This window comes from Spermophilus citellus (assembly GCF_964194105.1).
Source record: "Spermophilus citellus genome assembly, contig: SCAFFOLD_290, whole genome shotgun sequence".
Classification (NCBI taxonomy): Eukaryota; Metazoa; Chordata; class Mammalia; order Rodentia; family Sciuridae; genus Spermophilus; species Spermophilus citellus.
Genome location: NW_027673071.1, coordinates 4742 through 148920, shown reverse-complemented (window position 1 = coordinate 148920; position 144179 = coordinate 4742). Strand labels below are relative to the sequence as shown.

The 144179-nt window shown below is 37.5% G+C and overlaps 1 protein-coding gene across 4 annotated transcripts; it reads left to right on the top strand.

Moving 5' to 3' along the window:
• The first annotated feature begins 22838 nt into the window (after nucleotides 1–22838).
• On the top strand, nucleotides 22839–122046 carry LOC308640159 (pleiotrophin-like). Of its 4 annotated transcripts, none has more exons than XM_081312171.1 (5): nucleotides 22839–23014; nucleotides 98647–98762; nucleotides 99814–99987; nucleotides 102174–102335; nucleotides 121300–122046. In XM_081312171.1, the coding sequence occupies exons 2-5, from the start codon at nucleotides 98648–98650 to the stop codon at nucleotides 121350–121352; spliced, it is 504 nt and encodes a 167-aa protein (XP_081168297.1). In that variant the 5' UTR covers nucleotides 22839–23014; nucleotide 98647; the 3' UTR covers nucleotides 121353–122046. The 4 variants fall into 4 exon arrangements, with proteins under 4 accessions (XP_081168297.1, XP_081168294.1, XP_081168296.1 ...); XM_081312168.1 differs by having other exon boundaries at nucleotides 22841–23014; nucleotides 121297–122046; XM_081312170.1 differs by lacking the exon at nucleotides 22839–23014 and adding an exon at nucleotides 44364–44382 and having other exon boundaries at nucleotides 121297–122046.
• The last annotated feature ends 22133 nt before the right edge of the window (nucleotides 122047–144179 follow it).

Here is a 144179-nt window from a genome sequence, read left to right as displayed (position 1 = left end):
GTTCGATCCTCAGCACCACATACAAAGATGTGTCCACCGATAACTAAAAAATAAATATTAAAAATTCTCTCTCTCTCTCTCTCTCTCTCTCTCTCTAAAAAAAAAAAGAAAGAAAAATGACATTTGTCGCAATGGTAACACATTGGAAGTGTTGTGTTTTTCATACAACATCACTGTAAGAGTACCTTTAACTATTTTCTGGTCCTTGAAGAAGTATCAAAACTATCAAAGTACTAAGTAAATCAAATTCAGGTGGAAATTAATCTTTCCTTTTCCTTTCCCAGTCAGTTGCCTTGTATTCTCACTGAGTGAGAATGGATTTGCAGTGAAATAAGTAAAACGTTCCTCCCTTAGTTATTGTGGTTATTTCATCCTTAAATTCAGTGAAAACTGCCAGGTGTGGTGGCACAGACCTACAATCCCAACTTCTTGGGAGACTGAGGCAGGGGGATCACAAGTTTCAGGCCAGCCTGGGTAACATAGTCAGCCCCTGACTCAAAATAAAACATAAAAACGACTGGGTCCGGGCTGGGGATGTGGCTCAAGCGGTAGCCTGCTCACCTGGCATGCGTGCGACCTGGGTTTGATTCTCAGCACCACATACAAAGAAAGATGTTGTCCACCGATAACTAAAAAATAAATATTAAAAAATTCTCTCTCTCTCTCTCTCTCTCTCTCTCTCTCTCTCTCTCTCTCTCTTTCCTTAAAAAGAAATTAAAAAAAAAGACTGGGTCCTAACTCTGTGGAAGAGCACTTCTGGGTTCAATCCTCAGCATTGGTAGGGAAGTCAGCAAAAACAGTTTAAACTTTAGAATAGTAAAAAAAAGTAAAGTAGGGAGAGCAGTCAGTGTTTTTTCACAAGGATAATAATAAATAAATAATTTTGTATGTGTATGTTAGTGTTACCAGGGATCAAACTCAGGGCTTTGTGTATATTAGGCAAGTGCTCTGCCACTGAGCTTACCCCCAACTTTTGGGTGTATATGAGTGTGTGTGTGTATGTGTATGCACATATGTACATTTACAGTCATTCTGTTCTTTTGTTCACCATCTTGTCAGCTTTTGGAGAGTGTGCCTTCAGGTGCCTCAGCCCATAAAAGTCTTGGGATGAGTTTTTGTCATCTAGTGTTTATCATATTAAGGCATCTTGTATTCTGTTCACCAGAAATTTCAAAGAAGGGCTGGGGTTGTGGCTTAGTGGTAGAGTGCTTGCCTCGTACATGTGAGGCACTGGGTTTAATCCTCAACACCACATAAAAATGAAGAAATAAAATAAAGGTATTGTGTCCATCAACAACAACAACAACAACAACAACAAAATTAAAAACAAAAGAAGGGGCTGGGGTTGTGGCTCAGTGGTAGAGCACTTGCCTAGCACATGCGAGGCCCTGGGTTCCATCCTCAGCACCACATAAAAATAAATAAATAAAGGTATAAAAATTTTTCAAAGAAATTTTCCTTTCTCCTTCCTTTATTTAATTCCTTCTTTCTTTCTGTTTTTCTTTTCCTTTCATTTTGTTTTTTAATTAGTGGTTGAATCCAGGAATGCTTAACCAGTGAGCAACATCCCCAGCCCTTTTCTTTAAAAAATTGAGAGAGGGGCTGGGGATGTGGCTCAAGCGGTAGCGCGCTCGCCTGGCATGCGTGCGGCCCGGGTTCGATCCTCAGCACCACATACCAACAAAGATGTTGTGTCCGCCGAGAACTAAAAAATAAATATTAAAAAATTCTCTCTCTCTCTCTCTCTCCCCTCTCTCACTCTCTCTTTAAAAAAAATTGAGAGAGGGACTCACTTAAGTTGCTTAGGATCTCACTAAGTTTCTGAGGCTATCTTTAAACTTGCTTCCGCCTCCTGAGTGCTGGGATTACAGGTGTGCAACACTGCCCAGCTCGAAGAAATTTTCTTATAAAAAAGTATAATACCTTAAACATTCATTCACTAAGGTGATGCTACTCCTTTTCAGGCCATTTGACACTGCATCCAGGCTTTGGCCAATTTCTGCTATAAAAGGAGACATAAACATGGAATTAGGCTCCAGTTTTTTTCTTCAGTTTCTCAATTGTGTAGGAAAGGGCTGAGATGGTGTTTAGAAGTTTATATAATAGTATATTTGGAAGATAGACAATTTTACAGTGGATAGGGTGTAAGGAGGCCTGACTACTGTTAGCAAGGATTTGGTCTATGAAAGATATAAAGCTTAAAATGAGTTTGAAAGAAGAATTTAAATAACAAGTGTTTGTGTGTGAGTATGTGTGATTCAACTTGTAAGGTCCTCATGTATGCTAGGCAAGTGCTGGGGTCACAGCCCAGCCCACAAGTGTTTTTAAAGTACTTATTTATTTATTTATTTATTTATTTATTTATTTATTTATTTATTTATATATATGAGGTGCTGAGAATTGAACTCACCTCAGACATTCTAGACAAAGACTCTACCACTGAGCTACAACCTCAGCTGTACAACTTACTCCCCCCTCATAGACCTTTATTTATCTATCTATCTATCTATCTATCTATCTATCTATCTATTTATTTATTATGTGGTTCTGAAGATGGAACCCAGTGTCTTATGCATGCTAGGCAAGTGCTTTACTACGGAGCCACAAATGCAGCCTGGACAACTTACTCTTTTTTTTTTTTTTTTTTTTGAGAGAGAGAGAGAGAGAATTTATTAACATTTATTTTTTAGTTCTCGGTGGACACAACATCTTTGTATGTGGTGCTGAGGATCGAACCCGGGCCGCACGCATGCCAGGCGAGCGCGCTACCGCTTGAGCCACATCCCCAGCCCCACAACTTACTCTTAAGGTCAGGGGAAAGCTGAGAAAAACAGGATTCTAGCCCAAGTCATCTCTTAGTTTCTTCAGGTTTACAATGTGCAGGTGATTGCATCATATTTCATAATCACTAGCTGAACTATTTGCTATTTAGTCTATACTAGGCATCCAGGCAGCAAGGATTTTAGTCCAAGCAGCTAAGCCTAATCAAGGACCCACAAACAGGCCTGGATTCACTGCCATTTGTCACTTTATCCACCTATACACCTGGTTTTCTTATCATATAAATAAACGCTTTAGCCATTTCACCTTTGCCCACTATCCCCCATTCCCTGACTTCCTCACCTGGAGAAGCTGCCACTGACCTTTGGAGCAGCCCACTAGTCACCGGTGCATAACTCAGACCACAGGGATGTGTCATTAATATGTTATAGCTGATACCTCCCTCTTTAATACAGGGTAGTTTGTCACTTTGGTGACTCACAGAGGGCTTGCCAGCTCAGGCTCTGGAATCCTTACATTCATCTCAAGTCTCAGGTCTCTATCCTGACCACCCTCTACTCCGTTTTAGTTAATTAAGTTGGCATTAATCAAGACTCATGTAAGGAGCCATGAAGTAATATTTTGCTTGTATTGCTTTAATATACATCATCTGATTAATCATCACAGCATGAAGCAGTTCTTAAAATATACAACCACTGTATTAGAGTGAAAATTCTAAATATTTGCTCTTATCTATCCTTGCACATGGCATCCGGGAAGTATCTGAATTCCTATACCAAGTTACCTGTTTGAGAATAAGAATGTTTTTGTTTGGTGTTTAAATTTGAACATTTGAATTTCTTTGTAGCAGAGCAAGTTGCTGACAAGAAAAAAAAAAAAAACCAACAACTGGGTCAGAGAAACCTTTAGAAGTAATCAGTTTATATTTTGTATCATTTTTAGGTTGAGGAGTGCTTCTCTTTTGGTCCAGGGGAGGTTGTACCAGATGTTTTTTTTTTTTTTTTTATTTTATTTTTTAATATCTTTATTTTACATTTATATGGGGCTGAGGATCGTACCCTGTGCCTCATACATGCTAGGCGAGCATTCTATAACTAAACCACAACCCCAGCCCTGTACCAGATGTTGTATTAAGTATTTGGAAGATTTTGGGGGAGGGATCAATGAAAAAAGTTGCCAGGTGTGTGAAACTGGATACAATTAAAAGGGGGCTTTTGGGAACTTCCTGTTTAGGAGGGGTCATATAGCAGAAAAACAATTTTGTAAAACTTAGGTTCTAAGTGAAACTTTTTTCTAGATAAGGGTAGACACCCAATAGTGGGAATTACATTCTTGTTCAAATGAACTACAATACGAAATATTAGAATATGTTGCACGTGGTAAAATTATATTTGGGGAACTTTAAAATTGTATATATGTATGGCATGTTATAAAAAAATTAAATCACTACTCTTCAGGAGTCTAGGCATCTCATCACAAATTGCTTTTTTTTTATTTTTCACAAATTGTTTAAATTGGAAAAAGAACACGGAAAGAGTCTGTTCTGGTGATTCTTTGCCTTGAAAGAGCCTTGTGATAAAGTGGTTTTGATGTTGTCTATGCTTAACACTGGATTCTACCTCATTTGCTTTTATTTTTAAAGGGCTGCTTTGAAGGGTTTCTGACCCTCTCAGCAAAGACTATAACTGAAATATAAGGTTAGGGTATAATTCAAACCATCCTAAATCAGATTTCCAAGACCTTGATCTAATCAGTAGGCTGTTGCGCTTAGCTTCTTGGTCAAGTTCATTAATTCACTCAGAATGCATTTATTGAATATATGCTGTGTCTACCCTTGGGCCAGAATGAAATAAGATTAGTTGATGAATTGAATCCTGTCCTTTAGGAGTTTATAGTCTTATTGAACTAAGTGAAGGAAATAATAGAATGCTGTTTAAAATGTATGATGGCTTTTATACTTTAAATATGTTAGAGGTCTTCCATGTCAGGTAATTGGCATTAACTGTGACTTTATGCTTTTGAAACTGCATTATAGAGTATTTTCTTTTCAGATCTATTTCATGGTTAACATCACAGTTCTTTTTGAAAGATGCTTTTGTGATTATAGTTATTCCTCACAAAAGGGTTTTTGTGAGATTACTAGAAAGAATCACTGGCATTTCATGGTTTGGGTTTCTATAGGTTTGGGAGGATTTTTAGCAGGAATAAGGAATGAGAAGTTGAAACCTCATTTTTTTTATTGAAGCAAATTGTAGCATAAAACCACTGTCTTACCATCCCCCTCCAACCACCTACTGAGTGCCGTTATGCTCTTAAATGTCATCTCCCACAACCAAGATAAATTTAAATAGAAAAGTAACATACACTAATTTTATTTGAGGTCTGAGATATAATGAGGTTACTTTCTTATTTGGGAAGAAAAATAAGAATTCACGTATGAGTTTTTGGAAAGAAGGATTTCTCCCATGGTTATTTTTATTTAGAATGGAAATCTGTAAGCAGAAAATACTTTCTATTCTGCTGCCTTATAGTAACTTCCTTTTTTCCCCTATTCTCTTTCTCTTATATTGTGTTTCTATGAGACCCATTTGCAAGTTATAGACTGGTAGTCACTTTGATGTTTCTTACTTATTTTTTCCTCCTAATTAATATTTATATGTGCAGTTGATATATAATTTTCTTCAATTAATTATATAAAAGCAACCTTAAATTTGCATCCACAATGAGGGATAAATGATCAACAAAAGACTACTTAACTGCGTCTGTTCACAGGCTAGAAAATATTATGATTTGACTGCAACTTCTTTAAGGATTAAATGTTTATGTATCTCTTATAGTCACATTGTTCTTCTATAGCACATACATCTCTTGCATACTAATTAGATCATCTACATTTTTTGCCCCTCCTGGCACTCCTAATTAGGAAGAGTAATAAGATTTTGGTTGTCAGAGTATACAAGTTCTGATGGTTAAATTCATTTGACAGTAGAATTTTATTTCCACTTTTCTTCCTCTTCCTCTCCCTTTCTTCCCCTGCCCTGACCCTTCTTCTTCTTCTTCTTTTTTTGTCTGAATACAGCTCTGGGAGGGAGGGCAGTTCATGAAAAAGTGAAGGATTTGTGTCTTCTTATTCACCTGCACTTCAGGAGTTCTTCAGCCATCTTAAGGACTTGTGTTCAGGCACTATTTTTTGTGTGTGTGTGTGTGTGTGTGTGTGTGTGTGTGTGTGTGAAACATTTAAAGTTGTGTATACTGTCGAGGGCCTGAAAATGGGACTTGTGGTTTCTGACTCCATAGAGATCTGATTTTCTTATAAATCCAAAACTGATTTTGTGGCACAAAATCTCTCTAAATGGGAGACAATGCTAATGAAGAATGCCGAAGAACTTCCTTCAGTTTAGTTGGAGGAAAATGATCGTGGGTGGAAGATCACAGATCGGAATCTTCCACTGTCCCTTTCTTATTATTCAACGATAAGGAAGATAAGGTATAGACTTTGGGTTGAAGGGTCAAAACTGATGTTCATTAGTAGCCTTGGTGAAAGTGAGGGAAGGGAATGCCATGTCACCCAAATGTCTTTATTCAATGCCTCCATTTTTATAATGACCCTTGGAGGATTATCTACATTAAGTGCTTTGAGTGCTGCTGGCAAGTTTTATACGATCACTTCCAACTACTGAAGACCTATCCACCCTTCATAGAACCTCCTGGGGAGGAATAGCAGAGACTAAAAGGATTAAGGAGGGCTGGACCCTGGCTGGGCTCTGACACAGTTGATCATTGATCAATGGTTGCACAATTCTGAGCTCTTTACTGGATTCCACGCTCCTTTCCTGGGTTGTTAGGGCTGCTGTCCTTCTTGCTCATCTTCACAATTTCCATTTCTTGGTGGGGTTTTCGGAGGCCAGTGAGCATGTTGAGAGATCACCTTTCTTTTAGGGTACAAGTAAATATTACCTTCCATTACTGATAAATTTTATATCCAGCATTCTGACATTCTGACTTATATGGAAGAATAAGTGGGCTCTCTATTACTGGTTTCTAGAACGACATAGCCCACAAAATGACATGACATGTGGTTCTCAGAGTCTCTCCACCCTTTAAGTGGAAAAGAAATGTGAATTGGTACAATTAGGATTTTTTAAAAGTTCATCACAAAGAGATATATATGATTGGTCAGGAAAAATGAAAACTCTTTAGCTCACAACTCACCTTTAATAATTACTGGCTGCACACATAGTTTTTGTGCTACAACCAGAGGTAAAATATGTGGTTGGATGAAATATTAGTATGGCTTATTGGAAGTATGTCTTATGTACTTAGCATTTTCTTACTCTAAACATTATGATGAAAAAAGTGCTTGAAACAGTGTATTTCTCACCTGCTAATTTTACCTTCTCTTCCTTGAGCCAGAGACAAAAAAAAATGTTATTGCTGAAAATAAATTGTCAAGTTCAGTGCACATCGGTCTCGCTTAGGAGTTCTGAGTTTCTAAGATGAGACCAATCCTAAACCTTTAAAGAAAGAAACTGAAATAGAAAATGAAGGGAAAGAGAAGCACTCTTTTAAGAATGTTGGCACAGACAGAAGCAATGAAGTAAGTGATATGATGGAAATCAAGAGTCGAATAATGATTTTCCATTGCAACAGGGTCTTATTAAGCCCATGGCAGTTAAAAGAAATTAAAAGTGTTTCTAAAACTCAGTGCAGATGAAGGAACTGAAATTCAGCAATTAAAATAAAAAATCCTCGGGTAGGTACAAGAAACTATGTGTGGACTTTTGTAAGGAGATTGTAGAATTACAATTTGTTCATCATACTGCTGGAGAAAAAGTCTACAGATGCCATGTAATAATTTTAGCAGATGTGTTTTTTGGCTATCCCAAAGATTTCTCCAGGCCCTATGTCATTCGGCTACTTTCCATTACATAGGCTGAAAAAAAAATGTCTCTTCAATATGCTCAGTGTTCCTTCCAGATGAGGTCACATATGACCTTGGTATGGCTATGTACCATGTAAGGAGGGTCTTTGGGGAGTCTTTGGAAGGGTTTCTCCTTTTCTCTTCAGACAGAGATACTTGAGGGGGAGACCTCTTTCCAGTACCACCCCATAGATGCTGCCATCTTGTAGCCACCCAGAACAGCACAGCAAGAACACCACAGGCTCTCAAATCTTTTAGTCTCTGAACCAAACCAATGTCAGTAACCACTCATTTCCGGACGTCAGAATGTGAGAACACTGTCAGTCAGAATTTTCAGTTATACAAAACTGAAAACATTCCTAACTATTCTGAAAGATGGAGACCACACTTTGGGTCAGACATCTATTTTATCATCTGTATTTCATCATGTTTTTTTTCCTGGTCAGTTTGAAAGGAAAATAATCATCACAATTCATTTCTCACAGATTGAAATGTTACAAGATATACCAAAAATATAATGAAAAATTTGGAAAGATGATGACTCAAAAGACCCAGATTACATTTCTAGTCAGACTTGATTCAAACCCTAACTTGACTATTTCTAGGTATATGATCCAATCACAAAAGCAGGTATAAGAGTCATTTACCTTATAGGGTTGTTATAAAGATTCCATGTGCTATTTATAAATAACTAGTCCAGTGCCTGGAAGATTAGTGTGATTATAATTTGTTATTTTATACTCTGAAATTATTGACAAAATAAATACTCAATTTTATAGTATCTTGATATCACATTGCATTTTTCCAAAAAAAAATCCTTATTCTGTTTTTATTTCAAAGATTTTAATTTTTCCCTTCTTGACAAAATTCCTACTGGTGACAAATATTTTTTCTGACTGGCTATATCATTCTTTTTTTTTTCATTGTACTGTTCTGTGAGGATGAGATCAAAATGCTTGTAGTATTAGTGTTGGGGGAAAAGGTTGAGTGTAAAATTAACTGAAGGTAAGTATCCAGCTCTGAAAGAGTGAAAACATACCAAAGAAACTGCAAGGAGTTGGGGCAGGAGTGGAGCAGAAGTTAAGGTACCAGTGGTTGATGCTTTTACACATACAGTGAGCCAAAATGAAATAAAATCAGAACAAGAAAGAATACTGACAAATGGCTACAACAAAACAAAACAAGAAACAAACAGAATATGAGACATTGAAGTTGCAGGTCTTGGGCAAGACTGACAATATGTCTGCAAGTTAACTATTTATTAGAAAATCATAAAAATGGTGGGAGAAGGGGCATGGATGTTGGGAGAGGTAAGAGAGGAGGGTAAATGGGATGGAATACAAGGCTTACTGGAGCCACAGACCTTGCCTTGTAAGTGGAAGAAATCCCCAATTCTTTGGTTAACAAATTCATGGTTTCCCTTGTCTTTGTCATGTATTTTGATGTGAGGAATCACCAAAATATGGCTACCTCCCAGACCTGGGGAGAAGGGAAAGAATCAGCCAGTAGCAACATTTTTTATTTTATTTTTGAATATAAAATAGAAACATCCCAAAGCACCCCTTTTTAAAAGGGCAAGCTCCAGTTAGGAAACATTTTTATTACAGACTTGAAATCTCCTTGGATGAGTTGATTTAGAGAGGCAATATCAAGGAGCTAATTCACTGGCCCATGGTTTTGGCTCATTCATTGAAAGCACACGCAAATGTTGAATTTAAAATTGCCAGTTTGCATCATGGTATGTAATTCCACTAAGTCCTGCTAAACAATATATTCTCCACTCGGATCTTACACAAAACTCTCCAAACTCAACATCTCTAAAGGTGACTTATTTCTGATTCTCCAGTTCTGTTCGTTGCTTCAAATGTTGGCATCACCACCCATAATGCTGGAGGCTTAGGGGTTACTCTTGATCATTTTATCTTTTTACCATTCTTAAAGAACCATCCACTGCTCCCAGGAAGTTCTTTCCTCTCTAATCTGTTGTTTTCCATTGCTTGCTTGCTCATTCAGGCAACCATTATTTCCTACCTCAATCATCTCAACTGATCTACACACTACATCTTGTCTGTCTTCCTACTGTATCTACTCACTGGGACCAGAGTGGAACTTTTTAAAAATGCAGATGTGATGTGTGTATTTGACGTCTTCAAGGATGTCTATAACTGTAAAATAAACTCTAACTTCCTTAATATTTTTGGAAAGTTTACACACAGATCCAGTGATCTAAGCCTATCCCTTACCATAATTTTCTAAATATGCTATATTATGAAAACAATGGAAAATCTGCTGAGAGCCACAGGGGAGTCAGAATGGCCCCTGGCATTTTGCCAATAGTATTGGTTGAGAGGCAAGCCATTAAGATGATGCTGGATTGATTTGGTTGTACATTAGACATTTACTGTCCGCCTCAGCCTGCTACTTTGGAGTTCCCATGGGGATTCCCAGAGAGTTCCCATTGGTTGAGGAAGTGCGGGAGGAGGGATTTCTGGAGGAGGGATTTCCGGTTGTTGGTTCCTGGAGGAGCCGAGTGGTGTTCGGGAGAGTTCCCGGGAAGCGTGTGGAGTGTGCTGGTAGAGTTCAGAAATAAAGTTTGCTCCTGCTTCAGTGGCTCGTGATTTGTGCCCAGCCAGACTGAGGCATAAATCTATAAGAATTGGCCTCTTGTATTCAGTTTTGATTTTTTTTTCACATATGCAGAGAAAGAAAAGTATGTATATATGGATAGATATAGATATATATGCATCTTCAACCCCACTTTTTGTTTTCTTATCTTTGTATCCACCATAATCCTTATTAATGTCAGTCAAAGATGTCAATCCAGTCACTACAAACCAATTAGCAGAAATTTGCTAGAAATTTGACTTCTAATCCAATTAATGTTCATTAACAGTTTTTTTTTTTAAAGGTAAAATCTGAAAAGTTTATGTCAGAACACATTATAAAGAGGTTTGGAAATGAAAACAGGCTGTGATTAAATTAGGTATCCATAATTCTTTTAATTTCCGATACAGCAAGCCTGGCTTTGCATACTAGATACAGATACTACATTCAACCGAACTCTTGGAAAGTACTTTTTTCTCAAACTATTCAAAATTAAAATGAACAAATTGCAAGTGAGCGTGCTCTGTTTTCAAGAAAAGGCCTTCACACACATGGAATGTGCATGCACAATGAGAGGTAAGTACTTAGAAGCCAGCTGATTGGGGCACTCGATTCCCACTAAATAATTCAGAATCTCTAATGGAAATCAGATCCAGTGTTTCCCCAGTGGAGGAGCAACCCTTCTCGGTTACCCAATATTCAATGGGCTACTCAAGGGCTTTAGAGAACAATAATAAAGTATAAGGTAAAAATATTTTAATGGCATTCATATCCTCTTAGGGGCTTTCTTGGCATGAAGTTCCCAACTTCCTAGCAGCTGCTGTGGTTGTGAAGAGGCAGGGAGAGTGAGAGAAAGAAATCAATATTTAAATCTGAAACAGCCAGAAAGTTCTGTGAGGGGTGCCAGTATTAACTGGTTTGTGTATGTGTTTGGCCTTTCAAAAGTCCCCAGTCTTAAGAGGACAGAAGGTATTCTAAGTAAACAAGCCATTGGGAATCACACAGCCAGGCTCTGGTAGCTCACGGACAAACACATTTAATTGAAGGAAGAATATTCATGTGAGATTTTTGTCTAGAAATCTCAGTAAGAGAATGAACTGTTGCATAAAATAATGTGTGTTTTTTCTTTCTTTCTCTCTCTTTCTCTCAAAACAGGAAGAGAATATTGATTTCCCAGTCTTGGCCACCAGTCCCACCTCTTCTCACTATAAGTATTGAGATGAATGAGTTGGAGTCTCTAAAAGCACTAAGCAATCTTTAAGAGAGTACCGCTTTATACATAGAAAAAGCTTTATTATTATTGGGTAGAAATGTTAGAGAGAAAGTTGGAGCTCTTATCAAAGGCTGTTGGTGCCCCGACATTTGCTGTCAGCTCTGAAAAGGTAGCTGTGAAACTCATTGTATCCAATCCTGGCTGGCTTTGGGCCCAGCCTACAGTGGGATTTCTGGCCAATGGCCCTGTACATTGGGATGGCTGGCGCCTGGCCCAGGGATTAGAGAGTTTTCATTTCTTTGTCTCATTGATATTAGTCACAGAATCTCTCTTTTCATGTGCAACCCAAATCCGAGTGGGGGCAGGGGGAGAAGGCAGAAGCAGAAATTGCTGCAAACTCTGAACACTTGTACCCCAGGAGTAAGAAGAAAATGCCCATTTTCAGCTCAGTTATCCAACATCTGTATCTAGTTTGTTGTGCTCATTTAGCAGGAAATGGATAGTCTGCTGTATCCTTGAAAAGAAAATTGCTGTATAGCTATAAGAGACTGTAAGTTACCCTTGGAAAAACTAGGTCTTCAGTATGTTAGGGCTTCTGTTTCTTTTTTACTCCCCCTTCTCCTTCCCTTTTCTTTCTTCTTCTTTAATGAACTAAATTCTGAAATTTCATCTCAAGGAATAATTTGGTAAACATAATTTATGGGCACATTTCCTTCGGTTGTTAGATATGTGTGTGTATAGCCTTTACAGAAGGCCATATGTAATATATCATTTGTTGACAGATTTTCTCAGGTTACTTCCTTTGTGTGTGTGCATATAATTGTGTATTTGTGGGCAGATATGTGTGTGTGCTTTGCAGAAGCCATCTGCAATAATATGTCCTCGGGCACATTCCACTTGTGTCTCGGAAAGTGCTCTGCTGAATTCCATAGGATAAACTTTGGTCTAAAATAATAATAATCTTGTCTTAGATATCCATGCCCAGTGGAAACTGAAAGTTATTTCCAAAATGAAAATAAGACCATGAATTATTAAATAGCAACTGATTTAAAAATAAACCACAGAACCCCCACACATCCTAACAAAATGACTCAAGCTCACATCTCTGCCTGATTCTCCTTAAAAAATCTACTGATGCAAGAAAAGAAAGTTTCATCTCTTGAAGTCTAAATTGAGTACACATGTATAAGCTTGTTCCTTTTTATTATATTACATAATTGCTATTATTGGGAAATCAGTTAGTCTCAGGTATAGATTATGTACACTTTCTGTACCAGTGGGAAGGTAGAAGGAATCAGGGTGAGAAGAACCCTCAAATAACACCTAAGTGCCCCCATAAGGATTAGCCTCCGCTGTCTCAGCCATGAAGCAGTGATAATGATATCCATCCTAATTGGGTTCATGATGTGCATTCATTGATAAAAGATCAATCATGAAATATTTTGAAAACTTACATTATTCACTTGAAAATGTCCATATTAAAACAATTAAAATAAAAGTAGATAGTGTCCTTGTGAATCCTCACCCAATTTTTTTTTAATATAAGGGCTTCTAACTTTCTAATTATAATTAAATGCCTCAGCCCATAGCAGCAGGAATCTTAAAGATTGCTAGCTTTACATTTTAGGGAGAATAAAATGGAGGCAAAGAGTCATTGGTGATTTATCCAATGTCAGAAAATGATCACTAGATAAAGGATGCCTGACTCTGATCATTTCTAACTGCATATTCTTGTGGGGTCACTCCTTCCCCATGACAGTGGGATGTGGGAGCAGTGTGCGGGGGGTGGGTGGCTCTGGGTGGCTGAGTACACCCAGGAAGACTCCATGGTGTGGTGGGAACTTGGTTGAGGGGTGGGATGTAGGTAAATGTGACAGAACAAGGAAAACCTTTTAACTACAGAAAACAGCCAGAACCTAGGAGGACAAGAAAAAGCATGCTGTGTACAGAGGCCACAGGGAAGAAGAGTTGGTGGCCATCACAAATACACACTGAGGAATGCAAGAAAAAAAAGTACAAGCCAAATTTTAGATGTTGTTTTTCAAGGAAATTTCACCTGATGCTAAAAAAGTTTAGATTCTTAAACAAAAGGCTGACAGGATGAAAGGGGTTTAGTAGATGGTCTTTCTTCTTGGCTGTCTCCCTGCTTTAGACATCTGCCAAATGTGACTTGCATTGTGTGAATGTGTTAGGAACCTTCCCTTGTCTCTGTGGTGTCGGGTTAGTGCAGACACATTTAAGATGGGACACAGAGCAAATTGCTCTCTGCAACCCAGGATGGCTCCTGGATCTGGTGTCCTGCTTCAGTGGAGCCGATCCCCAACTGTTGTCACTGAGGGCACAACATCTTAGTTCAGGTTCAATGTCATGGACATAGCTTTCTGGAGGACAGGGCACGTGTATGCAGCATGAGCTGATCCCGAAACAGAATCTGAAAGGGTGGACCGGTCAGGCACTATACACCCTAGACATCCTTCCAGATGGACTCAGTTAAGCCCCTGTTAAGAAGAGGAGTGAGCAATCTACTTTGGGAAATGAACCAATGAAAACCGATTTCTTTTTCTTTTTAAAAAACTTTTATAAACAAAGCTTTATTGGAATAAAGTGGCTCCTGTCTATGTATTGCCTATGATTGCTTTCACACTGTAACCACAGTTAAGCATTGGCCACAGACTCCATACCTGAGAAAGCAGAAATACTTCACATTAAGTCCTTTACAGAATAAAAAAATCACTGTCTACAGGATAAAACAAAACCAGTAGTCTATTTAATATTCTGTCTTGATTCTTGATAAAATACTTATTTATGTGAATCGTCAGTTGAAATGAAGAGGTTATTTCTGGAAGACATGGAACATAGCTTTTCTGTAAGAGAATGTGTATATTTAGACTAGTTACTTCACAGCATACCTTTTTTTTTGTTACATGGATAATGCTGCATGCGGTTTAGAATTTAATTCAGTGATGTAAAATTTATTTATTAATTTACAGATGGATAATACAATGTAATGCTCTAAAGCAATGTTCCAAACATGCCTAATATTCTAAGCAAATTTAGGGGGAAGGCACTGATACTGTTCTTACTTTACTACTGCAAAATCCAAGGCACAGAGGGTTAAAGTGACTTACCAAAGGTCACACCAGAAATTAAGAGGCCTAGGTTTTGAAATCAGGCAGTCTGGCCACAGAGTCTACTATTTAACCACCATACCATTAATGCTATTTTATTTTAAAAATAGTTTACTGAGGTATCTTAAAGAATTTCAGTTATGTACAATAAAATGAACCTATTTTAACCCCACAGTTTGATGACTTTTCACAAATACATATTCCATCTAATCACCACCCAATAAAATATTTGCTGGTTCTATCAAATTTTTCCTAAACCCAGCCTGCAGTCTGAGGCAACCACTGATCTGTGTTTTGTCAGTATAGATTATTTTTACTTTTTCCAGAATTTCACATAATAGAATCTTACAACACTTGCTCTTATGTGTCTGACTTATTCGACTCAGTGTGTTTTTGAAGTTAATTCATTTTGTTTCACGTATCAGTAGTTTTCTTTTAATGATAAATAATGTCTGATTGATGGATCTTTGATTCATACATTTATCAATTTCCAGTTTGGAACTATTATGAATAAAGATGCTATTCATATGTATGTAAAATGTATAAACCTTTATGTGGGACACTTTTTTTTTTCCTATAAGTAAGTATCTAAGAGTAAAAAGTTTTGTATGTCTACAAAAAATCGAATCATATGTTAAATGTATGGTTAATTTATGAGAAATGGTCACACTGATTCTCCAGGTGTCTATAGCATCTCACATTCCCACTAACCACTGGGTTGCCAGTGTTTTATGTTTTAACTCTTTAAGGAGGTATATAGTCGTGGCTCATTGAGGTTTTAGTTTTGTATTCCCTTAATGGGAAAAATGATGCAAAACATTTTTTCATATTTATTGGCATTTACATATTTTCTTAGTGTCTGCTAAGATATTTTGTTTATTTTTATTGTTTTGATTGACTTCGGATGATTGATTTATATGAGATCTTGGAAAGTTCTAGATCACAATCTGTCACACATACATTTTTACTTGCATTGTTAGAATTGCTTTATTATTTTTTAAAAATTTTGACTTTCAAAGAGCAAAATTTTAATTTTAATGAAGTCAAATATATTAATATTTTAATACTATTTTATACTTTTTAATGTCATAGGTAAGAAATCTTTGCCTACTACAAGGTAAAAAAAGATTTTATTACATTATCTTTTAGAAGTTTTATAGTCTTTGCTGTTACATTTAGTTCTATGATCTATTTTGATTTATTTTTTCTTTATATTGTCAAGTATACTTTTTTCCATACGGATACTTAGTTCTTTCAACTTAAGGTCATCTATATGCAAATTCTATCCTTCCTACAATGAAATATATTTGTGTATCTTTGTGAATGGATCATTACTCTCCCTCATTGATCTATAATTCTATTTTTATGCCAGTACTGTACAATAATCTTGTTAGAATATAGAATAAAATTTGATTTTTAAATTTTAACTTGTGTCCAGCTAACATCACTCATTAGTTCTAAAGTTTTCCATGAATTTCTGATAATTTCCCATGTATGCAGTGAAGTTGTCTGAGAATAAAGACAATGCTACCTCTTCCTTTTTGTTCTTTTTAGTTCTTTTTATGGTATTTCCTCATTGGCTAAGTTGTTAGTATAATATTCAGTGAAAGTGGTTAAAAGTGGTCATTCTTCCCTTTTTCTTGATTTTTTTTGTTGTTTCTTTATAGTTATATATGACAGTAGAATCTGTTTTGATATGTTTATATAAACATATCTTATTCTAATTAGGAATATCTTATTTTAATTAGGTTCCCAGTCTTTTGTATATATATACTTGATGGTGATATTCAATGTGGTGTTTTCACATATGTACACAGAAAAGTTATGTCAGATTCATTCCCCCTGTCTTTCCTTTTCCTATCTCAACCTCACTTTCCTTCATTTCCTTTTTCTAATCCACTGAACTTCTATTCTTTCCTCTGACCTTTATTGTGGGTTAGCACCCACATATCAAGAAAACATTTGACGTTTGGTTCTTTGGGGGATTGGCTTATTTCACTTAGCAAGGTAGTCTCCAGATCCATCCATTTACTGGCAGATGTCATAAAGCCATTCTTCTTTATTGTTGAGTAACATTCCTTTGTGTAGTATACCACAATTTCTTTATCCATTCATCTATTGATGGGCACCTCGATTGGTTCCACAGCTTAGCTATTGTGAATTATGCTGCTATAAACAATAATGTGGATACATCACTGTAGTACGCTGATTTTATCTCATTTGAATATATACCAAGGAGTGGGATAACTAGATCAAATAATGATTTCTTTGCAAGTTTTCTCAGGAATCTCCATACTGCTTTCCAGAGTGGTTGCACCAATTGCAGACACACCAACACTTTATGTGTGTTCTTGATTTTTGATGGAAGCATTCACTGTGTAAGTATCACTTTTGGCTGGAAGCTTTCTCTTATCAAAACAAGGATATTCATTTGTCATCTTAAGTTGCTGAGAATTATTACCAATGGATGTCCAATTTTGTGAAAAGCTTGTCCTATGTGTACTTACATGTTCCTTTTCTCCTACTCAATCATTTAATGTGGTAAATGATATTGTTTGATTTTTACATGTGAAACCAAACTTGCATTTCTAGGATAAGCATCCAATATTACATACAGTATTCAACTTTTTATAAATTACTGGTATTGATTTGGTAATATTCATTAAGGGCTTTCATGCTCATGTTCATGAGAGCTATTACACAGTAGATTTAGTTCTCTCATATCATGTAACCAAAATTCTTTAGGTATTTTAGGCCTGATTTTCTGTGCAAATCTAAGTAAAGTCATTGTACAAGTCCTGTTCTTCTAAAATGCTTAGACAAATTGAAACTCCCATTATTTTAAGTTTTTGTTAAGAAGGACAAGGTTCTATCCCACTCCTTGGTCTACACCCAAAGGATTTAAAAACAGCATACTACAGGGACACAGCCACATCAATGTTTATAGCAGCACAATTCATAATAGTTAAACTGTGGAACCAACTTAGATGCCCTTCAATAGATGAATGGATAAAGTGATATATATATATATATATATATATATATATATATACACACACACACACACACACACACACACACACACAATTTATATAATATATATCTGTGGTATTATATATATGTGCTATATATATCGATAGACATAGATATAGATATAGATCTGTGGTATATATACATGATGGAACATTACTCAGCATTAAAAGAGAATAAAATCATGGCATTTGCAGGTAAATGGATGGAGTTGGAGAATATCATTCTAAGTGAAGTAAGCCAATCCCCCAAAGCCCAAAGCTAAATATTGTCTCAGATAAGTACATGCTGATCCATAAAGTGGGGGAGGGCATGGGAGAAATGGAGGAACTTTGGATAGGGCGTAGGGGAGGGTGGGGTAGGGAAGGGGTAATGGGGGTAGGAAAGATGGTGGAATGAGATAGACATCATTAACCGAGGTAGATGTATGATGATACCTATGGTGTGGCTATTTTGTGTACAATCAGAGACATGAAAAATTGTGCTCTATTTGTGTACTATGATTCAAAATGCATTCTGCTGTCCTGTATAACAAATTAGAGCAAATAAATTAATTAATTAATTTATAAAAGGACAAGGTTTAGTGGATTAAGTTAAGCTAGTTAGTTTCATAAGAGACTGATAAAGCGTAAACGTATAAAATTTCAGGAAAAAGTTAACAGGCATTGTTGGTTGGTTGCTTCCCAGATTGTTTCTACCTCTTCATTTTGTGGGGAATGCTCTGTGTAGCTAAGTGGCTGGGGAGGCTGACCCATTCTCTACTAAGATTTGAGTCCATCTTCATTTTTTTTGAGAAAGAGAGAGAGAGAGAGAGAGAGAGAGAGAGAGAGAGAGAGGAGAGAGAGAGAATGTTTTTTAATATTTATTTTTCAGTTTTCGGTGGACACAACATCTTTTTTTTTAAATTTTTGTTTGTATGTGGTGCTGAGGATCAAACCCAGTGCCCCACGCATGCCAGGCGAGTGCTGTACCGCTTGAGCCACATCCCCAGCCCTTCAGCTTCACTTTTAAAAGCCAAATATGCCTGAGACTCCCTGAGACATATTAAAGAGCCTTTATTTGACAACTGAAGGTGAGTAGACAAAAGACCTAAGTCTTGGAAACTTTGAAGGACACATTTTATCAACCTATTTTTTTTGTTGAGATAAATTCCTGAATTGTTGAAGTCATTTTTACTTATACTTTCTGTCTTTTTTGCAGTCAAAAAAGAGCATAAATGTTATGAAAATATATCTAATATAAATAATTATGTAGATAACAGATATGTGGTTTTATAATCTATCACACTAATTATAAATACTTTAAAAAATTTTTTATTACATTTAAAGAGAGAATGAAACTGTATTGGAACAGATTCTATCAAACTGTGACTACTTGAAGAAATGTCCTGTTGCATTCTAGGAATGTTGATGACCTGGGAGGGGTCATCAAGAATCCACATGTCCTTCCAAGGAGACACTCCTAAAGAAAGATGATGAATTTTCACCAGGTTCCCGCATGATTTTAAACTTTATGCTGATCACCCTCCTCTTTTTATTTTTGCCACAGAATCAATGGCCTCCTTTTCAAATCACTTGCCTTACTTGCACTTTAGCCTAGCCACAATATGCAGGGGGTTCATTAGTTATGCTGGGAGAGCCTGAGTGCCCATGTCATGCAGAGTACAATGGAATCCTTACAGTGGACGCAGGCTGAACATGGCCTGGCCTGTTACTGCCCTGGAGATTGGCCCACCTCTCCAAGTTGCTAGCATAGTGGCCTCCTCACTGTTCTGCTAAAACTCAGGCCCAGGCAAGGGCAGAACCCAGAGCCTTGCAGCTGCTCATCCCTTCGCCTAGAAGTTCCTCCCTCAACTCTTAAGTCTTCACTCAGACTTCACCCCAGGGAAATTTTCTCCCCCAAATGGACATGGTTATTTTTCTTCATTGTCTTATTTTTCTCATGACACCATATATTTTTTTCTAAATTTAATTAATTAGTCAGAAACAAAAATATAAGCTCTCTGAGAATCAGGATTTTTGTCTGTTGGGAATATAGCTCAGTTGGTAGAGTGCTCACCTCACATGCAAAAGGCCCTGGGTTCAATCCCCAGCAGCAAACAAACAAACAAACAAGAAAAGAAAATCAATCAGGCTGGGATTGTGGCTCAGCAGTAGAGTGCTGGCTTAGCACAGGTGGGACCCGGGTTCGATTCTCAGCACCACATAAAAATAAAGGCATTGTGTTGTGTCCATCTACAAAAAAAGATTCTTTCTTTCTCTCTCTCTCTCTCTCTCTCCTTTAAAAAAAAGAAAAAGAAAATCAATCAAAAACTGAGGTACTCAAAGAACATTGAGGCCAAATGAATTAAATGACTTTAAGTCTTGAGTTAATAGAGCTATGCCTATTAATGAAGTCTGAGATTGAGCATAAAAGGATATATTGAAGAGTATGTTCTACTTAGACTTGGGTGAAAATGAATTAAATTTGGTCTAATCTCATTCTCATAGATTTCTATAATAAAAACTCTAACTTCTTTTTTATTTCAAAAATACAATTATAAATAATATTAGTCAGAACTTCTCATTTTTGACCCTGTTATCATTTTGAGCCAAATAATTCTTTGTGGTAGGGGCTGGCCTGTTCATTGCAGGATGTTTAGTCTCTTGTCTGTCTGCCAGGGCAACCCCTTCCCTCAAGCTGTGACAACCAAAATGTCTCCAGATAATGCCAACTATTGCCTGCAAGGCAACAGTGCTTGCAACAGAGAACCATCAGTCATATGTATTGTATATAATTATGTAGTATATGTTACATAGTGGGCTGGGGTTGCAGCTCAATAGTAGAGCTCTTGCCTGGCATGTGTGAGGCACTGGGTTCAATTCTCAGCACCACATATAAATAAATAAATTAAATAAAGGTTCAGCGACAATTAAATATATTAAACAAAATATATGTTATATACAATGTTATGTTATTGTATGACACTTTTGATAGCATATTATATGTATATGCTATCTAGATTATATATTATATAACAATGATTATATAATATATACTTATATAATTTGTAATTATTATATGTATATATTATATACTATATGTGTATCTATATTATATATAGTATATATTTTTTTCATAACACCTATTGAAAAAAAACAAGATTGTATTTCTGATATAGCACATGTAATTAAGTAGAAATCATAAAAAATTCATGCTTACTTTTTAAACTGCATCATCAAGCACCACAATCAAGCCAGCATGGTTCATGTTAAATGGTTGTCGCATGTAGCTCTGGTAGACGTGAAGGTAAAGTTCAGGAAGAGAAAAAGAAAAGATACCCTTTATTTGGGCCTTGGAGCTCCATTCTTGTAAAGAGATAGGAAATGCTGAGACATCTCTTTCAATAAAGGATCTGGGAAAAATAATAAAAAATGAGTATATGCCCTGCTATGTGATTTATGTAGGTGCAACAGGATTAAAACAAAGATTGTTTGCTTCTTGGGGAAAATGTAATCATAAAAGAAAAATATATAACCTAAAGTTTAAGATTAGATGGAAGAGAATTTGTTATATTGATTTGTTTATTTATTTATTTCCTTTGGGGGTAATTATGTGTGGAGAATTGAGAATTTGATTGGGGCTGTAAATAAATATAGACTTTTTTTTTTTTTTTTTGTATTAAGCCTCTTTACCACTGAGCTACATGTCCAGTCTTTTTTTCTTTTCTCTTTCTTTCTTTCCTTTTTTTTAAGACAGGCTCTCAATAAGTTGCTGAGGGCCTCCCTAATTTACTGAGTCTGGCTTCAAACTTGCCATCCTCCTGACTCAGTCTCCTGTGTTGCTGGGATTATAGATGTGTGCCACCTCACCTGACTGTAAATAAAATCTTGATGCTTCCTCTTTTGATTGATAGGTTGATTGATTTATTAAAGCTCTACTTGCAGGAACAGGACATCTGTCCAGGTAGCAGTCAATAGAAGAGCTCTGAGTCCCAAAAAACTATCTGCCATGAAAAAAAATGCCCCTAATTTGGGGATTTAGGAATGGTCCTAAGAAATGTAAATTTTAGTTATATACAGGGCTTAATAAGCACTTGTCGAGTTGAATCCAAGAGATGCAAACTCAGAACTATGGGAAATGGAAGTATATTCTACAACTAATTTGAGGGTGGCAGCTAATAAACTGAAAGGAAATAAAAGGTGCAAGCCGAGGAGCAGGAAAGAACTAATGAATGAGGTTAAAATCTCAATACTTACATTTTGAAAATGTTTGGGTAAATACGTTTTATGCTTCCTAATCATTTTTATAATTTATCTCATTTATATCATAGATACTGGTCTATGGGAGACTCATCTATTACTTTAGTCTTTTTCTTCAACTAAAAGAAATGCAAGTTCCAGAAAGACAGGATCTCCAATCTCTGCATTTTACAAACCTCAAAGTTTGAGCCCCTTGGATTAATCCCCTGAATTCTTGAGTGCTGCAGAATCATGTCACTAAATAGGTCACTAGAGGCACCAGGAAGCCCCAAAAGGAAAAAGCCCCCTAAAGGGAAGTGGCACTTAATTGGGAACTTTCAGAGATCTGCCACTCTTTGTGACAATCCAGAAAAAATACTTCGCAGGTTTTGTGACTGCAGGTGGGCTGTGACTGACAGCTGAAATTAACTGGGGCTCCGTGCAGGGAGGGTGGTTGTCAGGGGCGGGGGAAGGAGCGGCTGGATTTGAAGACTGTGTGAATATCATCCTTTCAATTGTGCAAATCCCAAACTCTCAGCTAAAATGCCATCGATTGTCCCTTTAAGGCATCCTACTCGGTAAACAGGAGCAGGCACCCATAGAAAGAATAGGTCGTGCATGGAGTTTGGAAAAGAAATATCGTGTTGGGGCTCTGCTGAAAACAAAACCATCTTGCATCTCCTGGCCTCTTGGTTCAAGTCCCTTTTCGTGCTCCGTGGGGAGAGACTGCCCCTGGAGTATTCTGCTTTTAATAAGCTTCCCAATCAGCTCCCGGGCCAAAGCGCTCTCCCTCCCTCGCCCAGCCTGCGTCCTCTCAGCCCTCCCCTTCTCCGTTTCCCTTCCATCCCCTCCCAGTCAGGGAGTAATTGAGTCAAAGGCAGGATCAGGTTTCCCGCCTTCCAGTCCAAAAATCCCGCCAAGGGAGCCCCAGAGCGTAGGAAAATCCAAAGTGGAGAGAGGAGAAGAAAGAAGCCAGAGCCATCCGTCCAGGAGGAGCAGAGCTGCAGCCGCCCAGGCGGGAGCAGAGCAAGCCCTACCTGGACGCCGCTGCGGCAGACAGACCTCGCCCCGTGCAACAAAGGCAGCCTGCGCGCCCTGAGGACATCTGCAACTCCAAGTAAGTGAGAGGGAACGCGCGATCCCTCCCTGGGGTCTCCGATCCCGGTGCCACTTCGGGCCGCCAGCGGATGATGGTGGTAGGAGTGGGAGAGAGGCTGCCTGGTGCCTTTGCTCTCAACACTGACTTGCTCCAGAGGCAACCCGAGGCTTATTTGGGGGGATTCGGATCAGGCTGGTTAGGGTGCTCTTGGATGAGAGGAAGGAAAGCGTTTGCAATGTTAAGCGAGCTTGTGTGGTGCCTGGGGATGGTGTCCTAGCTACCTGCTGGGGAACACGCTGGTGTGGGCCCTAGAGGGAACGGTTCCCAAAACCTGGAGCTTTGGTAGGTGTGTCTGAGGCTGGTAGACTGAGAGGGAGGGAGAGAGGGAATGAGAGGGAGAGGGAGAGGGAGGGAAAGAGAGAGAGATGTCTCTTTCCCCCATTTCCTCTTTGCTTCTCTGGATGCCCCAGAGTTTGCAACCCATGTCTCTTGGTTGGCATTTCTAGGTGTGGTGCAGGGGCTGGTTGGTCCTGGTGCCTGCTGACACAGCACATCTCCAGGGCTGCTGGCTGACATTCCTGGACTTGCTTGGTAGTCCAGAAATGGTTCAGTCCAAAGTTTCAAAGACACACCTTGAATCCCATCTCTCATTTGAATGCTAATTTTAATAACCACCCTGCACACAGGCACTTGAACTTTTAATTTCACCCACATAAACCTGGGGTGCGTTGTTTTCCAATTTGCCAGATACTTAGGATTTCAGAGTTGATGCTTTTAATAAGTTAAAATATTTTTTTGAAAGGGTGAAACATGAACCTGAACACACACACACACACACACACACACACACACACACACACACTCACACACACATGCTCACATACCATACCTTTCTCTGTGGGTGGGCCATGAGAAAGGGAATGAATAATGTGAATATCGAAGTCCTAGTCTTTTAGCATTTCTTGCATCTCTCCTAAAGTGTTGTCAGGCATTTTGCTCCTGCAGAGAGAGAGAGAGAGAGAGAGAGAGAGAGAGAGAGAGAGAGAATTGGAGGGAAGGGCCTGGGAGGAGATTTAGGAACTACCAAGAGAAGCTTTTGAACTAATAACATAATGGAGTAATTTCCTGATTCTAGACAAATGTGGAATTGATGAAAGAACAGAGCCCATTTTAGCCTTTTGATCATCTGGGAATGAATTGATTTGCAGAAAATTAAAAGGTAATGGGAATGAAACAAAAGAGAAGTCTGCCAATATAGGAAATAAAACTTGTATTTGCCATCTTCCTTATTTTCCTTTTTAGTAAATTATGTGCTTTAAAGACCAAATCATCAAAAACAGAGTGCAGTTCAATTCAAAGGGAATTACGGGGGAATACTATCTTTTTCTCCCTCTTGGAACCTGAGATATTTGTACCAGAGGTTGAGATGTTTTAATTATTTTATTTTTTAGAAAACCATAGTGCTATTCTTTTGTGCTTTATGTTTTTATTTTTTTACTTTTTTTTAATATTTATTTTTTTTTTAGTTCTCGGCGGACACAACATCTTTGTTGGTATGTGGTGCTGAGGATCGAACCCGGGCCGCACGCATGCCAGGTGAGCGCGCTACCACTTGAGCCACATCCCCAGCCCCTGTGCTTTATGTTTTTGAAAATGTACTTTAAGTCTTTAGATGGTGACCTTCCTTCTCCTACAGCTCATGAATCTTCTTCAGGACATTTGCCCCCTATTTAGTGAACAACCTTAAGAAGGAGCCCACTCCTGAAGCCAATATGTACCACCTTAGATGCTGGATTCTAACCATGTACTTGTGGGAACAATGTATCTTTTTTCAAAGGTGCAGCTATGACAGAAATGAAACTACTGTGAACATATGGCTTTTTAATTATCTGGCTATTAAATGAGATATCATAGAGAATGGGAATAATAAAATATATCTGACTATATATTGTATAATATATATTTTATAAAATATATAATGCTATGTTTTCCTGGGTCTCTTTCTATGAAATTTGGAATAATAAACTTAGTAATTTATTGGAAGTTTTCATGTCCCTTATTTGGTCTTCACATACAGCAATTTGTAACAAGATCTGCATTTTTAAATTTTGTGGGCATTTTAAAAAATTATTATTCTACATAAGTCAATGCCCAACTTTGAATTTTCATAAAACCTAATCATTGAAAAGAACATAAGAGAAATAAGATCCCCAAACACTTCAATCATTTTCATCGGTGAAATCAAATATTTTGGGCTTAAATGTTTAATTTTCCTTTGAAGATATTCTTGCTTTCTCACCTAGATGACATTCTCAGGTGAATTCTGATCAGACTTTTAATTGTGATGTGGAGATTTTATTACTGCTCAAAATTTCCCCAGCAAACTGACTTAGCTGGCTTGTTCAAAATGGTTTTACGAGTTAAAGGTACATTGAGAGTCAGAAGTCAGAATATAAGATACAGTTTTGCAAACACTGAACATAGTGACAAGGGAGTTGTCCTTGATTTCTCTTGGGGGGGGAGCGTGATGTCCAAATTGAGACCATCCGGGACCATGCAAATGTGCTCCCCCATCTCACACAACTTCGAGATGTGGTTTGCTCTGCAGCTGCTGCTCACCAAGAGCCTTCAGCTGCCTAAGCTCATGCTTTGCTTAGTTGAGCTTCTCCATAAAGTTCAGGATGTTTTCTCCTCTGGTTGATATTCTAATAAATAAATGGAAAAGCTGCTGTGTCCTCCTGGCATCAGGCCAGGCCATTGCCTAGGAGTGGAGGTCAAGTAATATGCAGATAGGGGACTTCTTTTTACAAGCTTGGACTACTTTTTTCTACCCAGAGTCATTTGGCTTCAGTGGAATTTGGGCCACAACCTCACTTTGGAAAGCTTGTTCTCCATTCCTGATGTTTATGGCCAATTCAAGTTTCTACCCACTGGGCCATTTTTCCATCCATTTCAGGTTCAGTCTTATATGTGCTGAAATTTTCATGGTATCATTAGGATCCTTCTAGATTGTAAAATTTAACAATCTTTTTATAAACAATTTGGGTTCTGTAGGTTAAAAAGATAGTTATGATGAAACATTGTTAAAGGACATTATAATTATGGTAATATTATGGATTTATCATATAGGTAACAATCACCATAAATCTCTCTGTCTTAAGGATAGGCAAGAAATCCAGTGATGGTTCATGTATGAAATATTTTGAGAAATAAAATTTAATTACTTCTAGCATTCTTTATTCATCATGGTGAGTTTCCTAAAAGCAGAATTCTTAGATTCTTAAGCTTCATACATACTGTAACAATAATAACAAAGGAAATCTATTTTTGCATATTAATCTTGAAAGAAGTGAGTGATAGTAACTAACAATTGAGCTCTTTGTTCTCAGAGTTACTTCTAGCCTAAATCTGTTTTCAGTACCAATTCTCTCTCTTCCTACTCAACTAGACTTTTCCACTTTTGATTCAGGGACTGGTAAGGTCTGCTTACACTCTTATCGCTACAGTAAAGTTGGCTTCATTCTCTTCCTGGATTCCTAACTTTAGCAGAGAGCCTCACTAGGGTTGCTCATCTCCATCTCAACCTCCCAGCTCCATCCAGACAATGCAGTTCTTCTTGGTGCTGTGGCCAATTTAACCATATTTATTATACACATGTTGGGGTGCCTGATGCCGTGCTGAACAACGTAGCATATTTAAGAAATACAATGCAGCTTCTTTTCTCAGAAACTTAGTTATTTTTAAAAAAAATTTAACTTGAAATTATTTTTAATTTTTTATCAATTTATTTGTTTGTTTTAACTAGGTATATATGATAGCAGAATGCATTTTGATTCATTGTACACAATTGCAGCACGAGTTTTCGCTTCTCTGATTGTACACCATGTAGCATCACACTATTTGTGCAGTCATGCATGTACCTGGGGTAATGATGTCCATCTCTTTCCACCATCTTGAGACTCACAGTTTTATAACTTTAGACACTCTGTGTTTGGCAGGAGGTGCTAACTTGTGAAATCCTTTTATAGAAACTCTTAAAATAGATTTCCAACAAACTCCATGATTCCCCCACCTATCTCTGAAAACAACAACAACAACAAAAAATAAAAAAACTTTAAAAGTCACAGGCCATTTCATGAAGTGATGGCTCTTTGCATTTCTTCCATGAATTCCCTCACAGCAACACTGTCTGCTGATCCCAGCTTCTTGAGGTTGTCCTTCCCTGTGCCCACCCTGCCGAGCTATCCCCTGCTACAACTTCTCTGCTTCTCTGCCCAGTCCTCCTTTCATCTTTAATTTTTTTTTCTCAATGTTTGAAGTGGACATTTGGTCTCGAATTCTCTCTCTTTCTTCAGATGCCTCAACACTGCCACAGCTCTTCTTTGAGCTTCAACTCTAACTTTTATCAGGAAAATGCTCAGATCTCTCCTGAGCTCTATTCTCACATTTTAAGTTTCTCTCCTGTCCCTTCCCTCCCCTCCCCTTCCCTCCACCCAACCCTTCCTTCCTTCCTTCATTCCTTCCTTCCTTCCTTCCTCCCTCCCTCCCTCCCTCCATCCCTTCCTTCCTTCTTTCTCTTTATCTCCTTCTTCCTTTCTTTCCTTCTGTACTGAAGGGAACCATTTGGCCACAGTCTTATTTGGAGGTGGAGAGCGAAGTAAAGTAAAGCAATTCTTGTTATTTTATTTTTATACCTAACAGACTTCTACACATGATGACATCCCTGCCATGTGCCATATAGTATGATAGGGGATATGAAGATAAATAATATGTCTTCAATCAGTTTTTGGTCTACTCAATGTATGTGTAAGAGTAAGACACAAACTACTTCAACACAAGAGGTGTGTATGTATGTGTGTATATAACTATATACACCCACCCCATTTTTGTCCTAAGCACCTACAATGACAAAGAAAATCACATTTTTATGAGAAAAAGAAACAATAAAGCTTGTTAAAGACTAAACAGTACTAAATACTTATTTGAAAAGCATCCCTATCTTTTTGTTCCTTTAATATAATTTGTTCTGGAGGAGAAATGAAACCATCATTTTTCTGATGTTTTCATTTCACATTTGCCACATAATAGAGAAGAAAAAAAAAGATTGGGTGTGATAGCTTGAGAAGTCACTCCGAGTTTGTTTAGAATAAATATAATTTTGAAGGCATGCCACCCTAGATGTCTTTTTTAGGAAAATCTATGCAAACTTGAGGTGGCTTCTCTGCACTGAAAACATACACACAGAGGGAGAGAAAGCAAATCCAGCTACTTCAGCTGTGGGATGTGGGTGAATCTGTAAAGTCTTCAGAAACTGAAGGCACAAAAGGTCTTAAAGGCAAAGCCTCCAATCTTCCCATCTTCTCTTTAAGCCCCTCTGTGGCCCCTCCTCTGTCAGCAGGGTTGCTGCTGAAGAGCTGGCAGTTTGCCAGCACAGCTCTACCCACCCATACCATGTACCTCTTGAAGACAGAGTCTCTCTCACTCATCCAGAGAGCTCTAGGGAGCTAGCACGGGCCCTTGAAAGATGTCCAGTAGATGTCTGACAAATAAGTGAAAAAATAAATAGATAACCTCGAATATTCTTTTCCAAATGATCCAATCCTTTGACTGTCTTCTATACCAAGCCTCTTACCTTACTAACTATCACCTGGTGCCCATTTCCTGTCTCAGACCTCCAGGAGAAGCCTCTCCAGCTCTGTCCTTCATTCCTTCACTGGCAATGTCACAAGTGTCTTGCAGATCTGAGAGCTCTCTGGAGTGTCTCCGCTAATCACACTCTGCCCACCTGGATCGCTCTCAATTATCATGTTTTTTGACTTACTGCTACCTCCAGAATGGAGAAATCTCCCTCTTCTTTTCCAAACCATTTATTATTCAAAGCAACAAGACTACTTATTTGAAGCATTAATTTTACCATAACATCAATGTAGCTAGGGGGCCTTTGCTTCTAAGAATTTTCCATATTCTTTTTCCAATCTTATTTTCATAATAACCTTACTCAGGCAGGCTGAGTAGGATTTTTTTTTAATTGATAAAGAAACTCAGGGTCAGAGATGGTAAGGGGGCTGTATTCAATGACATGTGGGTAATAAGACAAACATCTTTAAATTCTAATTTGGGTATTTTTCTTTCCATTATTTACAGAATGCCCCTTCTCCTTTTGGCTAATAAATTGTTTTTATCTCCTAGTTGCCTCTCACTTCAAACCTAAAATCTAATGTATATATACTAACAGGCCAAATAACAGAGCAGCGGTTCTGTCTTTAATGTTCAGCAGATTGACTAGTCATATTTCAGCATCCATATTCCTGGGACCCAACTTTGGTGATTCTGATTTAAGAGGTAGAATCAATGAAGCTGGATGGAGTTGATCCATTAGAAATATTAGCCCTAATGGTCCAATATCAAAGCTCTAAGATCAAAGAAATTGAGCCACAAGCCACCTTGCTTGTTATTAGCTGTGTGACTATGAGAAAAATATTGTGGTCTTTCTCAGGTCAACATCCTTCTCTCTAACATGGGGGCACTGATACTTATCTTCAAGGATGGACAGGTGAGTATGAACTGAGGCAACTGATGTAAGGTGCTGAACACACAGAGGACTTAATAAAGAGAAGATGTTAATGTCGGTGAAGCAGCCCTGGATGAAAGGCCCCTTCCCCGCTGACTCCTGCACTGTTTGACTTTGATCTTTCCCATAAAATCATAGAGAGCATTCTGCAAACAGGGGACTCCAGGTGGCAGCCACCGCACCCTGACCTTGGTAATACCCATAGTCAGGTATTCATCAGCCCCTACTGATGGAGCCTTCAGTCCACAGGAAGGAGTTTGAATTTGGATTCAGGAGGCAGCATTTCATTTCCATTTTTCTTGTTATTCAGTTTAGGATGCTAATGAGCCACCAAATTTTCTGCATGCTTAGATTTTTTAGCTCTTGGTTGGAACTGATGACAATGCTACTTGTGTTGTCCACCTGGAAGGTTGGTGGGAAAGGTAAATAGGCACCATGTAACATTCATAAACTGTAAACTATTATACTGAATAAGAACTCCCATTATTAAAGCCCAGTAGGGCATGTTCTGTCTTTTTCATTACCGAGTTTTACTTCTGTCACTGTCATTTTCTCAGGATACCAAGAGAAGGCTTAAGATGCCCGAAGGTAAGTTTGACCCAGTGAAGTGAGAGGAGGAAAGATGTGTCACAGGAATGAAGAGAAGGCAATCTGAGTCATAGATTAAAAAAAAAAGTGAGAAGACAATCCTAGATAAGAATACATTAAAGAGTCATGACTTCTTTTTACTAAATACTGTATCCTAGTTCCTTCTCTAGAGTCTTAAATGGTATGTACCAGATTTTCAGCTGGTTATTCTTACTAAATTTAGGTCTTTACAGTTGTCAAGAAACTGCACCCAGTTTAGACAACAGTGGTGCCTCTTTTACCTTCACATGCATCCCAGATACCTGCAGACCTTACCAAAATGCAGATCCCTATTCCATATTTTGCTTCTCTTGACTCTGGGAGGGGGCTCCAAGAGATGACATTTTCAGTAGATGCCCAGGTGACAACAGCAAGGTTGTCCTGGGGAATTTCACTCTAAAGTATCAATCCACCTAGTTGAGTTCAACAAACCATAGAGAACACAGAGGGATCAGAACACAGCACTCATGATATCTGTAGCTTAACAAAAAATGTGAGGGTCATAGATAGTCACTCCTTACTACCTGCAAAAACTGCTTGCATTTGTATCTTCTCATGTCCAAATATTTAAAGTGTTTGTTTGTGAAAGAAAGTTGTCCCACCTCCTGAGTTTCAACTGTCTTGGCTAAAGCCCCTAAAGAGTACAAGGTTGGGGCTCTGTGTGTAGGGGTCCTCTTTACCCTGACTGCTGTTAAGTCTTTCTCTGAAGATGGGGTAAGGGATCCAGATGTTGCCTTTTTAATTTGCCTTAAAGCTAATGAAAAGTGGTTAGGACATTCTTAATGTCAAAGAGATATATTATAAAAGGCTTTCTTAGTGTTATTCTCTTGTTTTCAACTTGGTCTTAACATCTTTCACTGGACTCAAACTATCCCCTGCTATAATAATGGAAGAAGAGCAGGTATCATCCATGTATGGGACTCTCTGGAAGACATTGGGCTGGCCAGAGAGCAAGCCAGGGCTTTGGGCCTCACAGGGCAGATTTAGTCAACAAGGAATATAATTTGGTAACAATCTCGAATGACAGAGAAAGTCTTCATTCAGGCTAAGACAAATGCAATCCATACAGCATTTTTAGAACAATGTTTTCCTTATATCCTTCCCTGTTTGCTGAGAATATGGCCTTTTCTAGTTTTAGCCATGGACCACTGCTTCCAATACCAGAACTGTCTTTTTGGTTTTAACATATGGTGACCTTCATTTGTGAGCATAAGATCATCAGAGGTGTAGCGAACATCTGCCAAATGGCCAAGTGTGGAGTCCATGGCAAGCCAGGATTTGAATTCTTAAAAAAAAATGCCCTGCAGCTTAGGAGAACCTGATTGCAATGGTCAATTTAGCTCTTTGAAAAAATATATTCATTACAAAAAATTTCCTTCTGTGCTGAATGCATTTTTTTTAAATTTTTAAATTTGTACAATGCATTTCTTAAAAGAGCTTCAAATGGGGAAACCTAAGGCTTCTATGGGAAATAAAGCAAGTGATTTATTAGATCATGTTGAACAAGTGTATGTGCTTAAATCTTGCACCAATAAAATAAAATCTTTCTTCTCATTTTCTTAAAATATACAATATAATTTCATTTTTAAATAATGTCTCTGGGAACATGCAGATTCTCAAATACTATCCAGTCCATGTCAAACTTGTGAATACATTGATTAATTTTAATCATATGAAATATTAATGAAAGGATATTTTTAATTTTTATATTGTTATTAGGAAAATACAAAAATACTGAAAGAAACAGCCCTTTTCCCCATTGTAGGAAAATACACATTTATAGTACAAGGTATTCACATTTTATGGAAAAACATACTCATAATCCTCAAAATAGATATTATTAACACTCTCATATACCTTTATATTTTCTGGCATCACTTTAAAAAATATTTACATGCATAATTGTGTGTCCTTCATTTCCACCAACATTTTAATTGATCCATGCAATGTTTTTTTTTTAACAGCTATACACACATTAACATGTGCATTTCTTGCTACCAAATGAATCAATTAAGATGGAAATTCAATTTATTTAGTTCAATATGGGTAAATTAGAATCACAAAAAAATTGCTTAGAAACTTTATGGATTCTCATTAAAAATCTGGAAGTAGAAAAATGGAAACAAGCAAACATCCGGTACAGCGAACTAAAAAAGTCTTTGTCCCAGCAAACAGTGTGTTGTTTAGATGGGAACCAATAATGCTGAGGAACTGGCTTGTGCCAGTTAAAGATCAAGCTGACTAAACACTGTCTTCCATTCTTCCCCTGGAGGACTCTTCCACATATCCAAGGGTGAGAGTCTCCCCAGGGAAGACACAGCTGCGGGGCTCTGGTAGGTTCCATCTAACTCCTCAGCTGGTCCCAGGAGCCTGGGAAACTTCTGAGCTGCCCTGGGGTTCATGGGAGTGGGCCTCTTGCACTGCAGGTGGGTAAACTGCAGGGCCAACAAACCTCTTTGATGCATGTCGCTCTAGGGCTTGGCACCCTTCAGGGAGTTATTTATTTGTTCTGTTATTATTTGGAATGACTAGTGTACAATTGGCTCTAGTTGAAAGTGAGTCAGATCAAATTTGGGTCTGACAACCACATTCTTGATCACAGAGAAGTGAAAGTCAAATGCCTTTATTGTCTATGCCAGTATTAGGATTCCAAGCAACTTCAGCCTGGAGTGGGGTTTTTAGCCTTTTAAAGTAGCGATTTTAGTCTGATGTTGAGGGAATCACAGAGTTTGCCTTCTGATATGTGATATCTGGGGATTTGAAGATGTAGTTCAAGGCTGTCATAAATGAATTTGGTTTCGAGAAGTAGATCAAAAGCAATTCAGCTGGAATTATAAGTGGGTAGATGTGGATTTCTACCAATTTCTCTCTAAACAGATCCACATTTCTAAATGCAGGCTAAAGCTGTGGGTTTCTAATATGTCATCCCATGATGTGCTTTTGCAAGAGATTAAATGAGAGTTATTAACTTCAAAGGCAGCAGAATCAAGAAGACAAAAGAAATAAAAGTGGGCTTGAACTGAAACCTTAGGGAAAAACTCCAAGAACATGGGAGAGATAGAAGCCCTATGCTTGGAGAGAGAAGCTACAGACCTTATAGAAAATACTATTTACAGAGTGTTGAGTTTCCCTCCACCATGGATTGGGCAAATGTCATTGGGTCCTATGGGCTATCCCTGGAGATATATTTCTGGGGTGGGTTTGTCTTGTTTGCCTTCCAAATTTTCTGGGCTCCAGATGTCTCTTGCCATAATGATCCCATGAAGTCAATCAACTCTGGAGCAACCCTGTACCCCCTTTGCTGTTCTCAGAGCGGGTATTTGAAGACAAAAGCAATAGCAGCTGTTCCAGAAAAGAGTTTCCTCACTATTAGGACCTTCACTTCCTGGGTATAGAGCCAGAGTTGGGCAATCTGGTACCTGGAGCCAACTCTTCCCGAATGCTTCTAGCCCACTGTCCCCATCCCTGTGCACCCTTGATGGAGGATCATGGAGCAAGAGGACCCTAAGAGGCTTCTTTCATGGGCTGGAGCACATAGGCTCCCTTCAGCCCACAATGTGTCTGTACATCGGTCTGGCAGCTTGCTGGACTGTTTTTTACCTTGATTGCTGTTCACCAGCTGTACTGAGTAATGTTAAACAATTCTGTTTCAATTCAAAAAGAGTATAGGTTCTATAATTTCTTTTAAATGGTCTAATATCATTTTGAACCATAAAAATTTCTCTCTTCCCCTCCCATCTTACATTGGCCCCTTCCTTATCCAAGTCCATAAACAGGTGTAACCAATTTTGTCATTACCATGCATTACACCAACAGAAATTGTAAAAACAAGTATAGGACATGAAGGTGGAGCGTTTCTTCTTACCATGATTTTGTTTTTTTTTTTTTGTTTTTTTGATTTTTTTTAGCAAAGAAAGTCAACCCAAGTATTAGAGGCCATTTTTTTGTTGTTGTTGTTCTCACACTGAAATGGATTCCATTACTTTTTTAACTGGACATGGGATTGCTATCTTGACTCTTGGTAGCATTTAACAAAATTACAATTTGTCCCTTGAGAAAGTTCAAATAGTTTTATCTATTATACATCAATACTGAAGTGGGATGGGAGCACCTTTAAGACTTGGAAAGAGATCAGGAATCTCCGAATTGGAGGAGTAGAGAAGCTTAGACCAATGAGAGCAAGAAACAAAATCCTCAATATGGGGGCGGGGGTGAGTGGAGAAACTATGGAAACTGATAATCAGATGATCAGTGGAAAAAGGATGGGGAAAAGTCCAGTGAGAAGCATTGTGTTCAATTGAGAAGCATTCAAGGAACATACTAGACAGAATAAAGCATGGAAATATGAATCAAGTTTAGAAAATCTTCAGGAATTATGTTATATCCCATGAGACAGCATCTAACTGGTATTATTTCCATCTGGAGGTTTCTATATAAAGTAACTTCAAATGCCAAATCATCTTGGGTCATTTCTATTATGTTCAAAGGAAGTCACAATATTACTTAGGAGTATGTATCTTTTTTCCTGGAACTCACTTTTCCTAATACATTGCTAGTAAATTGTGTCCAGTCCTTTTTCTTTTCAATGCCAGAACTGGAACATAGTAGGTGCTTAATCCATGTCTGTTGTTGTTCAATTCATGGGATTGGAATAACCTTTCACTTAGTGTCTACCTGTCCCTCTGCTCTCACCTCTAGCTCTCTATCAAAGAGAAGTAAAATATTAACTGGCTGCCCTAGCCAAAAACTGTGTCCTGAACAACAGTTTTCTCTGACATTTCCAGTCTCCTGCTCTATCCTTTGTACTTTGAGGTATTTCCATTGTCAGTGCTCATGTACCCAGAGGCCACTCTCCTGCTATATACAAATACACATCTGGTGATCTGCCTTCATGCTGGCTATTTGTGTCTTTAGTTCCCTTGTCATGCTCTGAGGATAGTGGCACTATGTGAAAGTTCAGTGTCCACTAGTACCTCTGAGGTGTTGTCCCTAGGAATGGCCAGGGCCAAGGAGACTTTGTTGTCTACCACCAATTGCTTCTAGAACCTGAAGACCCTGCTCTTTGCTTATCACTTCCAGCTCTTTTTCTTTCCTGAGCACCGTTCACCAACATTAGTACCAATAGTTTGTGTTTATTGAATGTGTCCTATCTGGTGGATGCCATGGTACTAAAATTTTAGAATCAGTGCTAGACCAAATGCTCCTAATAGGCCTATAGGGTAAAGACTCTTTCCCCCACCCCTGCTAAATGAAGGGACCAAGTCTCTGAATGGTTGAGTGACTTACCCAATATCACAAACTAGTCAGAAGCATAACTGAGATTGAAGCCCCAATACATCTGACCACACAGGTCTTCAATACCATACTCTTCTACTTTCATCTCCCTATTCCATGATAAGGACCCAGTGAGTATTTTGGTTCAATATTTCCCTCTTTCCTCTTGGAATATGCTCTATGTTATTTTTTTTTCTACTACACTGCATTTGGGAGAATGCACTCCCTTGCTTGACAAATGCTGTCATTAGAGCAGATCTTCTTAGCTACATCTCATTGCATTCATTTCATTCCCCTTTCCAGGACAAAGAGCACCAGTTTGCCTGGTGTGGTGGTTCGACCAGCCAGTGCTGCTTACTGAGGAAGGGCTCCCCTGGGAGCACAGGCAGAAATGTCCAGGAACTGCTCCTGCTGATGCTCCACCTGCCATCACCTGACTGAATTGTTTGTTGGATTGCTGTGTTCCAGCCCTGGGGGAGGCCACAATGCCGAGTTTGTTTATGGACAAGAGTCTTTGGATTTGATTAGCAGCTAGTTCCACTGCAGCTGAACACACAATAGGGACCAGAGGATGGGGAAAAAGAAATTCTGCTACAGTTTCCCATAGGAAAGCATTTACTGTTAAACTTGAACACCCAACAGTGGGACAGGGATGAACAGAGGCTGGGAAAGGTTAGGTGATGGATTCTCCATGCCCCTCAGCTTGTTGTGTGTGATGAGGTCACTCTGTTACATGAGGTGTGGAGCCTCTGTCCTTATAAATGTCTTATAATTCAGGTTTGAGACTGATATCCATGGAGTTTGATGAGGGACAAAACCTGAGCACTAGAAAGCATGAAGAAGCCCCATGATTACAAGAACCAGGGCAAAGGCAGCAAAGGTGATTTACCTATCACCAAGGGCTGGTCGTGCAGTTAAAATGTCATTAGTGGGGCCATGTGAGGCAAAAATAACCATAGTTATAATTCTATCAATGAAACAGAAAAGTAGGAAGTTTTGCTTTAATTTAAAATTAGTTTTGAACACAGTTGTAAAAGCATAAAGAATGTCCATATTTATAGGGTACACGTGATATTCTGATACATGGCTACACTGAATAATGTTCAAACCAGGCTCACTGCATCTATCGCTTCCAACATTATCCTTTCTTTATGGGGAAAACATTCAAGTTTTTTTTTTTTTTGCTTGCTTTTTGAGATATACGAAACATGGCCAGTATCTACTGTCACCCTACTGTGTGCTGATACACCAGAACAGTATGTAGAAAGTTTTATTTCATTGCATAGACAAAGTCAGTGATTTCTAGACCAAACTGAAAGAATTTTCTTTCTTCGCTCTGAACCAGTCATAAGTAAACCTATCATCTGAGCACTCAGAATCACAAAATGTCTGCATGAAGCGAAGGGCTCATTTCTCCTTAAAGCAGTATTTTGATTAACAAGAGTTTTTCATTCATGGATTATTTGTCTGAGACATTGTGCATGTTACAAGATGACTGTGGCCAGTATCCTAGCCTGTGCACACATTAGCAGGGCCTTCCATCAGAGAGACAGAGAAGACGTAGAGTTAGACAATAGAGCATTTAATTAAATGATAAAAGAGGTTCAGTCAAGCTTTCTAGAGGTGGAAGACTTGAAATGAAAAAGGAAGACTATGTAGGAATAGGGTTTTCTTTTTTTCTTTTCTTTCTTTTTTTTTTTTTCTACAGAGATTGAACTCAGGGACACTAAACCACTGAGCTACATCCCCATCCCTATTTTGTATTAAAGAAAGAGTCTCACTGAGTTACTTATCACCTCACCATTGCTGAGGCTGGCTTTGAACTCATGATTCTCCTGCCTCAGCCTCCCAAGCTGCTGGGATTACAGGCATACACCACTGTGCCCAGCAGAAGTGGGGTTTTCAAAGACAGAGTTTTTATGGCAAAGAGGTAAAAGAAATGGAGAATTAGGTGATGCCAAGCAAGACATTGGTGTCAGAGGACAAATGGGCCTGATTTGTGTAGAGTGGCCACAAATGGAAGTTAGAGTCAGAAAAAAGTGTTGGGGAATAATAGCAAGATCCTTCTGGTGCAAGTTAACTTGCTTGAATTCTATTGTGTTAGATAGAATAGGAGTTGATGAAGGTTCTCTACAAGAGAGAGAAGAAAAAACTTGGTAAAAGTAAGGTGTAGGAAAAATTATCTTTAGAGAAGTAGCAGTTTGGAGGCAGAGAGAATCAGTTAGGTTATGAGTAATCCTCTGTGTATCACCCGCCCCCAAGCCCTTGATCTTATTAAATTCTGGAAATCCTGTTCATGCTCCAGTGCTTTACTTGAATACCATCTCTGCCATGAAAATTGTCTTTACCCCCTTACTTAAATAGAGTATTTTTCCCCTTTTCTGTTCCACAACTTTCTATGATTCTTCACTTTTAGTTTTTCATTATCCATGCAAAAATATGTAACGAACACAACATGCCCAGCTCTATGTTAAGTGTCAGGAATACAGAAACGAATAGGTCCCAGTTCCTGCCCTAGATCACACAGTTCTGTGGCAGGGAACATGCAGGCACATAAATAGCAGGCGAGTGTCATGGTTCTGATAGGCACTTGTGGAAGCACACAGGAGAGACACCTCAATCAGCAGAGTAGGATGGGGTAAGCTTCCAGAAGGATCTAGAATATTTAAATACAAACCAGAAGTTTTAAAGACTGAAGAATATAAGAGAGAAAATGTAAATGTGAGTTCTATGAAGAGGTAATGGTGTAAATCTTTACCTCATTCTTTTCAAATAATAGTTACTTTAAATTATTCTCTCTCCCCACTTGACTGTGGGTTTTGTTTTAGCCCAAATGCTTTCCACAATAACAAATGAATGAACAAATTGATAGTGCCTGGGTGTAACTGGATAGTTAGGAGGGATTATTTCTAGAAAGATGATGGAAATATAAAAGCTTTCTAGAGCCTAGACTTTGGGATGAAAGGTGGAAGGAAGGGTGAATCAAAAATTCATCAAGAAGAGTAAATAAAAAATGAGATGTTGAAACTGATCGCCTTGAGAATTCTAGTGCTTTAGGTGAAAGAGGGAATTCTGCAGCAAGAGCTGATTCAGGGAAGGAGTTGGATGTTTGATTGTCCTTGGAACTGAGTACGAACTCTACACAGGATCCTCAAGTGTCCCTGAGCTTTGTGGGCAACCTCAATACCTGTGGGGCCTCCTGATGAGGAACAGTCTTGGCCATGTAGCTACTGGTCCATGGGGATCCAGTTCCAGCCTCAACTCCAGATTTCCAAGCTCATGGCTATAGGTACCTCCCCAGGAGTTCTTATAACATAATTTCCCTCGAATGCTGTAAGGCCATGTAAACAGTTTTATTTTATGGAGCCTCGCTTTTCTTACTTTGATTTGTATTTAGGGGTTTCTTAGATGCAGGGACTTTCAAGAAAGCTCAGGTCTGTATATTTTACATGCATATAAAACAACTTGAGGCCACATCTTCTGAAAGGGGCTAATTGGCCTAGGGGAACCTTCTGTAGTTCAAGTAAGTACCTTTTAGAGGCTCAGATTTACCAACGTTATATGTGGGCTGTACTCCTGAAACTGCTCATTGTCCCATGCTCCAGTGAATGATCTGACAGTCTTGTAGGGTCATTACTTCTATAGCAAGAAAGGGAAAGCCAAAATGTAAATGCTCAATAAATACTGGTTAAAAGGGTGAAAAGGCCCTTTCCTGGGAGCATCTTTTGTAATGGGGTCCCTTCCTCCTCCATATGCCCTGCTGGGATATGAAGATGCTCTCTTCTTTTTGTATTTTTTAAAAGCCAACTCTAGGAACCCTTCTTCATGGTGAGGGCAGAATTGAGGGTAAACAGACCATTTTTATTATTATTATTATTATTATTATTATTAGCTTTGCTAAAATAAATCTCAGGAAGTCAAAATCATCTGGGTTCTAATCCCCACTTTAATTATGAGTCAGAAGAGGCAGGAAATATCCTGGAGACAGAGATTAGACTAGATATTCTCTAAGAAAGCCATTTAGCTCAGGATATATTTTATTTAATGTGGTACCAGATGGGAAGGCAGCTTAGTCAGCAATTTTTGGTCTGGGTAATTGGGGGCCTATGAGGGAAACATTCTGTGATTTCATTGAGGGTTTGCCTCCTCTGGTCCCTTTGGCCTATTAGGAAGCTTCTGACAGGATGAGTCTACTATAGTATTTCTAAGGCTCATTATCTGTAGATGACACATTAGGTATTCAGGAAAGAACTTCAGTCTCTCTAGGCTTTTCCCTAATGACTTTAACAGCTAATATTGGTGTAATATTTTAGTGTTCACAAATTGCTTTCATTTATTGTATCTCATTGTATCCTCATATCATTTTCCTCTCTATAGATGAGAAAAATGAGATTCTGAGGGTGGAGGAGACCCATCTCAGGTTTCTCCAAGAAGAGAGACAGACAGTGGCCTCCTCCTCCTCAGAGGATCGCTTGGGGAAATTTCGCAGCCTGTGAAAGTATTCGGTAAAAACATTCAAAGAAATGTTGGCATTCTGTTCTTTTCTATTCATAGAATCTGTGGCTTAGAATGTTGCTTTCACAATTTGAGAGCAATGCTTCTTAAAGAACCCTTTGCCTATAGCCTCCACCTTTGAAATCTGAAAATTTTAGCTGAGACTTCAGGAATGCTAATTTTTAATACCTCAAGACTCCTTTCATGAACAGTAAATCTTGAAGACCTGAGTGTGTGTGTGTGTGCATGCACGTATATGCACATGTGTGCACGTGTGTGTGTGTGTGTGTGAGATGTTCAGCTGATATCTATTAAAAAGAGGGCTTATTACAAAACTAGGCTTCCAGAATTGCTGGGAATAGATTCTAGGATGTAGACCCAGACTTCACCACAGTCTAACTCTTTATTTTCAATAAATCACTTGAATTTTTCTGGATTTCTTGTCCTCAATTGTGAAACAAAGGCTTAACTTGGGTACTTCTAAGATCCCTTTAAGCTCTTTGATTCAGGGCTTGTGCTCTTGCCATGGAATCTCTGATTTTCCCCCTCTATGAAATTTCCTTCTGATTGTGCCTAAGATACTGATTCTCAAACTTTGGTTCCCAGATCTGAGTACACAGGGACTCACTAGAGCTGCATTTTCAGATAGTGCCCCAAACCCTAAGGATGGGATCAGCAATCTGTGTTTTAATATCTTCTCCATGTGAAATGCAAGTATATAATTCTATAATTACATTTTGTTTTCCTAAACCCATGCTGGGTTATGACTAAAGGTGACTCAATGAAAAGCATTAAGACTGTTTTTTTTTTTTTTTGGATATGTGACTTCTAAGAATAAGAACCCAATTTTCCATGTTTCTAAAGTGGCTTCTATAATATATATTCAGAGGTCATTCGAAAGTTTGGCAGAGAAATTAAGTTTTCAATTACTGGCAATCTTTACTTTGCATGGTCCCAACACACGTCTTTTAGTTACTGAAGTTGAATTAACACCAGTCCTCTGACAATGTGGCTTAAATTCTAGTAAAGTAGTGATACGTAATTGTGGAAAGCACAGATTTCACTGCTAGTTACTCAGGCTACAAATCACTACATGAATGACAGATGTGTTTTCTAGTCAGTGACCAATCACATCCCTGCTGTCATCTGTCTGCAATTGGTCACCAAGCATCTGTTAGTCATTTTTGGCAGCTTGTATAGGGCATGTGGTTTTGTCATCTGTCTCCCAGTGGGGAACCAGTAAGACATTTTTCAAACATGGGTGATCCAAAGAAGAAATTGGCCAACAAAAATGAAAGTGCCGACAAGAAATGGGAAGTAATTTAAATAAAACTCCAATCCAACATGAATGGAGTTGGAGAAGATAACTGAAGGTGAGAACATGGGTGCCGGTGCTGTTGGAGACTCTTCCCCTGGAGGCAAACATTTAGGAAAGGAAAAATCAAGAACATAAGTACCACAGGTGCTCATGATAAACAGGGTGAAGCTGTCCCAAAGGACTATGCTGCCTACTAACTCACTTTTGTGGAATTCTTGAATCTATTTTGTAATATTGAGAGTGAGCAGAATTAAAACACTGATAACTAATCCAAACCTAGTAAGAAGTATGGAAATTTGCTAAGGTAAAGAAAATATAAGAAAAGGTGCCCATTCTGTATTGTAATGGGTACTAAGAGAACAAGGAAGCAACTGATTGTTTTAAATAAGTGTACATTTTTATAGATGATAGTAAAAGAATTTTTCCTAACTAGACAAAAACTTTCAAAGGTCATGGGACAATCATATTTTTCCCACTGAATATTAAGGTTGCTTTCCACAGTTTCAGATTCAATGATCCTTTTCATAGTTCCACACTACGGTGCAAAGGAAGGACTGCTAATATATCATCTATAGCCATGTCTATATCATCTTTATATATCTGTCTACATATCACTCCTGAAAAACAGTTCTGTGAGAAAGTGCTACATTTTTAAAATAGGGTGCAGAGGTCTCTGATGGAAAACATTTATCCATTTGCCCAGCCATCAACTATTTATGGAATGCCCACACACTGTTCTTTAAGCCCCAACAGTGCTGGGGTAAAGACATAAAAGGTATCTTCTTTTAGTCTCAGCAAATTAAAAGCAAATAAGTAGACAGTAGCAAGGATTTTGAAAAACATGAAAGAGGGAAATGAGATTTAGAAGGGAAGAAAGGTGGGTGAGTAAGGAGGGTGTCAGGGAAGGCCTCTGGGTTTCAACCAGATGGGTTTCTGCTCCTGGGCTGGGATAAAATAGCTGTGAAGTCTTATTTGGTACTATTTCAATGACCAAGTGGAAAGTTTTTATTTTGCCCTTTGTTATGGTTTAGATAGGAAATGACCCCCAAAGCTCAGGTGGGAGACCATGCAAAAAGGTTTAGGGGTGAACTGATTGGGTTAGGAACATCTTAATCTAATCAGTGCTAATCTCCTGATGGGGATTACCTGGGTGGTAACTCTAGGCAGTAAGGTGTGACTTGGCTGGAGGAGGTGGGTCACAGGGGCATGCCCTTGGGGTTTATATTTTATCCTGGTGAGGGGAGCTCTCTCTCTCTCTCTACTTTTTGGTGCCATGTTCTCAGCCTCTTTCCTTCACCACACCCTTCTGCCATGATGCTTCCCCTCAAGTAGAGCCCTAAGGAATGGAGTTGGCCATACTCCATTCAAATGGACTGAGACCTCTGAAACTGTGAGCCCCCAAACAACCTTTTCTTCCTTAAAATTGTTCTTGTTGGGTCTTTTGTTCACAGCAGTGAAAAAAACTGACAATTGTGTTACAATGTATTTATAAAAATTAGTTATTAATATGAAACATATCGTCTTACTTATTCTAGTCTTCTGTGGCCTTAGTAAGACAAATTGAAAAAAAAATAATTTATGGATAGAACTTTAATTCAAGAGTATGAGAACTTTTTATTTCATAATTTAAGCACTAAATAATCAGTTTAATTTTTGCTGTTTACATATATTTACATTTGCAGTCGAAAGTGAATACTGAAGTCTGTGGTCATAGCCCAGCTGAGTAACAGATATTAATAGTGTTGGGGCAAGAAGAGGAAGCCATGTGTGCTGTTGATTAAAACCAAGAAAAGCCAGTCAAGCTTTAGTCAATATCGAGCAAAAACAGTATTGTTATAGAAAAAATTACAAAGCCATATGTAGAATATCTTTTCATCTAAGAGCTTGACATCAATGAAAAATACTATTAAAGATAGCAGAAGACTCTCACTAGTCTTGCAATGAGCCTGTGGGGATGAACAAAGGCACGGGGTTACCATTTTAGGTGATGAAATGGGAAATGTGAGCTGTGAGAAAAAAACCTAGGTAACAGTATTTGGTTAAAGACTTATTTTAAAGTCAAGGAGGCATCCAAACCATATTTGGTTTAAAGGATTTTTATTCTTCCAAAGCAAACATCTCTTTGATTCTTAGCCAAGCTGTGAACAGGTAAAAAGCCTGGCCTTAAGCAAATTTGATAAATGGTATAACTGAGAGTTTGGAGGAGAGCATGGATGGGGACCTGCTTGTTTAGCTGTGTATGCATTATGTAATTCACTACCGCCTGGAGCAGGAAACAAGATTGGCAATAGCCAGGGAGTATGAACAGCTGTCGGGTCATTGCCTTAACTGTCCATTAGCCTGGATGCTCTGAATAAGACACCTGTTGATACAGAACACAGGGTGGAACACACATTATAGAGCCTGGGTACGTACTGTCCACCTAGAGCTTGCTTTCAGTCTGTGAAAAATAAAGCCAAAAGTTATAACGGCGTGTTCTCCCAATCCGAGTTTGCTCTGCAAGAAGAATAGCAGCCACATCAAGATGTGTGAAGAGAAATAACAAGGTGTCCTGTGGGGTAGGTTGACAGTGAGCTGCAGGACCACAGGAAGCAGAGAGCGGGTTTGTGTAAGGCAACTGCTGTTCCCATTGAAATTCAATTGACAAGGGAGTGTCAGAGGAGAAAGAGAAAGCATATAATGCAAACTTGGGGAAAATACCTACAGTGTCATAAAAAAAAAAATATTTATTTTTCTCTGCTCAGTGTCCAGAGTCATATTATTTTCTTCAATGCTCCTGAGTTCTGCCTAAGCTCTCTTCTCCATCGAAACCCCTTCAATGCATTTGCTCTCTCAGCCATTGTTTTAAGTTTGATATGAACCCAAAGTGCTTCCAATCTCTATAGAAATATAATTAATTTGGTATTATTTATGCAAGGGCAGGTATTAAACTCTAAGAGAAAAACAGCAGTGCTAAATTTCCTAGAAGTGTGCAATGATTTATTTATTGTCCTATGACAGGATGCTTTGAAGGTATGGTCTTCATTTTTAATTTGAAACTAAAATTATCTGCTCTACAGAAAAATTCTGCAACCCCCTTGTGGCTTTTATTCTTTCTGTTGGGTAAGTACAAGGTGAGTATGAGCATTGGGGGAAGGGGTGCATGGAGTGTGTGGGAGAATTCAGTGAAAGCTGAGCAGAAAAAGAAAAAAATATCTCCTCATGGTCTAAAATAATAACAAAATTAAAACTGCTTACATTTGTTGAAGTATGAATACATATATTTATGTCTTACAAGCTAGCAGGCACTGACAGAGAACACACAAATTTGGAAAGAGGAAATTTTCTGCTAGGAAGTGGGAGGTATTTGTTTTCTGCCTTCTCAAATGTCACAGAAGCACAGACATGTGTGTGTGTGTGTGTGTGTGTGTGTGTGTGTGTGTGGGTGGGGGGTGTTGTAGCAGATGTACCCAAGAGGACCCCAATACGGAGCAGGTGTGGACTGAAAAGGGACCTAGACTCCTGAACAAAATGTGAGCGACTTAGCTACTACCCTAAATGTAGGAAATGGTACCATGAAGAATTATAGCAAAGCCCTGTGGCTGAAGCTAGGTTGCAGGCAGCATACCTGACCCACTTCAGAAAACGAGCAGGGGTCCTGCACCCAGAGACTCCTGGTCCTGGCAGTCTGTCCCTATTCCTCATCTGTCCAGGTTTGAATACCCTTTTGGACACTGGGAGACAGTCTGAGATTCGGTGAGATTCTGATAAAACTGAAAACAAAACCCTAGGGGGGAGAAATCCTGGCTTTCCCATTTCAATGACTACACAGGAAGGAGACCTGCTAAAACAAGAGCTGTGAGCTGAATGAGGAGGCCTGCAGGCTTGGGAAAATGACAAAGAGACATTTGCTTGCAGCCCCTTGGAGCAACTTCAGGTTTTAGGAAAGATTCCTTCAAGAACTCTCCAGTTATGGTATTTAGTGAAAGCCTTCTTTGGAGACGCAAGTTTCCTGAGAAGAAACAGAAGGGGTAAGGCTGATATTCTGTGACTCCTAACATTTTTTTGACCCGGCACCTCTGATACACTTGGAATGTATATGACTCTATGAATTCTGGCAAGAAATTTTTTAAGATGTGAAATCTAACTAATCCCATTTTACAGATGAGGAAATTGAGGCCAACGGGTCATAGGGAAACCTGGTCTCTTCAGATACAAACACTTGGAAAGTGTGTCTGTTACTCCAGAGCTTGACTAGTCAGCAGTTATGCAAAATCAGTGGGAAAAGGGCAAACTGATGGATACAGAAGTAGACGGATCGAAAAGAACACCCCTCCCTCCTGTCATAGCAGTATAAAAAGGGAGAGACACATTAAACCAACCATGGAAAGGCCATAGAGCAATCAAGGAAACACGGGTGCTTTTGTGTGGGGGGTTAATTCTGTTACCTGGGTGGTATGGTCACTGCTTTAATATACCTGATCTCACTTGAAGCATTTTTGTTCTTTTTTCACAAAGAAGGAAATGGGTTTTACATAGGCAGATTTCTCAAGGTCATCAGCCAGTTATCAGCAGAAGCTAGATTTGGACTTAGATTGTCTGACTATGAAATCCATGCCATTTATCATCTCATGGTGACTTGAAAGGACAGGAAGGTGGATCACACCATTCAAAAAACAATCTGTGGCCATTTATCCATTCACTTATTCATTCAAGGCACCCGCATTTATGTATCTGCTCTCTGAAAGACCTGGGGGTACCAAGTTAAATGAAACCTAAAAGCTTACCCTTTGTGGTCCTAAAATTATATATGATGAGCTTAAAGCATATTAAAAAGTTATATTTAATATGGAGCTACAGATGATAAAAGACTAGATGAAGGGATTTGTAGGATTCCACCTGAAGTTTCTGGAATTGCTGAATCCCTTTCAGGGCCAGCTTGGGAAGAACAAGGTGCTTTATGGCACACTTGGCCAACTTCATACCTTCTCCAATGGGCTTTCTGACCCCAAGTGACTTCCTAGGAAGAAAAGTTCAAGTCCACCTCATCAAGTAGTGAGCATGCTGCAGCCCACTTGGTATCACTCCTTGAGTTCCCAGGGAGTTACTCCTGTGTCAGTCAGTATCTCAGTTGACATACTCTTCCAGCAAGACTAGAATTTGTTGGAGGGAGCAATTGTGTATGGCACACTTTTCTTCTGTACAGCATTATTTACATGTTACATGCTCTCTACATAATTATTTTTTACTGTATTTAAGAATGGTATTCTTGCTGGGTGTGGTGATGCATGCCTGTTATCTCAGTGGCTTGAGAGGCTGAGGCAGGAGGATCATGAGTTCAAAGCCAGCCTCAGCAATGGCAAGGTGTTAAACCACTCAGTGGGAACCTGTCTCTAAAGAAAATACAAAATAGGGCTGGGGATGTGACTCAGTGGTTGAGTGCTCCTGAGTTCAATCCCCAGTACCAAAAAAAAAAAAAAAAAAAAACACACTGAGAAGGTATTCTTTTTAAGAAGACCCAATAAAATTCAGAAACAGAAAGAAAGTAAATACCTGGTTACTTGTTAAAGAATTTATTGCTGTGTTGCTGGAATAGTTTGAAGGTTTTAAGATGAAGAGGAAATGAATACAGTCTCAAAGTTGACATGATTTCTCAAAGAGGGGACAGACACCCAGACATGTGGTCAGGTAGATGTGTGGCATAGGGTTGCCACACGGAGGACATCTGGGATTCCTCCCACTGTCTACCCACATACTCAATACTCAGACCTGTTGAGAGCTAGAAAATTGAAAGAAGAAATGATAAATCTAGAAGTGCTTGGACATTTATAAAATTCTTGATATTTAAATGTAACCATCATACACAATATGAGAAGACACCTAAAAGTTGTATTCTGATTTCTGCACTAAGGACAGAAGGAAGAGTGTCTGGAAGCAGGAGGAGGAGGAGGGGAGCAGAGCCTGTTCCCCACTCCCTGCTCTCCCAGGCCTCTGCTCATCAAGCCTGACAGCCCCAGCCATGGATCCCCTGAGGGCCTTAGAACAGCTCTAGGTGACTGATGTGCTTTCTGATTAAGTTTGCTGTGCATGTGCAGAAATGAGAGGCAGAGAGAGACCACCAACCTGAGAGGAACCCCATATCCAACAGAGAGGCCTGCCTGGGGACAAACAAAGCAGCTAATTGTGAACAGTTCCACTAAGGGGCCTGGGAAACTCGAGCACAGAGGGGTGGCTGTGACCCATTTGGCACCAGCGGGGCTGGTCTTGCATATTTCAACACCCTAGATGGTCAAACACCTGGGTTCCCTCCTGAGTGCAGCCCTGTTCTTAGAGATTTATGATGTTCCCCAGATCTGGCAGCTGCCTAATTTGCAGGAAAGGTACTGCTTCAAGAGCCCTGTCTGCAACCGAACACTCCCCAGGAGGGCTTTGACCCCCTCCTTAGTTCCTGTCAAAATGCCTGGACATTCTCTCCTGCAAAGAAAGTGCTCTCTGCTCTCCTTGGGGGCCGCTTGATTCTCTGGTCTTACCTTGGTCATTTCCAAAGCAGCTTCCTCCTGTTGGAAAGACTTGAGATTCCTGTTATTAATGAAAGGTGACCTTGGCTTGTCTTTGTAATCTTTTCTTTTATTGTGTCACTTGGCATATATATTCATAGAGAATGCATTACTTTGAATTTCTTGGGAATGTTTGTTTATCTTCCAGTGAGAATTTCTTGTGAGATTTGTGTTCCCTTAATTTAGAAGATGGCTCAAGACTGAAATTCTGGAGTAGAAATTGAAAAATAGGAGAATCTCCTTGCTCCAAGTTTACACAGCAATGAGTGGGGAGACTGAGAATTGAGCTGAAGCAGTATGAGCTCAGAGAGCTGAGGATATTGATTTCTGGCAAGTTCCCAGGTGACAGTGATGCTGGTGGTCTGAGGACAGGTACTTCGGACATAAAGAAGCATCTCAGAACCAGCTGTATTTGGAGCAAGAAGGGCCATGAGGGGTTATTTAAAGAGGTTTATTGAATCATTTCTGTAATCTTTAGGGCTCTGAAGAAGGTCCTTAAGCAAGATGTAGTAGGCAAAGGGCAGACTTCCCATTATGATACAAGATAGAATCAGAGCAGTTTAATTTTTATCTGTCTTTATATAGGAGTTTTATACATTGTTTTACTTGTTGCTACTACCAATCTATTTTCTTTTCAATATGAAAATTCAGAAACAGAAGCAGAGATAAGATCACAGAACTGTATGACTAGATCTTTCTGGTACCTGATGCCACCTCCCATAATCTATACAATTTAGATGCATGTCTATGCCAGATACTGTATGCCTGGATCTCAGCTCCAACCCAGTCTGCCAGTCTCCACCCTAATGCTGGCATTGGAACACTGAGACCACAGTTTTGTTTTTTCAATTGCCACCATAGTAGGCTATCAATAAGGGCAAATAGAAGGAAACTCAACCAAACTTACATGATTAAGACCCTGGGTTTTTGCTGAATCCTGCTAGATCTGTTTTTTTCTGAGTGTCAGGAACGGTCTTCTATAAACCACATCCTCATCTGCACGTGAGAGAACTGATAAAATAGTAATGTCCACTTAGATTGTAATTCTGCAATATACTCAAATTAAATGTTGGGCTTGATTTTTAGCAGAATCAGCTCAAAGATTGTAAGAGATGAGACTCCTTTAGGGCTTCCACTTAAGTTCTCTTCTGGGATTTGAGAATTTAGACTCAACCTGTCCCTTGTTTCTGTAACTGTTCCAGGCTGTTCATAGGAGTCCACCCTACTCCACAGTCCTCAAAGTCACCATTTCCTCCATAATGGTAAGGACAGCTGCCATCTGGGTTCTGAAGGCACTTTATTTACCAGGCATTTATCACCATCAACCACAGGTGTTCATTTAACAGTGATGCCACTTCAATGCAAAGTTATTGGCACCCTGTTTTCCTCTGGCAAGGAGCCCATCACTGCATTGTGTTCAAGTTCAAGGACACAACCAACCCAATCCCTAACTCTCATCTCTGGGGGTCTGATTCCTGATCTCAGGCCTACTATCAACTTCTCTATAAATTAGGACCAGCCAAATGTAATCATTTTAACAGAAACAACAAACAAATGATAGTTAACAACATATAAAGTTATTAATTAGGTAACTGAAATAAGGCATTCAGGAATCATGAAGCATCACAAAGTAGCACATAATAGGATGGCTTTAGACCTGAGAGATAATAACTTAAAGGTAGGCATAATGTACACTATACATCTATACATACAGTTTCCTTTGATGTTGAAGTCTATCTCTGGAGATAAGGGTCTATTCTTACAGCTCTTTTCTTCACAATGCATACATTGAGGTGTGCTTTAAGTATTTTTATACATGTCTACCTTCCATCAACTTTGCATACCCCACGGATGACTCACTTTCAGCTCTACCAGGTGCCAGAGTACATGGAACAGGGTAGCATAATACACATAGAAAAGAATAATGAGCCACAATAATGCTGAATCTGTTTCAGTTAATGGGATATGAGGTTAGGCAACTCTTTGTTGCTTTGACAAAAATATCTGATGTGAACAAATTAAATGAAGAAGACTTTATACTGGCTCATGGTTTCAGAGGTTTAGGTCCATGGTCAGTCTGGCTCCATGGCAGAAACATCTTGACAGAAGGGGCCAGGGACAAGATATAGTCCCAGAGGGCACATCCTCTAGGATCCACTCCTTCCACTAGATCTCACTTTACACACAGCCTCCAACACCTTCCAGTAGTCCATTCAGCTATCAGTGGATTGATCCACTGATGAGGTCAGAGACCTCATGATCCAATCACTTCTCCAAAAACCCACTTCTGAACATTGCTGAATGGGGGCCCAAGCCTTCAACATGTGAGTCTTTCAGGGACATTCCAAATATAGACTACTGTAAATTCTTAATGTACATCTATTCTGGAAACTCTGTTTTGGGATCATTTCTTTTAGGATATTGTGCAGTCCTCTGAAAATGTCAGCTATGCCTCATTGTCTAAAGCTGAGCTTTGATGCTTCTAAAAGTGATACTTTCTTCTGCTTTCCTTATTTTCTTTATTTTACATTATTGTAGTATTGGGGATCAAACCCAGGACTTTGTGCATGTTAGGCAAGCACTTAATCACTGAGCTACATTTCCAGCCCCCTTTTCCTTTTCTAATGGGATTTTCCACTCCTGATCACATAAGGAAAATGGGTTCACCCATTAATAGATTAGTGAGTAATAGACTAATAGATAAAAGTAAAATAAAACCACAGATAAATTAAGATAAAATAAATAACACTTTTTTTTGTTTTGTTTTGTTTTTGCTTTCAAAATGTGATTTCCCAGTTTCTGCTCATAATCTATCTAGGAGCTGATTAAAGAGGCTGAAAAAAGAAGCTAATTAAAGACTGGGGACCTACTTCTGATCCAGTCTAAGGTGACCATTCAACACTAAGGAGATGTTCAATTACAAGAGGGTACAGGTTCTTCCTGGGTTCTTAAGTGCATTAAATTATGCTTTTCAATCCAACAGATATGACATCTGTAGTACATTAGATTTCATATCTTTGTTGGAGCTAGAGAGGACCTTGCCTCATTAATTTCCAAAGTTGTTTTCCATGTGTGAATTTGAAGTGAAACATATTAGTGAGAATTTATTGCACTCTTTGTCCATTATCAAGATTAGCTGAGAGAAGAATTTGCTAATAAGGTCAACTTTTAAAAATTGCAAACATCGAATTCTCTTCTGGCTAGTGAAAGCCTTGGGAAATTGATTAAGGGACAGAGATGGTTCCCTCAGTTATCCTAAGAGTTGAAGAGGCAGACTTGGGGCTGAATCTCTGGGAGGGCTCCTAAGGGCACTCTGCAGAGCTGGGTCATGATGAGAAAGTTTAGATTCAAGAAGCTCTACCCTAGCTGTGGTTCAAGTGCCGTGCCATTTCTGTCTTGTGAAGGAAGGAAGGAAGGAAGGGCTCCCTGGCTGGATCCCAAGGTCACTAACAGAACTGCTATCTCTAGACAAAGGTGTCCCATCACAGCTCTCCCCTGCAAACCACACACCCTACCTTTGTCCCTTTATGATTTGGTTCTCCAAGTCTTTTAGGAATGTTTCTGACTGACAGCTACCAAAATCACCTTCAAAACTACTGTAAGAAAGACTGGGACATAGAATAATTATTTTTTAAATTTGTCTTTTTTTTTCCATTTTCTTTCTGTTTTTTTTTTTTTTTTTTTTTTTTTTTTTTTTTTGCTTTTTATTTTCTGCTGACCAGAGGAAAGTTGGTGCCTGACATAGGCTTGGAAATGGGGAAATGGATGGCTCCAGGAGTGTCTCTGCACACACATGTAGGGAGTGAGGGCATTAAGGAGGGCTCAGTTTCTGCTGATGGGTAAGGGGTGGGGAACCAGAAAAAAAAGAGAGGTTACTAAAATACAGCAGTGAAGTATTCTGTAACAGCAATGTCAAATTATAAATAACACTTGACACAGTATATACAACATTAAGTATCACAGTATAAAATTATTTTCCAGTGTTTACTATGTTGAATCATTTTTATTTTATTATCACAATAATCCTGTGCAGTACATAAAACATAATGAATTTGTTTGAATTAGTTTTAATATCAGGTAATTCTTTCACTCCCCAGTTTATATTATACACATGTTTTATAATGCACTATTCTAAACTAGATTATAACTATTCAAAATTTAAGATTTACAAATTTTTCATTTAAAATAATGGAATTTTCTAGTCTCCTTAACTTTTTGTCTCCTCTTGGAGGAAATGTTGAAAAAAATCTTTCCAGTGGTTCACAGTTTCATTAAATATTAATGAATTAAATAATAAATAATTAATTAAGTAATTCTTTATTAAGTGATTAATAAAATTATTTTTATTAATAAAATTGTATTCACTTTTCATTAAATATGTGGGAAGGGTGTGGGAGTGGTAAAAAATTAAATAGAAATTTCCCTGAAGGTATGCTTTTAAACAGAATTTGAAGGCTGAAGTCAAGGATGTCTTGGAAACTGCAGAGACTGCAAGGAGGCTTCAAGTAAAGTGAAAGGGCAGAACAACCATCTGGACAAAATGTCAAGCCAGGTGAATTTGTCCTTGTGCATCTTCTGCTTCTCACATTAGTAAGCTGCCCACTGCTTCGTTCCCTGTCTCTTCACCTTGTTCTCTGTCACAGGCAGAAAAGCAAGTGAAGCATCCTTGAGCAAAACTTTCAGAGATGCACACTGCAAAGACTTCCCAAACAGAAACGAGTGGATTCCTTTGGCCACCTCATGGCTGCATATTCTAATTTATGTGCATTTTCACTGGAGAAAGATTGCAAATGTATAATTTTTAAAAATTGGCTTTGCTATTGGCCACCAAAGGGACAATATTTAATATCCTCTCCTTTAATTGGGAAAACATCACAAGTCTCGCTTGTTGGCAGTGTCTGGTGGGTTTAATAGATGCCACAGTGCTTCAGAATTGCCACCTGTATTTTAAAACCAGGTCTATCTACCCTTCTCATACACAGTCCATTGATGAAATAAACCCATTTCCTAAGGTATTCCAGCCTTCCGGATTGCAGAGATATTGTATCCAATCCTCATTCTGTATTCTGCTCTAGGGTAAGTTAATCTTTTAGGTTTCAGGGTAACATTATTTCCATTTGAACCTGCCAGGTATCAAAAAATATCAGTCTCAATTGATTTGGAGTGATCCAGTAAATTCAGAGTTATCCCCAATGAACTCCAATCTTCCTTTTCCTTTTGAAATCTATAGTCCCTAGAATAGTTGTTACATTCAGGGAATTGACTGAAAGCTAATGTGCTGGGGAGAGGTTGAGAGTTAGATGCACATTGGGTCAGAGAGTTTTATCCTTGGACATCATCTGTTAGCCGCAGAAGTTATAATCTTCATTGTATCTTAGGATATAGAATGTGATCTGATTAGATCACTCCCTTGTGATGATATGTGGTTCCTTTCATGATCTATGTAACAAAAGTAATTGTCTTTTTAAGATATGAATCCTAGTACCTGCCAACAGCCTGGCATAACCTGTCATGAAAAGGAAAAGACGCAGATGGACAGTCCCCCTAGTAATTTCAATAGGTTTTGGTCAGCTGATTTAATAAACTAATCACCACCAGTAGTATGTATTCATGGATGTAGAGTTGTATTTCTGTAAAATAGTGATGTGAAATAGGATTGGCTCTGAACTGATTTTTCTTTTTCCCATTGGAAAATTCAGTTTTTTTTCACTTTTTTTTCTTCCTTTGAGAAGCTGGAAGAAACGTAAGGACAGAGGGAGGGAGGGAGAGAGGGACGGGGGGGAGAGAGAGAGAGAGAGAGAGAGAGAGAGAGAGAGAGAGAGAGAGATTATAGCAAAATACAGGAAAAAAGAGTAAAATTCATGACTCTTGAATAGCAATAAATCTTGGAGCTTCCAAAGCCATGAGGGACTCTGGACATTAACTTCATAATAATGAACAATGAATTGGCTCAGCAAGAGGTAGCTCTTCCTCCCCCTGGACTAGATAAAAAAAATTATAGGCTGTAAAATAAACAAGCTGGAGGGAGCAAAATTGCAAAAGCATAGTGGGGTCCCTCAGTGGGGACTCAGTACCCCTCCCTTTGGATGAAAGGGAAAAGAAAATGTAGCTCTAAATACTTTGGAGATTCCATGAACAGAGGAAGCTATTTCTCATTTCCAAAGAACACTGCAAATCTTGTATTCTTTCACTTTCACTCATGGCAAGGGGCGTGGATCAAGAGCAGGAGCAGAAACTGTTTTTCTGGGGTTTAGGCAGAGGGACTCAAGGATCTGCTCTCTCCATGGCTCTGCCCTTCCTCAGACTTTGCATATTACTCAATATCCCTTTCTGATGGGAGGTGATGGTGTGGGTGGTGTTTGGGGCCCACTATGAATCTCAGAATTATAAGCCATATAACATAACAAATTGGACTAGCCAAAGTAACTATATCTAGTCAGAGTTCTTAATCAAGCAAGAATGAATTTTAATTTGTTGGTTCTCATCAGAAATAAAAGTTAGAGATAAATGGGTAGTTTGAAAGAAAAACTAGTATAAATAAATTCGCTCTTCATTAAGTTAGAGGCATCCTGTATATAGGATGGAATTTTAGGTTCAGGAAGCTAATGGACACACACACACACACACACACACACACACACACACACACACACATATATTTAAAGGTGCCATTCAGTGGATTCCCAAACCTTGTACCTGGAAACCACTCAACACTTGTTCGTTAGAATTAATCATTACACAAACATTTAAAATGAAAGGCTACACATATACACATACACACACATGCGTGCACACACACGCACACACAGAGGCTGAGTCTGTCCATAGGGAAGATAAAAGGTCAAAAGTCACTAAAGCCCAAACTTCAATCTAGCATTCAAAGTAGCTGGCACGTACGTCATTGATAGCTGGATTGAATTTCAGGTTTTCAACTAAGTATCGCCTGTATGAAAAATGGGAGTCAGATACCAGGGAGTTCTAGTTGCTAGTGTGTAATATGAACCCATTATGTTCATAAGAGGAATCTGAACCTCCAGAAAGTGCTGTGGCTGCCCAAGATGGTGTGCTAGTGGAGGCGAAGCCAGAACCAAAGGTGGAAACTCCTGCTTTTTAGCTCTGTGGATTTTCCCCATTGCACTGAGCCCGAGCTACCTAGTGAGGACTGATTACTATGACCTCCTACTACAAATATGATCTTCTAAAACAGTAAATGGGATTTCACTTTGAGGATGTGCTTAGATGTCTCAACAGCTAGGGAGTGGTTGTATTTAGTGGTGCAGAATAAAGATGAGTGGATATTAGCTGCGAGGTAAATAAATGGTGAATACATTTCCAAATCTGCTGGAAGATGAAAACTCAGCTATTTTTGTTATCCTTGGTCCAGATTTCTCTGCTTCTATTAAAAAAAATAGTGAGTTAAGCTGTATTGGCTTTGGCATTTTTTCAAAGTGTTTCTTTCATTTCGCAGAAGACCTCATTTATTCCTAGCTCTCCTGCTCTCAGGGGGTTGGAAACTCAGCCAGGGCATCTGATTTATATAATTAGCCTTTGGTAAGTATGGATGGCCTCTCACTCTAGCATGAAGTGAGGTGAATTTGAGGAAAAAAATTCTTGCTTTATCATCCTTCCTACCCTCCCTCCCAACTCCAGTTCTCATTTGTAACCGGATTTACCAAGGAAAGCAATGATTCTGCGGTCCAATGTGATCTCACCCTGTCAGAGTTTTCACCACGAAAGACTTAGAGCCCATCAATTTCATAATAATGGGTGAATAATGATGGTCCCTTTGGTATTGCTCTCACCCAAATCCCCATTTAAAGACTGCAACTGGCAGGACAAAGGCTAGTGTTTCAGGAAGGGCAGATTTAGGGTAGATCAGCCATGGAAATCAGTATTGGCACACATGTCCAGGACCTAATGAGAATCTGGCAGAAGCCTAAAAGGAGTTGAATCTACTTGGCTATGCATTCTCGTCCCTATTTTGGTGCTTTTCATGGGAATCTGAAGAACTGTAAGGAGAGGAGGTGAGGAGGCAGAGCCGGCAGGGGACAATCACAAGAGTACTTGTTACAGGTTAATCTTAGTGTGTTTCTTCTTAAGGGACAATTGATAGAGCCTCTGATCAAGTGGGATTCCCCCCACTTCAATGTCCCATTGTGTGATTTCTGATGGTGCTCAAATTCCCCGCCCCTGATGGTGGTAAGTATGGATGGTGAAAGTATCCACTTGGTTCAGGCTGATGTAAATTTGCCAATTGGACTGTCAGGCACTTATCCCCCATGCTCATATGTCACGTCTTCATGCATCCACTTATGCTTGAAAACTGACAGTCCTAAAAAATGTAGTCAGAAAATTGTCAGAGGAGATAGAGGGAAAGTGCAGACAGACATTTAAAATCAATGCCAAATTTCCTGGTGAAATCATCTTAGAATTCTCTTGGAAAGTGGGTGACGCATAACACTGAGAAAGTAGGGGGATTTATTTCTTGCAAGTCTAGACCCTATCCATCATAACAGTCCAGGAGATGTTCATTTTGTGTGTGAAAAATAGGTGAAAGGAGATGGGATACCTCTTGTGAAGCATATGGTTACTTTGGTTCATCTGGAATAAAAACTCTTTAGGGTCTGAACCTGAAAGACAGTGTTTGTGTGACAAACATGACAGATTTTCAGAAATACGATTCATAAATTAGGAAATACTTCTATCTTTTGGGGGAAGAAGAAATACAGTGAATGCCACAGAATAATTGGAAGTCTACCAATTTTTGAGTTTGATGTGAATTGAATGCTATTTTTTTTTCATATCTAACATTCTTAAATTGAGAGGAAATGCACTTTCTTTGTTGACCTCTATGTTGTTACCAAGACTATTGACTGGATCCATTGGATAGTTGGATTGGGGCACTCTGAGATGTTCAGCCACACTGGTTGAAGTATAGATTGGCTGTAGGAGTGGCCTAAATAATGTATCTGCTGTCACTTGTTTTCTGATGTGTAGAAACATTTCCCATGCATGGGTGTTGGATGTTATGGGTGGTCTCAGCCCCCAGCTCTTTGAGTGGACCCGATCCCAATGAGGGTCCCTAATGTCTAAGGAAGTAGAGTCTCACAGGCTCCATGTCTTCTCCTATTTCAGGTACACTGCTTTGTTTGAAGACTATGAAATATAATAGAGACTCATTTTGGAAACAGATTCATCTTCTGCATTTTTAATTTTGAGCACTTGCCCCTGGCGTTTCTTGTCTCTTGCCCTTCCTAGATCTCCACTTGCTTTTCAGCCAGTAAGGCTTTCTTCTTCATCTCCTGCTTATTGATGAATGTGTTTCATTCATCTCTCTCTCTCTCTCTCTTTTTGTGGGGGTGGGAGGGGTTTGGTGGGAGCAGGGTGGTCTATGAATAGCTATAGACTCTGCCTGTTCCCATTTTTCCACTTGGCTATTCAGTTCCATGGAGACAGAAAATGGAGGCAAGCCTCGGGGTGGGAGGCACCAGGGTCAGAGGTCAAGAGTGGTCACCTTTTGAATTAAAGCTTCTGATTTCCACTGAAGATAACATATTGTAACCCAAAGGAACTGTGCAAGGACTTGACTCTCAGAAGGCTCCACACAAAGGGAGGGAGGAGAAAAAGAGGGAAAGATCAGAGAAAGGGGGAGGAGCGCAGATCCTGGGGTCAGTTGACATCATTTGCAGTGCTTTTGAAAACTGTTTGGTGACTTTATAAAGAGTCATTGTGCTTGGAATCCCTCTGCCGATCTTCTCAAGGGTCAGACTTGGCATTTATTGTGTGGCCTCTGAACACAAGATGAAAGCTTTCCCACCTCACTGATGACTTTATCTAAAAGAATTTAGGTGGCAAACTGTTGTTTTACATTGAAGCATTTTGGGGTAGGAGAAGTGATACTGTATGTGAAATTCATTGTCACTAAAGACTGTGCAAGACCAACCCTCAAGAGGCTGTCTCTGTGCATATTTTACATGCACTCAAGCCTAGTGATTTGGTCTTGTGGCTCAACTGCAAGAAATTCAGTAGTAACAGTGAGTTAATTTGCTTAGCTTTTCGATCCTGTGGGCTATTTTAACACCCCAAATTTAATTTTGACTAGAAATGAATTAACATTAAAACCAAAGTAAAATTTTCCTAGTGAATTTCAAAGCCTTGATTTCCATTTTATTTGTCTTTATACCCATAGCACAGATCTCTACAGCACTTCATAACTGTGTATGGAAAGGATAAAATGATGAACAAAAGAAAATAAGAATTTTCTAGGCATCTTAAGTACTTTTTATGTGCCAGGAAATTACTTGGTTAATATCAGATGATCTAATCAGATGAACAAATTACTTGGTTGTGTCCACTAATTCTAATACCAACTGGGAATCATAAGAGAAGATTAGGCTAGTTTTGTCTAGGAAAAGGTTTCATTCTACTAATATAATGACAATCTGATTGAATCCTCAAAACACAATGATTCAAACTCATTGTATATTGAAATAAAAGGCCATTACATAAGACAGCTGTTTTAAAATCAAATAGCTCATCAGAATTACCTGGGAAGCAATTTTCTTTTGCTATAGGCTCTATAAGTGGTGATTTTGAAGTGTGACTTGTTTCGTAAACTACTGTCACAGGACAGGGAAAGTAAAGAAGGAAGAAGACTTTCAAAAAAATTCTCCAACTCTACAACACCTGGTAAGATTCAGAGCCACATACAACAAGATTGCATTATAACAAGAGCAGCAATGAAATACAGCAAGAGTGTTATAAAACAAAGCCATTTCCATGTCTCATGCAGCTGGCCCATACAAACAGTGGCATATTGATAGGATCACAATAAATGCTATATAGTGAATATACACGAACGTCAAGTGCTCTCTCACTGAGGCCATACAAGGCACAGCCATTGTTTCAGTAAGGAACTGAACTGCTCACAGTGTACATGGACAGAGTGGAAGCAGAGCTGAATTGATGCACTTTTGTGTTATTTTGCCCTATTTATGTAACCTCGTCTGTCCTGCCATTAAATGGTGTATGCTATCTATCCCCACCATGCGCCTTAACGAAAAAATAAAATTAAATAAATAAAGAGAGGGAGAGTGAAAGCTTTTGAATTATAAAAGCACCATGCAAGTTTGAGCTGGAGTCTTCTATTACATTTTTCTTCATTATAATAGCAACACCAACAGTATCAGACATCTCCTGAAATTCCTTGTCAGGAGCGTTAAGACAGAGACCTTGCTCAGTAGTGAGTTGAGGAGGAAGGGGCCCATGCGCGGTGAGACCCCTTGTGGTGTCTGCGGTAGGTTAGAGGTGGAGTAGGTCCTTTGCGTGCATTTCTGATTTCCTTTCTTTGCTTTATCTAGCCCAGCCTTCCAAATTTTTTCCACTGACTTTCATCTGATGCTAAAGCTGTTTATTATCTCTATAAAAGGAGCCGTTCTCCCAGCAGTTGATATTCTGTTGCTGTCCTGGCAACATTCAACTAATCTGGTAACTAGTAATCAGAGAACATGGGGTGCTGTTTCTGCTTCCCTTCTTACTAGCTGTGTCAACTTCTTGGTGACAGTTAACTTCTTGGAGGATTAGGTTTCACCTCTGGATGATGGAAATTATACAAAGTGCCCTGTTTTCTTCACAAAATGGTTGAAGTCAAATCAGAAAATACGTGCAACATTCTTTGTAAACCATAGGTCATTCTGTAAACAGAGACTTTCTAGACTTTATTATACTGATGTTTCTAAATCTCTAGATAATTTTTTAAATTTTACACAGAATATACAATTTTTTTTAAAAAGGAAAAGTTTTGAAATTTCATATTTGAGAAATCAAACAGTAACAACGAGGGATGATAAAATTATTGAACTCTAAAGGGACACTATATTATCATTGTAATTATTGTCCTGGAATTTTGACATGCAAGAGTAAAGAAGTTTAGGATTGTATCTGCCTTGCTAGGTCTTAATCTTTAAATGCTACAGTACATTTTTAAATGATGACATTAATTTAAAAAACAACAGGAGAAAACATACTCCTTTGAGTTCAAAGGACAGGAGAACTGTTAGCATGTTAGCTATTTGTTGTTTGAATTTGTGTCCCTGGGACTCTGCTCATTCTGTAAAAAGTCTCATTGGTACTTCCAAGGAAATCCAGACTTTAAAGTTAGGTCCTGCAGAATTCTGCACTGAGTAGCCTCATCATACATTTTTGTTCATTTTATATTCATGATTCTCAATCTGTTTGGCACCCTCAGGGAAATTGTGAACCTCTATTTTTCTGAATTAACTAAACATGTGCCTTATCCCTCTGTTTTTAAATGTCTGGTCCCATCTTCATGCAGGCTGGTTCACCTTTTGACCTATAACCACTCTTGTGGCTCTGTCTCTCCTGATGGGTTTGTGGAGTTGAGTGATATCCTATCTGTCATCTCCAATGGTCTTTGCAAGACCCTGGGCTCCTCCAGGGAACAAAAAGCCTCTCCTTTCAGGGTTGCTCTTATACTGGTCTCTTCCTGCAGTCTTGCTATGGTTTTCTCCAAATTGCCTTGGTTATTGCTTTCTCTGACACATTCTACACCTATTCAGAGTATTGCTAAGCAGACTCTAATCATATAAGAATGTCCATTACAGGAGCCAGATTTTCACCAAATACGATACCACAGTTCCCATGATTTTTTTTTTCTGTCTGGTCACAGTGGCTGATGCCTGTGAAGTACTTGATAATATCCATAAGAATAAATGCACAAAGAAATAAAATAGTCTATTTTTAGTAAGGAATAAATTATTAAGCTCATTTGAAATAGCTGATAAATTCTATGCTTTTCAATTCATACAACTGGAATCAACCACCCCTGACTTTGGCCCTAAGGCTGCTCTCATGACCATAAAACTCTGGGTGTGACAGAGTAAAATATATAAAAATGTCTGTCATGAATTTTAATGTAATGCTAATGTTCTATCTATCTATCTATCTATCTATCTATCTATCTATCTATCATCTTTAATCATCCATCTACCACCTATCTATTGAGAAACACAGGAGGATTAGTGTTTTAGAGTGAGAGGTGACATCTCTCCCACAGAATGGATGGTCACCTCATCTCGAGTCTTTATCACACACTTGTCCCAAAAGACTTCGGACAAAAAGTCATAAGCTCTCCATTAAAGGATCTTAAACTTAAACCCAAAGAGGGAAATTTTGAGGATTTGTTGTACATGGTAGAATCTGGGACTTCTCTGGCCTTTTAAAAGGGGTGCCTTTTACTATGGGACCACAGTGATTCTGGGACCAGAACCAGGATCTCCTGACAAAGGGTCAGGAAATTAATCTTCAGGGCTGGTTCTTGGTCAGAGAAGCAAAACACTGAGGTGTTCTCTTTCTCTGATGTCTGTCCCTTGGACAGGAACAGAGATGAGTCAAGGCAGGGTCTCTGTTGAAGATTAGAAGTCACAGGTTCTTCCAGGGGCTTGGGAGTCTGAGGCAGGAGGATTGAAAGTTCAAAGTTTTGGCAACTTAGTCAGGCCCTGAGCAACTTAGCAGACCTTGTCTACCATACTTTCTTATAAACCTCGCCTAATGACTTGATCTTTTTAAAACTTAGTTTTTCCATTTACAAAATGGGGATTGACAATCATCTCCTAATGGAGAGATGAGAAGGATTAACTAAATTCCAAGCAAAGGATTTAGTGTTATACTAGAGCCAAATGAAAAAGAACAGTAACAACAAAAATTCCAGTTAGTGTTATCTAACATTAACTTGATAGGTGAGTTGGAAGTTTGTTATAGTTTGAAAGCATTTATTTTGGGTACTGGATATCTGGATAACATAATCTGAGCAGCTACCAAAGGTAGGAAATTCAGCTGGAGATATGGGTGATAAATAGTACTCTAGCTGAGGATGTTCATGGGTAAGAGCACAGACCCAGAGAGGAAACAGGAGAAGGGAAGAGAGCAAATATTCATTAAGCCGCTGTGGCTCTTTGTGCTCAGTACTAAAGACACTCTGCAGAGTTCCCCAGTTATGTGAGTTTGAAGCTCACAGAATCTCACTCAGAACTGATTCCCTCAACGAATCTTGGAGAGTGTACCGGAGAGACAGGGCTGCCGCTTTGCTCCAGCCTGGTATTAGAACCAGGCCTGAAGCCATATCATTTCTCTAAATCCCTGGATATATTACAAATCGGGTTCCCTTTCTTTGCTCACAAGCTGAGTTCTGGATAAAAAAAACAAAAACTAAGAAAAAACAAAACAAAACAAAACAGACTTACTTGTTTTGAAATTCCTGGCAGAGAACCCAAAGCCCTGCTGGGAGGTGGTGCCAAGAGCAAAGGTTGCTGACAGAGTTGGATGCTTCCTGCTACCCTGGGCAGGAAGGCAGGAAATAGTCCTGCTTCACAACTGTGATGGGCCACAGGGCCAGGATGAACTAGGGGCCTCCATGGAAACAATCTGTGCTCAATACAGTGTGCTGAGCACGGAGGACAGACTGTTCAGAGTCCCACCAGGTCTCACTGAGTCAGTGGCCATCCATCCAGGGACCATGCATTTTAAAACATGAATTATACCAAACAGTTTATAACTCTTTAATTATCAACATCTTATGTTAAAACGTATGGAAGGATCCAACAATTTTTAAAAATTCATATTAAAGAAAATACCATATTAAATATCTGGAATATACCATTTTCTGTGTAGTGGCTAGGTAGAGACTCAGTAAGCTTTTGAACAGTTCAGGTCAATAGCTGGCTAAGTCAAGGAAAAGAAAATCTAAAACATATTTACTCTCCTAATGAATACAGAATTGGGGATTAGTTCAATCAAAATATAATCAAAACTTAGATTAACATAAATCTCGGGATTATAGAAAATTCAAGATTAGAAACAATATTTTTTTAACTGTAGGAATTCTTATGGACTGTTAAAATTATCTGTGGGCCTCTTATCTTTTTCTACTACTTAATCCTGGCTTTAGGTATTTCCTGTTAGATCTCAGTAGGACAGCTGCTTCTAACCAAGTTCTCTGCTCTCTGCAGTGTGAGCTCTCTGACATGGGACAGTATGAGACAGATATTCAGAGCAAACTTGTAACAAGGGTACTGACATAAACAGCTCCTGTGAATATTTCCCCATCTTACCATCACTGGAAAGCTTCAAGTCCCATAGATAACCTCTTGGTCTAATTTGTAAGCTCTTGTGGATAAATTTTTATTTATTCTATTTGCACCTCCATTTCTACTCTCTCCTACCTTCGCTGTTCTACTGTGTACCAGGAGGCTAATTTTTATGGAAAACATCAACAGATTCCTCCCGCCCCCAGTCTGGCTTTGGCTTGGCTTTGGCCAATGGAGGCCTGTCAGGAGATCAAAGAGTTGGAGAAGAATAACTCTCCGGTTGTTTATTTTCCTCCTCCTTCTCTGCACATTTGTGAGCTTTGGGAGTTTGTTCTTTTTCGGTCTGCACTTTCCTACAGTTCTCCTCTCTTTAGGTTCCAACAGTGACCTCTTCTACTTTCTACTTCTGACTTAGATGGTAAAACCTTTTGGTTGCTCAACTCACAATGTTCCAGTGTCTCTCCTTGGACCTTTAACTCTCTTCATATCATTGCAAACAATACATTCACTAAATGCTACTCAGTGCCTCCACTGGAGTATGCCATTGCTTCCCGCTGAAACTTTCTCCCTAAGCTACTCCATTCCTTCCAGACAAATTTGCTCACGGTTCTTAAATATCTCTGTGATTTTGCCACATTGGATGCCCTTGCTCTTTTACTCCACATCTAAACTAAATTTAATATACTCTTATGAGGGAGGTGATGGTTGGATCTTTCTTTGGGAAAAAAATGGCCATGCACTATTTTATAATATACCCCACTTAAAAAATATTTTAATTTTCCAATATTATTCTGTATGTCTTATCTTCTGGAAACTTCTTGGAGCAGTTTTCTTTCATTTCTATGCCTTTCCCTGTGGTATGAATTGCTTTGTCATGCACATTAGAAAATGTATTCATTGATGGAAATTAGCTCTCATTTGAAATACTTTTTGAATCTTTGTGCAGTCCAGTTAGCACAAAACAACTCAGCTTTCCACACTGCCACAAACTTCCCAGACTACAGCAAGCAGAGCCAAACAGGACTTCTGAGGCCCTCTGATCTGCCTTGATTTTCAGGGTCTAATGGAGACCAGGAATTTTGCACCCAGCTCAGATACTCAGGAAAATAATCGTGTCTCTGTATTCCCCTAGTGTGCCATTGTAGGCTAAGTGGTGTGGTGCCTGGTATTGCTCAGCCAGAGATTGTACAGAGTCTCCTCTGTTTCAAAGCTTCAACTTATGCAGTGTGAAATCAGAGTCCACCCCCTGCCACCACCACAGAAATAAACAATTGACCAAACATAAATAGGGAGAGGGCTTTATTTTTCAGCAGTAGTGTTTTAATGGCTACTACAGGAGAAAATTCACTGGAAAGGTAAAAAAAAAAAAAAAAAAAAAAAAACTCAAAGTGATCGCCTGGCATCAGACAACTCATTAAGAAGTGAGTTCCCCAAACTAAATTGTCTCTTCTCTTTTGCATGCATGCCTCAATTGTAAATTCCCATCTCTTTAACTCTCTTCTTCCTTTGTCAGCCTGTTTATTCATTATTTGTTTGAATTTTTCAATATTTGTTTGAATTTTTGTTGGTTTTGGAAATTCCCCAGAGTTATGATATTTTTCTCTCACAATTTTTCTTGATTGCTTAAAGTAGTTATGATGATGATTATTACAAAGGATAATAATGGCAATAGGCTTTACAATGTATCAGGTGATTTCCTATATCTTCATCTCACTTGCTCCAATATTATCTGAAAGCTAGAGGAAGTTTATTTTTATATTCATATCTAAAGAGATAGAGATTCCACAACATCTCACGATTTGCTCTTATCCTTCAGTAAGTGGGAACTCTGAGAACAGAGAAATCAGGTTTTCTGATTACCATCTGCTGCCTCTCTATTGCATCAAGCTCTCTAGGCTTTTCAACCACTTCACTAATCACTCAAGATACAAGTGACCCTTCAAACAGGAGAGAAAAAGTGGGCTGAGGTATCTTACAGTGCCCTAGCCAGGTTCAATCAAGTTCCTCCTTAAGTTCATTCCACAGCTTCCTGGAAGGCTAAGCTCCATTTACTGTGGTCATTGGCACTGACAGAATGGAAAGAATTAGTATAGAGAAATGCTAGCCAATAAAAACATTATGTTAGCCACATATGTAATGTCAATTTCTCTTGCAACCACATTAAGAAGAAGCAGGTGAAATTAATTTTACCAGTATGTTTTATTTAATCCAATATACATGCAATATTATCATTTTGCTATGGACTCAATATAAAAATACGAATGAGATACTTTATGTTCATTTTTTTTTCATACTATATTTGGAATCCAGGGTGCATTTTACACTAACAGCATGTCTCAATTCAGACTAGCCACATTTCAAGTGTTCACAGTCACATGGGACAAGTGGCTCTTTTAGTGAACAATGAGGCTCTAGAGCAATGAGAAAATGCGCTTTTGCCTGGTAGCAGTTGGCAACTGGCTCCTGGTTCACATCTTTTGGCTTCACATTTCAGCAGGCGACAGTGGTGTCTGTTCAGGAGTATCAGAAATATAGTCAAAGACTTCACGTGAAACGTTAAGCCATCACGGAAGAAATTTTTTAACAAAGTCGGCTTGCCTTTAAACTCAATAAAGGCTCAATCTGAACCTGTCGGACTCATTGCTCTATTTTTAATAACTACCCACAATGGCCAATTCTTGAATAAAGAAATGATTTAATAAATGATTATATTTGAGATATTTTTAACTTAAGCTAAGTCTTCAAAATTTCATGTGTATTTCACACTTAATGATACACCTCAATTGTTATGACCTCATCTCATAGGCCCAATAGTCACAAATGGCCAGAGGCCATGGTGTTAGATGAGGTCAAGATTGTAAAGATAAAAGATAGACTCTGTCATCCACCAGGGATGACTGGGAGCAAGCAACTTCTTTTTTATTGCTTGTCATACTTTCTGGAACTCTGAGTTCAGAGTTTACAATTCTGCGAGCCACCTTACAAAAACAGAAAAAGCCAACATATCTACCATCCATGCCCCATTCTACATTATTATTATTATTATTATTATTATTATTATTATTATTTAAAAAATTTTGTAGTTATAGATGGACACAATTCCTTTATTTAATTTGCTTATTTTTATGTGGTGCTGATGATCAAACCCAGTGCCTCACACATGCTAGGCAAGCACTCTGATGCTGAGCTATAGCCGCAGCCCTTACATTATTTTAACAGTTATATTTATTACCAAGGTTATCTTTATTACCAATCCAAACAATTTGGCTAATGGAAAAGGCCAATCACTGTATTTACCTCCTCACCTTCACCCCAATGTGCAAATGAGCAATACACCAAAGGCATATACCTAGACATACTGCAAGGAGAAAAGGAAGACAGGGTTGCTTAATGGGCTTTTCAGTAAGTGCATCTTGGCCTCTTTTCTGGTGGCTGGGGTACATGGCAGAGAAATTTGCTAACAGGCCAAACTCTCTTGGTGAGGCATGAAATGACCCAGTAGGGAGCAAATGACCCGACTTTGGCATCTGACTAGATACTTGACTGCCAAGCAAAGAAACCAGAGGCAAACTTTACAAAAGAGATTTTCAGGATCAGGACTGGTGCACACGGTAATGTCAAATGTGCCCTGTCCAAGGACACCTAAGCCAGGGGGACAGTCGGAGAAAAATACATGACTGGTGTATACTGCCATGGGTGTGGGTTTTCCTTCTTAAATTTTGTGCAAGTTCACCTGATGGGCCATCAATAGCTCTCTTTAGGACCAGAGCAGGATGTGTTTAACACCAGAGTTATGTCCAGAATTTTAGACATCATTTCATCTGAAAATGCTAAGTTAAAAGCTTCTTAACAATCACAATCACAAGACACTGGTACAACTAACAAAAGATTCAGTGTTCTGACCTTCATTAGCATGATCTCTATTTCCATAATAAATGTTCAGTTCAAAAAGTGAAGTCATAACACAGGGTTTTTAGGGCAGGTGAAACGACACTGTGTGACATTATAATGGCAGATACATGTCATTATAAATTTGTCCAAACCCTTAGAATGTACAACATCAAGAGTGAGCCCTAATGTGAACTATGGACTCTGGGTATTAACAGTGTGTTCCTTGAGGTCCATTGTCTGTAACAAACAGACGACTCTGGTGGGCAAGGCTGCACATGTGTGGGGGCAGGGGATGCACAGGGAATTCCTACACTTTCTTCTCAAAATTGGTTTGAACCTAAAATTGTCCTGTACAGTCTATTAAAATAAAAAAACAATTAAGAACTATCAGTTTATCATCTTCGTGATATCCTTTAGGTAGACTCATCCGAAGTGTTACTTTCTAGAATAAAATATTTCTGTCTTCCTTGAACAACTGTTTCCAACCTTAATTACTAGCACTTCAAATATGATAGATTAGAAACTTCACTGGTATGACGATGACCCATCTGAAGATATTTAGGGATGCTTGCTCTTTTATTCTTCCTCAGTGAAGAGTTATATTGCTTGAGAGGAGGAAGAGTACCTATTCCATATCAGCAAAAACTGGCGTCAATCACCTATTTCTAGTCCCATGAATCAGGAAGGAGCAGCTGATTTCTCTCCCATCTGTTTATGGATTTTATCTTTTCTTGCTTATTTTCCAACTCGACTCTTGTTGTTCAGCTCTCTCACAAGACAGAGTTTATCTCACCCCATTTACATGACCAGGAATACCTCCTGCAAAGGAAAACAACTTTGGGTGCTTGTTTGAGGCAAGCAGGCTGCTGATATGGCCTGGTACCTACATATCTTTGTCTAATGTTTTCGATTTGGGAAATTGGTGAAAAGTGGAGAAATAATTGATACATCAAACTACTGCACCTACTTGGTAGGCATTGTGCAGTTTTTAAAAATAGAAATTGAGACACTACATAGAAGCATGGGAACATTTTTGTAACTTGATAAATTTTTAGAAGAAGAATACCAGATGGTGACTATTATAGGATGGCAGCCATGTAAAAACAAATAAATATGTATGTGGGAAAAAGACTGAAAGTAATTAAAACTTAAAATAATTTTGATGGTATGTTAAGTCTAAGGACCCATTCTTTTTTTCTTTTTCAAAATGTTAAAATATTATGTTATGCCACATTTTGATTACACTTTTCCTTTTCGAAGGTGACTACCAACATGCCCAAACTAACCCACTCATTTGACTCTACATGGAATATTTTCCATCGTTGTCAATGGACTTTAAATTCATGTACACTTTCATAGTTTCAGGGCAGGCCAAAGACCCAAGGTTTCTCATGTTGTATCAGAATCCTAGTTTTCTTCTTCAGACATAATGGAACACAGGAGTGAATGACATAGACGAGGATGCCTAAGGACACAATTCCAATAAGTGTAGGAGTTTGAAACCCTGGCCAAGTTACACCTGCCGAAGTATGTCAAAAGAGCCCATGGTATTTTTTATCTCACTGCCTCTGGCTAGAAATGGATACGTTTCAGCAGCTCTGAATGGAAGCTCAACTCAAGAAGACATTTGCACAGTTCATGCAGTAGAAAACGAAGGAAGAAAATTTCCCTCAACTTTCTTCAGTTGGAGTTTTGAAAAATCAGAAGTGTTTCCTTGGGCTACCTTCAGTGCCTGGCACACCTTAATGATCTGGGAGGCTGTTGGGGACTTGAATTGGAGCTTACTCCAGAAGACAAAATATCTGGGGGAGAACAGAAGAGAGCGCATGTGATGGCCTGCCACAGTCTGGCTGGGCACAATTCAGGAGACACTTGTCAAAAGAAACAAACTTTATTTTTAGAACACACACACCAAACCACAGGGCTCCTCAGGAGAAACCTTCAGAGCCCAACTGCCACCACCAGCTTCCCACAAGCCTCTTAACCTCCCCCACTCCTCCTGCTCTTGAGGCTGATTGGCTGGGTCATGTGGGCAGAGCCAAAAACAGTCCCCCAATGAGCAGCTCCCTGGTCTAAAAGGGCGGGGGAAACAGCCCAATGAGCATCACCGCAGAGGAGCCAATCAGTTGGCAGCTAGAAGTTTGCTGGGGCTGCTGTGAGCCAATCATCAGCTGGCAGCTGGAAGTTTGCTGGCAGCTGGAAGTTGCTGGGGCCCCTTCGGCTGTGGCTCTCAACAATGGCCACTGCAGCAGAAGATGCAAGCTGTTGATGTACAAGTGCACAGCCACACAGGTAGGAATAAATAGTGAATTGATGAAGATGAAAACCTTCGTTTTACTTCGCAAGCTTCCTATAGACTCCAGGATGTTTTACAATAACCATGTTGCTTTGATACAAGTAGACCCAGAGATACTTTTATTCTGTGAAATGAAATATGGTTTAGTGTCCCAATATTCCACATATACTATAAACTACAGTATTTATAAAATGCAGGAAATTTATAAAAGTATTAGAAAGAAAATAAAATTTACCACATTCCAAAGATAACCTCTGTGAAAAATTGGGTTTATTGTGTGTGTGTGTGAATGTGTATGCATGTACATTAAAAAAAACAACAAAAAAACCCAAAATGGATTTCTCTTATATAAATGAGATCAATAATTTCTCATGAAAATAAATATAGATCATAAATATTTTTTGTGGATTACTATAGATCACATTTTAATGACACACCGACTTTTATAAGTGCATTTAATGAATCCCGTGTTGGCTATGGACAATTTTTTATCATAGAGCTTCAATCTTTTTAAGGCTTTATTCAAACTTTAATGAAACCAGTTTGAATTAAAAAAAAAGCTCCACATCACATTTAATGAGGAATGCTAATAATTTTTTTACCCTACTGAATTGTAGTAAGTCTCAAATGATAAAGTGAATGTGGAAGTATAGTGAACACTCTGAAACATTATTTACGTATTCTTATTAATAATATTATCACATGATTAGATGACCAAAGGAATTTAATGCACTTGCTGCTTATTTATACACCATCAATATTTTCTTATAAATGCGCTTGCAGAAAATTGATGGTACATCTTCTAGATAAGGCAAATCATTTTCAGATTTATCTGAAACACCCATTAAAGACCCAATCATAGGTTAACACTGTTGTTTTATAAATGTAGTAACAAATTACTATCAATTTAATAGTTTAAAGCAACATCTATTTATTAGCTTCTGATTCTGCAAATCAATTTGCAGAAGTTTGGTTATGAAATGGTGGATTCCTGGCAAGGTCTTGGCTCAGATCCAGGTGTTGGCCAGACTGTGTTTCTTCTTTTTAAGGTTTTGGGGAAGAGTATGCTTCCCAGCTCATTCAGTTTGTCAGTCATATTCTGCAACCTGCAATTGTAGGTTGAGGACCCTCTCAGCTGGGGGCCACCAGCTTCTAGAGGTCATCTACATGCCCTATTAGCCAACTTCTCCACCTCAAAATCCTGGGTCAAATGTCTCTCTCACTTGAATTTTTGACCACCAGACACAGATTTAATGGCCTCATGTGATTTTATTAGGCCCACTCAGATAATCTCCCTATTTTAAGGTTGTCTAATTTGGGATCTTAATTTGCTTTGGTGAAACCCCTTTACAACAACACTTAGTTGGTCCTACAATGTTGCCTACCATACACCTCCCTGCAAGCCAAGGTTTTTCTCTTCCAAAGATTCACAGCACAGCTCTTTGCCACTAAAGAAGAGCTATTTTCTCATAAAAGTCATCAGAAAGTTCAAGTTATAAGGACCGTGAGGACCACATTTCAATATCAAAATTGTAATTTCACGATTAGAGCTATATCCCCTCTGCTTCTTAGTCTGGGGAGACCAGACTTAGAAATGAAATATACTAAGTTCAGATTTTGTTTTTATCATTACTTTTATGCATGTAGTGAGCAATGGGTTTAACCTGTTCTATTGTGTTTTTCTGCCTTGCGAAGTGTGACTGCTAAATAAGAATAGTGCGCACACAAAGTCTCAGCATGGCACCTACATGGAAGTGCAAAAATAAATAGTAATCTTGGTGTTGTTTCCTGGGGAGGTTCAAATTTTTATTCAGTTGGGCAGGTATATGTTATTATTAGATTTATATTATTTTCTTCTCTTGGCCTTTTTAAATTAAATGCACCATCCAGCAAACATGCTGATTTTGCCTTCTGAGTGCTTTTCCTGAAAGTGAATATGTTGTATATAATTTCAATTTCCTTGAAGAATGATAGGTCCAAACTTTCCAAACTCCACATGAAAGATTTGTTTTTCCCCCATAAATGTTTCTTTTCATCTTTATGCAGATATTTATTCTTTGATTGATAGATCCCCACACTAAATTGAAAAAAACACATTTGGTTTTAGGTAAAATTAAATCAATACATTTGATGTGTGCTCCTTTAATTGGAGGGTGCTAGAATGTGGCAAGATATCCTTTAAAGTAGAGAAAATAATCATAAATCACATTTAACAAACTGGGTAGTCCAGAAATGATCCATGTCACCTGGATCTCTAGGAACAGAATAAAGATTGATTCTGGGCAGAGTTTCTGGTTTACTCCCATTATTCTAGAAAATATCAGACCTGGAGGATAAGGTGTTAAAGCCAATTTATAGCATTATTGCTTCATAATACTCCTGAAAGCCAATGGAGCAAGCCTTCAAATTCATCTGGGCTAATTGCTCTCCCATTAGAATAACTGATTGCATACTTGGGTAAACAGCTTGCTTGTTAAATGACAGTTCACAAGACTGTAATCTTGGTTATGGTCCTATTGCAGTAGCCTTTTTCTGATTGGTCTTTTAGGAGGAATCAATAGTTGACATTGTCATAAATGTGTTTTATAATATAGAAAAAACTTTATTTAAAGAAAATCAGTTATTTAATAAATCTCCTTGACTTCAGAATAGATTGTGCTGTAAACATTTTGAAAGTGCATATAGTATAAGGCTTTTAATTCTATGGAATATTTTGTCATATTGAGCACAGGAATTGTCTTTTAAAATTTCCTGAAAAGCTTCAAATTTTAGTTTCTTTATAGTAAAGGGTTCTATATCATGTTTATTTTGTATTTCTATGGGTCTTATTCATGACATCATGAAATAAATTCTAGTTGAAACATAAGGAGGATAAAGACCAATTTAATTCCACTCTCCATTAAAATTCTCTGAAATAAAGTCTACATTTTGTTTGTACTTAGATCACATCTCGAATGATCCTAAGTATAAAGAAGCTTCATTCTATCCCAACAATATCTGACAAGCTTTAAATATACATAGTAAAAAGGTTTGGGTTGTTCATAAATTACTTTTCGCAATTTCTCTGGAAACAGCAGTTATTTCAAAGAGGCACTATAAGTAGGACTAACAACGAATTGATTCATAAATTCTGCAGGTGGAGTGTTGAGAGAGGAGGCAGAAAAAAGTTCACTAGCAAATCAGCAAATGCTCTCCCATTTGGGGTATAAGCTTCATTTATGCTGCTTTGTAAACATAGCACCAGAACGAGATTTCAACCTATGAAACAGTGTAGCTAATGTTTTCACATTCATGAAGCATGGATGAGAGAGGGTGGGTAATCAGCAGCAATTACTAATTAGAACTCAAAGTTAACTTCTTGTCTGGTTTCATGATTAACAAGCTTTATGTTTCAGAGAAAGTTGGAATTTTATATCCTATTAACTGAATATGGACACCTCTCATGTTTGTCTCACAGTGATGTTTTAGAATTGAGCAAGATAGAAGGATACCATTTTGGAGTGGGAAAGCAGTTGATGCTTATTTAGACTTACTAAGTATGGAATCATGATGTAAGGGAGGAAATTTAGAACCGTATATACAGTTTTTGGTCATGTCAGATCTTGTGATTTTTTAACTCCTTCTGAAAACTTTCTTTCCAATATTTATGTGTTTATTTTCCCAAAAGGGGTATATTATGTCTGCATTTTCACCATCCATCTTGGTATTTAGAGTGCATCCACACATATTTGTTTATTGTGAATGAAAAAGTGGGGGGGGGAACCCTTTAGCTCTTGAAGAGTAGACTGGCTCATTTCCCCTGTTTTCCTTTTTCTTATATTATTTGTTAAACCTATTCAAGAACAGGATATGATGTAATTCTACCACTCTGAGTTTCCATGATCATTGAGCTGAAAATAGGAATTTCTCTTAAGGGACATCCCTTCTGGAAGCTGGTAATATGTGTTTCCATGAGATTTTCTTGAAGCGTAATGAAAATGAGACTTTCAGGATCCCAGGCATAGCCAGTGACCACGAGTCATTGGGTTTCGTTAAAGAGCTGAGGGCTTGTGCCTTCCTGAACGAATTATTTCAAATAATTACCTTTGTAGGTGTAGCCTTGTAAAAAAAAATCGCATATACTTTCTTATCTTGCTGATTGCATACTGGCTTATAAATAGGTTGCATTTTTATGATCTTGGCTATCTTAATGGATAGCATGGATAGCAGTACTGTGAGGCTGTGAGTGATCTCACCAGGAGAACAAAATGAGTTATTAGGAGTTATTTAATTCTATCATAAATGACTCCAAACTCTCTGCACATGAATTTTAAAAACAATTTCCCTCTATTTTCTATGTTTTTATGCTGATACTGACATACTTGGCTATAATATCTATTTTTCTTTCTTCTAGTTTACTACAGAAAATCAGATAACCAAGTTTACTGAATGATACATAAAATTCAAGAGATAATGACTAACATCCTAACAGTCTCAACCGTGAGATTTTGTTTCATTGGGTTTGGCCAGTAAGTCTTTTTTAAAATTTCATCCATTTATTTGTTCATTCATCCATTCAATCTTTGCCAATTGCTAAGGTACTTTACTGGCCAGAGGGGTAGAAAGATTAAACAGAACATATATATATATTTTTTTCATTGCATCTTGTTGCTGGGTTTATATCACAATTAAAAAGAAAACATGTTAGTTTTAACAAAATACTAGCATCTGGATTAACAACTACTTCTACTTTAAATCCAGTTAAATTTTGCAACCGTAAGATAATAATCGCTAATCTCTTTGAGTGTTGTTCTCTGCTGTCATAGTCACATCAGACATATGATAATCCAAGTTAATTCTAGATCTTATTGTCTATGAATGAGTGGGCAGGAATTCAACCTCATTCCTCTTTGATAAAAGTTAAATTAAATTTACAATGAAGTAAATGTAAGGAAAAACTTTCTAACAATTTGAGATTCTCAAAAGAGTGATAGAGCCAGGCACAGTGGCACATGCCTGTAATTCCAGGGCCTTGGGACTGAGATAGGAAGATCATGAATTCAAAGCCAGCCTTAGCAAAAGCAAGGTGCTAAGCAAATCAGTAAGACCCTATTCTTCTAAATAAAATACAAAATAAGGCTGGAGAAATAGCACAGTAGTTGAATGTCCCTGAGTTCAATCCTGGATTCCCCCTCAAAAAAAGAAAAAAAAATGGTATGTACTCATTTGCTCATTAGCTTTGTTTTGCTATCTATGTTTATCATTTGCATATAATTACTTTTGTGATCAAGTAAAACATTCACTGTATCCTGTGAATCACCATGAAGCAAGTCATCATAGTCCTTAAATTATTAATTTAAATGCATTCAGTTGCAGGATTTTACAGTTCTTTTTTTTTTTTAAAGAGAGAGCGAGAGAGGGGGGAGAGAGAGAGAGAGAGAGAGAGAGAGAGAGAGAGAGAGAGAGAGAGAGAATTTTTTTTAATATTTATTTTTTAGTTCTCGGCGGACACAACATCTTTGTTGGTATGTGGTGCTGAGGATCGAACCCAGGCCGCATGCATGCCAGGCGAGCGCGCTACCGCTTGAGCCACATCCCCAGCCCCTACAGTTCTTGTTGGTAGCTTTGATTAATTTATTTAAAGTTAACATTGGATTCCATTCCAAATATTACTAACCTTGATGCTATCATCAGTGTAATTTCACATTTATCCCAATTTTTGAGTAACTGCACTTGAGCTAGAATCTTTTTGATGCTTTCATTCCAGTTATTAATAAGATCTTTTCCAGAACAGGTTAAAGAAAGACTCTTCCATCATTTTCTCCAAGTTGACTTCTTTAGAATGTAGTCATCAAGTTTATCTACCTTCTCATATTATTGTATAACTCAAACTTCATTATTGTACTCAGACATATATTTTGAGAACACGTCCTAAAACCAAGATACTCTGTGGCATTGAAATCACTATGATCTGAACATTTTCTCACAAAACTAAATAAAGTTTATTGGGGATGACTGAACCATTTTGATCTCTTAGTGGAACTTTGATAAATTTCAGTGGTAGTTATAACCCTTAGGCTAATTATTTATCCAAAGGAGGGAGGTGAATGAGAAGTTCATCTGATGCTCCCAAAGAGAGGAAGAAAAAAAAACTTAACTACCTTTTTTTTGACTGGATGTAAATAATCAGAGTATCTCAAAGGGGCAGGAAGCAATTGAATCTCATACACCATTATGAGACCTGATGTAATCTTCACATTCATTTATTGATCTTGCATACAGTGGATCATGAGGTTGAAGGGAATTTGAGTGGGACCATGTGTAGGAGAGAAGACAGTGGAAATAAGGTCCAAATGACCATGTATGCAGAAAAGAGATTGAACTTTAAGATGACAGGGTCAGTGGTCAGAATCACCATCCCTGATTTTTGGGTTTTTAATTTTCTATAATTCACATTCATTTTTAGCATATGTTTTTCAGTAGTACAAACTTCTTGCTTTGTTAAAAGTAAGATGTGGAATGCAAAGAATGTGGCAGACAGAATGGATGGCCTTACCGTACCAAATCACAAGTGCACTCAATGTTTCAAACTAACCTGAAGTAATGTTCTGGGTTTAGAAGATGTCACTAGGTCTCTAATGAATTAAGTTTGCCAGACTTCTAACAAGATTTTCCTCTTTCCCAAAGCAACACTTTGCATAATCAATTACACCTTTCCTTGATTTCTTTTCTTGTTTTTCTTTTTACCCCCTGTTCTTCTTTATTTTTTTAGTCAATGAGCTCAGCCCTAAATGAAAGCTAGAGTTGTATGAACGGAATCGGCTGGAAATAGCAGCTGAAAGGCATGCAAATCAAAGCTGGCAAGTTGTAGCTCTTCCGCTCTTGAAGGAGAGGCTAGCTTCAATCCAAATGGCTTCCTGGGCAATTGTTTGATGATTCTAGGGTTTTGTCTCTGGTATGGAAGCAGGCATTAACAACCCAGCATTTGCCAGCTGAGACAAGAAATACACATTTCATCTTTACCTTGTGATGCCTTAGTACCCATCTGCACTCTGCCCAGGACTGTGGGAACTGTGTGGGAAAGAAGTTTACATCATTTGTGGTACAGGGGGTGGTGTGGGGGTATTCCTGATACTTCCTATTCTACCCTAGCCTCGCACAGGGCTCAAATCACAGACCCAGGAGAATCTAGGAGCTCTGGAAGTCAAGGGGCCAGAACTTTTAATATGTTTATGGGAGGTACACATAAAGCCATTTTCTCTTTCTCTCTCTCTCTCTCTCTCTCTCTCTCTCTCTCTCTCTATCTCTATCTCTCTCTCTCTCTCATTCACACACACAAACACACACACACACACACACACGCATTTTGGGAGAGTAAAACTTATTTATAATGTTTCTTTTTAAAAATTATTTGCCTTTAAATAATTTATTTCTAAATCATCACTAAGTGTATTCAAAAATTCCTGCAAAGTGACAAATCTAATCTAATAAGGTTTTCAGCTAGAGTGAAATTTTTGATTGCTAAATATCATTATTTTATAAAGTTGGCATGATGCCTTGTTATGTAGCCATTTTTAACACTACATTAAAATATTTTGAGTTTTTTTCCATATCTCCAACATTTTTGAAGGCCTTAAAAAAAACTCTATTGTAACAGACAATGTGAATTTAGTGCTCAGTGCACAAAATGACATGAATAACTGCAGTCAGTTCCTGGCCCTCTATTTTGCTTCTATGCTGGCACTTTCTCCATCATGTCCCATTTTCTCCTTGAGAATAATAAAGTATCAGTCAAAATTTCACATGCTAAGGATGTGGAGGATGATCAACCTTGTAAAATGCCAATTCTCTCTCAGAAGGTCCAGGCAGGAACCTGAGTCTTCCTTTGTAGCAAGCACCTGGGCATATTGATTCTGCTGGCCCCAGAGTAGCACTTTGTGTAGTAAAGAGCTCCTTGGTGCTTCATAGAAGTATCTAGTATTCAGTGCATCAGACTCCTTGGGGCATGACTGAAAGCAGTGAGATGGTCTCTTATTTCTTACTCTTTTATGACCAAAAGCTTTGTCTCTCTAGCCATCATTACCTGCAAGAGTCTTGGGAGATTCCATTTCTTTGTCATCCTTTTGAGTGATACTGACTCCTTTAGTAGTCACTTGGGGCCTTGACTCTTGGGCAGTCTTTCCTCTTCCACTGCATAAGTTCTCAAGCCATTCAGGATGCCGCATTGAATATTTATTAGTCTCTTCTAACACAGTAACTTGGCTGGTCACACGGGATAGCCACTTGCCAAGAAACAGTCTGTAATCCAATGTCATCTTAAATGAATGGTTGCTTCTAAAACAGCAATATTCTCTTCCAACTTCATGACTTACTAAAACTCTCATTAAGCCTTGATTTAGTCAGTTTTTTCGTCACTGTGACCAAAAGACATTGACAAGAACAACGCAGAGGAGGAATAGTTTATTTTGGCTCATGGTTCCAGAGGTTCAGTCCATGGTTGGCTGACTCCATAGCTCTGGGCCCAAGTGAGGCAGGACATCATGGCAGAAGGGCCTGGTGGAGGGGAAGCAGCTCAGGGCATGGCAACCAGGAAGCAGAGACAGCTTTGCTTGCCAGTGACCAAATATAAACCCCAAAGATATTTCTCCCACTAACCTACTTCCCCTGGCCACACCCTACCTGCCTATAGTTACCACCCAGTTAATCAATACCAGTAGATTAACCAAGTGATTAGGTTAAAAACATCATAATCTATTCATTTTATCTCTGAAAATTCCTGCATTGTCTCACACATGAGCTTTTGGGGACACCTTATATTTAAACCATAGCAAGCCCCACGAATAATTTTTTATTGCTTATTCCCATTGGCACCTAGCTGAAGAATTTGATCTTTTTCATAATTTCTTCCAGAAAATTTCTATTTGCAGCTCGTAATTCACTTATGACAGAACAAGAATTTCTTGCCTCTTGCTTGCCTTTTAAGTTCTTATTCTAAGAGTCCTCTAGTTGTGGTTTCCTTCAGCAATTGCAAATCTTTCTTCTCATTCAAAAAACTTTTTGGATTGTGCTTTAATTTCTATGTCTAGACTAGAGCTGTCTTCCAGATCCACATCTACTGTCTGCTTCACTTCAGATATCCACCTTGTGCCTCAAACTTCACATTCCAAAAGGAATTTTATTACCTTTCCTTACTTTAGTTTCTTAACTTTCTTTGGGATTTAATTACTAATCTGAAATGTAGCATTAGTAAAATAATGAAAATAATCAGATATTCTGAGAATTAAACCACATTTCATATATGTCAGATGCTTAGCATACTGCTGCTAGGATAGACCCTGCAGGTATGTGTTATGTAAGAAACTGCTCATCAACCCACATTGTCTAAGTTGGCAACATATCCATCAGAAATCTGGAAGATAGCCTAGATGTCTTTTCTCGTAGAATATCCAATTAATTTGACAAGCCAAGTAGATCTTATCTACTAAATAATCTTTCTCTTTCCCCTCTCCTCACACCTTTCAGTGTTACAATTTAAGACTTTTCCTCTCAGCTGGGCTGTCAAATGGCCTTCTCTAAGTTTCCCTGGGTCAAGCCTCATCATTCTCCATTCACTTTGTGAATTGCCTGCTGAGTGCTTTCAGAGAAACCCACACATGACTATGCCCCTTCTTTGCTCAAAACTCTTCATGGTTCCATGTCTCATGAAGTGTGCACAACACTATGTTTCTCATGTCACCTTTATATAGGACAAGGAAGAGACGTGAGATTAGTCCCTTCTCTCTCTGCAGTTACTTTCTCATTTCACAGTTTTTCTCATGGATGCTACAGCAACATTTAACTAGTGGATAGTATCTGGAATAGAGATCATTCTTCCTTCAATCGACACATTTTCCTAAGTGTTCTTCCTTTCCTCATTTAATCTGTTATTCAAGACTAAACTCAAAATTAGTCTCCGTTGGAAGCTTTCTGTGTTATTCAAATTCTCATCACTGTGACTAACACCTGAGAAAAACAACTGAAAAGAGGAGAGATTATTTGGGGTCATAGTTTCAGTACATGGTCAGCCGGCTCCATGGCTTTGGCCCTATTATGGTTTGGATCTTTAATGTCCTTTGAAAAGCTCATGTGTTAATGCAGAGATTTTCAGAGGTAAAATGATTTTATTATGAGAGCTCTAATCTAATAATCTGATTAATTAATAATTTGAATGGGCTTCTGGATGATAACTGAAGGCAGACAGGGTGTGGCTGGAAAAAATAGGTGGCTGCAGGTAGGGCCTTAGATATCCTATCTTGTTCCTGGTTCCTCTATCTCTTCCTCTGTTTCCTGGTTGCAGAAAATCATAGCTCAAGGCCATGGTGAAGGAAAACTGCTCAACTCATGACACTCAGGAAGTAGGAAGAGGGAGGAAAGGGCCCAGGGACAAGTCATACCTTTCCAGGGCATGCCCCAGTGACCTACTTTATCCAACCATGCCTCACTTCCTACAATTTCCACCACCTTCCAGTAGTCTGTTCAGCTATCAGTGGACATTCCAGATCCAAATCTTAACATTTTTCCTTACAGTCTCTGAACATACCCAAGGAATTTTTATTATAGCAGTTTTCTCATTTTGATGCATCGTAATTTCATCAAGAGTTTTAGAAATTGAACAAATTATATTATTTTTTGCATCTGATGAGATGATCCTGCGATTTTTCCCCCATTGTTTTATTACAGGTTGAAGAACCTTAATCCTAAAATCTGAAATCCAAACTGCTACAAAACCTGGAATTATTTTTAGTGCACTATAGCTATACATAATAATAGGGTTCATTTTGACATATCTATGAAAGTGTATAACATACTTTTCTCCATCCCAGTCTCCAGTATCACCCTGTTCCCTCCCTCCCTTCCTCCCCTGGATCTTCTTTTTCTACTCTATGAAAAATCCTGGAATTTTTTGAATGTAGACATAACGTCACAAATGAAAGATTCCATACCTGACCTCATGTAACAGGTTGTTGTCAAAATGTGTCAAAATACACAATCTAATCAGCTTTCTCAAGGGAAAAAGGATCATTCCAGATACCTTCGGCTGAGGTCTATCTTTTTGAAACATACTCTAATTTTTCTTGAAGCATGCCCACAAAGGGCATCTTCTTATGTATATGTGAATATGTCAAAAACAAAAACAAAGCAGAACAAAAATGATGATGACAATAACAAAACACAAACTGAAATCCAAAACACTTTTCATCCAAACATTTTGGATAAAGGATACTCATCTATATTAACACTCAATTTGTAAACTGACCTAGTATCCTGAAATTGTTTTTTTTAAATATTTATTTTTCAGTTTTAGCTGGACACAATATCTTTTATTTATTTTATTTATATTATTTATTTATTTATTTTATTTGTTTCTGAGGATCAAACCCAGTGCCTCATAAATGTTAGGCAAGCACTCTACCACCGAGCCACAGCCTCAGCCCCTGAAGTTATTTTTTACTAGATTTTTTCTTTTCTTTTCTTTTCTTTCTTTTTCTTTTCTTATCTTTTCTTTCTTTCTTTCTTTTTTTGCTGGATTTGGTTTGGTTTTATACTATTTAAAAAATATTCTAATGTTTACATGCATTGCATATTGCTTTTCAATTTCCTGTAACATCCTTGTCAGGTTTTTATTTAGTTCTGGAAGTGTCTGATTGATGTGTTTGGAAATTTTGTTATGTGAATGTCTTCCTGATCAATATAAACCATTCTACTTAGGAAATAATCCTATTTTACTAATTCTCCCTTTGTTGATGTCTAAATTGACTAATACCACTAAAATCACACCGGCATTCTTATAATTAATGTTTTTGTGAAAAAAACTTTTCCCATCCTTTAAAAAATATTTTTTAATCATTTATAAATAGTTGAAATATGTCTGTTTTAGGTATCATACGTTTGAATATTGCTTGACAACTGGCTTTCTGATGGATATATTCAGTCAGTTTATATTCAGTGCAATTAATAATACGTTTAAGGTTAAATATTCTTTTATATTTTTTATTTAGTTTGCTTTAAATATTCAATTTATTGTGCCTGCTTTAAGTAGTCACCTATTTAAAAATTAACAAAAAGCATCTTATATTTGTGCATGTATTTTTCCTTATTTGTGCCTTTAATTAATTCTATTCTGTAGATCTGAACTTTCATATATCCATAAGACAAGTGGACAAGTTGGGCATGGTGGCACACTTAAGTCTGTAATCACAGTAACTCAGGAGGTTGAGGAAGGAGTATCACAAGTTTAAACTCAGCCTCAGCAACTTAATGAGGCCTTGTCTCAACATAAAAAATTAAAAGTGCTGGGGATATGGCTCAGTGGAGGGTAAGTGTCCCTGTGTTCAATCTCCAGTATCAAGAAAAAAAAAAGACACATGGACATATATGTTTATATGTTACATGTATGTGTAATACATATAAAGCAAGACTGTAGTCAAATACAGTATGTAATATTTCCAGTTAGTCTGAAGAACTTCAGTTAAAATATATTGCATAAAGAATTTACTGGCATCAAATTCTTTCAGGTTTTTAAAAATATATCATAAATTTTCAGAAAATATGAATTCTATTTTGCTGTTTTTCTTCTATCTGTTGCTGTTCCACTCTCTCTCAACTTCCATTATTTTACTTAGAGACAAACAGTCATCCTCACAGTTGTTCCACCCTAAGAAGTATAACTTCTTCCTTGAGTGCTTTTAAGGTTGTTTTGTTGTTTTTCGCTTTGTTTTAGTTTTTAACAGTTTGAATATAAAGTGTCTATTTCAGATTTTCTTTGTATTTACTGTACTTGGGAGTTGCTAAATTTCTTGGTCTTTCAGGTTGGTGCTTTGATGAATTTTAAAAGTGTTCAACTACTATCTTTGAATACTTCTGGTGGCACATGCTCTCTCGTCTCTATTTCTAGAACTCCTAACTGGAGTATATGAGACTTAATACTTCCCCATCATTCGCTGAAGTTTTATTCATTTTTTTAAAAGTAATAGTTTATCTTAGATTGTCTCTATTGAACTATATTTAATGTTTTAACCCTCTTGTGATGCATATATTCATCTACTAATCTCATCCAGTAAACATTTCATGTGCATTTTTTTATTCCCCCTTTTCTGACTACATTTGTTATTGCAGGGCTTCTGTCTTCTCACAAGAATGGCTGTATATATTTGTCATATCCACAGCATTCTTGTCAGCTACTTCCAACATTATTGACCTTAATATTTTTTGGTCAACCATGGTATCTCTGGATTATTGTCCCATTTTATAGTTTTTCAGTGTCTACTCTTTTAAAGCTTTATTTAGTTTAATCATCAAACTTCACATATTTGATCTGTTTATTGGATGACTATTTATTTATGAATATACTTATGAAATTCCAAAATCAAGATAATGAATATGTCCATCAGCTCCAAATGTTTCCTATGCTCTTTTCTATTCTTTATCTTACCTACCACCCCACTCCCCCAAACTTCGAATCTGTGTAACTACTGATTTTCAAATTCATACATGTTGCATGTATCAAGAATCTTTTTTTTTTTTTTTTGCTTAGGATAACATGGATATAGTACAAGTTATTTATCAGTTCACCTGTTGGTGGGCATTTTGATGATTTCCAGTTTGGGCTACTATAGGAAGTAAAGTAAGCTGCTATGAACATTTGTGTACAAGGCTTAATGTGGACCTAAATTTTTTCTTTATTTTTTTTTGTGGAAAAATACCAAGTTAGTAGAGTGGTTGAGTTGCACAGTAGATATATTTTTTAATTCTAAGGAAATTGCCAAATGTTTTGAAAGGGGTTGCAATTGTCTAATAGGCCCACCACCAGAGTTGGATTGTGAAAGTTAATTTACATCTTTGTCAACAGTCTTTAAATTGCATTCAGTTAAGTGGGCTGTTTAGTGGTATTACAGTGAGGTTTCCTAATGCTGTTGACTAAACAAATATTTTCATGTTAGTTGGTATATGTATTGTGGATCTTCTTTAATAGTTTTCAGTTCATTTACCTATTAAATATATGTATATATCTACATATATGTGTATATCTCTATATATCTACATATATAATATATACCAATTATATGTATAAATCATATTTATATGTGATATATATATATGTATATATAATATTTGTATACTGATCTTATATCCTGCAACATTACTAATTTAGTAATGTTAGTGTACACTAAGCCTTGTACACAAATGTTCATAGCAGCTTACTTTACTTCCTGTAGTAACCCAAACTGGAAAGTAGCTTTAGCATTTGATCCCATTGGCTTGGAAATATAATTCTATTTCTTACAGGCTCTTTGGTAATTCTATATATCAAATTATGCAACCTGGTACAGTCTTTTAGATACAACCAAGTTGTACTGGGTAAGACTTTCTACAATTTATTTTCTGCTAAGAAAATAACTGTGAAGCAAGTTCATTGTTTGTGTACCCTTTTACATTTCAGGAGGGAACTCTAAACACTTCACTAGTATCATGCTCCAGTATCAATCAACTTGCACCAGACTGGTGAAAAAGAAAATTTACACAAGTTACATAAAGCAACTCTGTTACTCACAGATAGGCAGCAAAGGATAACAGAAACCTGGAATTCATGGTGAGCCAGTCTCATGAGGCTAATGAAAGCTGTTCAGGATCGAGTCTTAATGATATGTGCCCCACAGTGTAGTGCACCTTACGGATCCTCGAAATCCACTCTGTGTTGGGTTTTATACACACAATAAGTAAATTGTCTAGTCTAACATGTTGCAGGACTTCCTTTCTGAGACAGGAGGGAACAGAACTTGGGCTGCTATTTCCAGTTTTTCATAATCTTGGGATGTTATATTATCAGCACATTCTACTATTACTCTTGAACTATAAACAAGGAGGGCTGAGTTAGGTCTCCGAGGCCATTCAGGGACATATCCAATAATAATTAGTTTCTTCTCTGCATCAGCTTAATCATTTTCATCAGATTAGTCAACAAATTAAGATCTATTTTTAAAATTCTCAGTTTTCAGATGAGCACTTTGATTAGTTATTTGACTGTGGCAGATATAGAAGAGCTTTGTCTCTGAGTTCACTCATACTGCCTTAAGAAATCTGCCTCACACTTATAACCAAGATCAACCAGATAATTTTTATTCTTCACCTTCCCTCAAGTACATGGAAATATAGGACACTCTTCATTTGCTTAGTGGTATGCCAATGAACTTGAAAATCTGCATGCTGTTTTGTTAATTATGTTTTTAATTGTGTTATTCATTTGAACAAAGAAAGTCAACAGTTATTAAAAATGCTATCCGAACTCAGCAGTTAATGAAACCATTATTTTAAAGCAATATGAAAATATGGTAACAATCCTGATAGAAAAAGTTTTATTTGAAACTGAGATTTACATATTTTAAAATATGGTCTCAGGCTGTATGAGAATAGATTTGTATTTTCAGTAAACTTGGAGCATTTATCCATAACTAGTGAGTACTAGAGATTCTTACTTTGAGAAACTGATTTGGTTTGCAATATAGAAGACTTTCTTTTGGTTTTTACTGCCAATATTTAAGACACGTACTTTTAATCTCATAAAAGAGATTTTTCCAAGAATTTTATCATAAACACTTTTGATTTTCTTACATTTTTTTCTCACACAAAAATATGGCATATACTGTTATTGTTTTAGTCTCCTTAAAGAGTTTGCCATCTGTAGAGTTCATTGTATCATATATAATTCTCATCTGCATCTCCCTTATAATTTAGGATACTATCTTGCATACAGGAGGTGGTCACTATATAGTCACTAATACTAATTATAATTTCTAAGTTCTACCCACTATGTACACCACATTAACTTCTTTTACTACCAAACCAAACTAACTTCAAATCGATCTCTTGATTTCTCACCTGAAACTGACTTATTTGATCCCCTTCACCTTTGGAATTACTTTCCATTCCAGATTTGCTAATTGTACTAGTCAACTTTTCATTGCTATGAGCAAAATAAATGTCACAAACAATTTAGAGGAGGGAAAGTTTATTTTGGCTCATGGTTCTGAGGTCTCAGTCCATGGTGGGCCAACTCAATTGTTCTGGGCTCAAGGAGAGGCATGGTGGAAGGGCATGACAGAGGAACCAGGGTATCAAGATCCCCAAGGGCATGCTCCCAGTGACCTAAGTTCCTCCAGCAATGCATCACCTGCCTCACCATTCAAATCAGGATGGACAAATTAGGTTACAGCTCTCAAAATCTAATCATTGTACATCTGAATATTCCTGCATAAACACAGGAGCTTTTGGAAGACACCTCATATTCAAACCATAGCATTTATCATAATCGAAATCATCTTTAAATGTTGTCATATCCCCCTCTTCATGAAGCTACCTCTGATATCCCTTCAGGGAGATGTATACTCTTTCACCTTCACCATCAGAACTCCAAGGGCTGCCATTGAAGAAGCACTTACTACGTGCCTGACAAAACATCAGGCATTTTATATCTTCTATCTCATTTTAATAATATAAATCATGAGTATACATAATAAAACTCTATTTTCTATAAGTAGTGACATGATTTAGATATTAGATGTCCTGGAAAAGCTTATGTGTGAGACAATGCAAGAAAGTATAGAGGTAAAATGACTGGGGTGAGAATTTTAACCTAATCATTGCCTGAATCTCCTCATAGGAATTAACTGAGGTGTGCCTGTAGGCAGGTAGGTGTGGCTGGAGGAGGTGGGTCACTGGGGCATGCCTTTGGGGTTTCTGTTGTTCCCTGGTGAGTGGAGTCTTTCTCTCTGCTTCCTGGTGTAATGTGCCGATCCATTTTCTTCTTCCACACTCTTCTGCCATGATGTTGTGTCTCATGTTAATACCCAAGGAATAGAGTTGGCCATCTATGGACTGAGATCTCTGAAACCATGAGACCCCAAATAAACTTTTCTTCCTCTAATTGTTCTTGTCAGGTCTTTTGGTAACAGCAATGAAAAACCTGACAAAAACATATGGGTTAATGATAATGGAAGACATTGATTACTTTGTCCAGATCACAGATATAGTAAGTGATTAAGCCAATGCAGAGGAAATTGGACTGACTCCAAAATCTCATTATACTTCTGTTAGGCCTTGAGATTGGATAGATGAGTGATTTTTAAACCCATTATTATTTGACAAATAAAATATTTCAAGGAAGTCAATGATTAAAATAGTTATAGAGGACCCGTTCTAACCAAAACTGAGATAAAGGTGGGGGAACTCTGAAGGGCACATGCCTCTCAATACACCTGCTAGGATCCTCCTAATGCTTTGCAGCAACCCGTGATGCCTCCCTTTGAAAACTCCTGTGCTCTAAAAAAATTACTGCTTTAGCTCAACTTTGTTTTTCTAAGAGAAAATAAGAATTTGTTTTTCTGTGTGTGTGAGTGTGACATTTTGGGGCCTTAGAGCTTGCTCTTGAATCCCAAATACAGTACTTTTATAATAAAAAATTACCCAACATTGAAATACTTAAACATCCACAGAACTGATGAACCAAAATAAGAGCAATGTCAAAGCAGTAGCCAAAGTACAATGCAAAGGACATCTGGATGAACTATTCAAATGGAGGCTGAGTCTTTGTGTGATGACTATGGTTCAGCCACATTGATATGGTACATGGCCTTTTCTTCCCTCTACAATCAACCCTACCACTTCTCCAGTCTGCTTAGTGAATCTGTCTTTCTTCTAAACTCCCTCACAGCTTCAGGATTCACCCATTTCCTCTTTCTCCTTTCAAGATCTATCCCCTACTTCTGGCTACTGTCTATACTGTAACCACATTTTGTCTCTGAATATTGCAGAACAGTCACCTCCACACATTGGCTTATGTGGACTCCGCTGCCTGCAGTTTCCTTTCTTCCCTTCCTTCTTCACTTAGGTGTCAACATTGCTTTTTCTCTATCACCTTCCATCCTACTGAACAAGATCACTTGGGCCTGTGTACTCAGATAAAATCATATGTATAATAATTTCACAATATTTACTGTAGTGTAACATCATATTTATTTATCTATTTTTCCCTAGATCATGTTCATTTATCTATTTTAGTTCTCTGCATTTCATAAATAAGGTGGTAAAAACTGATTTAAATAAAAAAACTCTTAGGGAGAGGGCTGTATCATACTGATTTCTCATATTCCCACTCCCCAACACAGGTCTAGCTCTTAGTAGTTTCTATAAAAATTTGTTTATGAAGGTCTAATAAAAATATCCTAAAATATACTTCTCCAGTGAGTGCCACCATGCCGTTAACATGGTTCAGTCTGAAAGTTCCCTATTTCTGTAAATTAAATGTGTGCCCTACTTTATTAGTCTAACTGATATGCACTTAGTTTAAGCTGGAACTTGGATTCCTTTCTGTGCCGTGTGTAGCTGCAACTGAAGTTCTACACTCATGTACTTGGCACTTTTTAAGGCTCGGTGTTTAAATAAGGCAGCACTAGAAGACCAAAATGACTGTAGTGACAGACTTTATCAAAAACATAATCTCTGCTTACATGTGACCATAGAAATTGAAGGCAATGGTCAAATCATTTGACAATAGACCAGTATAAAATGAGTGAGAGTTCAGAAGGAAACGTATTCTATAAATAAAGAAAAATAAAATAGAAAGTACAAAATCCCCCATAAGAATACAATCCCTCAAATATAATATTGAAAACAGAAAACCACCATTTCTGGTACATTTTTAAAGCAGAATGATAAAGTAAAAATGGCATGTCTACCCAACAGTTCTTTAGACTTTGTAACCTTAAAGTTAGGCTACTCCTAACAGTTCTTTGTATTTCATAAACAAGGTAGTAAAAACTGATTTAAATAAAAATTAAGGTCCTTTAGTTTTTAAAAAAAAAAGTCAGAATTAAGATATATTTTAGCTGCTATGGCAGATAATGCTCAGGGCTCAGCATAACCCCTGGGGTGTGTTTTTACATTTCTTTGTGCTTCCCCACCTGTCTTCAATGTGATCTCAACACCAGCCAGAGCTGCTGTTCTTCAGAAATCTGCCCTCTTGGGAGAGAGAGAGATAATTAGCCAGCAAAAATAAAGCTATAGTACAGACAACATTAATTCATGCTGTATGAAGACCCAAATGATGTGAATATACTTGGTATACAATCAGAGATATGAAAAATTGTGCTCTATATGTGTGCTATGAATTGCAATGCCTTCTGCTGTCATGTATAACAAATTAGAATAAAAAATTTAAAAAAAAATAACTCCAGGTAAGGGGTCAGAGATATGTTGGTGAGTGTTATTTTTAGATAGCTTGGTCAGTTACTTGAACCCAAGCTGGTTTTTTCTCTTCTATATTTATCTTATTCATTTATTTAACAAATACTTGACAACTATGCTGTCCTTTGAAGGACTCATTGATTACAAGAAAGTTGTATCTAAGTGAGTAAACATGTTTACTATTACATGTACACATATTAAACAGTCACGCATGCATACATACATGTATTATCCAAAGGCTTTGATCTTCCTCAGAGGCTGTTTGGAATGTCAGCCACTCTGATATCTAGAACTTCAAAAGCCCATTGCTGGGATGGCTGAGAGCTATTCCTAAGATGAGAATTTGTGACCTGACTATGGTATGGGAACCAAACACCCGTCAATCAGCTGGGAAGAATTTTAGTTGTGTTTTGAGTATCTGCCTCACAAAACAGCTTTGTTATTTTCTACATTTTGTTTATCACGATTCTAATGTCTGATTTTGTTTTATATTGTTTAATTTTGCTTTTCATTCGATGTTTTGAAAAGAAGTAACTGTAGGAAAGAGATAATTGCTAGTATTGATAATAAAAGAAGAGAAAATGAAGGGGTCTAAAGGCATGATGGCTAGCAGACATCTAGACAGCTGGGGTCATTTTCTTTTCCGTTTTGCATGCTACCTGATATGGAATCAATAACATGAGTCTCATGTGTTTGGGAGATGTAAGTGAGAACAGTCTATGGAATGGATATAGCACAGTGCACTCTGAAGGTAAGAAGATATCATTACCCATGCAAAGTCTTCATTGAGGGTAAAATCAACTTCTGAGGCCATCAAGTTTGACCAGGTAGAAGGATTTGAGGAAGAACTTCCAATCACACAGGACAGCAGAAGCAAGAACTAGTTGATTAAAACACTGCTTCTGGGTTCAAAGAAGAGTAAGCACTTCTTTCTGGCCAAAGATATAGAGAGCAGGTATAGGAAGAGAGGGGACGAAGGGGAAGGGTGCCTATGAGAGAGAAAAGTTTGAGCTAGTCTAGACAGCGAGGCTTCAGGGCAGTACAGGTTAGAAGGAGAGAAGAAAGGCAGCAGGAGTGTGTCCAGGGACAGGACCATGGCGTGGTGAGGGGGAGACCTGCGTTGCCAGGTTTGCCCAGGAACATTCAGCATTGGCCTTCAATGATGGGATGGCGTCTACGCAGAGGGTGAGTTTGTTGCTTCAATACAGTTAAAGGTGCAAAGGCAAGAAGGCTGCTGTGGAAGTTAGGAAAGGAAACAGAGGAAAGAAAGATGGGTCAGCCCCGTGCCAGGCACTGTCTTGCCTATTTTTTATGCAGAGTCTTTAATCCTAAAATATTGTGAGGAAGATATTATACCTATGTCTACAACTAAGGGAAATACATTTTAGAGAAAGGAAATGTATTGCTTCCCATTACCCAGCCAGGGTGGGATTCTAACCCAGGTCTGCTTTATTCCTCAACTCTTACTTCTTCCTCTTACAAATTGCAGCAGATAGAGTATTAAAAGAATGACAAGGAAACTAGAAAACTCTAGAATTCCCAAAGTCAATCTCCAGGTTCTTATGATTATAATCAGTTCAAGCACTCAGGGAATCATACACAACCCAAGTCCATTTTTAACTCATTTGCACTGCCAAGTAATGGCACAAACACCCACAGTTATATTATAAAGGGAAAGCCCGATACATTTCCTCTGAATACTTGTTTTAGTTGATGTATTTTTTTTCTTCCTCCTTCCTGCGTGCTTCTGTGTATTTAGAGTTCAGTTAGAAGTAGAAAGCAATTTTCAAGAAGCTTATGCATCTTTGTACAGATTAATAGGGGGCAGAGGTGAAAGGGTTCCTCTTCAAAATGAATTTCCTGCTCTATTACTATTCAGAAAATATAAGAGATGAATATTCTGGTATGTTGCATCTAAATAAATAATGGTCATCATTATATTTCTTGGAAAAGGGAAACATTACTTAAAATTGATTTGTTTAGTTGATATTAACTTTGAAATTATGATATTAGGTATTAACTAGATTGTGAGCTGGTAGGACTTCAGGTTTCAATGGGTTGAATCCTGTGGTCCAAGAGGAAGGATAAATTGATTTGTTAAACCTAGGAAGATTAAGTGGATATAAAGATCACAGTAGTATGGGGAGAATGAGGCCAGTTAAGAGCACAAATGGCAAATTATTGAATTCTAGGGTAATTATAAATGTTTGGAGGAAAAAACATGATAATCCAGCCTCAGAAGAGAAGGGAGAAGATGAAAAAGTGATAATTTGGTTCCATAATGCAAAATATTAATCAGTAAGAAATACTCTCCTCCACTGGCTCTTTCTTAGTCATATGTTCAAAGCCCTGCAAGCCACCCCATCAGTCATCTTTCTACAATCACCCTTCATCAATCATCTTTTAGATTTTTTTCCCCAAATTTATCACCATTGTCAATTATTTTAATTTTGAATTTGTTTACTTGCTACTTGTTCCTTTGTGAACTTTTAGCTTGTATGGTGAGGTTAGAAATCTCATCATCTTGATTGACTCATCTCCAATCTCAAAGTTTTTAAATAATTAAGTAGATGGATACATTCTCAACGATGATTCAATTATCAGTTAATATCAACCTAAGTCAGTATATGCAAAGAACTAAAAATGAGTCCTGCAATAAAGCATATAAATATATTTGTTAACTAAATAAATACATTTCCAACTGATAAATCAATATAAGTAGTTCTTAAACTAAGTTAAAATTATTACTAAGTAAGGAAATATAGGAATTGGATTATTTGACTAAAATAAACAGGAAATGATTAATAGTTTATACTCCCTAATTTCTGTCTATAAATGATTTCAATAACATTATGCAAAAGCTGGTGAAATTCTATCTTTGGCCTTTACTGTATCCCTGCTTTAAATTACTTTTTAACAAACAGAGGGAAATACAAATTAGTTGCCTTTTCCTTCTTCTTCCTGATTTTCTTTCTGTACTTTTTAATCAGAGCATAATAAACTGTAATTGGCTATTTTGCTTTTTGCACTGTAAACTTTATTGAAGCGCAAGCTTCACAAGGACAAGCCAAAATGCATATTTCAGCATTTGTCACTGGTGTATCATGAGAATATCAATCCATGGCTGGCATAGGGTGGGTGCCCTCCAAAAGTTTAGCGAAATAATGTGTTAATTTTGGGAAGAAGGAGATATGAGGATGTTTTGGGGATCTTCCTGAATCCTCATATGAAAATAGAGGGAGCAAGTTGATAGATGGTAAAACCAAAGCCATTGAGAGATTTAAAGCAAAACTGGGGACAGATTATTTCCCACAAATATGAAAATAAAAGTGGGTGAGAGCAAATCACTAATAGCCTCAACACCTTCAGGCTACTGGTGTCTGAGAGGAAGCTGATCAGGGAGAATTCCCAACCCTCCCCACACATCCACAAATCATGATGAGCCAATTTGAGAATAAAAGCTAACCTACCAGGACTCCCTTTCAGGTCAGGACCTGACAGTGAGGATCAACAGCTGGGAATAAAACTGAAATTGATCAGAAGAGCACCAGAGAAATAAAGCAAAGTCCAGAGAAAAAGTATGTAGAAGAAAATTGAACCAGAACACCTCAGAAAGATAGCCATTATGTTTTAATCATAATCTTGAGGAGAAAGAGGGAGGAATCCTGTGAAATTAGAACAGCTATCTCCATGTAAATATGAACAAGAGATACATATTGAAATGAAATTGCATTCAATGTGACCATTAAAAAGAGAATACAGAGCATGAGGACTGAACTAATAACCCTACAGGCAACGAAAGCATATTTGTGTGAGCATATTTGAATATGCTCAAGAAACAGAAAAAAAAAGAACTCTGACATGTATTATTATTGTTTAGTTGTAATGTACCCTGAAAGCCCATGAGTGAGACAATGCAAGAAAGTTTGGAGGAGAAACATTTGGTTGTAAGAATCTTAACCCAATCAGTGAATTAATTCCTGTTGCATTTAATAGGGTGTGGCTGGAGGGGATGGGAATTAAGGCGTGGCTATGGGGTATATATTTTGTATCTGGAGACTGGAGTCTCTCTCTGTTTAATTACCAAGATGTGAGTTGCTTCCTTCTGCCACACTCTCCCACCATGACAATTAGCCTCACCTTGAGCCCCAAAGAATGGAGCCAGCCTTCTAGGGACTAAGACCTTTGAAACTGTGAGCCCTAAAATATATTTTTCCTCCTCTATAGTTGTTCTGGTCAGATCGTTTAGTCACAGCAGTGAAAAAGCTGACTAAAATACATATTGTTGCAAAATGAGCTAGAAAATGTTAAGGAAGCAATTCAAATTGCTAAAGAACACCACATCCTCCTCATCAGGAAAACTCAGAAATAGGGTGGCAAAACTCAAGAATTAGAAACAAAAGTAAAACATTTTAGAAATGAATGCTAAACTAGAAGGAACACAAGATTGAGCAAACACAAGTCATATCAATATAAGTTGAAGATAAAACAAGTAATTTTCTTTTAAATTAAAAAATATGGAAAGGATTTGAGAGAAGTCATAAATGCTCAAAATAGACAAAGAAATTTGGCCCATAATTATCTGAGAATCTCAGCCCAAAATAAACACCACTAAGCCATATGTTTGAAAGATTTTTGCACTTTAAATTATTATTAGACTTTTCAACAGACATATTTTATGATGAAAGAAAATGGGTGAACATATTTTAGACCCTTAAAGGAAGAAGCCATGAACCATGGAGGTTACATTCAACAAATGTCACTCTTACAGATGAAAGGGCCAATTTGTTATCAATATTTGATAAATTGAATACTATTCCTACAAGCTTTTCTATAAAAATCTACTGCAGAATGAGATTTGGATTGACATGATAGGCACCGATATAAAAACTAGTGGTCAACATAAACATATAGCTGTTTTTATAACTAAAATAATGAGAATTCAAAAAGATGACATTGCAGGTCATGAATAAAATGTCTGAAGACGGATTAGGAAGCAACTGCAAAAATTTGGGCTAAAAGAAGATGGTATATGCAAAAAGAATTTAACTGCTTTTAGGATTCATAACTGGTATTTTAATATTACTATATATGAGTTTATTTATGTAATGTAGGACAAATAAAAATATTAATTTTGTGATAGCTAATTATGTCATTTTCTATGTCCAACATCCTTATCCAGATTTGGGCTTGAAACATCATTTATTATCAAAACAAAAAGAATCCGTGTGTGAGTGACTGATTTCAGATCTGAGGCAAGATAGACCAGGGACATGTTAGCCTACCTGAGCAAGGACCTTATCCAAGATTGCAAAGGTTATGTCCAAAGAATTGAAGAGTGAACTTAGGAGAATCACACTGGCCAAAGATGGCACAGTTAGAGCTTCAATAAAGATTAAGAAATGTGCTGTCTTAAAACCCCTAAAATATGAATACATTCATCAATTTATAAGATTAAAGAGGGAAAGTAATTGGCCACATTTTAATAATAATAGGAAACAAATGCATAATCTTGAAAACTAGGTGATTAAAAGGAAAGAATACAGCATTTATCCAGCATTTCTTTACAAAATGTAAAATGTATAGCAAACTATTAGACAAAGGAAAACATTTCTTTATGAAATTATCTCACATAATAAATGAAAATAAAAAGGTAGAATTAGGATCTCACCATTTGGCAAGCTCCATCAGTACCCATCAAACACCAATCACTGCAAACATCACAGAAGAGCAAGAGCAAAATATCATGCAGCTCCTGGTCAAAGGACAGGACACTACTTATAGTCTTGACAAAGAGAGAGCATCTGAGTCTGACCTGAGTCTCTGCATCTAGCTGCCAATCTGAGGCTAAACACAAGAGTGTTGCAGTCCAAATTTGCAGTCATCAAAATGTAATACTATTGATTAGATGGCCCGGGTTTTGCAAAAAGTAAAAAGCAAGAAATAGAACGCAATGGAGGGCCATCCTATTTGTTAAAAGCAAATTAAAATACATGTTAAAGTTAGGCAAGTCTAGGGAAGGACACAGATAAAGCCCTTGAGTAACGCTAGGATCTAATTACTATTTAAGTTACTTTTAGAGGAATGGGGCTGGGATTGTGATGAGGAACACCTACACCCTTCTGATGTCACTTTTGCTGTGATACTGCATGAGCACTGTTGTTGTAAACTCACTTTCTTAAGTACATTCCACATCTTGTGGCATCAACAAAGGCCAGAGACATTTCAGCATGAATGCTCACTCCTCCATTTAATGCAGAGATATTTTCCACCAGCAGAATTTTTAATGAGCATCAACTAAACCCTAGAGCTGGTCTTCAGTACTTTTATTAAAAAGAAGAGGAAGACTGCCTGGGGGGACGTAAAAGTATAGTTGTAAGGAGAGAAGCTTTTTCATGTTTCACACGAGCTTAAGTACATCAACATATTTCCTAACTCTCAACACAGGACCTCTGGACTCAAAAGAAATACCATGGGTGAAGATCTGTGAGTTTGTATTATGCATTAAGAGTAAAGGCAAGATGAATTTGTGCCCTGATAAAGGTGAACAACCCCTTAGTTGGCCTTAATTAAATGATGTCTCTCTCCGTTTCTTTTTTGTTTTGTTTTGCATTTGGATAATACTAGATCATGTAAAGTGTATGCTTGTTTTTTTCATTTTCTTTCTTTCTTCTCTCTCCTCCTTTTCCTCCTCTTCTCCTTTTTCTTCTATAACAAACATTTAAGTAAAGAAGATGTAAGGGCAAACCAATTTTGCTCATCAACTAATAATATATTTCTTCATATTTGGAATCATCTATATGTCTACGTCTTGCTATCATTATGACAATCCTCATTAGCAGTTAAACTACTGTCCTACATGGTATGTCCACTTCACAGATATGAAGAATAACTCCATTCAATAGGGTTTTCCAAGATACTCCCCCAAAGTAAAGGGTGGTGTTGAGGTTTTAGCCAAAACTTCTGCCTTGAAATCCCATATTAATCCATTCCAACAGATCCCCAGGGGATATTTCCCACCATCCCTGTCTTGAGTTTACACCAGATGTCACAATCTTAAAAATTCTAGATCCCATTACAATGCTTTAGGAAAGGTGAGCTCTTTTCTCCTAATCAGCTATTTCTCAAGAGAAGAGATTGGCTCTTAATAAGTGAGCACTGTCCCTTAGGGTTAGTTTCCTGAAGATGAATCCTTGAGTTTCAGACTTCATTGAGATAACAATAACTTCTGGACACCACCATTCTTCTATGGCAATGTTCAACTCAGTTGTTAAACTGTAGGAAATTACATCTTTTGGGGAAAGTGCAAGAAAGAAGGCTATAAAAGGAGGAGGTGAGAAATAAGTAAATAAGCCTCATTCTCCCACTGTTTTTCCTCAATATGAAAAAACAAATGTCAGTTTGTTAAGCACAAAGTTTATGCTACTAGGCTCATTTGGCACCTCAACACCACCCTTTACTTTTGGGGAGTATCTTGGAAAAATCCCAACCAATGGAAAATCCCAACCTTTGCTGGGGAACAGGCAGGGTTAAACTCTACACAGGGAGAGCTTTTGCCTTCACCTGGTGCTTAGGACAAATGAACAATCAACTATGCAAATACCACAAGCAAGGGGAACTATTTATCTGCACATATACTGATTGCTCAAGTATTTACTAGGACAGGGAGGCACCAGCAGGCTAATTAGGTATTGTTGAGGCACATTTGATGTCTGGGATAAATTTAATAATCCCATTTCCAAACCTCTTGCTCTTTTGCTCTTTTCTTTTAAATAACTTTTATTCCTTTTTATCTACCCAGAAAATCTAAGTTCTCAAGATACAGACTTAAGTAGCATGAGGGGCAAAGGAGGAGGAAAAGGAAGGGAGGATGCAAAGAAGAAACAGAAGCCTGGGCTGCACACGTCTGGCGCAGGCAGCTCACGGCAAACGTGGGCTTGTGCGCAGTTTTCCCTTAGAATATTTAAGGGCTGAAATTCGCAACTGACCCACTCCTTAAAATTCTAAATTGCTCTGAATCAATATCAGAAGCAGGCAGGGCACATTTCCTTTGACCATCTCTCCAACTCTCATCCCAGTTCCCATCCCCCCTTCTTTCTACTCAATTCATAGTTCAGTTATGAGCATTCATTTAGTGGATCACTTTGGGACTCAAAAATACACATGAGAAGGAAATTCTTGGTCTGCGTGGCTTTTTATCCTCTTCTCAATAAGTGAATGTAACTTGCTTAAGAGATCTTGAAAATAACGTTGAAAGTAAGAGATTTGCAATGTAAAAGTAGAAATGCTGAGGTTTGAGTTTGTGTACGACAGCTCCTTTGTTTCCACAGCTCTGGTGTATGTGTGTGCATGTGTATACGTGTGTGTGCATGTTATTGTGCTATTTGTGGAAGGTGGAGTTTGCTCCACTTCTGCCAAGTGACCATGGTTCCCTGGAGGACTCCAAGGTGCTTCTCACCCCTCTTCCTGTACATGTGCTACCAGAGTAGGGTGGATCGTCCCATTCCTTGGTCAGAAATTTTCCTTAGGAGCTGTATGTTCTCAGTGGGAATTTCCAAATTCTCATAGTAATCTAATTCACAATAGGCTAAACACGTCAGGTGTTCCTAGGTAATTGTTAAACATGAAGGCAAATCCATGGGGTGTTTTGGAAAGAAATTCATTAAAATTTAAAAGTTCAAAGCTGAAAAGTTGGTTGAGTTTTAAGAAAAGTCAAATGAAAAGGTGACAAAAACTCAAATGAACAGTTTTTCTTGCCAAAGTGGTTAGTCACAGAAAGAAGGCTCTCAATCAGCCTTAGGAGAAAGTTGGAAGACATCCATTTTGGTTCACTTTACAACTAATAATTTTAAATGCTATGTGAATGTTATGAAAATTGTAATCATAGAGATGCCCAGGGTACTCAACTGTGAGAACTCTTACAAGACTTGGAAACCAGGAAATCTAGATTGGCTTCTTATGTTATTCATGCCCCATGAAAAGCACAGCAGAAAAAAAAAACCCTCGGAATCAATAAGAACCTTCCTGTGTGACCATTATTTGGGCACAATCATAAAAATTTAGTATTAGGAAGAATGAAACATCCAATATTAGAGTGTAGAAAGTGATGGAGATGGTTGGTGAATAGCTCGCCAGGGTATGTGACTCAATGAAATGACTAAATGACCAAAACATTAATTTTAATTCTGAAGTGAAATGAGCCTTATTCATACAATGGATCCCAAGTGATTGGTTGAAAAATAAAGACTAATAAGAGACAGCATATCCAATGTCCCTGAAGTAGGGACAAATTCACCAAAAATGGTATCATTTCAAAGATATTTTTGAATGAGAATAAAGTGGTCTCAATATTTTATATATATGAATGGTTTTATTTGGATTAGAGTGTAAAAACAGCTAAAGTCATCTATTGCCACATTTGGAATAAGAAGTGTTCCGAGCTAATGACCATAGACATTTGATCCCCTGGGTGGCCCTGGGCCTTCCACTGAGACTTCTTTCAGGGGTGTATTGGCGATGTGACCTATATCTATATGATACTAGTTTGTCACAAGTGGCTTCAAGATCTAGAGGGTCTTTCTAATGTTATCTGGGGATTTTGATTCAAGTCAAATGTGGAGAAGAATTTCAATTATGAGTGAATATAATGACACCTCTCTGCATCCTAGAATTTAGAGACTCTTTAGAACATAAGTTCAGAGCTGGTGCTGCCTGTGTCACAGGTGTGCTAGTTTTACTTCTGTGCTCCAATCTGTGGTCGATTAATGAATACCGGAATAATGATGAGTGAAAAGATCCGGGAAAGCAATAAAACTATCAAAGCCATTAGTTATTAGCAATGCATCTAAAGAGAAGAAGTAAACATAGTCTTGTATGAGATAATATTTCATTATTCAAATGAGCCCTGTAAACTACAATGCCCTGGTTGTTTCTAGGAATTATCAGGAATTCTGAAGATGGTTGTAGCTGTTGATGTTACCAAGTGATGCTATCAGCAAAATTTGCTATAGGAGTCTGCTAAAATACATGTCTTCAAAATTCTTTCACTTCCATAATTCCTGGAATTATGTGGAAAACTTGCATTTTATCTGTAAATACTTGACTGGTCACAGAAGATCATGTATTTCGACAGCTACTGGGGAGAAGAGATAAAATTCTGCTTATAATAGTTGACATGCATCTTTCTGAAAGCCAACATTCCACAAATGTAAAGTGGAGCCCTTCCTTCGTCTCTCTGTCTGAGGTTGACATCTCTGTTTCTTCTTTCTCTCGTTATTCCTAGAATGCAGTCCCAACAGTACCAGCAGCAGCGTCGAAAATTTGCAGCTGTCTTCTTGGCATTCATTTTCATTTTGGCCGCTGTGGACACTGCTGAGGCAGGGAAGAAGGAGAAACCAGGTAAGCAGCAGAGTTAGGATGGCATGCCTCATTGATTAATAGCCATCGAACCAAGCTCCCCGCCTTTGTTCCCAGCTCCCTTGCCTTTAATCCCTCCTCCCCCCCTTTTTTTCTTTCTTTCTTCTAATTATTTAGAAGCAGCAGAGACATCTCCCTTATTTTTTCCTCACTGTAGGTTCTGGAATATGATCATATTAGGGGGTCCCTGTATAGAACATTGACTATTAATCAGGTGCTTTTATAAAAGAAGAGATTCTTATAATGAAGCCTAAAGAATGTGAGGAGATGCTGTGTTAGAAATAACAGCTCTTAGTCATTTAAATATGTCATCTCTCTTCCCCAAATAATGTCACACAGGATGTTTGTTTCAATCTTAAATTTACAAAGAAGGAAACTGAAGCCCATGTAGCACCTTCCCTGTGTCACTCCCAGAGTCAGAACAGGCTGTGGAGTGGGGAGTCTGCTTATGTCTGTGTTATGTCTGTTATTCCATCCACAAGGCAGAAAGGGATGTCCACCTGCAGTGAAATAGATAATCTAATAACTGTTGGTTCTAATAGAATGTTTTCTCTTTCGGCCTAATTTTTTCTGAACATCTGATTTTTAAAAATACTTTTTTAGTTATATTTGGAACACAATACCTTTATTTTATTTGTTTATTTTTTATATGGTGCTGAGGATCGAACCCAGCATCTTGCATGTGCTAGGCGAGCACTCTACTGCTGAGTCACAACCCCAGCCCTTGAACATCTGATTTTTTTTAATATAAATATTTGCTTGTAGAAAGAGATGTCAGTAAATCACTTAGTTTAACACATATAGGAGTTAAACTAGTAGTAGTTCTAGCTCTTCCTTCAGTTTTATTTCTCTCTTTGCTTGATTACTCATTGATTCGATCAGGTGACTGACATCTGTCACATTCCTCCTGTTTACTGCACAGAAGGTAGAGGTAAACAGCTCTCTACAGTTAAGGCTCTCAGGATGAACCTAGTTTTATCTAGGAGATAAACAGTTTTCTGAATGTTGGTTATTTTTGGTTCATTACTTCCAGAAAAAAAAGTGAAGAAGTCTGACTGTGGAGAATGGCAGTGGAGCGTGTGTGTGCCCACCAGCGGGGATTGCGGGCTGGGCACCCGGGAGGGCACCCGCACTGGAGCCGAGTGCAAGCAGACCATGAAGACCCAGAGATGTAAGATCCCCTGCAACTGGAAAAAGCAATTTGGAGGTAAGACTCTTTCTACTGTGCTACTGCTTTAGTCTATTCTGAGATAATTCTGGTGTATTTCCATCAAATGTCTTTTTGAGTTTGGGTACTATTTCTTTCTAAAAAAGTTTATTTTATCAGCTGCAAGATGACCACACATCTTGTCTTAACCCCAGGATTTCTCAGCTTCTGCACCAGTGAGACACTCTGGACCAGGTGATCTCTTGTTGTCTTATGCAGGATATGTCCTGTGCTTACTGGTTTCCAGTGACACTTCCCCCCCAACAGATGAGTAAACAAAAAATATCTCCAGGTATTAATGGCCAAATTTGAACTAACTTCTTTTTCAAGTTTCCTCTTTCAAGTTCCTTTAATTTTCTTTCCCCATTTTATTAACTTCCTTTTCCTTATGTCCCTCTGTTACACTTAAGCCCTCTCCCTTTGAATTCCTCTCCTCCCTTCACATAAGTTTATAGATTCACTTATCGATCAAACAGGGGCTGGTCATGGCCAATTTTTATAGATTTTTTTCCTCTCACTGACTGCTCAGCCTCATGTGGATCTGATCTGTATATCTGAGGCAGATTCTCTCAACACTTTCAACTTCAACTCAGTATTGAACCCCAGGTGCTTTGTCTTTTGTGGCCATTGTGGGACCTAATACCCCCAATGTAATACCTGTGTGATGGAAAAATGCAATGTACACTGGTCTATTGGCAAGTTGAAGAAGGCCAATGCATGTTTCTTTCTCTCTGTAACCTTTGGGGTACATTTTTTTCCAAGTTCTGGGGACTGAACTCAGGGCCTCACACATGCTAGGTAAACACTGTACACTGAACTACTTCCCAAGTACTTGGGGTACATTTTTGAATGATGAGGAGCTCAGTAAAGGCACACTGGGCTCTGGTTCAGATGCATTTTAGTTTTGCCTATGGGAACCTTAAAATTCCATCTATGAAAAGTTTAACATCTTTAAGGATTGGCATATATATATATATATATATATATATATATATATATATATATTGACATATTATATATATAATGTTTACAGATACACACACACACACACACACACACACACACACACACACATATATATATATATATATATATATATATATATATATATATATATATAACAGGAAAAATATGAAGAAAGTACTAGTAAAAAAGTGAGCAAAACACATTAGCAGACATTTTAACAAAGATAATACATAGGTGGCCAATAAGCACCTGAAAAGATATTCGACTGTTTTTCTCCACCAGGGAACTGGGAATTGAAACCATAACGAAATATCACTATACACATGTCAGAGTGGCTACACAGAGCAGCTACACAGACAAACATAGTGGTAAAAATACTAAATGCTCGTGAGTGTGCAGAGAACCTAGATCACTTGTAGTGCTAGAGGAAATACAAAATTATTCAACTGCACTTGAAAGGATTGTGATGCTTTTCTCTTAAAAAACTAAACATGGATTTACCATGCAATCTATCAGTTTCTTGGTCTTTATCCCAGAAAAATGAAAACTTCTCTTTCTACTAAAATATGAAAGTTTATAGTACTTTTATTTGTAATAGCTAAAAAGTAGAGAAAGAAAAATAAACAGATATCTTTCAACTGGTGAATGATTGACCTAAATGTGGTATAACCATACCATGGAAGGCTAGTCAGCAATAATAAATGCAGTCTATTGACACATAGAACTTTGGTGGATTTCCAAGAAATTATGCTAAGTAAAAACAAGACAATTTGAAAAGGTCAGAGACTGTTTAATTTCACTTACATAACATTCTTAAGATGACAGAATTAAAGAGTTGCAGAAAAGATTGGTGGCCAGGCATTTAGAAGTTAGAAGACTGTGTCTATAGATGACGATGCACAGGACCTCTGCATTAGGAGCTGCTCATGGCATTGGTAGTGATGTGCATTGACATGACACACAAATTTAAATAGACACACAGAACTTATTCTGTGGCAGGTTTTGTGGTGGTGCTACCAGGCTAGAGTTATGCAAAATACCAGGTTGGAACAAACTGGGTGAAGACTATATGGAATTTCTTTGTATCACTTCTAACGACATCTGTTAATCTATAATTATCCCAATACGAAAAATTAAAAACAGAAGTCTACCGCCATTACCATGGCATCAGAACAGAATCTCTCAAAGGTTTGTGTCTTATTTGACCCTACCTGCTTTAGCCGAGTGCAAGTACCAGTTCCAGGCCTGGGGAGAATGTGACCTGAATACGGCCTTGAAGACTAGAACTGGCAGTCTGAAGCATGCCCTGCACAATGCCGACTGCCAGAAGACAGTCACCATCTCCAAGCCCTGCGGCAAGCTGACCAAGCCCAAACCTCAAGGTAGGTCCCTGTCCTTCTTCCACAACTTGAGTATTTTACTGGACTCAGGCACAATCTCCAAATGCGGGATCCTAAATTTTCTAGAAGGAAATCTTAGCGAGCCCCTTAAGAAAGTGATTGGAAAAGTCCCAAATACTGAGCAGTGCAGGCAGCCAGAGAGTTCAAGTTGATGTCTTCTGCATAGCTGACAGGGAGGCAGGGAGAGGTGAGTAAAAGGTGTCAGTTGTCAGTTAAGCTGTCAGATGTGTATTCAAGATAGGTGGACATACATTCCAAACTCTAAAACAGCAGAACTAGGTCCTGAGGAGACAAACTTAGGGGGTTCACAAGGCAGATTTTAAATCAGACCTCTCTGACATTATCTGCAATGGGGTTTTCACAAAGTCCAATATGGCCAGTGTCCTTCCAAGAAGAGGGACTAGGACTCAGACACACACAGGGGTACCATGTGAAGACACAGGGAGAGGACAGCCATCTACCAGCCAAGGAGAGAAACTTCAGAAGAAATCAGACCAGTCAGACACTTGGATCTCAGATTTCCAGCCTCCAGAACTCTGAGAAAGCAAATCTCTATTGTTTAAGCCAATAATTCTGTGGTACTTTAATTACAGAAGCCTCAGCTAACCAATGCACTAAGTCTCAGTGAGCTCTAAATTAAAATGTCCTCTTGGATTCTACTCCTATTTGAGCCCTAAAATAATCTTCCCCAAATTCATAATACCAGAAAAATTAAACAGAGAAATTCAGAATAATGACCATATGATGAATAAAAACAGAAAATAGTAAATCCCCAAGAAGTGGAGGAGGAATGGCTAGTTGGTACCTGAATTCTTTATGCATGTCCAGCTCTTTGGCCTCTGATGGAGTTGTCCATGAAATTGTTTACCTTCAACTTCAGGATGGCCAGGTATGAGGTTGGACTTGTGAATGATCACTCCAGGATTCAGGCTGCCCTTTCCAGATTATGGAAATCTCCATTTGCATTAGTGTGTTTTTAGAAAGCACGAACTGGGGCTAAGGTTAGTGCTGTGGGTAGCTGTGCCAACTTTCTAAGTATTATGGAAAACCACATGGATCAAATTAAAACCAGTCACTGCATCTATGAAGTGTAAAACTTCTCCAAATCAATGAATTCAGAGGTATAGTCTTCAAATTAGTTTCTTTTAAACCAGCTGTTAAATATATTCAGCATAAATATAAAATGGAAAGAAAAAGAAATGACAACCTCTGCACCCCAGCACTGTGATCCTCAACCTAAGCTGCACGTTAGAATTCTTTGAAGAAGCTTCTAGACATCCCAGTGCATGAGCATAAACTAGAGCACCTAAGTCAACATCAGTTTTTTTTTTAAAAAAGTTAAATGATCCTTAGACAGTTTCACTATGTATTCAAAATTCAGAGCTGCTATTTTCTAATAAAAAAAAAAACACCAACAACAAATCAAGCGGGGATACACGCATTCACATTGTTTTTGGAACAGAGGGAAGGAGAAACCACCCCTTAATAAAAGGGGAGAAAAAAGTGAGAATGTGATTAGGTAGGGGATGGTGGGGCTTGGTGAATGTGAAAGATGCTGATAAGTTTAGAACACACAGGCCATGACTTAAGAAAGACCCCTAAGGGTTTAAGTAAATATGTTCAAGTCTTTTAATTGAACTGGTGGATAGCTCAACTTTTTACCTTTCCCACCTAGTAATATTTGATGAAGGTTAAAAGTTTGTTTCAGGCTTTCAGCTTGAATAATGGTGGAAAAAAGTCTTCCAGGTGGGTAGACATTCTGTAATGTTCATAAATAATAATGAGCTAAATTATGTAATTAATTGAAAATGGATTAGCCTAAGTGAGTGCCATGTTTCAACTACTAGTTATGCATTTTCTAGGTCATTAAAATGTAATTTTCCCTCTGTGCATAATGTGCTTTTGTTAAAGCCAACCAATCTTTTCCCTCTCAACAGAGGAGGGTTTTTATGAATGCCATTTTTGGCATTAGACACTCTGCACAAAGAATAATCTTATTGTAGGAGTTGAGCCAGGGAGATGTGGCAGATAGCAAATTTTCTTAATGGGAAAAACACACAAATTCCATGATGTATTTTTCATGGTTTAAATACAATATAACACCGGGAGCTGTGGCTCCAGTCAGTAATCCCATTGGTGCCAGAGACTGAGAGTCCCAAATTCAAAGCCAGCCTCGGCAATTTAGCAGGGACCTAAGAAAGTTAGAACTTGTCTTTAAATACAATATAAAAAAGGGCACGGATGTTGTTCAGGAGTTCAGCCCTCCTGCATTCAATCCCTAGTACCAAATATTAATTAATTAATACTATGTAACAAGTGGCATGTATGAGTTTATATGATTCTGTACTATTTTACTCAAATAAGCTAGGTTATGGATTATTTGAAACCATAACCTTAAGATAGCTCATTTTCTTCTGATCAGTGAAATTAGCATTCATATTAAAATGGAATCTGTAATGGCAACCTTATTCTGTTTCCACCCCTGTGCATTGCTCAAAGTATTTTGCATATATTATTTCATATAATGCCATATGTCCTTACAGGTAAATATTATTATAATAGAAACTGAGCAACAGTGGTTAATTTGTTTACTTAGGGGTACATCTCTAATAAATGACAGAGCCAAGATTTGGCCAACTCTAAACTTGTGTTCTCTTTTGCACTTGCTGATATCTTATCTAAATCCCATATAAGTATGGGATTTATTTTCCTTTGAAGTAGAAGGTTAGCTTTGTAAAGCCCAAGACAAGTGTGTCAAATGGAAGAAGACGTTTTCTGCAATATTATTTTTAAGACAATTCTGGAAGACTTTCAGCAGAACATGTTTCAGGAGAATAGGAACCTGGCCTTTTTGTTTTCTATTGTATCCCTTATGCCTAGAACAAGGTGGCACATAGTAAGTAGTGAACATATAGTTATGCAATAAATGAGTGCTAAGCAAAAAGGTTTTGCACCTGAAATCCATCAAACCCTAGTGGAAACTGCAGTGGTAGTCCTTTACCCAAGCTTTTCCCAAAGTGGTCCAAATAGAAATGACTTTCTTCATTCAGGAAAGAATAAATCAATAATCCCTTCTCTTATTTTAAATCAATGCAGGAAGAGGAGAAAGACAAGTAGAAATACACTAATTTTAAGTGGGCACTGTGATAGGAGCTCTTCATCACTTAATTTAAACGTCAAAGCAGTTCTACGCAGTCAATTTTATTTATCCTGCCTTATATGAGAAAGCACAGGCTCAGGGAGGTTCAGCAACTTGCCTGAGGTTTCACAGCTTTTAAGTCCTTGAAGCAGGATTTAAATCCATAGTTCACTGACATCAAACTCCGTCTGCTTTTTCAATGACACCATGCTTTCTCTTGTTACCCCAAACTCATGAAACTCTGGTAATATTAGATAATTTTCCCATCTAAAATCATTAAATAGTAGAGTTTCTGGGGAACCTCCCTATCTGTGCTAATGCTCAGTGTCAAATGACAAAAAATCAATTATTCAGCCATGTCTTTCCTGTTGTCTAGTGGAATCAGTTTCAATGTTCATTCTTGCTGAGATCTTTTATATTTTTTGTCTTTTTTCAAACAGGGACTATTGGACTTTTTACAGCAGACTTTCAAAAATAAACTGCATAGGATATCATGGTCTTCAAGAAAAAAATAAGCTTAATTATTTCATGTAATTTAATTAATGGGTACATAAACAAAAACATGTTTTTCCTCCATCATTATCCTTCTCATCAAACCCATGATCAGGCTCAGTTTTGTTTGTCTTGTTTTCATTTTTTTTTTTTCGAGAACCCCTCAAATTTACCTCTTTTACTTTCTCACCTGTTCTGTTTTGGGAAATGGTACTGGATTAATATAAAAACTGTTTGATTTCTAGTGTGAAAAACCCATGCTTAAATTTTAGAATGGAACATAAAGATATGAATAAGGTTGTGACTTATTCAAGAGTGAATTGAAGAAGACTGAACAATAACCTTGATTTTGACAACTACTAATAAGGCTAAAAGATTTTTATAAGACTTTACTGAGAAAGAAGGGGAGGTTTAATATCTAAAGTCGATATTTAAACACTTGGTTAAAATATACCACTTAGTTTAAAAATTGCTTTCCAATTCACCCTAGTGCAGGCCAACATCAGTGTCACTCAAGGTATAGAAGGTACCCTTCCTAGTGCTCTGAAAATTCGTGTTGATTCTATAGTCTAGCTTGAGCCCATAATTTCAATGCTTATCAATGTCACATTGGAGCCTCTACCTAAAGATTCTTTCACGTGGAAGCCCCACTTAAACCAAAGAGAACATTCAATCATGCAATTTTATTTTCCTCTGCAGATATAACATTGTAAAGATGCCTATTTGGAAGGCAGCTTACCTGGGAATTGAAAGTCAGCTCCGAGGAAGGATCATTACTCAACTGAGAAATTGAAACTGGAATGTGCTTAACTATTAGAAGAATTTAACATTGATATATTAGTGAATGATTGTGTTGGAAACTTCAGCTTTTATTTTCTTAGAAAAAGAGATGAAAAGTTTTAATTAAGTTTCATTTAATTACTGAAAAAAAATCCTATATCTGTCAGAGTTTGGGGCATAGCAAGATCTACTCCAGATATTTTAGGAGAAAGGTGTTTATTCAAGGGTCTTATATAGTTCAAAGACTCTCTGGGAGGGCTGGAAGATCTGGCTTGAGTCTTGCAAAGCCAGCAATAATGAAGCCAAAGGCAATAGATTCAGAAGAAATACCTAATCACACATGTGACTGATCTAGCTGAAACCCTTTTACTGAAATTACCCACTGCCTGGCATGTATGATGTGAAGAATTGAACCCTGGAAACTCCACTATAGCTGTCTCCCAAACCAGACACACATCTTTTCTTTCCAGAATCGTCAGTCTCTCTAAGTTTGGCCACTGTTGTGAGTTACTAACTTTTGTCTCCATCCATTAACCTATCTACCTGGTAGAAACTAGATTGCTCCCCTGCTGCAGGGGAGTCTGGGAAATGTGTGTTTGGCTTTCCAGACTATACCTCTAAACACAAGAGGGGATGCTGAAAGGGTCTTGAATTGGTATTTTGTGAGCTCCTCTGCCAGAGTGAGCAGGAATGTTGGAACGTGTTAGAGTCGATCATTAGAATCATCCTGCTTCTTTTCTTGGACTAGATGAGGCCCTGATGCCTGGAGAAAAGGTGGACAGAAGTGGTCTTATTTGGGACAATTGAGTGTCCCATTATATAGAGAGTTAGGTTTTTCCTCTTTGGAACCATTTGAATTTTTTTTCTTTTTCCTGTGGGGCTAATTGATCTGTGAAATAGTGAAGAAAACTGGAAATAAAAGTCAGTTGTGCTGACAGCTCTGTGGAGAGTCTCAGAGTAGAGGACTCTTCAGAGGATAAGTAACTCTTTTCCCAGCCTTGGCTGTTTCTCAGGGATCCCCTTAGACGGTTGGTTCTCTATGGAATTAGAGGATTGCCAAGACAGGGAGGGCTTCCAGGAGACACCCATCTGTCTTGGAATCATGGCCCTATAGCCAGTCCCATCTGTGTGTGGTGTGGCCTCAAGGAGCACGCATCAGTCTCTAGAGTGCAGAGTCAAGCTGGGGCTCCGGCTGGGGCTGGGGCTGGGGCTTGTGTGGGAGGAGCCAGTGAACTTAGAATTTTCTGGGGGGCACAGAAGATATTACCTGATGATCATCTTGGAACATTCCAGGGTCTTGGATTATTGTTCACATGGCAGTTGTTGGTCATTGCTTTTAAAATAAGATGGACAAATAAAAGATACTGTGAAACTCCTTTAGGTCTTGACAAAGTTAGCATGGCATTCATGGCGGCCTCTAAACTTGACCTCTGAACCTGCCAACAGAAAGGACATTCTCAAATGGTTCCTGGGACAGGCAGAGGCAGGAGTCCCTGGATAGATGTTGGGTTGTAGGTGGTTGGGGAATGAGCGTTAATCCCTCCTGCCTTCTTTAAAAATCCACACTGTGCTGCAACCAGACACTTGACCAACTTCCCTGCTCATGATAACCCCAACTCCTTTTATTTCTTCCCAGCTATTTCTAAAAGTTCTGCCACTGTGCCACTCTCTTTTGGACAAGTGCCCAGCCTTCTCTTAGGTTTGACAATTTATCTTTGAAAATCAAAAAAAAAACAGTAGCTATTTAAGTCAAGGCTCCTCTGTGTGCAGGACTCAGTGTTTGGCAGCTGATTATTAAATGGGAAAAGGGGTCAGTAAAGGGATAGTCCCAGTATTCTCAATCCTTTGTCTATTAAATAGATGCTTTTATTAGTTCCTTTAAAAATAAAAAAAGTTCTCCAACATTTCTATTTTCTGGGCTCTGATACCCCTCAGGAAGGAGCGTAGCAACACTGTATAGATGGGCTTTGCTAGGCTGAGACTTTGAGAGAGGCAGAGGGGCAGAATCCCACCATGGGCTATCCCAGGACCTCCCCCTCCCCCACCATAACCACTGACAGGGGTGAAAAATGGGGGCAGGGATACTGCCTACTGCCCTTGAATTTGACCTGGAGTGGTAGCATGGGATACCTTGTGGGAGTTCTACAGTTCGCGTTATCAGAGGAAGAACTCGTTCTCAGTTTGGTCTCAAGATTTTTAAATTTCGTATTCTGCTTGTGGAAATTTCTTTTAACACCTATATTTTCCTTCCTATGATATTGCACTTGAGGTAAGAAGATCTAATTCTGTTCCTTTCTTATTAGAATGATATGCTTTGTCTTTTGTAAGTTAGTGTTAACAATGAATACCTCATAGTGTTGTTGTTAAGATAAAATTTAAGGACTATAGTTAAAAATTCTTGGTAAATGTGCAGTGGTTTTGAGACTGTTTCCTTTTTTTTCCAAATAGCTTTCTTGAGGTAGGTGTTTCAGCAATTTTTCAGGCAAGAGAAGAATTATGCTGATTATAATAGTATCTATAGTTAATAATTATTTACTGTCATAGTTTAGTACATTGTTGACATGCAAAGTCATTGAATGTTCACAAAACTCTAAAATAGTATTATCATCTTCAGTTTTACATACAAGGAAACAGAGGATGTAGTGAAATTAAATGCCTAGGGCAAGGTTATAGTGCTCATAAGCAAGGCAGTCTAATGCAATATCCCCTGCCTTATGAAAAGTTCCTTCTCTGTATCTATTTGATATAGGTATCCAAGTTTCTCATGTAAACATAATGAGACATCCTGCTCATGAGTCATCCTAATTGGTCTCTTGCATGACCCATGGGCCAGACATTGCTGGTACACTCTGCCCCAGTCAAGAAGACCCCCAGTCCTCAGAAGATGGCAGGATGCATTGTGATGTCTTATGCATCTATTCTCTGCACCTGTAACTCTTTTTCTCCTATCATTCATTCTATAAAATCTAGCTTGCTCACTCAGTGGCCAGGAGATGGGTCACTGGGGGCATGAGTGGATGATAGGTGCATTATTCATTCCTTGAGTGGGTGTTGTACACTAGAGTTAGCACCAGTGAAAAAATAATGACTTTAATGGGATTATAAGTGGAGCAGTAGAGGCAGAGAGATACATTCCAGTGTTTTCACACCAAGTAACAAATGCTATGAAAAGGAAGACTAGTCCTTTGGCACCATTTCTAATTTATTCACTTATTTATAAAATCTAATACAAGCCCTACAATGGGGTGAAGAGTATGTTAAGTGCTTGTGATACTTAATAAGTAAGTCTCCCCCCTCATCCTTTTATTGCTATGTTCTACTGGAGGTGGACAGAGAGTGAAAACATAAAGAAATAATAATTGAAGTGATAACTCCATATTGGAACAGGTGACCTTAAAAACCAAATTGACTGAAAGGGAATAGTGTAGAGAAAGTAACCAGGGAAAGTCTTTTTCAGAAGGTAACTTCTGAACTTGGTCATGATAGAGAAGAGGTGAACCAATTTAGAGCTATGAATGAAACATGGTGAAGTTCAAAGTCCTTCAGGCCAAGAATTTTGCTGAAGGACTAGAAAAGATATCAGAGTAGAATCTTGCCAGACTTCTTTTCCTAAATATGAAGCCACCGACTTCTCTGAAGTGGTTTTTCTGAGAAGGCACTAACTATGCTGTGCTGAGCGCACATCTACCTTGCCTCACACAGAAACTCCTATGAGTCACATCTTATTCACCTTCATAACTTGATGCATCTCAGAGGACTGGTTCATGGGAGGAACTCAGTTAAGTGTACTGACTTGCAGGAATGAAAAAATATGATGTATTTGGCTAAATTGTCCTGGTCTGGCTCACTAGGACACCTCATGCATTCACTGGCTTCAAATATATGCAGAGAAATTGCGGTTAACAAACAAGGAGCTCACCTGAAAGAGTAGTTATCTCAGTGTTTCACATCCATCTTTAGTAAATAATTTTTGGTCCTAATTGTCAGGGCAGATGTGAGAACTAGGAGCTATAAATATAGGTAGGGTTTGCTTCATACTGTGTGTCTACTTTCATCTCCCTGGGTAAATTCCACGCTCAGAGACTCATTAGTTGTGCACACAGAAAACAGCCATACAATAATTAATGTTAAGGAAGGCAGTGTAATAGAACAATGCTCACACTAATTACTTACTGGGTTGAGTATCTGATTTTTTCTCCCCCTGAAACTTTTGCATTTTTCCTTTCTGACTTCTGAATGGAGAATTTCTTCTGGTGAAAGTTGTAGCAATTGTCATTTACTGAGAATCATTAAAGCAGTTTCTATTCACTGAATATCTGTGATACAACAGAATTATGCTTAACCGTTAGCATGCTTTGTCTGCATTAAACCTCATGGCATCCCCAAACAATTGTATTCACATTTTACAGTCTAGGACACTAAGATTGTAACTTATACAAGGTCACCCCACCACTGAATGGTCAGTCTTGAACTTGAAGATAGGACAGTGGATTTCTAGTTCTTTTCAGTTATACCACTACTTCCCAAAGAGGGTGTCTTTGATATTCTAAATGATGATGATGATGATAATAATAATAATAATATTTTGTTTTGATAGCAATCATAGGCTATTCCTATAGGCATATTTGGAATGATTTATGTTTGACTCCTATTAAATAATTCCTGACCTGAGCATGCCTTTGTATAATGACTGAAGCAAAGCCAAAGGAGATGGGTCACTATAGGTTGCTGTTGTGCTGTATTTTTCAAACAGGGATCAATTATAGGAGCTTCATTTCTTGAAAGTTAGAAATATTGGTGTAAGACACCTTGTTCCACTGAGCATCCTCCCAGTCTAGACCCTAGACTGCACTGTCTTCTCTCTGCTGTGAAATTCACGGAGACTGTGCTTTGCCAGGATCTTAGGCACTGCCATACTAGAAAGCGGTGCCATTGGTGAGGATACATCACATGCTCGCAGTGACTCGACTCAGCTTTGCACTGATGCAAAGCTTCCAGGAGTCCACAGGGAAATCAAAGCAGACTGGCTGGTGCTTAGCGTACAAAGGCAGAGGAAAGGAAAAAAAATGACTTTTTCTAGAAGAGTAAACATTATTTGTAGAAAAGCTCATCAGAAATTAAGAGCACAAGATGCAGGTAAAAATTTCTCTGGTGTCCTGCTGCTCAGGCACATAGGAGGTAGGGCCCAGAGATATTTAATTCAGATAAAAAAATTCATAGCACTCTCTTTCAAGGCTATTGAAAATAATTTTCATTCTACAAAAATAAAAAAAAAACATTATTTCAGATCCTCACTCAGATGCACAAGAATAATAAAATTCAATTTTGAAGACTGCTGTCTACAAAATGTAAAGAAGGGCAGACAAAGCTCTTTAGGACACTTGCTGCTTCTATAGATAGAGCTTGAACACCTTCCCTGCTTGGAGTTGGGAGGACAGACATGGAGATGGGTGAAAGAATTAATGCAATGTGCATTTGCGAAACCATCATTGAGCACAGAATCCTATATTACATACTATTGCAGTCTTTAATTATTTAAAATTTAGAAAGAAATTTTAATTCTGCTGGACAAATGAAAAATAATAAATATGCATCTTGTCCCTCTACAGTGAATGAGGATACTCTAAAGCACATACAGACATCTAATTTGTGGCTGCATGTGTTTGCCGGGGCTGCTATAACAAAACACCACACTGTGTGTGGTCTGAATAGCATAGATGTGTTTCTTTACAGTTCTGGAACCTGGAAGTATGAGATCAAGATGTCACAGGTTGGTGCTTTCTGAGCTCCCCTTCGGCTTGGCAGTGGCCATATTGTTGTGTCTTCACTAACGTGTGTGTCTGTTCAAAGCTCCTTGTCTTCCGAGGACATGGTATTGGATTTGGGCTTACCCTAATTATCTTGATAGAGCCTCTGTCTCCAAATATATTCACACTGTGAGGTATAGGGGTTAGGGCTTGGAGTGCATTGAGGGATACCAATTGATTCTATTTCTGTGATTTTTTTTTTTAGTCAATGCAATCTTTTTTATTAGAGCATTTAAATTATACACAGTAGTTGGGTTCATTTGGACAAAATTGCATGCATGGAATTTGATTTACTCCATTTCAACTCCTGTGCCTTGCTTTCCCTCTTCTGCTTCTTCTGCCTATTCCCCTTCCTCTTCTCTACTGACTATGTCTATAATTTTTTGAACCAAAAAGAAACATCCATTTGGAAGCAAATATGGAAGGATTTATGGGGCTGTATGTACTAGGATTTCACACGTGATGGAGTTCAAAATTTCCCCCTTTTCATAAATCATAATTTGATTTTCTAGTAACACTGGTCATATTATGTTAAAGTAGGCATCAGACATGATAATGGGAAATAACGATGTACTAAGTAGGAACTACTTACTATTGCTTATAATAATATGCTTTATTTCTGACAGAGGCTAGATATAACCTACAATACTTTATGAAAGGGCAAGTTTTTTTTTTTTTTTTTACCTATGTCCTCATTATTGCAGATATAAGCTCTTAAATATTTAAATGTCATATACGAGACAGTTTTTCTTCCTGGTTTGGGATAGGAGAAGTCAGTGAATCTATTTGGATGAGGAGATCACTGTCAATAAATAAAATGTCTTGAAAGTGGCCCACAAATTAAGGAAGAGACAGAGGTTTTTGCTGCATAAAAGAAAAGCAAACATCAGTTTCTCATCTGGGTGTGTGGAGGGGGAGAGAATAGGTTTAGCTCACGTATAAGAATGTGATGCATATGTGTTAATTAAAATTAGTTTACCTTGGTGATTTTCTGCCTGGTGCACACAGTATAAAGATTTTTCTGCAGGACATCTGAGCATTGGCAGATTTGCCCACTTCTGACTCTACAGTACAAACTGCCTCCTAAAGAATTGGAGAAGCCAGTAGATACCTCTTTGGCTTCCTCTAATGACAGGCCAATAGAGAGATAGGAGGGGAAAGAGGCTAAACACTTAGTGTCAAGGGGTCTGGATTCCACAGCAATGATTTGACTTTATATTACTTACTATATTTACTCATGTGTTACTATTATTATTACTTATTACTTATTACTATTTTATTTATTAATCATTATTTGCTTACATTCATTAACTGATGTTGCAGGACTTGCTTTGTAGGAAAACAAACAAGTTCAGGGACTCTTACTACTTTTGCTCTATTTGGTTGATGAAATAATTTCCTTATTTCCTCCACTAAACCTTCAGTTGCATCTACATTACTCACTAATGCTCTCACGGAGGATCTTTCGATTTTGAGGATTGCAGTTAAGAGCTGAGCCATTTCCCAAAGTGAGTAGGAGCAAAGTAGAAGCTCCTGAAGGGCTGTGAAGATTGAGTTAATGTCTGCACATGGGTGCATGCTCTATTTTTATTTCCTTATACTTGATAGAAGGCATATGTGTTGAAGTGCAGATAGTTGAGAAGGAGAGGGAGGTGATGTGATGATATGGAGAGAAGATGAAACAGGAGGACAGTGAGGGCAGGAAAGTGTCAGAATGTGGGTAGCACTGAAGGGCAGTCCTGTGTGTATGCAGGTAGTACTGAAGGGCAGTCCTGCTTATGCATGTATGCATGTTCTGTGGGCAGCATGTATTCTGTGCACGCTCCTAGGAGTTCATGCATGGAGTTCATGAGACAGGAAATGAGGCAAGTGGTACAACAACACAAGAAGTCAAAGAAGAAGCAAAATTACTACACATTTTATTCAACAGAAGCTTATCTGTGAATAATATATTAAATGAATTTTTTAAAGAGGATACTTCAATTTTCAAATAGATAGAAATTTCTTTCTACATTGTGCCACTTAATATGTGCTACTCTGATTTAAATGGAAATGTTTGGAAATTGAATGAATGGTGCCATGTTAAGAAGCCCAATCTACTAGAGCCTGGACTTTGGATGGACCTTCAAGTTGTACATTCACAATCCAACAAGTCTTATTATCAGTTCTGAGGTACAGTTGATGTGGTGCAAGGAATTAGGTCTCTCTAAGTAGCTGATCTTTAGGGTGAGTGAGTTATTTTAGTAGGTTCAAGAAGGACTAGAAGGATCTTGGTGATATCCAGGATTTAGGGTGTATTTACATTGTGATTTACTGTCTGATAGTGATGTGTTCTTTTTCTTTCAATGAGTTCTTGTGACTTATTGAACAAGTCTCCTGAAACAAACTCATAATGGTTTTTATGACGTCCACAGCCACTGGCCCTTGACCTCTGAATCTGAAGTGTGCATTTCTGAGTGTGTCTACCATCCACAAAGTATGAATTTTTAAGGAACATGTCTCTCATTTCTAGTCTAATCAATACTCCTTCCCCTGACCAAAGCCTCTCAAGTCAGCAGCAAACAGAGGCTGACTGAGTTACAATGTGAGCTCCTCTCAATTACTTTATCTCCTGACTTCCCTCTTAGTTTTCTGTGCATACAGCAGGCCATCTGAAATGAAGTAATCAAAGCAAAGCCTTTGACTGACATTAGCCAGTTCCAGAATTCTCAGCTCTTTGCTTCTTGAAAAAATCATCTTCAGTCAAAGTCTTCAAGAAACCTTTAAATTGATGTTATTCTCTCGAGGCCCTCTTCCAACCCCATTTCTTCCAGAGTTCCCCTATATAGGTAGTGGGAGTAGATGTTTACTTGTGCCAACTGCAAGGCAATTGTATTCCTAAAGGACCTCTGAATAGATGGAAAGAGATGCTGTGTGTTGTTTGATTTTTTGCCTTTTGAGAACAAGATTGCTATGATACACTCTCACATAAATTGCTAAGAATTTGGATTGGCACTTCCTTCCTGGACAGAAAGTTGCCAGTTCTTACCTAGAACTTTAAAAATGTCCTACTCTTTGATCCAGTAAGTATTCTTCTAATAACCTATACTAAAGCAAAATTTAAATATGTTATGCTTTGTGAATAAAACTACCATTGAATTATTATTTATAATAACAAAATGTGGAATGATTCCAATGCCCTATAAAAGAAGAAAGGTTATAGGAGAGAGGGTGACACAAAGGGATTCTATTTGATCATGTTTCAAAGTACACGTGATGGAAAATAGATGCAGTTGAATATTAGCATAAAAATACTCCTAATTAGCTGTTACCATATTCCCAATTAAATCATAGGAAGAAAACATAAATAGAGCCCATAATTAAACATATTGAGAAATAATGGATAATTTTTGTTAATAAATGTATATGTATTTCTTTATTTTAATATAATCTTGGATTGCCTTTCAAACCAGAAAAGTAATTTATATATTTTTTTAAATATGAAATAACTCATAGGGGAGAAATTATATTTTTTTCTTCAGGTTATCACTGATAGGCATATTTTTTCTCTCTAGGAATTCATTCTTCTTGTTGATATTCAAGGTTTTACATTATGTATATCTGGAATGTAATGGTAAATGAGAAGCAAGAAAAACGGGCCTCAAAGCTATAAAAGTAGCAACCACCTTTGCCCATAATTTTTAATATGAACTTATGTGCAATTCTGAAAGGTTGATATAGGGATATCTTAAAATTATTACTTATATCAGCTCCATGAGGACAGAATTTTGTTCTGCTCATCACTATATCCCAGCATCTAGAATTTAGCCTGATAGAGTGGAAAGGGAGTACATATTTGCTCAATGAATAAATGGAAAACTTTTGGACAGCAGTGGTCAATTAAGATCTCAAAGGTCATAATCCTACATAATACTCCCAATGGCCCTCTGAGAAAGATATAGATTTTTATAATCCCCAGGTTATAGGAAACAGATGCAGAATGATTGATTTCCTGCAAATTACAGAGCTGGTTGAGTGGCAGATATTGATTAGAACTAATTCTCTAGGTTAGGACTTGGTTCTCAGTATGATCCTAGCAACATTTCCTGGTTTCCCCATTGCCTCATGGAACCCAAAGGTCATTCATTGTGCTCTTTATTACTTCATTGTTTATTTAGATTTTTTTTTCGTATTTAGAATTAAAAATACATGGACTCAGAATTTATTGTGAAATGGTGCATATTAATTCTTCCTCTTTCTCCCCACTTCCTTTCTTCTTTCCTGTCAGTAGTTGTTATATATTAAAAGAATTTCTTTGGTGAAATTTTGAGTTTTGTAGAAAATATGGTAAAAATGGAACTTCAGTTCCTGTGATCCGTAGAATAAAGTCTGAATCTTTGAGGCTTTTTTCCTTTGGAAAGTCTCAGGACTTTTTGAACACTTTCAAACATATCTTCAAACAAAACTGGCTTCTATTCGAGTAGCACAAGATTTGGCACACCTGCCTTCCTCTCTCATGTCCATATCCCAGTTTTTATGCACACTAGCTTTCATCAACGCAAAACTGGCTAACGAAAGGACCAAGGCTTGGCAACACAGGAAGTCAAACAGCACCAAGGGCCTTACTGTGAGTTTCCAGTGCAGTGATGTCCTCCTGGGCAGTATCCAAGTCACTTCTCAGCAGGTGCCTTTCACAGTCACCTTTTGATAATGGCTTATTTCCAGCTTGCTTTTGTGTCTGCCTCACAGCCTCATTCCAGGTGGGGAAGAGTGTCAGCCTGGGGTATTATTTAAGGTGAGACCTGCAACTTGGCTCTTGTTCAGTGTGAACTAAGGTGCCCTACTGTTCCACATCAGGTTGGTGTCCTACTGCTCTGAATACCTTGCAGGGTGGCCACTATCACTCCAAGACCACATTACTGAGTACTTGAGTTTAACTAGTTACAGCCCTGCTTCAGGCCAATTCATGACTCTGATGGTCACAGCAAACATTTCTCACTATAAACTGGAAGGACTACTAAAATGGGACATTGGTTTTATCAATCCAGGCTTCTACATTAAAGACAAGAAAATGTGTTAAGAAATTTGGATAAATTTCATGTCTGAAATAATTCCTTTCCTCATAAAATATTTATGTTTAAAGATGTACTAAACCATAGCAAGATTTCAATTGAATTTATACTCCTGGCTTTCCTTAAGAGATACTGTTTTTCCACCTACTGGTTAGTTGACTCCCTTTGTTCCCCATTCAAGTATTCCTTTATCCAGTCTGTGTGCAACAAGTATTTCATGAACACAAATGTACTGGCTACTGAGGATACAGGTAGAAAGGACAGAATGGGCTTCTACCCTTGTTGGAAGTAGAAATGCATATCAGTGAATTAGAAATAAAATTAATAGCTCCATTCTAATTTTGGAAAAAGCAATGAGAAGTACAAGATAAGCATCTGTGCATGGAGTTCTGGAAGGTTTTCCTGAAGAAGTGAAACTGAACTAAGATCACAGGGATGAGTAGATGTTGGCTATGTAAAGTTGAGATGGTGAGAGGAAAATTATGAAGCAGAGGCAACGTGTGTAGAGGCTGAGCTAGAAAGACAAAAGGCAGCGCCATGAAGAAGTGAGGCTTGCTCTTGTCAAATGACACACTTATGCATCTCACTGAAGGTTTACTCGTCAGCTGTTATGCATAAATCACCTTGCCCTGGGCTGACATACAACAGTGAGTAGAGATTCCACTCCCTCACTACTAATACTTCAGTGGCAATGGCAACCCCAAAGGTATATGCTCCAGTAAGGGAAGGAGAGCTTCTAACGCAAACCACGAAGTCAGCAAACTAGAACTAATGTTAAAACTGGTGCTTGAAGGGTGGGAGGAAGTGAGAAGATGGAGCAGTAATGGAAGTATGGGGTTGACAAAGAGGACTAGGTTTCAGGTCAAAGACTAGACAGAAAAAAAAAGGTAAGACCCATTGGGGAATAAAAATAAGTACAAATATAAAGACTGAAGTAAAGAGAGGTGATTTGATTGTTTCTGTGTTTTATCCCTTACATAAAAGAGTCAGATCAGGTCTTTGCTAGATCATAGGTTTCATGATACTATTTTAAATTCTGCACATATGCCAGGTCAAAATTGAGAATTTGTTAATAAGTTTTTGAGGCCAGAGAGATAAGCAATGATAAGCTCCTTTAGTCTGCCAGTTAAATAAAAGTCAGAAAAAAAAGGTGGCTTTGATTGGAGGTGATATTACTGACCTGATTTTCTTTATTTGGAAAAATTCAAACAGTTATGTGAAAAATCAAAATGATCTCATTGTAAATGCAAATTCTTCCATCTTTCCATTGAGTTTTACTAAAGACTTCTCATATTTCCATTTCGAGGCCGTGTTAGGATGATGTGCCAATTGTGTCAGAAGAATAAATTGATTGGCATTGTGCAGATTAGTTGGGCAAGTGGTTGATTGCCTGGCACTGGGCAAGTTGTTAATTAGTGAAGAAAAATGAAATGTCAGGCCCAGGTAACAGAGAGGCTCTTCTCTTGCCTTTGCCAAGTTGAATTTGGAAAGTGTTTAATGAGATGGACAACGAACATTAGCTAGATCGAGTAGTGCACAATATTCAAAATAATTTCAAGTTTTATAAAATAAATGTACACAAAACAGCCGATTCATATATCATCCATTCAGACTTAAATATAAAATAGGGTCATGTTAGCTAAACTATGAAAATACTGCATCAAGTACCCATTCTACTACAAATTTCCAAGGGTTGCTCAGTAAGGCACATGAAGAAATTGAGACAAGGAAAACTGGAGTTAGGATCCCAGTTGATATTCTAGATTGTTCCCTGAAGATATGATCTTAATGTGCAGCTATTGCTTAAAATGTCAATCAATGACTAGATACTATTAAATGTTCAAACACTAAATATTTGTCCAGAAATTAAACAGAATACCTTCTTTGACATTACGTGTATCTTTGAACTTGGAAATTCTGGTCATTTCACATTTCACAGGCTGATGAAATGAGACATTTATAAAATCAAGCAAAAAAAGATAGAGAATGAAAGATTAAATCTCTTCAGTATAGAAATGTGGAAAGCTGAGGATAGGCATTAACCGAATGAATATATTTATGGCCAATAATTAAGCCAGCTTTTAGAAACTGCTGACTCAATTGCATATTGGACACTCTTGAAGCCCAATAAAGGAAGCTTCGGAAAATTACATTGAACAGAATTACTACTTTGCCTAGTGTGCAATGGACTTTGGAAGCTACTTGAAAAGGTGATGAGGAGAATAAATAGGAATGGAAATTTTTCCAGCTCTACTTTGTATGATCTGGGAAGTGCACAGTGTTTCTGATTGGCATGATTCCTTAATCAACAATGCTCTAATTCCTGATGGCCATTGCTTTTGTCCCAGTATTCTTCTGTTGCCTACCACATTCAGTGACATGCTCAGTATAAATGTCCTGGTGATGATGAAGAATTTCAATTACACAGGGAAATGTCCCCCTGTTCTTATTCCATTGTCAACTAATGATAACTATGCACCTTTATTGTGCTATTTGTGCTATATTCTGTTCTCAGTGGATTTAGGCAACTCATTTAATTTGGATATTAATCTTGTGGTTGTTTTCATATGCTGTGGTACAATTTTATGCCCACTCAAAAGTGAGTGATCTGACACACAAAAACATTAAATTACTTTCCCCAAGTTTCCCAGTAGCCTGGTGATGTAACCAGAATTTAAACTCTGGCAATCTGACTTCAGACCCTGTACTTAGCTGGTATGATTCTGCCATCAGTGTGGACCAAATGGGTGAAGCAGCTCAGAAACAACTAGCAGTATCTTCTGGCTTGCTAGCTCAGGGATTCTGACCATTCTTGTCTTTGCAGCCAATGTAAATGTGTTCTCCCCTGTACTGTATCCTCTTATTAGAAAAAGAGAAAAGGCAAGAAGTTTGAGTGGAAAAGGATGGAGCCTTTGGATTTAATTTTTTTTAATTTGCTCTTTTTAATTATACATGTCAGTAGAGTATATTTCGACAAATTTATACAAACATGGAGTATGTCTTATTCTACTTAGGATCTCGATCTTGTTGTTGTATATGATGTGGATTTAAATTTTCATGATTTTACTTGCCTGGTTTAACTCAGGTTGGCCTCTTCCATTGGCTTCACTAAGACTAGGAGCTCCTTCAGGGAAATACCAGGCAGACTATGTGTGGTTCATGATTGTTCTGTTCTATGTAAATCAGTTGCTGACTATGTAAGCAGAGGCCATATTCAGAGTGGAAGCATTTTAGAATCATTAATGCTCATAAACAGTTCCTAATCAAAGGAATGAGAGCGCTGAGAGCTTTCTCAGCTAAGCTAAGCTCCTGAAGCTTTTCACTAAGTGGAGGACTAGTTAATTTCCTGAAATAGATGCCTGCATGTAGTGTTTGCTCTCTAAGCAGGACCCCCAAACAATGTTTTCCATACCAAATGGAGGCAACCAACAAGATAACAGGCATTTATAGTTACACCAGGGTAGGCTGTGTTCCTCCTGGCTACTCTTGTGCGCACACACACACACACACTCACACACTTCTGTCCATTTACCAAGAGAACTGCCAAAAGTAAGCACCTTGTCTTATTAATTTTATCTTTTAATTTCTGACCAATTATAAGAAAAGTGGCTTTCCCTTCCCTTAAGGAGCAGTAGCTTGATGGCTTATTTCTCTCTTTCTCTTTTGAATCACAGCAGAATCTAAGAAGAAGAAAAAGGAAGGCAAGAAACAGGAGAAGATGCTGGACTAGATGATCCCACCTTCTGAGGAACAGGAAAAGGGCATCAGCAACCGGAATCAGTTAACTATTGCATTTATACCTACTGTAGGCTTTTTATTCAAAAAATATCTATAGCTTAAGTACACGATAGGCAAAATGATGAGGAAAGAAATTTTTGTAGTAGCATTTTTTAAAATATATACCATAGTACCACTAGGGGCTTATAATAAAGGACTGTAATCCCATTTAGAAAGTTGACTTATAGTACATGGTAAATGATAGACACTTGAGGTAAGGTTTTTGAAGTTATGCGATATTTCACATTTACTTTTTTTCTTTTTACTTTTTTTGGCAGCAATTTAAATGTTGTGAACATGTAAACTACATATCTTTCTAGATATTTTTTTTCAGCTAGACTTTTCTTTTTTTCCCAAATTGAAAAAAGTACATACTAAACAAAGCAGCAATAAAATATAATCACTCCATTTGAGGAAAATACCTTGTTCTCTGCCATTGGATTCTTTTTTAAAAAGTAAGTCAGCAAAATGAGGGAGGGAGAGAGGCAGAACCATGCCCTAGTGCAATGCTGTTGTTTTCTAATTAAAATATTAAAACATGATTTTTTTTTCATTTTGGCAGAAACAGATGTTTTCTTGATGAAATTATTTTTCCATCTGAGGAAAAAATACTAGAAAAATAAATCAAGGTGATGCTGAATAAAAGGTGCTTTTGTGTGCAATAATTTGATTTTGTGGCTCTCCTTTTGTCACCTTCACTCTTCAGTGCAACTTTAGTGAGAATCCATTCAAATTAGTTACATCACTATGGGCACAAATGTGACACATGTTTTTGCTACTTTCTACAGTTCAAGCATCACTAAACCCAAAATCCCAAATGTTCCAAATCTGAAATGTTCCAAATCCCAAAAATTTGGATTACAAATCTGACACCACACATGGAAATTTCCATCCCTGACTTCATGTGACGTGTTTCAGTCAAAATGGAGGTGCACAAAAAATATTGCAGAGAGTCAGTGTGTACAGCCTTCTACTCCGTAAGGGAAGGGAAAACCACTTTTCTTATAACCTTCAGCCTGTGTGTACAGTGTATAGGAAACATGAATAAGTATGGGTTGCATCCCATCCCCAAGTTGCTCCTCCATCATCATTTAGCCAAACAGCCCATGAACCAGGAAAGAGTTAAGGTGAACTAGAACAAAATATCCCAAGGGAATCACAGTCCTGCAAATAGTCCAAAACCCTTAAACATTTGAAATCCAAACACTTCTCATCCAAAGCATTTCAGATAAGGGAGACTCAACTTGTATTAGTTATTAATAAGTTCAACTGATGCTTCCGAGATCAACAAAAATTACACAATAGTCTAGGAAAGTGGAACACTAAAAGGCTCTTATTGTATTAAGTTTGGGCCAGCACAGTATAAATCAAGATCTGAACACTGAAATACAGAATGATAGTTTGTACTTAGTTTCCATAAACCAAAGCTTTCATTCCCCTTTCTTTCTTTATTTAATTCTTCACCCAGTGAAAAAGACTATTTGTGCAACTCTTATCTGCTGGACTCTACAAAGAGTCTTTAAGTAAACAAGTCTTTGCTTCTACTATTCAGAGTCTAGGAAAACTGGTTGAGATTAGCTTTAAATATTTATCTTGACATAGTGGCTGCTAATTCCAATGTGATAACTCAATAGACAAATGTCATCTACCAAGATGATTTAAGCCCATTTTCAGAAATGACAGCTTCCACATACCCTGGGCTCGCCATTCATTACATACTGGTCTGATGATGCAGCCAAAGGGTCTTGGCAGCTCAGCGGCTTTGGCCATCTAGTCTAAAACTCTCTGAGCTAGGAATGCTGATGGGGTCCATTTCTCCCACTAAGTCAAAGCCAGCTGCCAGAATAGAAACAGGACAAGCTTCCAGGCATCTTATGGATGGGTGCTTCATACAAACAAAGTACCTTGTAAAGTGCAAATGACAAAAACATGAATAGTAAATACAGTCCTTTTACAAGCTGACCTGAATAAAAAAAAAAGTACTTATGGGGATGGATGGAAAAGACGAAAAAAGGCAGCATCTTAAATGTGTTTTTTACAGCAAGTTTCCAGAAGGGTGGAATGATGGTTGCAGCAAATTTTGTTAGACTTTTGTTAGTTAACATTGCCCCTTCATCATAATTTAGCCAAAACCACGAATCAGTAATGAGATCAGGTGAACTAGAATGAAATCTCCCAAGGGAAAAAGAGTCCTGTAAATAACTGTGGCATACTCCTTTATTGCAGGGCATGGCAGGAAGCCAAAAGGGCACAGTGTCTCTGCTGTGTCAGCTACCATTCCTAGCAAACCCCATAACAATGCCCTGATTCTACATTAAAATAGGGTTGAGATGCAAATCTTCTTGGCACAGGGTATGAAATTCAACATGCCCAAAGTCCTGAGAATTATTCTACCCAGCCTCAGCTTCGAACACCTCATTAAATCACACCAAGGCACTGAAACATAAATATAAAGGAACCAGCTCCCAAAATCACTGATTCTCACAATTGCGAGCGGGGTAGAAGAGATTGTCCCTGGCAATTCATAGAGTCTCTTTCCAAATGTTCTTGGCTTATGAATGTTACCGTGAAGTTTGTTAAACCTTGAGGATGGTAAGGAAAATGTGAAGAAGTCATGTAGATTTCTTCAGAATTTAAGTGAAGATAAGCTCTTCCCATAGTCATTGGAAGGGTGTAAAACACTTTCACCAAAAACCTAGTGAAAACAACCTTCCAGTGACCCGAGAGTGTCCTTATTCAGCTTAGCATTGGTATCCCTGAGAGTTCCCCCTGTATCCTGCAAGTATGGATGATGTCACCCTCATTTGTGGGAAGATTGTGAAAAAGAGGATCTTGCGGGAAGGTTTGTGACTCAACATACTCCTGGAAAAACCTCCTCATATCCTATTAGCTCTATTGGAGTGTAACTCCAAGGGACTCCAATGCTCTGAATATTTATCAAAGGAGGATTGCTAAACTGGGTGGGTGGGAAGACATGGGCATAAAAGAGTTAAATGATTTCATGTGAGTGTAATAAATTGTGAGAAAAGAAAGGCTGTGTGTCCTTTACCTATTGAAGGGACAGATATTTCTTTAGGAATAAGAGGTAATTTTCCCCATAACATCTAACTCATAATTCTGCAAATCTAAAACTAATTGTTCTCTAACTTCTTCAAATAAAGAACAGAGATCAAAATAATTTTGCAAACAGAGAGAATAGAAACCAGTATCTTCTGCAAATTGAACAATTTAAAAGTAGTTCCTATACATAATAATTAGAATGTTATCAACCTTTAGTTATAGGTTTTTCTAATGAAGAAAAGCAAGGACTTTTCCTCCCATTAATCCTCTCCCAAAAGAATAAGGCAGATCAACATTCTTAGATTATGATATCACAGCATTCAATGCACTTTTTAAAAAGTTACATTTATTTGCATGAGGAGAAATGAGCATAATGTTATTCTAAGCATCCAGGAAATAATGCCTACTTCAAACTTATGTAGATTCTAATTCTTCTAGAAATAAAAGATGTGGAGCATCTTTATCAGAGAAAACACATCATTCTCTTAGAAATCCACCCTCCTGCTACTTTTCTATCCTTCACTCTTTCAGGAAAGGCACCAAAAGCAAGTACAAATGCTGTATCCTGCTGGAGTCACAAGGAATACAGTGTAATTCAGGAGTATTTCAACTCCAATGGAAAAGGAATGCAGATCTACATGTTAAATTATTTTTATCTAGCAAGAAAAATAATGAACAATGAGAGTATCTAATTTCTCTTAAGTGATTTTTTAAAAGCATGAAATAGATATACAAGCAAAACAGATACAAAGCACACCCAAATACACATTTCTTCTGCTTATATCCATTTCAACTACTATACTGGGTCACTTGTGGATCTGGTTAAAGATGTGATGTGTCTACAATCTTGCTACATATTTCCTTTGTTCTTTGAAAGTGTTCATGAAAATCATATACCTTATCAAAGAATGGAACATGGAAAAATACCAACACCACCATATCCTTCACCTCCTGGGAAGGAAGGAATGGATGCCTGAGAGGTTGTAGAGATGTGGAAATTGTGTCCACGCATTTGATTTGCTCTTAGTGAAGATAAAAATTTACATAAAGTAAACTAATCACAAAGAATGATCCCCTTTTCGATTGTCAGCTCCATCAAACACAGAGTAAAGCTTAAAATACGTCAGTTTCAGAGATTCTTGGGAGAATCACATGAATGCCTTATTTACTGTGAATGGGCAACCACAGATTGAGATATTAGCAATGAACGCCATGAATTTTAGACTTATAATTTCCAATACCATATATTCTTAAGGTTGCCATTTTTTGCCTAATATTCTTTCTGGAAAAAAAAGTAGGTACCACACTATTTTTTACAAGACCCTGATAAATATAAGTTGAACTTGTCTGAACACAAATTCTTATAACCATGATGTCAGGTTATTATCATTTGCTACCATTTCAGCTATAATTGTGAATATGTTCTCTTGTGCTGCTCATGGATCATAGCGTTAAATAGATACCATACTGGGATGTAACCTGTAACTTGATATGAGGAGAAAATAGCAAAAAGTCACCAGGATCAATGTAGCTCCTTTTAAATTTTGCTCTTCTTAATGAAGATGGAGTGAACTACATGCTCCTCTTGAGCTGGGGGATAGTATAATGAAGTGATTATTATATAGAATTACACAACTAAATTTCAGGATTAAGCAAACCATCCTTAGTATTTTAATGCCTTCTAAAAAATCAATAAACTTCCACAAAATGATAAGAACTCTTTAGCTATACACAATATTTGAAAACTCATAAAATTACATAGTATATTGAAAAAAAAATCTTTGTAACTGAATAAATTCATTATAACATTATTACATTTGAATTACAGGATAAAAGTAAAATTCCTAAAACGCCCTGACTAATCCTCTGCTTTATTCATTCTTTTAATTATGTAATCAAGAATCAATTGAATCACAATTACCTGCATAATGTGATGTTAGACTCTCTAGGAAGAAAACAAATAAAATTTGGAATTCATGGTCTCCAATCTCTTTCATTTATAGATCCTGAATACACAAAGTTTTTCGAAATTAGGAAAAAGCATTAATAATGTAATGTACTAGAATCATAATGATTATCATGATTAAGGGTAGATGAGACCTAAAATTTTCAAAGAAATTATAGGACTGGAGTTGAATTCAAATAGGAAGGAGTTAAGTGTTGGTATGTTCCTTGGAGGATGGATAATATCTAGATGGAGTTTAAGAGTGAATTCTAAGGGCAAAGGTATGAAAATGTTACAGACTTATGAACACAAGCAGTTTACAGTATTTGTTTAGTATTGCTAAACTAATTTACCTAAAGCTGAAGGTAGTATCTTTGAAATGTTTTATACCATCACATAAAGTTGAATTTTGCATTTTCAGGCAGCATCTCTCTCCTCTCCTCTCCTCTCCTCTCCTCTCCTCTCCTCTCCTCTCCTCTCCTCTTTTCTCTCTCTCTCTCTCTCTCTCTCTCTCTCTCTCTCTCTCTCTCTCTCTCTCACACACACACACACACACACTTTTATTAATGAAATATAGTTTTCACAAAACCATATTTATCCATACTATGTATTATATACTCTTGATATATTTTTCTCTTTCATTTTTCCAAAAAGCCAGCTGCAATTCATTAATTTCATTAGTAATCTATGCATGGAGTAAAATCCTTATTTGAGCAGTTTTTCCTTCCAGACACTTTGACATCTAGCTATAACTTTATCTACTAGGCAAGAATTGATGTTCATGCTGATTTTGAGACATCATTTCTTTAGGAGAAAAAAATGCACTGTTGCAACTTTTGTCCAGGACTTTTCCATTTTTTTCCATAGTCGTCTTTTGTGGGATCAAAGCTACCTGGGCAAGAGTTTTCGGCATCTGGTGGAAGGAATTTCCCCCTGAGGCTACAGAGGTGGAAAGGGAAGAGCAGTGGTCATTCAACTTCCACATAGGGCCTGTGAGTAATTTGGAGATATTTCCCCAAAGAATAGGTCTGAGAGAGGTTGTGTTACAGTCTTTCCATGTGCCCATAGAGGGCTACGTCTTACTTTCTCCAGTCTGCTCTGTGTTTCATGAGGTTTTCCCAGGCACCTTGCCTTCTATTTCTACCTGGGAGTATCAACAAGAAGGAGGGAGGAAAGCAAGCTACTGAGGTCATTTCATTTATTCCCTGGCTGCTCTCCCTGAGAGGTTGCCTTAGCTACATCTCTCTAGTTAAGTTCTTGGTGCCTGTCGGGAAGTAAGTGCCCTCTCCCACCCCACCCCACTACCGGCATCTTCTCTCTCATTATACTTATTCATGTGCAGGAAAATTGCCCCTGGTTTCTGCACTACCCCTTGAGGTTTCTGGATACACTATGCATATCTTTGTAGTCCTTGTTTAAACTGTTTATAAAGGTGCTCACTAAGGACAAGACAGTAGCACCTCATAATCATAAATTAGTATACTTCAAACATGCTCTTTGAAAGAGCACCAATAATACATATATAAGAAAGTATATACCAGTTAACATTTATAATTTTTAGAGGTTTCTGTATTTATTCAGAGGAACAAAAGTTTAAAGATTTTTCAGGGATCATGATGCTTGTCCTAGAGAGAAACAATATTTTGGCTCTCTTAAGTTTGAGCATATTAGATAAGAAGTTCTATTGAGTAGTATCAGGCTGTCTTTTCTTGTTGTAAGAAAAAGAAAAGATATAAAGATTGAATATCTCTAACTCACATTGGTATTTTTTAAAAAAATATTTATTTTTTTTAGGTGTAGATGGACACAACACAATGCCTTGATTTTTATGTGTGCTGAGGATCGAACCTGGGTCCCGCCTGTAGGCAAGCGCTCTACAGCTGAGCCACAATCCCAGCCCTGGTATGTTTATTAGAAAGGAAAACCTTATGCTTTAGATTGTATTTTTGTGCTTATGATTAACACATTTTCAGTTTTTGAGATTTAACTTCTGCACATCTGTCAATCACTTCATTAAAACTGATCTTTGCTATAGAAATATAGCCACATATGTCAATTTGTCTTCACTCATAGTTGATCAAACACATTTTTAAATTCATTTTTATTTCAAAAAAAAATTTTCCCCCCACATAAAACAGGGAAACACCACTGGTACAGGTCTTCACCATTTGGCAGAAAATCATAAACATTACTATTTTACAGTAAATTCTAGTTTTAAAATAAAATAGAACCTCACATGGTAATGGAAAATGAAAGAATAATTGCAGGTTTTGTTTCTCCCTCTTATAAAACGGTGTGCTTTCACTGTTTACTTAAAAACCTTCTGTCTAAATGCCAAAGCATGTAGTTTCATGGGGATCATCGACAGAACCTCTTCCCAAAGCAGTTTAAGCCTTTTCAGAGCATTTTAAGCATGTATATTTGAAACAAGTGCATGTTCTTGAGCTCATGTGCATTAGGGACTGATTATGTAACCAGGGGTTCACAATGTCTGTTCTCCCCATATTTCTTAATGGCAAGTTGACCTGTGTGATCATGCACGTAAGTTTTATTTAATGAGATAGAAGCACAAGTATATGCAGAAAAGCTGGCTGTGGTGGTGCACGCCTGTTATCCCAGCGGCTCAATAGGCTGAGGCAGGAGGATTACAAGTTCAAAGCCAGCCTCAGCAATTTAGCGAGGCATTTAGCAACTCAGTGAGACCCTGTATCTAAATAAAATACAAAATAGGGCTGGGATGTGGCCCAGTGGTTGAACGCCTCTGTGTTCAATTCCCAGTACCAAACTGATTGCTAGAGGTTGAGGAACCATTTTGGACAGTGAAGAGATCTTGATGCTTAAAGCCAAGGCTCCAGAATGGTAGTGAAGTAGGAGAGGGGAAAAAGGAGGAGGAAAAGAAGGTGAGGGAGGAAGACCTGGACCCTTGATACACTGCATGGATCTGCCATATTAATTTTTTACTAACTCCAGCAAAGGGGAATAGGGTTTTCTTTATTTGTTTTGTTTTGTTTTTCCCCTGTTGTGCCGAGAATCAAACCCAGGGACTTGCATGTGTTAAACACTCTATCACTGAGCTGTAACTCCCAAGCCAAGGAATAAATATGCTTTTGTATTTAAGTAGTTTTCAAGTCTGTTGCTTACCCAACTGCATGAACCAGGTGATACTCCCTCAAAAATGCAAACCTCTTACAATGAAAAATATGTTCTATTAAACTACATTGTAATTATTAAGCATGTTTGGTTTCTGTGTTTGAAACTTGGCCTTGCTACTTATTAGCCCTGTGTAGATGCTTATAGTGAAAGAATGACAATAGTCATAGAGTTGTTGTAAGCATTCGATGAGATATTGCTGAACCTAGTATATGGCATATGCTCAATAAGTTAAAACTCTTATTATCTGTTTAAAGGAATCCATATACTTTAGATGGAAATTAGTGCTCTCATTAAAACATTTACACACAATTGAAAAATCTGATGTTGTGGAAATTTTTAAAAATTTTCCACAAATCAGATCTAAATCATGAGACTGAACCTAGAAATGATCCTCTGATACAATTTTATATAAAATTTATTTGCATTCTTGGTGTCTTCCTTGAATTTTTGGTCCTGGTGGGGCAGGACTAGACTGACCATGGGTTGTTAAATGCTAATTTGTCTCAACTCTCAAGTGATAAATTCTTTTTCTTCTTGTCTGGTTTTCATATGTAAGGAAAGGAAAATATTAAATAATTGTTGAATGAATGAGCAGGTGAACATATGAGTGAATGAGGGACTACAAACCATAATTTTTTTCTTTCTGCTCATATAATATCAGAAGGGTAAGATGCATCAAAAATGTTAAATATCATTCACACAACCAGTCTTTGTTCTTAAATTGAGATATTTACATACAGTAAAATGTACAGCACTTGAGCATATTACTCATATTACTTGAGTTTTTTTCCTACACATGTAACTGGCAACCTCCAGCTGGATCAGTATTAAAAAAAAAAAGTTCATTACCTGAAAAAATTCCTCATGCTCCTTTCTGATTAATAACTCTCTACTCATAGAAGAAATCAATGCTATTCTGATTTCTACCCCCATAAACCAGTTCTACCTATTTTTGCAATTCATATAAATGAACACAAACTATGTGTTAATTTATTCCTAAAAACTCATCTTGTTTAATGCTATTCTAAATGGTTTTGTTATTTTTTTATATTTATTTTTTAGTTGTAGCTGGATACAACACCTTTATTTCACTTGTTTATTTTTGTATGTGGTGCTAAGGATCGAACCCAGGGTCTTGCATGAGTGAGGCGAGTGTTCTACTGCTGAGCCACAACCCCAGCCCCAAGTATTGTTATTTTAAATCTCATTTTCTGAATTATACAAAATTTAATTATTGCACTATGACCTTGTATCCATTGACTTCACGATACTCACTTATTAGTTATGACAATTTTCATTTTCTTTTTTATCTTTCTATGTTCAGAATCTTGTCATCTAACAATACTTTGATTCTTCTTTTCTAGTAGTAAGGTTTTAATTTATTTTTCTTACCATATTGCACTAGCTATATACTCTAATGTGAATAGAAATAGTTTGGATATGCTTATGTTATTTCTGACATTCAAGGACAGTTAGTATTTGTCAGTAAATGCGATTTTTAAAAAATATTTTATTTTTTGTAGTTGTAGTTGGACACAATAATTTTATTGTGGTGCTGAGGGTCAAACCCAGGATCTTTCAGGTGTGAGGTGAGTATTCTACCACTGAGCCATAACCCCAGCCCCAGTAAATGGGATATTAATTGTAAATATTTCTAGGTATCTATTTCTAGACTGAAGATATTTCTTCTTACACCAGTTTGGTGAGAGTTTAGTTTTGTTTTTTTAAAGAAATTGCATTGGATTATTCATTTATATAAAAATGTACAGTATTTTTTAGGAATACAACATAAAATTCATTATTTAAAATATACCATTTGATGAATTTTTTAAAATATATTCTTGTATGTATTGTTATGCAAATACTGAGCTCTTCCTCAAAATAACTGTAGCATTTCATATTTCCACTCGTAATTTATGTGAAAGTTCTAATTGTTCCACATCCTTACCAATATGTGGGCAAGTTTTTTTAGTTTCAGATAGACTAATGGATATGTATTAGTATCTCATTTTAGTTTAAATTTGCATTTCCATAATGAAGAACAATGTAGAATTCTTTCATGTTCTTTCTTTTGTCCCCATCTTTGTATGTCTTTATTTTGGTGATGTGCCATTTTATATTTTAACTCTATTCCTTTTGGTCTTGCTTTTTAGTTATAAGAGTGTTTTTTCTATTCTTGATTTAATCCTTTAACTGATATATGTATTGTAAACATATATCAGCTTTTTTTCTTTGTTCCTTAAATGCTGTCTTTTGAGAAAAAGAAATTTAAATTTTGATGTTCCCTCTCTCGTTTCTCTCTCTCTCTCTTTTTAAAAATGTTCTATATTTTAAAAACCTACAAATTCTAAGATTATAAAGATTTTCTTCTATGTTTTATTATATAAGTTGTATAATTTTGGTTTTACATTTAACTCTGTAGTCCACTTTTATTCTTACATTGTTACAGGTAAAGATTTATGTTCAAAAACATTTAAAAAAGATATATGTTCAACTTTTTTTCTATATGTATATTCAGAGTTTGTTGAGAAATTTTCCTTTCTCTCTTGAGCTGCTTTGGAATATTTGCCAAAAATCAATTACATGTGTAGATCTGTTTCTGAGCTCTCTTTTTATTTCTATTAATCTGTATTTTCACTGCTATTGAACTGTAGCTTTAAAGTAAGTCTAAAAATCCCCCCAAAACTCTCCTGTCTTAGTTCTCCTTTTAATTTTTAGAAAACTGTGGCTTTGTTTGGTACTGTTAATATTTTAGTGTCCTCTTATCAGCTTCCTAAAAAAAAACTCTACTAGAATTCTGATTGATATTGCATTGCCCCCATAGTTTAAATTCAGATTATCTTTCTTAAAAATAGTTCCCTGTCTCTGAAGTGGGTGTAGGTATGTTTAAACACTCTCTGCAATGTTTTGTGGTTTTCAGTAAAGCAGTTTTGGATGTCTTTTGTCAGATTTACTCCTAGGTATTTTATGGTAATTATATCATCTAGAAACAGGAAGTGTTTTCTGGTGCTGTTAAAATTGCCTCTGTTTTCTTGCCACCAATTTTATTGTGGTTGCCTTCTGCTTCCACGTTCTGCCACACATAAATCAATTTGTGTGCCTATCTTTCATTAGACAAACTTGACACCTAATAGAGTTTACTCCACCTGTTTGTTTTGTAATTTTGGTTCTCAAATGGACTCAAAAAAGGTTATGATTTTATAAATCCTCTAACTTTTTGTTATTTCTATAATGGAATAACATCCTCTGTTGCGTTTGCATCCAAAGCCAACAGAACTGTTCATAAATATTGCTGTTATATTTTCAGATCAAAACACATTTTACTTTTCACTATGATTTTTTTGTTGTGTTGATTTAGAAAGCATCCTTTGTTTATGTTAGTGAAACATTTCATTTGCACTAGATTAGAATTTGTATTCTGGAGTTCTTGGTCATAATATCCTAAAATATCAACATAATTTGATTAGTAGTTCCATGTCCTTCTCCTATACCCTTATTAATATTTTAAATGTTTGTGCTAGCAATTTGTCTGTTTCTCCCACTATCAATTTTTGTTTCATGTATTTGAATCTCTGCTATTGAATCCATGAATATTTAGGATTGCTATGTCCTCCTGAAACATTTTTCACCATTAGGAAAATACTCTTTATTTCTAGCATTGCTTCTTGTGTTAAAGTTTAACTTTGTCTCAAAATAGAACAGTTCTACACTGGATTTCTTAGTAGTATTTGTATAGCATTTCTTTACCATCTGCTTACATTCAAGTTACCAATGTGTAACCTGTCCTTGTTCTTAAGAGAAACGAAGCTAATAAGATAAATACAGAGATGTCATTGAAAATATCCAGATATTGTCCGTTAGTACCCAGGTCCTGTCATTTTGTTGACAAAGTGAGGTCTTTTCTATGCCTTCATCCATCCTTCTACCCGTGTACTTACCAAGGGCCTATAATAAAGCAGTTACTCAGCTGTAATTGGGGAAAATATCAATACAAATAAAAACTCCCTGCCAGCAGAGCAGTTGACCAGCATTTAACCTCACACAAAGATCTGTTGACATGCAGGGTCAAGCATCTTGGGTTGTATTCAAGGTCAGCTGCTTTGCTAAGCTGCTTGGACCACGTGCATTTCCCACCTTTTTTGTGATTTCTTTCTGGATTGGGAGTCTCATGCTTATGGTTAGGAGCCCCCCATAGACAAATAGGCCCATGTTAGCCTGGTGTTTTTATTCTATCATTTATTTCTTACATGATATGTCCAAGTGACCTGGGGTGGGGAACTCAAGTGAATTAATGCAGTACTTGCACACACATTTACATGGAGAAGGCATAGTTAAATTAGGGTATAGTTTAGTCATAGACAATTGTCCTGGTGTGAAATTGAGGATTCAGTCAAAAGCCTGAAGTAAAAGGAAAAACTAAATATTCCTTTGAAAAATAAGTATAGCCCTTCTTTATCTTTATAATTTAGGACTAATTTATGTAGTCATTAAATATTTTGGCCCTAAGAAGTATATTTTCCTGAGCAGGCAGTAAGATCACCTTATTACTATGTGGCCTAAGAATATTCAATAACTGTATTATAAAAGTTATTAAGTATGGAGTAGAGCTCCGTTTTCACTTTGAGAATTACCATTCTTTCCCCACTAATAAATAAAATAGTTGGACCTTCTTAAAAATAAGTATATATTTTAGTTGTAGATGGACACAATATCTTTCTGACCAAAAATAATTTGTTGTTGTGTTGTAGCTAAAACCATTGCATTTTTCAGCCAAATATGTATAAAATTCTAAATCTTCTGTTTAACTAGTTCGTGGTGGGAGTCTCTAAGTGTAAGAAGCCATTAGAATTTGTATTTATTTTTATGTGGTGCTGAGGATTTAACCCAGTGCCTTGCACATGCTAGTCAAGCACTCTACTACTGAGCCACAACCCCAGCCCAAGAATTGGTTCTTGATTCAATCAGTTTGTTCTGTTTTAGTTTTTGGAACTGTAGCAACTTACTTTTGAGCATTCCCACTTGATAGCCTCCCACCCACCTGCACACTCTAATGTCAACTGTGTTTGTATAATTGTTAAAAGCTTTTGACTTTTTTCCCTTTGAATAATTCCTTATTATTTATATAAAATATTTATTTTTTAGTTGTGGTTGGATACAATACCTTTATTTTATTTATTTATTTTATGTGGTGCTGAGGATCAAACCCAGGCTTCGCATGTGCTAGGCGAACTCTCTACCACTGAGCCACAATCCCAGCCCCTCATTATTTATGTTTTCAATACCACAGCCCTGCTAGGACTGCTGATCATAGATATTACTTAGATGCCTCTTAGACCTTGATAGTTTAGGAGATTTCTAACTGCATTTCCATCATGTATTACATTTGTTGTTTGAAATCTGAACTTCTATGTCCCATTTAATTCAGGAAAAGACACAGAGAATCCTTCAACACCTACCAATGGCCCGTATTTGGGGCAGTCTTTATCTTTGCTTCATAAGTGGTGAGTGTAAGAAAAGTACCTTCCCACTAGAGCAAACTACAACTCTTCATTGTTACAGTTCCATTTAACAAATACTTCTTCCATCTCAGCTCCTTTGGAGTTTATAATTTAATAGAATGAAGCACAAATTTTTAAAAGGCTATCATTATAAATGATCCAAAGATTAAAAAGAAAAAAAAATGTGTGACATAGAGTCATTAGGACCAGCATTGTAATTTGAGGCATTCAGTGAAAAATGAAAATGTGGGTTCTTTAATTTAAAAAATAATGGTGAATCTCAAGATGACAACAGCAGCACATAAAGCCAGCCCTGTCGGTGTGATGGGGAAGTGTGGACAGGGAGTTTATTAAGGATATTTCCAGTCTTCAAGCACACTTCAGGAGTTACAATGATAAGGAGCAGCCATTTCTGCATGCTAGGTGAAGTACAGGAGCACAATCCTCACCTGCTTGAGGAAAAGAGGGTCCTTTGCAGCTGAAGCATTTGGCCCAAGGGAGCTGAATGTATCAGATGAAGCCCCAGAGAGAGGTGGGGATCTCTGGAGGCTTAGCTCTGCCAAGTTGTGTTGGACAGTAAGAATTTGACAAGCAAGCTTTATAAGATCTTTCAGGATCGACAATTGACCCACCTTTTTGTTGTTGTTGTTGTTGGCCTGAACAAATTACATGGATTCTCCACTAAAATTTGCAATGCCATTTCCATGCCTCTTCAGTAGTCTTCTTTCTGGGCTCCCTGGTGGTAAGGGGAAAAAAATGTAACTTTTTATTCCTATCCTTCTTTCTTTCCCTCCTCTCATCTTTCCCTCCATCCCTTCTTGAAGGCCTATCTATATAATATGTCAAAATCTCTTAGGTAGTTTAGGATAATTGGTTTATGAAAGATTTATTCAGTTGTTGGACTGAATAGACAATTTATTGAGTTGAGTGAAACAGAGAACAAATATATCTCCAAAAACATATTAGAAGAAATAAGAAAAGAATCAGTTATATTATACAAATACTACCTATGCATACACACACACACACACACACACACACAAACACACATATCTTTACAGAGCTATGTATATACATATTGTATGTATATACTATATATGTACATGCATGTAATATGTAAACATATTACATTTCATATAATATTGAATTTAGAGTAAAAGGGGTATAACTAAAAGTCTTTCACTTGGAAACCTTTTGTTTTTCCATGAGAGATCTAAATAAAAACTAATTGCTTTAGACTAGAAATAAACTATATTATTTTAAGTTCTGTATGCCTTCATTGGCCATCAATACATATAAAATTAAATGAATAATGTAAGCCTATCTACTTAGTCAAAATGATTTAATATTCACTTATTCCTTCATTAGTCTTTTATTTGCTTATTCATTCATTAGTATTTATTTGTTTTCCTCTACTTTATTAACTGACCATATATTTTCCAGATGCTATGGTTTCTGAAGACACAACAATTAATTTAGTTGATTAGAAAGGTCAAATACCATTTTCAAGAGAGAAGTCACTGTAAACAAGACTAAAAGAACATGAGCTTATACAGTTTTCTAAAATTTGGGTTGATTATTGAATGGATTCCTCTGATGTCTGATGATATGAGTAACAAAGGATGTCTATTTCAGCCATATCAAAGTTTGAATTAGAATAGATCCATAATTTCCAGAGACATTTTCAGAATAGGCTAAGTATTTCTATAGCTCATTGAAAATCACAATATTAAAAAAAATCTTTTAGATATAAACCCTCATATAGGACTAGAATGAAGACAGAAAACATGCTTAGTATTTACCATTTTCTGTCAGAGACAGATGTAACAAAGCAGTTACTCCAGCTTTTTCCCTAAAGACTGTGGGATTTTTCTTATCAGGTGAGAATGAAATTTGAAAGTGCAGTCTGTAGTCATTACCTTTGCCTGACTTGGTTTTTGGTGCCTCTTAATATAAGCGTTATTTTCTTTCTCTTTGGGGGCTCATGTCCAGATGTCACTTGTTCACCAGGGCTAGTGGGGAGATGACAGCAGCCTTTGGCATCATCTGGTGCTGATTGACAAGGAACATATTGGTAGGATTCTCTAAACTGAGTATTAACAGTGGGAGTCTTTTGGATGTTATCTGCCTCTTTTAAGATGTATATGAAACTAGAAATATCATTTATTTAATAGCCCTTCCTATTTATATGGTGATTAGCAAATTCTCAAATAAATTCATCTTATTTGTTTAACACTTGACCCTACAAATGGTTTATGATGCACATATCCATTTAAATGAGGTCTAAGATACTGTTACCTCCAGATTTCAAGGGAAATTAAAAGCCAGAGCCCATTTCTCATCCAGTTCCAAAACTATCAGAAGTTTTAGTGTATGAAGAAAAAAAATATAATAGAAGATTAGTGGTATTAATATATTTGACATGGTAGGAATTCAGATAGTGAGAATAAATGGGCACTTAATATGAGTAATTCAGCATGAAGAAAAGTTTATTATCTGCCAAGCTATCAATCAATCAACATCAGTAATAACTGCTTCTCCTTATTAGCACACAGTGTCTAGGCAAAATTAACAGTTGAGATAAAACACACAACCTATGGAAAATTGAAAATGAATACTTCTTTTCCTTCTAATTTATCATTAACATAAATATTGATTTTTATTTATGTAAATTTTATAATGATTGGTGCATGGGTAATTGCCCATGTGATTGCTACACTTGTTTCAAGGCTTATGAGAGATGTTGTATTTTTATGTACATTTCCATGGAGGCATTATGTAGTAAGACCCACATGGTGTCATCAGAAATGACCCACTTCATAATCCAGCCTTCCTAACTGGAGATCTCAGTAAATCATTCAATTGCTTTGAGGTTCAATTCCCTTGCCTCTGAAATAGGGAATAATTCATTTTACCTGTAATGTAGTCATAATTTTGCAGGCAGTTTTTAATGAGACAATGAGACAATGAGGTCTATCCTCTTGGGAGTATATTGTATTGGTCAAGAGGCAATAAGTACATATATATTTTAGCATCAGATGTTCATATTCACAGGGGCCTTATCACCTGTGATATTATTTTATAAGGGCATTCCTTTTTTGTCCAGTTGATTTCTATCTAAAAATCTTTTTTAACTATTAGTAACTTCATTTTTAATTTAATTTTATTTTTAATTTGTGGTACTGGGAATGGAACCCAAAGGCACTTAACTATTGAGCACATCTCCAGCCATTTTTTGTATATTTTATTTAGAGACATGGTCTCACTAAGTTACCCAGTACCTTGCTAAGTTGCTGAGGCTGACTTTGAACTTGTGATCCTCCTGCCTCAGTTTTCAAAGTCTCTGGGATTATAAGCATGTACTACCATGCCTGGCGATATTAGTAACTTTAAAATGCAAGTTATCTGACTGTAGCATGCTCACAAATCTGAGAAAGCTAACCAAATATCCTTTTGTTTGTTTGCTTTAATGGACGCTTGCTATATCTAGTTTCAGGCCTAGATTGTAAACTACCCTTGGTAGGAACTGTGTCTTATTGACCTCAATATCCCCAGCATAAATACAGGGATGGATATAAAATGTACTCAGGATGTTTCACCTCAAGTAGGAGCTGTGAGCAACTCTATATGTGTGTAGAATCTATTCAGTGAATGTGTATAAAATTCATGCTGGAACTGAGATGGGTCTTCTTCCCTCTGCATTACCTTCTGCAAAGCATTCCAATGAGGGTGGGATCTGGATGGGGGCCGAGTTTGTATCATAGTAAACATTATTGTCTGACTAAAGAAGAGATTGGGAAGCTGTTTCACTCTCTCATTGACTAGTTGAAGCATCATTTAGTTGGAACTGATTTTACCCTTTTTCATTTTAGTATGTAATTTTCACATGAGGTGAGAAGTCTATTTTAAAATCATTTCAAAATTTCCTAACACAATCTGGAAGCTATTTTGGAAATGTGGCATTCCCAGAAGAATAAAGTAGATTAAATAAATGCTAAATGAGTGTATTAAAAAATAGATTGCTTTAAAGATACTCAGGTGTCACCACCATTTTGAAATCATCATTGCTTAGAATTATAATTCAGCTTTTTTTTTAAACAAGTCAGGTTCAAAAATGCATAAAATTTGAATCTCCAATAAGATTTTTTTTTCATTTAAGGGTCTTGATGGCACATAGAAATACAGTGTCTGCTAACTAGTGTATATTTTCATTTTGTAAAAAAAGATGCATTTACAGTAATTGGATATCATTTACCAAGTTCATAAAAATGGTTATTTTTCAGTGGCTCCCAGTATTCTTTTTTTTTTTTTGGCTCCCAGTATTCTTAAAGAATAAAGGTGGCATCCTGGAAATGCCATATAAAAGACCTAAATGAATTCCAGGAGACTGAAGACTTCTGTCGCCTATACATGATCTTTAGCAATCATTGTTGGTTCTTGATGCTCATCAGAGTTACTGGGGGCAGTGGGGGCTTTGTGAAAACCTTGGTGTCTGGGTGCATCTACAACAGTCAAATCAGAACCTTTGACAGGTAAGGCCTGGGCACAGTACTGTTCAAAGCTCCCCAGGTTAATATGTAGCCATATTACCTAACTAGCCCAAGAATGACAAATTCATGGGGTCACAACTTTCACTTCCCCAGTCCCTTGATAAAATCATTGTTGAGAGATCTTAACACTCATGGTGGCTGAAACTAGGTTCAAGTTGTTGTTTTTCATCCACTTTTTCCACATAACCACTATCAACCAACCAATCAACATTGACTCTGCAGTTACAAATCTGTTTGCCATCACTGAGAAAGGATCTTCTAACTGCTTGGTTCACAAGAAATGTCAGAAAATATTATGGATTGATCAGGTTGCCCTCCATACCTGCTAGCAAATTTCCTGATCCTGGATTTGTGATCTACCCAGCTTTGGCCATTGTCTAGGAGCAGAATGTATGAAATAAGACATTTCCTTCTTGTCTTAAAGCTTCAAACGCCTCCTTCTACAACACCTCAGGAGTGTGAGGTTTATTTTCAAATAATATCTGATCCAAACTAGAATCCTATCCTGTATTTATATTTTTAAAAAATTAAGTTGTAGATGAATACAATACCTTTATTTTATGTATTTGTTTTTTTATGTGGTACTGAGAATTAAACCCAGTTTCTCACATGGGCTAGGCAAGTGATCTACCACTGAGCCACAACCCCGGGCTCTGTATTTATATTTTATAAAATTAGAATCCTGCAACCTAATTAAAATCTGAATTTTAATTAGTAGCAGACATTATATTTGATGTTAATGTGTTAAAATTTACAGTTCGCCAAAGCAAAGACACCTTGGGTTAAAGAGAGGTGTTGCTTCAGCATTATATACGAAATTTCTACACAAGGATTACTAAATTAACTAAAAGTCATGTCAGTTGAACAACCAGGGCCATGCATCTCCTTCCACAGGGTATATATGATACTTTAAAAGCACAAAAATTAAAGAATTAATGCCCCCAGGCTTCATCCTCCAAAGAGTGATCAATGTAAAATTCTCCTTGTATTCAGAAATATTCATCCTCAACTTTTAGAAAATGTTGCTATTTCTCATTTTAAAAATAACATATACATTTCCTAATTACTTCTCCTGTGTTACTGTGTTCTGTACTTCCTTAATATTTTTTCATTTCAGTTATTCTCTGGTCTCCTGAATTACCTACAAGTACAGAGGAAGTTGGAAAATATTCTCATTAATTCTCTGATAAGGAGTCCACAGTGTCTTCTTGATTGACAGCCTTTATCAGATAATGCTGTCCAAACTCTTCCTTTTCTCTGAAGGGAGGCTTTGGGGAACCCCACACAACTTTGGTCTGGAAGAGTTATTTAACTATCACAAGGAATTTAATCCGCTTTATATACCCAGTGGCGTTCTTGAAATGCTCCTCATTAGAAAGCCAGATTCTAAACCCACCTGTTTCTTTGAGACATAGGAGTCTACTTATGTTTCCAAAATTCACTTCAAAATGGCCAACTCAAAAGAAGCACACATATCATGTGGAGTGAGATGTTGGGGCAAGCTGCAAAATTAGCACAGCATTCCTGTTTGAAATTGTAGAAGTATTTAGAGCAAAAGAAAATGATTTTTGATTTATTCTTCTCTTTTCCAGCTTTATTGAGGTATAATTGACAAAATAGAAATTATAAATATTTAAGAGGTACATGATGATTTGATATTACTATACATTGTGAAATGATTACCACGATTAAACTGACACATCCATCACCAGTAGAAAAATAATATGGTCCAGTAAAATGAAATGCTAAGCTATTCCAATACTTTTGATGATGTAGATGATTATTAGTAAATATTCAAAGGAGTGTATCTCCATCACCTGTTTTCCCATGTGTCATTTCCAACTTTAAGACAAATGAATTATTTGGACTAATGACATTCATTAAGTCTCCAATTGAAAGATTTCTGAAGGGGTGCATGTAGAGCTAATGCACAGATAGGTACAGAAGTTTACTTTCCATCTACTCTTTTAATCCTGGGATCATTGAGATGGAAGGAATCTCAGAAGACGTTTTAATATCTCTCCTTGTCTTTGAGAAAGGCTGAAAGCATTATTTTTCCTTGGTACTTTCCTTTGGGATTATTCTGCTTACTAAAGTCTGTTATTTTCTTTGTAGGTTTGTATGATAAAACTAGATGAGCTGAAATATGGCCCCCTAAAACTGCGTAATTCAACTTGACTCTTTAAATGGCTGTCTCTGAAATGCAGAAATGCAAAACAAAATCAACAATGTTTTAATGTTCCTTTGTTACAATGGGCATTTTTGAAAACCAAGAATGCATTTATAGTGCTTGCTGGTCTCCCAAGAGACACATCAAACAGTGCTCCTGTTGGTGGGCTGGTTTGATGGCACCGAGGCATTCTTTTCCTTGAAGCATCTCAGTAGTTTTATAAATAAGAAATGTGAATTCTCTTTTAGTGATGAAGCTCTCCTTCTGTTCTCCCAATGACTCCTGATCTAGTTTATGGAGTTTTTAGGACTAAATTACTTGCAGTGGAACTTTTCAGCTCCTGGCTTATGTAGGAAAGGATCATTGCTTCTGAAACTTTTTTTTTAAGATGTTTTACTGAGAGTAGAACATAGTGAATAAAAAAGAACTGTGGGGTCAAATTGTCTGGGTTTGGACCATCGCTCCACTGACTTCCAGCTGTGAATACATGCATTCTCCTGAAAGCTGACCCTTAGGGACTTGGCTGCAGAAGTTGGGAGTTGATCCTAGACTTTGAGGAAGTGGGAAAGGGAGAAAAGACAATGAAGATGTGGTTTTTCTTAAATATATATTTTTCTTTCAATATTTTTTATTGGTTCATTATAGTTGTTCTTAGCAATGGGATTTGTTGTTACCTTTTTTTAAGTGTTTCAAATTTATTTTATTTTTTTAGTTGTGATGCTGGGGATCAAACCCAGGGCCTTGTGCATGCTAAGCAAACACTTTACCACTGAGCTACATCCCCAGCCCTGTTATTACATATTTATATATGAACAAAATATAAAAATATAATTTGGCCAGTATAACTCCCCAGAACTACCCCAACCCCCATCCTCCTACATGCTAGTCTCTTTCCTCTACAAATCTCCTTTTGATTTCCATGAGATCTTCCCATTCCCAACATTTATTTTCCTTTTTCCTCTCTAGCATCCACCTATGAGAGTTTGACCTTCTGAGTTTAGCTTATTTTACTTAACATAATGATCTCAAGTTCCACCCATTTTCTTGCAAATCACGTAATTTAATTTTTCTTTGTGGCTTAATAAAACTTCATTGTGTAAATATTACATGTTTTCTTTATCCATTCCTCTGTTGATAGACACTTGGACTGGTTCCATAGTTTGGTTATTGTGAATTGTGCTGCTATAAACATGGGTAGACATATATCACTACAGTATGATGATTTTAATTCTTTAGGATAAACATTGAGGAATGGTACAGCTGAATGGTGTGGTGGTTCCATGCCTAGTCTTTTGAGGAGACTCCAAACTGATTTCCATAGTGGTTGTACCAATTTACAATCCCATTAACAGTGTAAAAAGTGTTCCTTTTTCTCCATATCCTCTCCAGAATTTATTACTGTTAGTATTCTTTTTTCACAATATCTTTATTTTTGTTTATTTATTTTTATGTGATGCTGAGAATCGAACCTAGTGCCTCACATGTGTGAAACAAGTACTCTGCCACTGAGCCACAACCCCAGCCCCTACTGTTAGTATTCTTGATGACCACCATTCTGACTGGTGTGAAATGAAATCTCAGTGTAGTTTTTATTTGTCTTTACCTAATTGCTAATGATATTGAACATTTTTTTTTCATTTATTTGGCATTTTTAATTCTTCTTTGAAGGAGTGGTTTTTTAATTCATTTGCCTATTTATTAATTGGGTTATTTGATTTTTTTCTGTTAAGTTTTTTTTAGTTCTTTGTATGTTCTAGATATTAATCATCTGTTAAAAGAGTAGCTAGAAAGGGAATGTGTTAATGGTTGGTTAGTGTGGTAGGCGACTGGGGCTTAATCCAGCCATGGTCTTCCTGAGGTTCCCCATAGAATGTGCTTTGGAATTGCTCCATGAGGGATGGGATAGCTGGATTGTTTATGGAGCGCCCTCCATTTCTCATGGATTCAGAGTTCTTCCTGGGGTATTAAATCCCAGATTCTCCACAGCTGCCCACACAGGAGCGGAATAAACACACAAGGAGTTGCCAGGCCAGGAATCAGAGAGGCTGGCACTGGATTGGGGGAGCTCTTAGAGTTTTGGGGAGACCTCAGGTGTGGACTGGGGATATGAGATATGCATCAACAGTGATCACTACATCTTTTTTAAAAAAAATTTCTTAGATGTTAATGAACCTTTATTTTATTCATTTACTTATATGTGGTGCTGAGAATCGAAACCAGTGTGTCACACATGCCAGGCAAGTACTCTATTACTGAGCCACGATCCCAGCCCTGTGCTACAGACCTTCATATATATGAAAAGTTGTTTTTTTTTTAATGAATCCGTCATTGAGAAAAATCATATACTGCACATTCTACCCAGTGCTATTCAATGCTGATAGAGAATACAACACTGCAGTTGCTA

What these genes read in the sequence shown, in the direction of transcription:
- LOC308640159 (XM_081312168.1), top strand. Translation starts at nt 98,648, where the DNA reads ATGCAGTCCCAACAGTACCAGCAGCAGCGTCGAAAATTTGCAGCTGTC. An exon ending in AGGGAAGAAGGAGAAACCAG is followed by an intron (nt 98,763 to 99,813) that starts GTAAGCAGCAGA and finishes CATTACTTCCAG; the next exon opens with AAAAAAAAGTGAAGAAGTCT. An exon ending in GACCAAGCCCAAACCTCAAG is followed by an intron (nt 102,336 to 121,296) that starts GTAGGTCCCTGT and finishes TTTGAATCACAG; the next exon opens with CAGAATCTAAGAAGAAGAAA.